Source organism: Elephas maximus, chromosome 7 (assembly GCF_024166365.1).
Source record: "Elephas maximus indicus isolate mEleMax1 chromosome 7, mEleMax1 primary haplotype, whole genome shotgun sequence".
Taxonomy (NCBI): domain Eukaryota; kingdom Metazoa; phylum Chordata; class Mammalia; order Proboscidea; family Elephantidae; genus Elephas; species Elephas maximus.
The window spans coordinates 137152387-137283613 of record NC_064825.1 but is presented as its reverse complement, the minus strand read 5'-3'; the positions used below and the strand labels follow the sequence as shown (position 1 = coordinate 137283613).

The window sequence follows — 131227 nt, the reverse complement described above, 5'->3', positions numbered from 1 at the left end:
GGTCAATTTATATAAATAAATGCACGCATACAAAAAGAGGAAAGGGCCAAAATCTAAGAATTATCCCTGCAACTTGCACAAATAGCAACAAAAGAAACCCTCAGTCACTAGGAGAAAGCAAATAATAAAAATTAGAGCAGAATTAAATGAAATAGAAAACAGAAAAACAATTGAAAGCGTTAACAAGACCAAAAGCTGGTTCTTTAAAAAAAATTAACAAAATTGATAAACCATTGGCCAAACTGACAAAAGAAAAACACAAGAGGAAGCAAATACCCTGAATAAGAAATGAGATGGGCGATATTACAACCAACCCAACTGAAATTAAAAGAATCATATCATACTACTATGAAAAATTATACTCTAACAAATTTGAAAACCTAGAAGAAATGGATGAATTTCTACAAACATGCTACCTACCTAAACTAACACAAACAGAGATAGAACAAATAAACCCATAACAAAAGAAGAGATTGAAAAAGGTAATCAAAAAAACGCCCGACCTAAACATAAAGACTAAAACGATAAAGATCATAGAAGAAAAAATAGGGACAACGTTAGGAGCCCTAATACAAGGCATAAACAGAATAGAAAACATCACTAAACATGACGAAGAGAAACCAGATAACTGGGAGCTCCTAAAAATCAAACACCTATGCTCATCTAAAGACTTCACCAAAGGAGTAAAAAGACCACCTACAGACTGGGAAAGAATTTTCAGCTATGACATCTCAGACCAGCGCCTGATCTCTAAAATCTACATGATTCTCTTAAAACTCAACCACAAAAAGTCAAACAACCCAATCAAAAAGTGGGCAAAGGATATGAACACGCACTTCGCTAAAGAAGATATTCAGGCAGCTAACAGATACATGAGAAAATGCTCTCCATCATTAGCCATTAGAGAAATGTAAATTAAAACTATGATGAGATTGCATCTCACTCCAACAAGACTGGCATTAATCCAAAAAACACAAAATAATAAATGTTGGAGAGGCTGCAGAGAGATTGGAACTCTTATACACTGCTGGTGGGAATGTAAAATGGTACAACCACTTTGGAAATCTCTCTGGCGTTATCTTAAACAGTTAGAAATAGAACTACCATACAACCCAGAAATCCCACTCCTCGGAATATACCCTAGAGAAATAAGAGCCTTCACATGAACAGATATATGCACACCCATGTTTATTGCAGCTCTGTTTACAATAGCAAAAAGCTGGAAGCAACCAAGGTGCCCATCAATGGATGAGTGGTTAAATAAATTATGGTACATTCACACAATGCAATATTACGCATCGATAAAGAACAGTGACGAATCTGTGAAATATTTCATAACATGGAGGAACCTGGAAGGCATTATGCTGAGTGAAATTAGTCAGATGCAAAAGGACAAATATTGTATAAGAACACTATTACAAGATCTTGAGAAATAGTATAAACTGAGAAGAACACATTCTTTTGTGGTTACGAGAGAGGGGAGGGAGGAAGGGTAGGAGGGAGGGAGGGTAGGAGGGAGGGAGGGTGGGAGAGGGTTATATACTGATTAGTTAGTAGATAAGAACTACTTTAGGTGAAGGGAAGGACAATACTCAATACAGGGAAGGTCAGCTCAACTGGACTGGACCAAAAGCAAAGAAGGTTCCAGGATAAACTGAATGCTTCAAAGGTCAGTGGAGCAAGGGCGGGGGTTTGGGGACCATGGCTTAAGGGGACTTCTAAGACAACTGGCAAAATAATTCTATTATGAAAACATTCTGCATCCCACTTTGAAGTGTGGCATCTGGGGTCTTAAATGCTAACAAGCAGCCGTCTAAGATGCATCAACTGGTCTCAACCCACCTGGATCAAAGGAGAATGAAGAACACCAAGGTCACACGATAACTATGAGCCCAAGAGATAGAAAGGGCCACATGAACCAGAGACTTAGATCATCCTGAGACCAGAAGAACTAGTTGGTGCCCGGCCAAAACCGATGACTGCCCTGACAGGGAGCACAACAGAGAACCCCTGAGGGAGCAGGAGAACAGTGGGACGCAGACCCCAAATTCTCATAAACAGACCAGACTTAATGGGCTGACTGAGACTAGAAGAATCCCAACAGTCATGGTCCCCAAACCTTCTGTTGGCCCAGGACAGGAACCATTCCTGAAGACAACTCATCAGACATGGAAGGGACTGGAAAATGGGATGGAGAGAGATGCTGATGAAGAGTGAGCTACTTGTATCAGGTGGACACTTGAGACTGTGTTGGCATCTCCTGTCTGGAGGGGAGATAGGAGGGTAGAGAGGGTTAGAAACTGGCAAAAGGGTCACGAAAGGAGAGACTGGAGGGAGGGAGCGGGCTGACTCACTGGGGGAGAGTAAATGGGAGTATGTAGTAAGGCATATTTAGGCTTATGTGTGACAGACTGACTTGATTTGTAAACTTTCACTTAAAGCACAACAAAAATTATTTAAAAAAAAAGAAAAAACTCCCAACAAAAAAAGCCCTGGCCAGATGGTTTCACTGCAGGGTTCTACTAAAGTTTCAGAGAAGAGTTAACACCACTACCACTAAAAGTATTCCAGAGCATAGAAAAGGACAAAAGGACGGAATACTCCCAAACTCATTCAATGAAGCCAGCATATCCCTGATACCAAAACCAGGTAAAAGCACCACAAAAAAAGAAACTTACAGACCTATATCCCTAATGAACTTAGATGCAAAAATCCCCAACAAAATTCTAGCCAATAGAATTCAACAACATATCAAAAAAACAATTCACCATGATCAAGTGGGATTCATACCAGGTATGCAGGGATGGTTCAACATTAGAAAAACAATCAACGTAATCCATCATATAAATAAAACAAAAAACAAGAACCACGTGATCTTATCAATTGATGCGGAAAAGGCATTTGACAAAGTTCAACACTCATTCATGATAAAAACTCTCAGCAAAATAGGAATAGAAAGAAATTCCTCAACATAACAAAGGGCATTTATACAAAGCCAACAGCGAGCATCATCTTAAATGGAGAGAGTCTGAAAGCATTCCCCTTGAGATTGGGAACCAGACAAGGATGCCCTTTATCACCACTCTTATTCAACTTTGTGCTAGAAGTCCTAGCCAGAGCAATTAGGCTAGATAAAGAAATAAAGGGCATGCAGATTGGCAAGGAAGAAGTAAAAGTATCTCTATTTGCAGATGATATGATCTTATACACAGAAAACCCTAAAGAATCCTCAAGGAAACTACCGAGACTAATAGAAGAGTTCAGCAGAGTATGGGGATACAAGATAAACATACAAAAATCAGTTGGGTGGTTACGGGGGGGAGGGAGGGAGGGTGGGAGAGGGTTTTTTTTACTGATTAGTTAGTAGATAATAACTGCTTTAGGTGAAGGGAAGAACAATACTCAATACAGGGAAGGTCAGCTCAACTGGACTGGACCGAAAGCAAAGAAGTTTCCAGGATAAACTGAATGCTTCAAAGGTCAGTGGAGCAAGGGCAGGGGTTTGGGGACCATGGTTTAAGGGGACTTCTAAGTCAATTGGCAAAATAATTCTATTATGAAAACATTCTGCATCCCACTGTGAAATGTGGCGTCTGGGGTCTTAAATGCTAACAAGCGGCCATCTAAGAAGCATCAATTGGTCTCAACCCACCTGGATCAAAGGAGAATGAAGAACACCAAGGTCACACGAAAACTATGAGCCCAAGAGACAGAAAGGGCCTCATGAACCAGAGACTTACATCATCCTGAGACCAGAAGAACTAGATGGTGCCCGGCTACAACCGATGACTGCCCTGACAGGGAGCACAACAGAGAACCCCTGGGGGAGCAGGAGATCAGTGGGATGCAGACCCCAAACGCTCATAAAAAGACCATACTTAATGGTCTGACTGAGACTAGAGGAATCCCGGCGGTCATGGTCCCCAAACCTTCTGTTGGCCCAGGACAGGAACCATTCCCAAAGACAACTCATCAGACATGGAAGGGACTGGACAGTGGGCAGGAGAGAGACGCTGATGAAGACTGAGCTATTTGTATCAGGTGGACACTTGAGACTGTGTTGGCATCTCCTGTCTGGAGGGGGGGATGGGAGGATAGAGAGAGTTGGAAGCTGGCAAAATTGTCACAAAAGGAGAGACTGGAAGGGCTGACTCATTAAGGGGAGAGCAAGTGGGAGTATGGAGTAAGGTGTATACAAACTTATATGTGACAGTCTGACTTGATTTGTAAACGTTTACTTGAAGCTCAATAAAAGTTAAAAAAAAAAAAATCAGTTGGATTCCTCCACACCAACAAAAAGAACATCGAAGAGGAAATCACCAAATCAATGCCATTCACAGTAGCCCCCAAGAAGATAAAACACTTAGGAATAAACCTTACCAGAGATGTAAAAGACTTATACACAGAAAACTACAGTACACTTCTGCAAGAAACCAAAAGAGACTTACATAAGTGGAAGAATGTACCTTGCTCGTGAATAGGAAGACTTAACATAGTAAAGATGTCTATTCTACCAAAAGCGATATATAGATACAATGCAATTCTGATCCAAATTCCAACAACATTTTTTAAAATAATTTTTATTGTGCTTTAAGTGAAAGTTTACAAATCAAGTCAGCCTCTCACACAAAAACCCATATACCCCTTGCTACACACTCCCAATTACTCTCCCCCTAATGAGGCAGCCTGCTCTCTCCCTCCACTCTCTCTTTTCGTGCCCTTTTCGTTAGCTTCTAACCCCCTCCGCCCTCTCCTTTTCTCTCCAGGCAGGAGATGCCAACATAGTCCCAAGTGTCCACCTGATCCAAGAAGCTCACTCCTCACCAGCGTCTCTCTCCAACCCATTGTCCAGTCCAATCCATGTCTGAAAGAGTTGGCTTCGGGAATGGTTCCTGTCCTGGAGCAACAGAAGGTCTGGGGGCCATGACCACTGGGGTCCTTCCAGTCCCAGCCAGACCATCAAGTCTAGTCTTATGAGAATCTGGGGTCTGCATCCCACTGCTCTCCTGCTCCCTCAGGGGTTCTCTGTTGTGTTCCCTGTCAGGGCAGTCATCGGTTGTAGCCGGGCACTATCTAGTTCTTCTGGTCTCAGGATGATGTAGTCGTTGGTTCATGTGGCCCTTTCTGTCTCTTGGGCTCGTAATCTCCTTATGTCCTTGGTGTTCTTCATTCTCCTTTGGTCCAGGTGGGTTAAGATCAATTGATGCATCTTAGATGGCTGCTTGCTAGTGTTTAAGACCCCAGACGCCACTCTTCAAAGTGGGATCCAGATTGTTTTCTTAATGGATTTTATCATGCCAATTGACTTAGATGTCCCCTGAAACCATGGTCCCCAGACCCCTGGCCCTGCTACGCTGGCCTTCGAAGCATTCAGTTTATTCAGGAAACTTCTTTGCTTTTGGTTTAGTCCAATTGTGCTGATCTCCCCTGTATTGTGTGCTGCCTTTCCCTTCACCTGAAGTAGTTCTTATCTACTATCTATTTAGTGAATACCCCTTTCCCACCCTCCCTCCCTGCCCCCTCTCATAACCACAAAAGAATGTTTTCTTCTCAATTTAAACTATTTCTCAAGTTCTTACAATAGTGTTCTTATACAATATTTGTCCTTTTGCAACTGACTAATTTCACTCAGCATAATGCCTTCCAGGTTCCTCCATGTTATGAAATGTTTCACAGAGTCATCACTGTTCTTTACCGATGAGTATTTTAGTATTCCATTGTGTGAATATACCATAATTTATTCATCCATTCATCTGTTGATGGGCACCTTGGTTGCTTCCATGTTTTTGCTATTGTAAACAGTGCTGTAATAAACATGGGTGTGCATATATCTGTTTGCCAACAACATTTTTTAATGAGATGGAGAAACAAATCACCAACTTCATACAGAAGGGAAAGAGGCCCCAGATAAGTAAAGCATTACTGAAAAAGAAAAACAAAGTGGGAGGTCTCACTGTACCTAATTTTAGAACCTATTATACCTCCCCCACCATGTGTCTGTCAGTTTGTCATACTGTGGTGACTTGCATGCTGGTGTGATGCTGGAAGCTTTGCTACCAGTATTTCAAATACCAGCAGGGTCACCCATGGAGGACAGGTTTCAGCTGAGCTTCCAGACTAAGACAGACTAGGAAGAAGGACCTAGCAGTCTACTTCTGAAAAGCATTAGCCAGTGAAACTTTATGAATAGCAGCTGAACATTTTCTGATATACTGCTGGAAGATGAGCCCCCCAGGTTAGAAGGCACTCAAAAGATGACTGGGGAAGAGCCGCCTCCTCAAAGTAGAGTCAACCTTAATGACGTGGGTGGAGTAAAGCTTTTGGGACCTTCATTTGCTGATGTGGCACGACTCAAAATGAGAAGAAACAGCTGCAAACATCCATTAATAATTGGAACCTGGAGTGTACGAAGTATGAATGTAGGAAAATTGGAAATCATCAAAAATGAAATGGGGAGGGAGAGATCAGACTGTCTCATTAGGGATAGAGTAATTGGGAGTGTGTAGCAAGGTGTATATGGGTTTTTGTGTGAGAGACTGACTTGATTTGTAAACTTCCACTTAAAGCACAATAAAAATTATTAAAAAAAATGAAATGGAACGCATAAACATCAATATCTTAGGCATTAAAAACTAGTCCATTTCAGCTCACTATATCCTAGGCATTAGTGAACTGAAATGGACTGGTACTAGCCATTTTGAATCAGACAATCACATAGTCTACTATGCTGGGAACGACAACTCGAAGAGGAATGGTGTTGCATTCATCGTGAAAAAGAACATTTCAAGATCTATCCTGAAGTACAGAGCTGTCAGTGATAGGATAATACTCATACGCCTACAAGGAAGACCAGTTAATACGACTATTATTCAAATTTATGCACCAACCACTAGGGCCAAAGATGAAGAAATAGAAGATTTTTATCAACTACTGCAGTCTGAAATTGATTGAACATGCAATCAAGATGCATTGATAATTACTGGTGATTGGAATGCGAAAGTTGAAAACAAAGAAGAAGGATCAGTAGTTGGAAAATATGGCCTTGGTGATAGAAACAATGCCAGAGATCGAATGATAGAATTTTGCAAGACCAACGACTTCTTCATTGCAAATACCTTCTTTCACCAACATAAACAGCGACTATACACATGGACCTCGCCAGATGGAACACGCAGAAATCAAATCAAGTATATCTGTGGAAAGAGACGATGGAAAAGCTCAATATCATCAGTCAGAACAAGGCCAGGGGCCAACTGTGGAACAGACCATCAATTGCTCATATGCAAGTTCAAGCTGAAACTGAAAAAAATCAGAGCAAGACCACGAGAGCCAAAATATGACCTTGAATATATCCCACCTGAATTGAGAGACCATCTGAAGAACAGTTTTGATGCATTGAACACTAGTGACCGAAGACCAGACAAGTTGTGGAATGACATCAAGGACATCATCCGTGAAGAAAGCAAGAGGTCACTGAAAAGACAGGAAAGAAAGAAAAGACCAAGATGGATGTCAGAGGAGACTCTGAAACTTGCTCTTGAGCGTCGAGCAGCTAAAGCAAAAGGAAGAATTGATGAAGTGAAAGAACTGAACAGAAGATTTCAAAGGGCCTCTCGAGAAGACACAGTGAAGTATTATAATGACATGTGCAAAGAGCTGAAAACCCTAGTTTGGTGAAATGAGTTGCTTTATGTGGCCTTTTAGCTCGGTTCTTTGGAAATGCATCTTGACAGATTTTCCCCCTAAGCCCTGAGGAGTTACCCCTGCCCAAGTCTTCTACCCAAGACAGCCTGTTACTTTTGTCCAACTTGATTGACATTTCTGGGATAATCTCTAAACAACTTGGCTTTCACACTTTTTGTCTTGTGATTGGTATGTACCTTGCAGGGATTGGTTAATAGACCATGCAAATGTGGTAAGTCATAGTCTGTCCACACCTACTATGCAAATGAAATGTCTGTGGCCTACTGAGAGAGAACTGGTCAGTTCATGGACCAGGTGGAAGGGGCCATGCCTTGAAATTGACAAGGAATTTGTGCATTTAAGCAGAGTCCCACTGAGGCTGGTAGACAGAAAGAAGCAGCAGAGAGAGAGAGAAGGAGAGAGGAGGCAAGGAACCTCCTCAAAGAGCTGTAACATAGGTCAAGACAGCGAGAGACCCAGAAGGGGACCAGCAGCAGAGCCAGTGGCAACACAGAGCAGGGCCAAGAGGAGTTTGACCTCAGGGAGGATGAGGACCAGCCTTGGGCTGACGTTGATTCACGTTACCCCCCTGAAGTTAGACAGGTTCTGACGTTACTGCTACTACCACCATTTCACACCTATGGAGCACAGTTCTACTCTGACACGCAGGGGATTGACATTAGAAACAATGTACATTTTACAAGAATTCATGTAAACAAACTTATTTAGATGGTGTCATGGATTGAACTGTGTCCTCCCAAAATATGTGTATCAATTTGGCTGGGCCACGATTCCCAGTGTGGTGTGATTGTCCACCATTTTGTCATCTGATGTGATTCTTCTGTGTGTTGTAAATCCCATCATGACGATGTTAATGAGATATATTAGCGGCAGTTATATTGATGAGATCTACAAGATTAGACTGTGTCTTAAGCCAATCTCTTTCGAGATACAAGAAAGAGAATTGAGCGAGAGACGGGGGACCACGTACCACTGAGAAAGCGGCGCCAGGAGCAGAGCATGTCTTTTGGACCCGGGGTTCCTGGATGGAGAAGCTCCTAGACCAAGGGAATATTGATGACAAGGACCTTTCTCCAGAGCCGACAGAGAGGGGAAGGCTTTCCCTTGATCTGGCACCCGAATTTGGACTTCTAGCCTATTAGACTGTGACAGAATAAACTCCTGTTTGTTAAAGTCATCCACTTGTGGTATTTCTGTTATAGTAGCACTAGATGACTAAGACAGGTGAGGACAGAGAATGAATCTAAAATAGAACAGATATATAAATAAAGTAAGAGGAAGAGAAATGAATAGAGAAGAAATAGTACTAGGAACAACCAAATACTCACCCTCCAACCTATGAATCCCAATGCACGTCTGTCAGTTTGTCCTACTGTGGTCGCATGCATGTTGCTGTGATGCTGGAAGCTTTGCCACCAGTATTTCAAATACCAGCAGGGTCATCCTTGGTGGACAGCTTTCAGCAGACCTTCCAGACTAAGACAGACTAGGAAGAAGGACCTGGCAGTCTACTTCTGAAAAAACTGGCCAGTGAAAACCTTATGAATAGCAGCGGAACATTGTCTGATACAGTGCTGGAAGATGAGGCCTTCAGGCTGAAAGATACTCAAAACACAACGGGGGAAGAGCTGCTTCCTCAAAGTAGGGTTGACCTTCATGACGTGGATGCAGTTAAGCTTTCGGAACCTTCATTTGCTGATGTGGCACAACTCAGAAGAAACAGCTGCAAACAGTCATTAATAATAGGACCATGGAATGTACAAAGTATAAATCTAGGAGAACTGAAAGTTGTCAAAAATGAAATAGAACTCACAAACATCAATATTGCAGGCATTAGTGAGCTGAAATGAACTGGTATTGGCCATTCTGAATCAGACTATCATACGGTCTACTATGCTGAGAATGACAAATTGAAGAGAAACGGTGTCGTGTTCATTGTCAAAAATAGTATTTCAAGATCTACCTTGAAGTACAACGGATTTTACAGGGAAAATGCTAAATGGTACAGGAAGCATCAAAAGAAGATGGAAGGAATACACAGAGTCACTATACCAAAAAGAACTGCACAATGTTCAACCATTTAAGGAGGTGGCATATGATCAGGAACCGATGGTACCGAAGGAAGAAGTCCAAGCTGCACTGAACACGTTGGTGAAAAACAAGGCTCCAGAAATTGATGGAATACCAGCTGAGATGTTTCAACAAATGGATGTGGTCCTGGAAGTGCTCACTTGTCTATGCCAAGAAATTTGGAAGACAGCTACTTGGCCAAATGCCAGGAAGAGATCCATATTTGTACTCATTCCAAAAAAAGGGTAATCCAATACACTGCTAAAATTACGGAACAATATCATTAATATCACACCCAAATAAAATTTTGCTGAAGATCATTCAAAAGCAGCTGCAGTAGGACATCGACAGGGAACTGCCAGAAATTCAAGCTGGATTCAGAAGAGGACGTGGAATGAGGGATGTCATTGCTGATGTCAGATGGATCCTGGTAGAAAGCAGAGAATACCAGAAAGATGTTTACCTGTGTTTTCTTGACTATGCAAAGGCATTTGACTGAGTGGATGTGATGATTAAGATTGTGTGTCAACTTGGCTGGGCCATGATTGTCGGTGTTTTGGCAGTTGTATAATGTTGTGATCACTTCCCTGTTGAAATATGATATGTGAGTACCCCCATGATGGAGTCTGCTGAGTGGTACTGGCAGGAGTGGGCCTGTGGTAGCTCACTGCCCCCTCAGCCTTCATCTCTCCACCTTCCACAACCTATTTTCTTCCTGCTCACGTTGCCAAGGTTTTTGGCTTGTTCTGGATCCAGCAGCTGCCTCTTGTCGAATCTTCAGTTGTTGAGACTTGAGCTAGCAGCCTATCTGTCCATCTTGGGATTCGTGGATCTTCACAGCCTGTGAACAAGAGTCCTGCTCCCCGACCTGCCCATCTTGGGTTTGCCAGCTCCTGCAGCTGCATGAATCAGGAGAAACCTTGCCTTCTGACCTTGGGATTCCTTGACCTTCACAGCCTGTGAGCGGAAGCCCTGCTCTCCAATCTGAGGATCTTGGGTTCACCAGCTTCTTCAGCTCCATGAATTGGGAAAGGCCTCTATCCTGATCCATGGACTTGGGATGTTCCAACCTCCACAATTGCGTGAGCTGTTTCTGTGATATAAATCTCTCTATATATATTTATAAGCTTTACTGGTTTTGCTTCTCTAGAGAACCCAGCCTAAGACAGTGGATCATAACAAATTTTGGATAACAATGCAAAGAATGGGAATTCCAGAATATTTAATTGTGCTCATGAGGAAACTGTACTTAGGCCAAGAGACAGTCGTTTGAACAAAACAAGTGGATACTGCATGGTTTAAAGTCAGGAAAGGTGTGTGTCAGGGTTGTATCCTTTCACCATACCTATTCAATCTGTATGCTGAGCAAATAATCAGAGAAGGTAGACTATAGGAAGAAGAGTGGGGCATCAGGATTGGAGGAAGCCTCATTAACAACCTTCGAGATGCAGATGACAAACCTTGCTTGCTGAAAGTGAAGAGGACTTGAAGCACTTACTGATGATGATCAAAGACCACAGCCGTCAGTATGGATTATACCTCAACATAAAGAAAACAAAAATCCTCACAACTGGACCAATGAGCAACATCATGATAAATGGAGAAAAGATTGAAGTTGCCAAGGATTTCATTTTACTTGGATCCACAATCAATGCCTGTCTTAGTCATCTAGTGCTGCTATAACAGAAATACCACAAGTGGATGGCTTTAACAGACAGAAATTAATTTTCTCAGTCTAGTAGACTAGCAGTCCAAATTTAGGGTGTCAGCTCCAGAGGAAGACTTTCTCTGTCTGTCGGCTCTGGAAGAAGGCCCTTGTTATCAACCTTCCCCTGGACTAGGAGCTCTAACTCGCAGGAACATCACATCCAAAGGGCATGTTCTGCTCCTGGCACTGCTTTCTTGGTGGTATGAGGTCCCCCTACTCTCTGCTTGCTTCCCCTTCCTTTTATCTCTTGTAAGGTAAAAGGTGGTACAGGTCACACCCCAGGGAAACTCCCTTTACATTGGATCAGGGATGTGACCTGAGAAGGGGTGCTACATCCCACACTAATCCTCTTTAACCACAGTCAGAGATTATGATTTATAACACATAAGAAAATCATGAAATGGAGGACAACCACACAATACTGGGATTCATGGCCTAACCAAGTTGACACATATTTTCGGGGGACACAATTCAATCCATGACAATGCCCATGGAAGCAGCAGTCGAGAAATCAAACAATGCATTGCAATGGGCAAATCTGCTGCAAAAGATCTCTTTCAAGTGTTAAAAAGCAAAGATGTCACTTTGAGGTCTACGGTGTCCCCGACTCAAGCCACGGGGTTTTCAATTGCCTCATAGGCATGTGAAAGCTAAACAGTGACTAAGGAAGACCACAGAAGAACTGATGCCTTTGAATTGCGGTGTTGCTGAAGAGTGTGGAATATACCACAGAAGAACTGATGCCTTTGAATTGCGGTGTTGCTGAAGAGTGTGGAATATACCACAGAAGAACTGATGCCTTTGAATTGCGGTGTTGCTGAAGAGTGTGGAATATACCACAGACTGCCAGAAGAACAAAAAAATCTATCTTGGGAGGACAGCCAGAATGCTCATTAGAAGAGAGGATGGGGAGACTTCATCTCACACACTTTGGACATGTTATCAGGAGGGACAAGTCCCTGGAGAAGGACATCATGCTTGGTAAAGTAAGGGATCAGTGAAAAAAAGGAAGGCCCTCAATGGATGGAGCAACACAATGGCTGCAACAATGGGCTCAAGCATACCAACGATTGTGAGGATGGTGCAGGACTGGCCAGTGTTTCATTCTGTTGTACGTAGGGTTGCTATGAGTTGGAACCAACTCAATGGCACCTAACAACAACAACAACAACCTCCCCCAAAAAACCCATTGCCATCTAGTTGATTCTGACTCATAGCGGCCCTAAAGGATAGAGTAGAATTGCACCATAGGGTTTCCAAGGAGTGCCTGGTGGATTCCAACTGCTGACTTTTTGATTAGCAGCTGTAGCTGTTAACTACTACACCACCAGGGTTTCCATGACAACAACCTATAAGTCAAATCCCCGGTGACCGCTCCTTAAATGTATCCCCACCTCCACCCCAGAAGTAATCACCATTTTTAATTTGGGATCTATCATTCCCATGCACATATTTATATTTTTAAAACACAAATTCATCTCTCTGAACACTATACATGGTTGCTGTGTGTGTGTTTTAAAGGGGAAGTTTCAAAACTGTGTGTAATAGGAAGTTAAAGCAAGCTGCCCCACCCCCACCCTAAGGCTTCGGACCCCCAAGATACCAGACCCCCTGTGCAGACAGGAAGCACATGGAGAGGCCTTCTGCCAAGAACCATGGGGGTAGGCGGGTGTGGGCAGCTCCCCCATTCCCAGCCGAGACTTCCAATGGCACAGCCTGACCTATATAGCATGAGCTCACCTTGGCCAGAGCTGCCCAGCTAGCCGCTCCCCAACTCTTGACCCACAGAAGCAGAGAGGGATCATGCCCATTGTGTTAGCCCCTGCCTGTTGGTGTAATTTCTTAAGCTGTTGAAGATGACTAATGCTTTGTCTTCTTCTACCGTTACCGTCATTATTATTGCTAACGAGAATGATTGCTTCAACCACTAATGTGCAGGCCACCCACCTCAGCTGTTCACACCACCCTCATGCCCATGAACCTGATCGACAGCCCAACCCCATAGGTCACTTCCACCCCATGTCTCCCCAAGACCTATCCTCTTGCCCACCGACCACCTGTGCCCATGCTCGCCTCCATGCCAAGCTCAGACCCTGCTGCTCTAACCTTTCCTTGGTCTCTTTCCTAGTCATATTCTCCTGGCAACACCCTAGCGGGTTAAATCCACCCTCTGTCCATCCATGCCACCCGAGCAGAGTTGGAGAAACACGCAGCCACAACATCATAAGCCTTCTGGGATGGTCACGCTTCCTGGCCCACCGCCTGCCCTCTACTGGGGTCCTGGATGCCAGCCTGACCTCCACCCTGTCCCCCACCCTTCAACGGGTAGACTTGCAAGCAGACAGCGGAGCTGCCCTCCCTGGTGACCCTGCCAATCTGTGCCCACAATTGCTGTCCTTCCCTCCTGTCCTGAGGTACACGGGGCCCTACCTCGAGCACCTGGGTCCCACTGCTCCCCCACCTGAGGACAGGGCTGAGTACACTCCTCCTCTCCACCCCTCCTGGCTCCCTACACAGCAACACCCCCAAAAGCCCTGTCCATGCCCACTGTCTCCCTTTAGCAAGGTCGGCAGTGACCGTCCATCACAAGACCGTGCCCAACACCCAATGCCCATGAGAGTGCTGTCCTCCCCACCCCCTTGTGAGGCACCTCTGGATCTCCCTAGTCCCAAGGTCGGCAGTGACCGTCCACTACAAGACCACGCGCAACACCCAATGCCCGTGAGAGCGCTGTCCTCCCCACCCCCTTGTGAGGCACCTCCCGGTCTCCCTAGTCCCAGTGTCACAGGCCGGGGAGTTACCTTTGGCCCTAGTCCATCTCCCCCGCTCCCTGGGTGGTCTCCCCCAGCCTCCCAACTCCAAAGGCCCCTATCCCCAGCACCTCTCAAACCTGCTTCTCCAGCCTGGCCCTGAGCTCAGGCCCTCAGTCCACCAAGGTGACCCTCGTTGGACCCAAGCACCCACTTCCTGTCTGACAGGCTGTCCCAACTCAGCTTGTGGAGACCCCCTCCCCCCCGCCCCCCCGCTGGCAGTCCTGGTCTCCTCTCCCCCTCACACCCACGTCCACTCTATCAATAAATCCAACCACCACTCCCTGCTCTGATGTCACCCTCTGGCCACAGTCGTTGTCTTCTGAGGAGAGCAGGACCCCCACCAGATCTAGCCTCAACCACTGCTCCCACAGTCTGTTCTCAACACAACAGCCAGAGAGCCAATAAAACTTAAGTCCAGCTTGTCCTTCCTATGCGTGAGCCATCCTGAGCTTTGAGTAAAAGCCCAAGTCCCTTAAGTGGTTGTGGTAGTTGTTAGGTGCCATCAAGTGATTCTGACTTATATGACCCTATATGACAGACTAGAACTGCCCATAGGTTCTTCCAGGATGTAATCTTTATGGGACCAGATCACTAGGTCTTTCTCCCTTGGAGCTGCTGGTGGGTTTGAACTGTGGACCTTTCGGTTAACAGCCAAGCTCTTAATGATTAGGCCACCTTAAGTCCTTATTGGTGAGGAGGGCTAAATGCTCCCTGGCTGGACCTCAACCTATGGACATGAGACATGACGTCTGGTGTCTCAGGGCCTTTGTACCACTGTGTCCTCCTGCAACGCCTTCTTGGCTCTCCCTCCCTCAGGTCATCCAGTCTTGGCACAAACATAGCCTTTTCCCCAGGGCCATGTCCTTCCCTGCTTTGACTTCACTCCCCACTGCCCTCTGCCTTAGTGCTGCTTAGTTCCCTCCCTCCCAGCCACGCCAACCCCACAAGGTGGCCCTGCAGTCCACTCCCTTCCCATGCACCCCCAGATGGCACTGGGAATTAGGGAGCCCTGCATAAGTGCCATCACGCACTCAGAGGTCCTTGTCACGGCCGTCATGGATGGTCCAGGCCAACTCCTAGTGCCTTTCCCCAGGGCTCTGAATCCGTTCATCTACTTCCCTTTCTGCTGCTCTCCCCAGACACCATGCTGTCCACTGGCTCCTTCCCTGGCCCTGGGGACAGCACTCCAGCTGGAACAGGTGTCCCGCCCTTCCAACCCATCCGCTGGGCTGCTTGGATACCTTGGTCCCCTGCAGCTCCACATAAGAGGATCCCAGGGTTGTCTCAGGCACCCACCACCTGGGCCGCAGTGGGTGGGGAGGTTACAAGTACCTGGACCTGGAACGGGGTAGTCCACACACACGGGCTTGAACCAGGACCCACTGAATGGAAGGTTGAAGACGCTGGGCACCCTGTGATCCTAGAGCCCTCACCCCTGCCCCAGTCTCCTCTGCCCAGGCACTGTGGGTCTTCTCTCCTTTTCCTCTCCTCCCCCACTCTCTCCTTCCCGTGACCTGGAGACTGGTTTTGCCTCTGGGGGGCAGGGGCTACATTTCAAAAGCTGTGCTTCCTGCTTACATTAAATACCTATTTGGAAATGCAAGTGTCCCTTCTGGGTTCTAGAGCGTCCTCCATTTCCCAATGCCCTGAGATCATGTGGGGTGCCACCACCCCTGCTCCCAGCCCTCCTGCCAGGGACCCCTGCCCACCAGGCCCAGTAACTCAGACGTTCTTTATAGGGCCTTCAGACCCACAGCAGTGGCTTTCACCAAGTTCATTGTCCTGTGCCTCACAGGGCAGTGTTCGGTAACAACTTTGCCAGTGACTTGGTGATGACTCGGTGTTTAATTTCAATGTCATGTAACCATGATGAGGCTAAAGGAAGGTCTGCATTGGTTGTGTTTTAGGACTGCAGACAGATAAACTCTAAGTTTTTTAATTTTCATGCATTGCAAAGATCAGCAGTGACAGGAACCACTGCCTCGCTTTAGGGAGCTTCACAGTCTCTTTATTCAAGGCAGGAAGAAAAAGAAGCAATTCAGGGTTCCCTGTGAGTTCCCGTGGACCTCAGGTGTGAAGGCCAGTCAGTGGTCACCTCCTCTCTGCCCAGGCCCAGTTGGGCTTTTGGAGGATGCAGCCTCTGGAGGCTCTGGGCAGACTGGAATCTCCTTTCTCCCTGACCCGGCACCTCAGTCACCACATCTGTGAAACGGGCTCCTAAGAGTTTCTGCCCTTTGGGACAGCACCCATGGGTAGGAAACACCTGCCTGTCAGCTCCCCGCACCCCACAATGATCTAAAACAAGCCGAGGAGCCACCCCTCCGCTGGCATTACTGAGGGCACTGGTCGGTGGGAGAGAAGCAGACAAAAAGGGGCCAGTGGAGCTGGAGCACAGCCAGGTGGGGCTCAGTGTGCCTCCCAACAAGCCGATTCCTTCCTCCAGGACTCTTCTTTTGCATTCTGTCCCCGCGGCCATAACATGGGCACAGCACAGGCAAAGGGCAAAAAGGGAAGTACAGGAGCGGCATCACCCTCGGGGCTGTGAGGACGTGCCCGCAGGCCCCTGGCCTGCAGCCCCTCTGTGCACACGTGGTCGCTGCGCGTCCTCTCCTGCCCTAAGGCGAGCTGGGGAACTTTCAGCTCCGGCTCTTTGTGCGCCTTCTACCCTGGGCCTCTTACTCTGAGCCCACGATGGTTGCCCCACCATGTAGCTGTTGTTTCAAGGTTTTTTTGGTTTTTGTTTTTTCTTGGGAGGTAGGTAAAGTGTAGGGAAATCCCAGTGGTGTAGTGGTTAAGAGCTACAGCTGCTAACCAAAAGGCTGGCAGTTTGAATCCACCAGGCGCTCCTTGTAAACCCTATGGGGCAGTTCTATTCTGTCCTATAGGGTCGCTATGAGTTGGAATCAACTCGACGGCAACAGGTTTGGTTAGTTTTTAGATAAAATGTATGGGAAAGCTGGCCAATGAATAAGGAAGACCAAAGAAGTACTGATGCCTTTGAATTATGGTGTTGACGAAGAATACTGAATATACCGTGGACTGCCAGAAGAATGAACAAATCTGTCATGGAAGAGTATAACCAGAATGCTTCTTAGAAGCAAGGATGGCAAGGCTATGTCTCACATACTTTGGACGTGTTATCAGGAGGGACCAGTCCCTGGAGGACATCATGCTTGGTAAAGTACAGGGTCAGCGAAAAAGGGGAAGACCCTCAACGAGATGGATTGACACAGTGACTGTAACGATGGGCTCAAGCATAGCAATTGTGAGGATGGCACAGGACAGGGCGATGTTTCATTCTGTTGTATACCAGCTCACTATGAGTCAGACCAACTTGACAGCACCTAACAGGTAAAATGTACAAATGGTGAAATCCACAGTACTATGAGTTTTGACAAATGTATATGCCCAGTAACCCCTACCTCAATGTCATAGTCATCTAGTGCTGCCATAACAGAAATACTACAAGTGGATGGCTTTAGCAAAGAGAAATTTATTCTCTCACAGTTTAGGAGACTTGAAGTCCAAATTCAGGGTACCAGCTCCAGGGGAAGGCTTTCACTCTCTGTTGGCTCTGGGGGAAGGTCCTTGTCATCAATCTTCCCCAATATGGGAGCTTCTCAGCACAGAGACCTTGAGTCCAAAGGACACTCTATTCTCTTGGCTCTTCTTTTTTGGTGGTATGAGATCCCCACATCTCTCTGCTCACTTCTGTCTTTTATATCTCACAAGAGATTGACTTAAGGCACAACCTAATCTTGTATAGATTGAGTCCTGCCTCATTAACATCATAGACGTAGGATTTACCATACATAGGAAAATCACATCAAATGACAAAATGTTGGACAGTTACACAATCCTGGGAATCGTGGCCTAGCCAAGTTGACACACACTTTTGGGGGACACAATTCAATCCATAACACCCAATAAAGACAGAGCAGTGGTTCTCAGCACACGGTGGAATCACACTGAGGCTTGTCACAGCCCTGCCCCACCCCCGATTTCTAAAATGTCCCCTGGGTTTTCTGATGCTGCTGGTCCAAGGATCACAACCATCAACCTAAAAAGTCCCCATGCCCCTTCCCAGAGCCCCTGCGTCCCCCAGAGGAAGCCACTGTGGTTGTTTGTATCAGCGTGGAGTAGCCGCTTAGCCTTGAACTTCATAGAAATGGAAGAGTCTGTCTTCTTTTGCATCTGGCTTTTTTCACTCACCATAATGCTTCTGAGATCCCTCCATGTTGTTGCTTGTGTCAATAGTTCTTTTTTGTTTTTTTATATCTTCTTATTGCTGAGTGGTGTTCCTTGGTACGGATGGACCACCGTTTGCTAATCCAGCCCTGTTGATAGACCTCGGGGTTGTTTCCAGCTGAGGTTTCTCATCAGTGGAGCTGCCGTGAATGTTCAGTGTACATCTTTGTGTGGACGTGCTTTTCTCTGAGGAGTGGGACGCTGGTAAGTACGTGCTTAACTTGACGAGAAACTGCCAAACCATTTCCAAAGTGGCTCTACCATTTTGCATTCAGTGAGCGTTCCACAGTTGGCACGTGGTTTGTCGGTCTTTTGTTTATTTTTAGCCTTTTGAGGGAGACTAGGGATTTTTTTTTTTTTAGGGTGGTAGCTCTTTATGGTTTTAATTAGCGTTTCTCTGATGAGTAATATATATCTTCTTATGTGAAACGTATGTCCAGTTCAAGTTTTCCCATTTTTGCATTTCAGTGGAGAAAGGAAGGTCTTGTCAACTAAAAGTGCTGGAACAGGTGGCTAACCATGTGGAGAAAAACAACTCTTGACCCCCACCTCATGACAAAGACAAAAATTAATCTGAGATGCATCAAAGACCCTAACATAACAGCTAAAACTAAAACGTTTCCGGAAACCATCGGGAATCTCTTCACCACTTCCGAGTATGCAGAGATTTCTTAGAGAAGATACAAAAGATCACTGGCCATGAAATAAAAACCTGATAAGCTGAACTTCATCAAAAAAAAAAAAATCCTACTCCTTAAAAAGACACTGTTCAGGAAATGCACACCTGACAAAAAACTTGTTTCCAGAATATATAAAGAACTCCTACAAATCAACAATAAAAAGATGACCCCATAAAACCAGCTGTGATATTTTCTATGACTGGCTCTGTACATAATGCCCTCTGAGCTTAGGGCTCCGTATTTGGGAAAGATGCCCAGAAGCCAGTTCCCAGAATCAAAGGTAAGGAAGGGACTGGCCACATCCTTATGGGTCCGGATCTGTGAGGACAGAATGAAACCACAGACCCTGATCTCCCGCCAGGCAAGGGTAGGGGGCAGGCAGTGCACTGCTGTGCCCTCACTTCACCTCTACCCAGCCTCTCAGCCTCAGCGGCTCCTTCCCTAGCACCAGGCAAGTTTGAGCCCATCATGGGCCTAGAGGGTACAGGCAGGGCTGAGGGGAAGGGTTTGCCTGATGAGGGCTGGAGGGCAGCACACCACCCACCCGCCCTATGCTCTGCCAAGGCCAGCAGGCATCTGAGCAGACAAAGGCACATTTCATCAGTGGCTGGGGCAGTTGGTGGCTGGCAGCTTTGTTGGGCAGCGCTGACAACGCAGAATTTTACCTGAGCCCTGTGATCCTGGAAAGCAGCAAAGGTTAAGAAACTCCCACCATTTGTGTTCTGGGAAATGACTTACTGCAAAGAACCAAGACACGTATGACCCAGATAAGGCTCATGGACGCCCCCCTGACTACCCATGACAAGGCCAGACCAAGACCCTCCAAGTCCTCATTTCTGGCCTCATAAATGATCCAGCTCAACTGCTTATCCCACTGATAACTGGAACACGATGATTGCTAACCAAGTTTGGGGGAAGCTTCTCTCCTTCAGCCATGGCCCTGAACTGTGGCCCAGCCACAACCTTGAGTCAGCAGACAGCCCCTCCTTTAGGGCCTTTCTGGGAAAATAGACTGATCTCAGGATAAGACATTCTCTGATCTACTATCTTGTCATGCCCGCCCCCTTTCATCCCACTTCCCCACACACACAGCTCTTTCTAGCTCTGTTTGCTTCTCTCTACAAAAGAAAAACCCTTTCACCTAACCCTTGAGAGTCACGCAGTGGTGGCTAGCTGGTAGGTCCTGCCCTCCAAACAGGAGACCCTGCTTCAAGGATTCCTGGCCAACGCACCTCATGCAAGGCCACCACCCGTCTGTGTTTGGAGGCCCCCCTGATGCTGTGGGGCTGAACAGGTTTCAGTGGAGCTTCCAGACTAAGACGGACTAGGAAGAAAAGCGTGGCGACGGACTTCTGAAAATCAGCCAGTGAAAACCCACGGATCACACTGGTCTGATTCCCAAGTGGTCATGGGGTGACACAGGGTGGGGCAGTGTTTTGATCATCTCCCAGTTGCAATGGCCTTTACGTTAGTAATTGCAATAAGCCCTTTGAATAAAGTCTCTGATTACTGAGTCGAGATCTCCCTAGGCTGGAGGTTTTAGGCTGGCTTTGCTGGGTCTGCCGGGTTTACCGTCTCACAGGCGTTAACTCAGGTAGACCCCACTGCCACCCCGTCTGCATTTTACACAGGAGGAAAGTGAAGGATGCAGAGTGCCCCGGCGACCCGACCCCAACCAACCAGCCGCACGTCCCTCCGCATCGAGGCTGTGTGTGGGCTGCAGCCCGGGCGCCGGGGTGTCGGGGCTCGAACCTGCACGGCAGCCCCGTCGGGCTTCGAGGCCAGGGCGGGGCTGAGCGCCGGGGCGGGGCTGAGTGCCGGGGCGGGGCTGAGCGCCGGGGCGGGGCTGAGCACGGGGGCGGGGCTTCCCCTAGACGGCGGCTGGACCTGCGGCCCCGCCTCTCCGCTCCGCTCTCCGATTGGCCGGCGCCGGAGCGGCGGTCGCGCGGGGCATTGTGGGGCCGGCCCGCCCCCGCCGCTCCCGCAGCTGCCTGGTCTCGCCATGTCGGCCTCCCCGGTCAAACGCCAGAGGATGGAGTCCGTACTGGACCAGCTCAAGCAGTTCACCACCGTGGTGGCCGACACGGGCGACTTCAACGGTGAGGCGGGGGCCGGGGCCGGGGGTCGGCGGGGGTCAGGGGTCGGGGGTCGGCGGGGGTCAGGGGTCGGGGGTCGGCGGGGGTCAGGGGTCGGGGGTCGGCGGAGGTCAGGGGTCGGGGGTCGGCGGGGGTCAGGGGTCGGGGGTCGGCCGGGGAGCGTGGGGCGGGGGGCGAAGGGCGGCGTCCGGGCGGAGGTTACTCCAGCCGCTCTCCCTCCGGGCGGATGCGGAGCCGGGGCCGAAGGGCGGCGGGCGTGGCCCGGGGGGTGGGACGGGGCCCGGGGGATGGGACGGGGCCCGCGGGGTCGGACGGGGCCCGCGGGGTCGGACGGGGCCCGGGGGGTCGGACGGGGCCCGCGGGGTCGGACGGGGCCCGGGGGATCGGACGGGGCCCGCGGGGTCGGACGGGGCCCGCGGGGTCGGACGGGGCCCGCGGGGTCGGACGGGGCCCGGGGGGTCGGACGGGGCCCGCGGGGTCGGACGGGGCCCGGGGGGTCGGACGGGGCCCGCGGGGTCGGACGGGGCCCGCGGGGTCGGACGGGGCCCGGGGGGTCGGACGGGGCCCGCGGGGTCGGACGGGGTCCGGGGGGTCGGGGGCCGGAGCCCCCACTGGCCCCGAGGAGCTCGGCCACCCCCGGAGGCCCCTGTCAGCGAGCTGATGGGTCGGGGGAGGCTTCTCCGAGGGTTGAGTTCGGCGAAGGATTCGTGGTCTAACCGAGGTGACCTGCCCGTTGCCGGTTTGTGGTTACACAGATGAGTTTTACCCGGTTAACTTTTTTTTTTTACATATTTTAATTGGGGTGAATACATAGGTGACCTTTGCCGTGTCTGCAGTCGGGGCACGTACAGTTCAGCGAGGTCGGCTAAGCTCCTCGTGTTGTTCACCGTCACCTCTAACAGCTCAGTGGCTCTCGTCCAGCTAATTTTGACTACAGGGTAGGAAAGGTGGGTTACATCTGGACCTGAAACTAGGCATGACAGCGCCTGCTTTTGAAACCTGTTACACACGCTTCCCCTTGCCCAGTGGGACGGCTGGTGGCCGTTGGTGACAGAGTCCAAAGTGGGTAAAAAGAAAAATAAAATCCAGTGCACTGGGGAAAGCAGAGGGTTGTTAACGTCTTGTGTGCCCTGGATTTGATTCCTGTTCTCTGTGGAGAACTTGGAGAATACAGAAAACAATAAACCTTGATTTTCGTCCTGTCGCCCTCAGCTGTCCTGACCTCTGCAGGCATGAGGGGACGTGAGTACAGGAGCCTGGTTTGTGGATTCTGCTGTGAACGGATGAGATTTTCAGGGCAACCACGCAATGCCCAGTGGACACAAATGCCTCCAGGCAAAAAAACAACACGGAAGGGTGCCTGAGAGGCCGTCTTGGGTGCTGCCTGTAGCTTCCTCTCTTTTCTGCTTTCTCATGGTGACTTAAGAAACGGCTGTAGTTTCTCTTTGGTAAACCAGTAAGAAGGTTGTTTATCTAGCCTAGGGGAGTGAATAAGCGTATTTGGCTGCTTAAATATAATAGGTGGAGACAGTGATCAGCTTGGATTCCAAACTGCTAGGCTTGCTACCAAAAAAATACCAAACCAAACCCATTGCCATAGAGTCCATTCTGACTCATAGCAACCCTCTAGGACGGAGTGGAGCTGCCCCTTAGGGTTTCCATAGGCGGCTGGTGGATTTGAAGTGCCGACCTTTTGTTAGCAGCTGAGCTCCTAACCAGTGTGCCACTAGAGCCCCAGACTTGCTACAGTGGGCCCTAAATCCATTAGACAAAAGCTGCCGCACCTTGCTCTGGGGAGTGAGGATGGCAAGCCCGCCGCCGGTAAGACAAATGCTGTGGGTGGTGATGTTACCGGGGTAGAGAATGTAGGGAAGTCGGCACACGTTTCCTGCTCCGGTTTTTCTGTTGGTGACAGAGCCTTGTCTGTGTTGTTCCCTGTGGGCCCAGCAGGTGCTCAGTAGGGGTCAGCTGAACCTTCCAGTTTATTCCCATCTGGCAGTGAAGGGACAGGAGCTGTGTTCCTTGGACTGTGCCAGCAGGGCAGCTAGGGAGTGCTCTTGTCCTTTTTAGAAGCCTCCAGACCCAAGTGCTACCTTTTTCGTTTTTGATGAATATTAACAACTTTATAAAAAGCCTGTATATTCACAGGTCACATATATTTATAAATTTTACGTAACTATAAATATTTTTCCACTATGTTCTTGAATAATCTTTTTGAGTTCTTCAACAGTTTTATCAGTGTGTTCCTTGGCTTCTTCTGCATTTATCCTAATTTCATTTGTGATATCTTTAAGCATTCTGTAAATTAGTTTTTTATATTCTGTATCTGATAATTCCAGGATTGTATCTCCATTTGGGAAAGATTTTGATTCTTTTGTTTGGGGGGTTGGAGAAGCTGTCATGGTCTGTTTCTTTATGTGGTTTGATATGGACTGCTGTCTCCGAGCCATCACTGGGAAACTAGATTTTCCAAGTAGTCGGCTGGTACGCTGGCTCCTGGTTCTGAAAACGGTCGCTGTCTGCCCGTATTTGTTCGTTTTCCGTCTCTAAGTCTGTGCTGCTTGTTCAGAGTTCGTAGATTGTTATGTATGTGATCGATTCCCTTGTTTTTCCGAGTCTTTGTTGCACGAGGGATCCGCGGTAGTGTCCACCTAGTCCGCCATCTTGGCCCCACGTAACTATAAATAACGCATTCAGCTTTGTGGTCTACATTTTGTGAAGTGAAGGCTCTTAACTCTGCGCTCACAGGCCTCTTTGAAAATACAATAAAAGCTTTGGCACCTCTTCCCAGAGCAGTGCCGTAGACAGGCGTTGTCCGGCCCTCCGCCACCCTCACAGAACAGTACCCTCCCCCAGCTCTGTGTTCAGCTGAAGGGTCTAGACCCTGAAGCCTGTCAGTTGACCCCAGGCGCAAACCATAGTTGTAGTTTAATCATGGTAGAACCACGGTTTTTAGACAGTCAACTTTATTTGGGTGTAAATTTGTACAATAAAATGAACCCACTTGAAGTAGGTGGATGAGTGGGTTTTGACAGGTGGATACATCTGTGTCAACACCGCCAAAGCCTACTTTTTTACCTTGTCATTTTGCAATAATCACAGACTCACAGGAAGTTGCGAGGTTAGTCCACAGAGCCCTGGGCACCTTTCACCCAGCTCCTCCAGTGGTGAAATCAAGTGTGGCCGTGGCCCAGTGTCAGAACCAGGAAATTGGCATGGGCACCGTGCTGGGGGCAGCCTCCAGACCTACCTGAGTTTTCACGTCTTTAACCTGCCTTCGTGTGCACGCGTGTTCTGTGCAGGTTTATAAGGTGTGTTCTCGTAACCACCACACAGTCGAGACAGAACTGTTCAGTCATCACAAAGCTCCCCACGCGATGCCCAGAGTGGCACCCCACCCTGCCCCCTGCCAACCACTAATCTGTGTTCTGACTGTAGTTTTGTCATCAAAGCACATTTCGATAATAGTAATTTCCCGGATGAACTTACTGAACCAGCTGATCTCCCCGATACACCAGGTGAAAGCCTGGCTGGCGGGACCCCAGGTAAAGCCCTGGTGTGTCTTTAAATTCATGGGTAGGCTACCAAAGAAAGAACTAATGTGTTAATTACGAGAGAATAATTAAATGCTCATCTGAGATGTCCACGTCATGCCCCACCCTCCCTGACTGGACCAGAAAGCATGTTCTGTTCGTGGCAACATTCTCCCCCAGCCCGTGTCCACGTTCCTCAGTTGTGAACACTCACACGCGAGCTGTCCTCGTTTAGTCTTGGTCATGTTGTATCATTGTGCAACCTCTGCTTCTCTGCCAGACTTGGGTAGTGGGAAAGAAAGCATGTATCCGATGCCTGGAGTCCTGATTTGGAAAGTGAGTTCTTGACTCTGGTTAAGTGCATCTTTGGAGCTGTCATGGACTCTGGATGGAACCAGGCTGCTCCACTCACTTCTTGTTGATATTAGCTGCACTCGAGTTGGCCCTGACGTATGGCGACTCCATGCATAATGATGGAGACACGGCCTGCTCCTGCATCAGCCCAAGGATTGGTTGTGGATAGGACCGTGTGGTCCACAAGGTTTTCATTTATTTTTGGAAGTAGATCACCAGGCCCTTCTTCCTAGTCTGTGTATGAGGTGCAGTGATCGGGAATCAGGCTCAGGTCTCTTGCATAGCAGGCCAGAATTCTACCACAAGACCACCACTGTCCCCCACTAAGTGGCCTTCAAATTTACTCCCCCAGCCATCGACGAGTACAAGCCCCAGGATGCTACCACAAACCCCTCCCTGATCCTGGCCGCCGCTCAGATGCCTGCCTACCAGGACCTGGTGGAGGAGGCCATGGCCTACGGGAAGAAGCTGGGCGGGTGAGTGGCCAAGGGCCTCGGGCAGCGCCACCTGAAGGGCCACTGGTCTGGTCCAGGTGGCCTGGCGTCCCTGCCCTAACTGAATTTTGCTTCTCAAGGAAAGATAACTGTAATTTTTTTATGTTTATATATTTATGGAAGCACTCTGGTGGCGCAGGAAAACCCTGGTAGTGCAGTGGTTAAGAGCTACGACTGCTAACCAAAAGGTCAGCAGACCAAATCTACCAGGCACTCCTTAGAAACCCTATGGGGCAGCTCCACTCTGTCCTTTACAATTGCAACTGACTCTGCGGCAATGGGTTTGGTTTTTTTATTTACATGTGGTAAACTGCACCCTCTGCTCTGTGAAGTCCAGGCTATGGCAGTCCCTTCCCCGGACGTGTGGCCTGGATCTGGGGTCTTGTTGAGCCCCTCCTCTCCTTCTGCAGCCCGACCATGGCCAGCTGCCCCTCCTTCCCCCATGTTCCGAATTGGGAGATGTGGCGGGGTCACCAGTCACCCCACAGTTGCCGCCCTCACTCCAGGGGGCTCCATGTTCTGAACAGGACCCATGGACTGAGGGGGACCTGCCAGCAGCAGCTCCTTGTGGAGCAGTGCCGTCACCTGCTGTTGGCCACGGGCAACATCAGAGAGGCTGAAAAGATGGTTTTGCAGGTCCTGAAGGGTGGAGGGGAGAAGTGTGGGAAAGCCATAAGGAGTTTGTTTTGTAAAACTCTTTGCCTAAAATAAATCCTGCCAAACTTTTAACCTAGGTTTTTTTTCCCCCCCTTGAATTTCAGGTCACAAGAGGAACAAATTAAAAATGCTATTGACAAACTTTTTGTGTTGTTTGGAGCAGAAATACTAAAGAAAATCCCTGGCCGCGTGTCAACAGAAGTCGACGCAAGGTACAGGGGCTTCTCGCCCGGCTGGGCTGGCGGGAGGGTCCACGCAGACCCTGAGGCCCTGCTCAGCCCACAGGCGTAGTCGCGGGGCCTCCTCCCTGGCCCCTGCAGTTGGTGCCCATGGCCTGGGCACAGCTCATGTGGGCTGAGCTCCTGTCTATCTTCTACATAAAGCATCGCAGCCTCTGACCTCCCCCCGGCAGTGAGTTCGAGAGTTGCCTTTAGGCTGCCCCGGGTGATCCTGGGAGCGTAGACCCCTGGCGTGCAGAAGCTTCGGCTCTGCGGTGGGAGTCCCGTGCCAGCCCCTCCTCCCAGGGGTTCCCACGTGGATTCCTGCGGGGTGTCCTGAAGCACCCTGCTCTCCCAGGCTCTCCTTTGACAAGGATGCGATGGTGGCCCGCGCCCGGCGCCTCATCGAGCTCTATAAAGAAGCTGGCATCAGCAAGGACCGGATCCTTATAAAGCTGTCGTCGACGTGGGAAGGAATTCAGGCTGGAAAGTATGTGTCCCCTACGGACAGGGGCTTTCATAGGTTCTGCCCGTGTGGAGTCTGGGGCTGTAGGGCTGTAGGCAAGTTTGATCCTGTCAGCCCTGCCTGCAGAGGCCAGAGAGGGGAGGCGTGCCCACACCTCAGACAGGGCCAGTGGGTGCATGGTAGTGGGGAGCATGTGTCCAGATTTCAGACCCAGCTACTGGGCATAGGGTTGGGGGAGCTGTGCTCATGTTTGAGATAATGGGGTACAGGCCGGGGGAAGCTGTGCTCGTGGCTGAGACGGGGTGCAGGCCGGGGGGGAGCTGTGCTCATGGCTGAGACGGGGTGCAGGCCGGGGGGGAGCTGTGCTCGTGGCTGAGACGGGGTGCAGGCCGGGAGGAGCTGTGCTCGTGGCTGAGACGGGGTGCAGGCCGGGAGGAGCTGTGCTCGTGGCTGAGACGGGGTGCAGGCCGGGGGGGAGCTGTGCTCGTGGCTGGGCCGGGGGGGAGCTGTGCTCGTGGCTGAGACGGGGTGCAGGCCGGGGGGGAGCTGTGCTCGTGGCTGAGACGGTGCAGGCCGGGAGGAGCTGTGCTCATGGCTGAGACGGGGTGCAGGCCGGGGGGGAGCTGTGCTCATGGCTGAGACGGGGTGCAGGCTGGGGGAAGCTGTGCTCGTGGCTGAGACGGGGTGCAGGCCGGGGGGAGCTGTGCTCGTGGCTGAGACGGGGTGCAGGCTGGGGGAAGCTGTGCTTGTGGCTGAGACGGGGTGCAGGCCGGGGGAAGCTGTGCTCGTGGCTGAGACGGGGTGCAGGCCGGGAGGAGCTGTGCTCGTGGCTGAGATGGGGTGCAGGCCGGGGGGGAGCTGTGCTCGTGGCTGGGACGGGGTGCAGGCTGCGGGGAGCTGTGCTTGTGGCTGAGACGGGGTGCAGGCTGCGGGGAGCTGTGCTCGTGGCTGAGACGGGGTGCAGGCTTCGGGGAGCTGTGCTCGTGGCTGGGACGGGGTGCAGGCCGGGGGGGAGCTGTGCTCGTGGCTGGGACGGGGTGCAGGCTGCGGGGAGCTGTGCTCGTGGCTGGGACGGGGTGCAGGCCGGGGGGGAGCTGTGCTCATGGCTGGGACGGGGTGCAGGCTGCGGGGAGCTGTGCTCGTGGCTGAGACGGGGTGCAGGCCGGGGGGAGCTGTGCTCGTGGCTGGGACGGGGTGCAGGCTGCGGGGAGCTGTGCTCGTGGCTGGGACGGGGTGCAGGCTGTGGGGAGCTGTGCTCGTGGCTGGGACGGGGTGCAGGCCGGGGGGAGCTGTGCTCGTGGCTGGGACGGGGTGCAGGCTGCGGGGAGCTGTGCTCGTGGCTGGGACGGGGTGCAGGCCGGGGGGAGCTGTGCTCGTGGCTGAGACGGGGTGCAGGCTGCGGGGAGCTGTGCTCGTGGCTGAGACGGGGTGCAGGGCAGAGCCAGCATCGAGCCAGGTCTGCCCTCTGGGCCAGGGCAGACCCCTCACTTGCTGCTGTTAAGAAACACTTTCCTAGAAAGTGGCATTTTTCTCCTTGAGAAGGAAAGCGGGGCCTCAAGACACCAGCAGGTATTACCCCGATAGCTTTCCATCTCCCCGTCCTTGTCCGTGCATTCTTAAAATTTTGGGTACATTTATTTTATACAAAATACATGCTCAGAAAGGTCCCTGGGTAGCGCCAACAGTTTGCACTCTGCTGGTAACCCAAAGGCTGGCGGTGTGAACCTACGTGGCGCTCTGCCTCTGTAAAGATTACAGCCAAGGAAGTCCTGTGGAGTGGTTCCCTGTATCACATGGGGTCTCTCCTTAATCACAAATCAACAACAAAAACAAAATACACGCTCGGTTTGGAAAAGATAGAAAAATGTGAGAAACCAAGTAGGGCTCACCTGTGGGCAAGTAGCCGGTGTTATGTCGGTGAGCGGGCACTGTGCGTGCGTGCGTGCGTGCGTGTGTGCACGCACATGCCCCCTGCCCCACCCACCACCAGTCTGCTTTCTATTCCTGTGGATTTGTCTGTTCTGGACATTTCCTGTGAGTGGAATCAGACACGATTTGTCAGCACTCAGTACAGTGTTTTCAAGGCTTATCTGCTGTAGCGTGTATCAGGACTTTGTTCTTATGCGTGACTCACACTCCATGTGCAGTGTGAACCAGCTCTGGACACTGGTATGCAGGCTTTGAGTGGATGTGGGTTTTCAGTGGGCTTTCAGGGAAGACTTTCTGGCTGGTGGGGCCTAAGCAGAAGCTTGGAAATCACTGACCAGTTCTCATCTCAGCCCCGGCCACGTCAGAGATACGGCCTCGCCCTTAACTCAGGGATCCATCCACCTCAGGACACGCGAGGTGCACTGTACAGGGTTTCAATGGAAGAGGGCAGGATGGGGCCCAGTGGGGCCTCAGGGTTCCTGCCTTCACCCAGGGGCAGAGCAGGAGAAGGGGCACAGGCAGGGAGGGAGGCCAGGAAGTGGGGTGCAGACAGGACAGAAGGCAGGGAGCAGGAGGGGGGACAGGCAGAGGAGGTGGAGGGCACACGCCTCCAAGTGCCTGTGCAGGCACCCGACCGGGAGACATGAAGAAAAGCCGGGTCACCGCAGCCCACTACCCAGCGGTCACCTGGTTGAGCGTTTCCAGATTTCTTCCTCACAACATGGGGCAGCTCTGCTCCTGCCACTTTGGTTAAACCGTGATGGCCTGTTCCTGTCGCTGACGCCCGCCCCGTCCCCGCAGGGAGCTGGAGGAGCAGTACGGTATCCACTGCAACATGACCCTGCTCTTCTCCTTCGCTCAGGCTGTGGCCTGTGCCGAGGCGGGCGTGACGCTCATCTCCCCCTTCGTCGGCCGCATCTTGGACTGGCACGTGGCAAACACGGACAAGAAGTCCTATGAGCCCCTGGAAGACCCTGGTGCGTCTGTCCTTCCAGGAGGGGGCCCCATACCAGGGGGAGGCTGGGGTTGTGGCGTCCACCTTTGCTTCCTGGCTGACAGCTGTCGTATCCTGCAGGGGTGCAGAGCGTCACCAAAATTTATAACTACTACAAGAAGTTCGGCTACAAAACCATTGTGATGGGCGCCTCCTTCCGCAACACAGGCGAGGTCAAGGCGCTGGCCGGCTGCGACTTCCTCACCATCTCGCCCAAGCTGCTTGGGGAGCTGCTCAAGGACACCAGCAAGCTGGTGCCCACACTCTCAGCCAAAGCAGGTAAGGGCCGCTTCCCCACCACGCTTGAGAATTCCAGGAGGGGAGGCCTGAGGGCCTGCGCTGCCCTGCCCCTCTGTGGGCTCCTCCTACAGTGGCCCAAGTGTGCAGGGGACAGTGACGGATGAGAGCGTCAACACACCTGCCCAGTGGGGGTTCCTGGCCACAGGGTCCAGAGGGAGCCAGACAGGGAAGGTGAGGCCCTGTGTGTCCCCCAGCCCAGGCCAGCGACCTAGAAAAGGTGCACCTGGATGAGAAGGCCTTCCGCTGGCTGCACAATGAAGACCAGATGGCCGTGGAGAAGCTCTCAGACGGGATCCGCAGGTTTGCCGCGGACGCCGTGAAGCTGGAGCGGGTGCTCACAGTGAGTGCGTGTGTGTTCGTCCTTGGCGTCTAGGCTTTCTTGGCTCCTCCCCAGCAGCCTGACCCTAGTGGACACTCCGTAAGGTTGCCTGGGGGCCCCCTCCTCCTACGGGCCACCGCCTCCTCCCCCTTCGGGCAGAACCGGGGTACCTGCTCCCTGGCCTCATGCTGTGCTTTCTTCCAGGAACGCATGTCCAGTGCAGAGAATGGGAAGTAGAGCCAGCACAGGGCCGGACCACAGACCGACCTATGGGCCTGAGTGCTCATGCCTTGCGATGAGTCTTGCGTTTTTTACCAGTTGAAGCAGGGGTGGATCATAGATTTGATTTTTATGTAAAATTTTACCTGAGGCATTAAAGCTGCCATTTTCCTGTGCTGTGTTTAGATTCTGCCCCATGTGGTGCCCCCACCCCAGTGGGTGACCCAAAAGAGCCTCGCTGGGTGGGGACGTGCTCTGATGCATCCTTTATGCCAGGTTTCCCAGGCCTGTAGGATCTGCTGGCAGACCGCTGGGGGTGGCCTTTGACACCAGGGTGTCCTACCCAGTGTGGGTCATCTTCTGAGTCAAGGAGTTGCCCAGGGCAAGCAACAGAGGGCCTTCAGTTCTGGATCCCCAGACCCCAGACTCTCTCTCATTCCTGAGGGGCAGGTCAATCCAAAACTGCCAGGCAGGTGGGGCAGAGGGGCAGCTGTGGCCCTGGGCAGCAGGCACAAAGCCTCTCACAAACACCACCCTGAGGTCCATTTCTGAGCTGCAGGCAGAGACCAGTGGGTGGGCAGAGGCTCCACCTCAGGGCCACAAAACTTGGACTTAGGTGCCAGTGGGGAAATCGTGAGTCCCTGATGCCCCTGAGTGCCAAAGAGCCTTGTGAATGAGCTACAGCTGCACCACATTGCCTGTGATATGCTGGGCTGAGGGCTGGTGGGGATATAACGGCTACAGGCCCTGCATCTACCTGGCCTCCCGGGGTGGACAGGACTGTGGCCAGCCCTCCAGGTCATCCCCCTATACCAGCAGGACTTTCTCCCTCCCTCCCCAGCCCCCCAGCCCCCTGCAGGTGGGATACCAGGCACTGCCAACCACAGGGATGGGTATCTGGGCTCCAAGGGGGCACGAGAGGCACAGGCTGAGAGTTGCATCTGCAGCACCCTCCTGCCACCCCAAGGTTGGGGGCAGTGCAGGGCTCAGGAGGCTCCACTCCTCTGTAGACCAGTGTCCACCGCCCCGTCCCTGCATCCTCAGGAACGCAATATGCCAGAGGGGCCTCTTTGAAGCACACTGGCTAGGGGAGATGGTGGCACCTGAGAGGATCAAGGGCTGGGGAAGTGGCCACACCCTGGTCTGGAGTGTGTGGGGCGTGGCCTCGAGCCCACACCAGACCCACCAGTGGTGCTGCCTGCCTGTGACCACCCTGTCTGGCTCTAACCACTGGACAGCAGCCTCTGGCCTCTCCCTTGTAGCCCAGCAATGGGGTAGGGCCAGGCTTTCAGCAGCTGACCAGGAGGTAGGTGGTCAAGCACCCTGGCACAGCCTTGCTGGCTTCCAGCCCTGGGGAGTTCTGGGTCAAGCAATAAAACAATGGCTGGGTCTCAGGCAGGCTCCTGACTCAGCAATGGGTGGGTGGCAGTGTCATGAGAAGCCAGCATGGAGCACAAGGCTTGGGGGCTTCTGTGTGCTGAAGATGGCAGACCCCACAAACTGTGCATTACCTGCGTCCCACACCCAAGGCTTTGTTGTATGTACGCACAGATAGGTCGTACACGTCATCACTTACAAACCAGCAGGTTCACCCACCTTGAGTGCTGGAGTCTGACTCAGGCACCTGCACAGCCTCACTGGAACGTTCCCTCCCCCCAGAGAGAGACCTCAGGCCCATCTGCCACGTTCCCAGCCCCATACGATCCCAGTTTCCTGCCCAGGTACCATTCACGTCTCACACATGGAGTCACACGACACACGGAGTTCTGCATCTGGCCTCCCACTCGGCGTGATGGTTCCAAGGTTCGCCTGCGCTGTACGGCGCCTGAATCAGCCTCACGACTGATACTGCGTGGTGTGGGTGGACCACATTCATCAGCTGCCTGACACTCAAGTGGTTTCAGCTTTAGGGCCGCTGTGAGCAGTGCTACTGTGAACATTCAGTCTTGCGTAGATGTTTTTCTTTTCAATAGGTACAGGGGCCTGATTTGAACCCACCCTGGAGGACCTCTGCCCCACGATGGCCCACCCTCTCCCAACCACAGGCTCCCTTGGCCCCCGTCTTTCCCAGCCTGGTGGGCTTCCCCTCCACTCTCCCCAGCACAGGGCCCCGCCTACCCTGCAGAGCCCTGGGGCTCCCTGGCAGCTGTAGAAGAGACTGTGGGTGACCCTTCAGCAGGGCTGTGGGGCCCAGGTCCCCCAAACCTGCACCATCCCCACCTCGACCTTCCGGACCAGTGCTCAGGAAGCGTGATTAGCCCTTTGTGGCAACTCCCTGAAGGCACAGCCTTAAATTTAAAAAGTTTTTGTACAGACACCTGCCACCACACAGGGTGACCTCAGACACGGGACTGACCAGCACCCACAGGAGAGGGACAGGTCCGTAGAGGTGAGAGCCCACCTGGTGCCCAGCTATGGCAGAGGTAGGAGGGGCAAAGAAGCAGGGAGGGGAAGGGCCAAGTACACAGCACAAACAGGGCTGGGGCCACACTGTCCCCAAGAGAGAACCACCTGCTGGCCTGTGTCCTCCATTAAGGCCAGTCCTGGGCGTAAGAGGACAGGATGGCCCAGCACAGGGGGCCCTGACCTGTAGGTGGCACCTCTAGTAACACTTCCTGCCAGATAGCAGAGGTCTGCGGGCAGTTGACCGTCCCACAGTGGGTTTCTCCACCAACGCAGGATGTGGTAACCCCCACCGTGCCCATCTGGGGGGCTTCCAACACCACCTGTGCTGAGGTGGGGTCTGTGTTACATTGAGACCACGCTCTGAGCTAGAAGCAAAACATTTGTTCGGCAAGCAGTTTCCGTCGACACGGTATCTCGGCAGGCGGTTTGGGGCTGGGGTTTGGTGCCCAGAAAACTGCTGTGTCAGCACCAGTCAGCTGCCCCCACCTTGCCCCTCCCCTCAGAAAGACAAGTCCTCGCGTCCCCATCCCACTGCCCAATGGTCCAGTCATCCGCCTCTCAGGACGGCCAAGGCCTAACCTCAAGAGGCCTGCACGGTGCTGCCCCAATGTGGGTGCGGACAGGCAGAGGAGAGTCACACGATGCCAGTACCAGCCTCCCCACCCCAAGAGACCAGAGCAGGGCAAGCCCCCACTAGCACTCTGCCTACTCCCCCATCCACGCTGACCACACTCGATTCAGAATTCTGCAGAACCTATCGCCAGCGGCCCCCAGAGTCCTGGTCTCGCCTCCCTGCTGAGGAGAACGTGGGGGGCGAGGCCTCAGTCTCAGGCCCAAGGGGTCCTGGCCAGGGCAGGTGTCTGAGTCTGCTCGGGTGTCGTCAGAGGCCCCGGCTGCTCTCAGCTCTGAGGTGGGGTCTTAGGAGGCCAAGGAGAAGACGATGAAGCAGGCCCACTTCCTCTGTGGACATCTGGGCCAACAGCACTGGCTGCTTGGTGCAGTCCACCTCATTTCCTGTGGGACAAACACTCAGTCACGGATGGGGCCCCAGCACCCAGGCCCCACTGGTCTAGAGCCACGAGCCCACTACTGACCCGCCAGGCCTCACCGGCTGCCACAGAGGAAAAGCAGGTTTTGCACAGCCGGCACAGTGGAGCTGGTGTTCTGGCCGGTGACAAGGTGGCGGTCCAGCACCACGTGCACTGCGTCTGGCTCGCTGGCTGTGGGGCCACAGCAAAGGCTCAGGCAGGGCCGCATCACAGACCTGCCCAGCTGCTGCCCCCTCCTGTCCACTCCCGGGGCCGACAGGGCAGTTGGCATGCCTGCATCCAAGCCTGCTAGGCGCCCGGCATGGGGCTGCTGGCCACCAGGTCAACTGGGCCTGGCTTGGGGGGCCAGCACCGTCCCTGGTGCCCCCACCCATATGGCCATAAGCACGAGGCCCACTCAGGCTCACCGCTGAAGCTGGCACCCGCATCCTTGACAAAGTCCTCCACAATTAGGGGCAGGTGGGCGAAGCCAGGTGCCCGGACCAGCTCGTAAACGGAGGGCTGCAGGGGGGAGGGGCACTGCTGAGACTGCAGGGTCCCTGCTCACGTAGCCTGATCCCACCCTGGGTTAGGCGAATCACATCCAAGCACAAGTCATGACAATCTCCACGGGTGAGTGTTCCCTGGCCTGGCCTGCAAAGGCTACTGAGGCAGGGGCACTAACTGCCAGGGGGGCTGGGGGACGGGCAGTCCTCCCTGCGGGGAGTCTCCAGGGTGGGTGGAGGGCCCAGTGGCCGGCCCCCAGCAGCAGGACACATGGGTGACATCCCAGAGGCAGGCAGTGCCATTACCAGGCTACAGCTGGGGGAGCACAGCCCGACTGGCACTGGGAGAGGCAGTGGCTGCACAGACCGGAAAGCTCTGACCGCTGGCCCGCACCTGCCCCAGGCCTCCCCGCTCGTCCTTGTCCTTCCCGCAGCCTGGTCCTCTCCTGACCCTCCCCACCCCCAGCCGCCTGGAGGGTACAGACCAAACCCTCGAGCCACCCTGCTCCTCCCCCAGGCCCAGGACGGTCGCTAGGGGTCCTCCTGCCCCCAGAGACCCCACCCACTGTCCCTGGATGCATTCACTTCAAGCATCCCGTGCCCCCACAGCCACTGGCACAGCATGGCTGACTGGGCCCACCCAGGGCCACGGGGGGGGGTCACACCGTGTAAGGGCTGTGACTCTTGGCCACATCCTGGGACGTGCTGGGAGGGCCATCACAGGCTGTGGCCAGGACAGACAGCGAGGGCGGCACAGGCAACCACCCACACTGGAGGTGGACCCTCCGGAACCGTCACCCACTGCCCAAGGCGGCTGGGGCACCCTGTGCTCTCACACACACGGCTGAGACCCACTTGTCCACGTCAGTCGCCACCTCGCGCCATGGGACATAGATCAGCGTTCAGGGAGCAGGGACCCCGTCCACAAGGGCGCCCCCTACCCCCACGCCGTTGGACATAGATCAGCGTTCAGTGAGCAGTGACCCCGTCCACAAGGGCACCCCCCACCCCCATGCTGTGGGACACAGATCAGCGTTCAGGGAGCAGTGACCCCGTCCATGAGGGTACCGCCCCACCTCCACACCACAGGGCACAGGTCAGCATTCACGGAGCAGTGACCCCGTCCGTGAGAGCACCTCCCACCTCCACGCTACGGGACACAGGTCAGCGTTCAGCGAGCAGTGACCCTGTCCACGAGCACACCACCCCGCTGCACCTCGTATACAAGTCAGCGTTCAGGGAGCAGTGACCCCATCCCCGAGGGCATCCCCACCCCCACGTGCAGCACTCACCCCCGTCACGCTGTAGCCCTGGAACTCCCAGGAGCCATCCTCGCTCGTGGCGCAGCACAGGGCGGCGACACCATGGCCCACAGCGCAGATGGGCTCTGAAAGCGTGATCACAGCAAGACTGAGGGCTGACCCCACGGGCTGCCCAGACACCCCACATGCTGACCCTCAGCCCCCTTGCATGGGCCACCGGAACCTCCACCACCACACCCTCCCCACAAAGGCCTACTGCCTCCTAGGCAAGACCAGCCCTGAGGTCCCACCCTCCAGTCCCACAGACCCTCCCCACCCTGTGCTCCTGCTCAGCCTGCCAAGCTACACAAAGTGCTGGGAAATGCCCCTTCTGTAAAACCAAGCTCTGGCTCAGACCTCAAGTCTTCTTGTGTGTTGGTGACCAAAAAGAAATACAAGAGGAGACACAAGAATCTTAGTTACCAACCCCAGGAACACTAAAGAATCTATTGGTCTTTCATGGAGCCAAACCCAGTTCTACCACCCATAGCACCACGTCCCGAGAGCCATGGGCTATCACTGCACAGACCCCATCATGGAGGCAGGCGTGAGGCACACCAGCCATGCCCCTCCTCGGGCCTCCTGGGAGCACCCAACCCAGAGCCACCAACAAGACCCCCAAGACACTGCCCGGTTGCACTGGGGTCACCTGGCCTTCAGGCTTCTTCCCAGGGCACCACCTACCAAGAGCCATTCCCACAGCTGAGGCCAGGAACAATGGCAGCCTGTCCTGCTGTGTGGGGACAGGAGGCCCCATTCCTGGGACAGAAATTCCCATATGAACACACGACTCTGCACAAGCGCCGGGCCAGGCCAGTGGACATGCTGTCACAGCCAAGTCCCTGCAGAGCGGCCCTTCTCCAGCCCCTCTGGCCCTGGACCCCACCTGAACCATGGGCTGCACTTTCCCGCAGTGACCAGAGATGGCCGACCGCAGGAAGCACAGCCCAGGCCGCAGGGACCAGGCTGGGCGTAATCAAAGCTACACAGTGCCGGGGACAATCACACGCTCACTTAAGGCTGACAAACTCATCCACTCCCCACGCGGGTGCAGACCTACCCTCGCGAAATGACTCAGCACTTCCTGTTCCCAAACCCAGGCCCCACACCCCGGGACGACCACCCTGACCCTGGGGTGCCCTGATTCTCATGCCACCCCCCCAGTCCCAGGAGTCACTTACTGCTCTCGGAGTGGAAGTGCTGCAGGATGCGAGCCAAGGACCCGCTGCTGGCCAGGTCAGCCAGTGCCCCGGGGCAGCTGGGGATGAGGAGAGCATGGTACCGGGCCCCTGAAGAGAGAGCACAGCACAGGGCCAGCACTGTCTGTCAGGGCCACTGCGGACCACCTGCCCCCGCCCCGCTGCTGCTGCTGCTGATGCAGAGAGGCCTCAGGCCCACCACCCCTCCAGCAGGCTACCGTGATGTTCTGGGGCCTCATGTGCTCCCACCCAATCCCTCCCCCAAATAGAAACTCAGGAACATTGGGGTCACCAGGTGTGGGGCCGTGGAGTGAAAGGTTGGAAGCTAGCCTGGGCACCAGCGCTTGGAGCAGGGCCGAGGCAGTGCTGTGGGGCCCCCAGCCCACCTGGACCCCGCCCAGCCAGCAGGGGCCTCACCGTCGATGGACTCAAGCTTGGCAGGGCTGGCGTAGGACCTGAGGCGGAAATCCTGGACCCAGCGGGCATTGCTCTCATCCACGTCCACAAAGTCCATGGCCTTCCCCTGCGGGCAGAGTACAGGCAGGGGTGGGCACAGGATGCATGGGGATGCCGCGAGGAACCCCTCAAAGCACCGAGAACCGCTACTCTTACAGGTCTTCCCAGGTAGGCCCCCGTCCCTGGGGTCAGCACACATGAGGAGCCACATAAGCAGGTGCTGACAGAAGCCAAAGGTCACATCCCCACAGATAGCGTCAGAGCCCAGCACACGGGGACCACAGACCCACGTGGAGTTCCAGGCCCAGTGATGGCAAGGCCTGCAGGTAAGGATACCTGAACTTACCCCTGGGGTGGCCACCTGCAGGTTGAAGGCGGCACTGGCCAGCGTGAAGCAGTGCAGGAAGGATGGGACGGACACACCTGTGGATAAGGGCAGCCATGGGTGCTGGGCTTACCGCTCGCCCCCGCACCCTCCACCCACAGAGGCCTCGGGTCCTGGGACCCCTGCGAAGCAGCCCCACCCTGGCCCACCGTGCCCAGGCCTGTGCTGCCCTCGAAGTGGCCGTGGGGGGAGTGGTCGGTCAGCAGAAAGAAGCTGAGGCTTGGAGGGCAGGGCAGTCACAGTGCAGGCCCAGCCTGAGGCGCAAAGGAACCTGAAGGCCAAGCAGTGGCCCTGCAGCCCCCGCGAGCTCTCTCCCCAACACCCCCCCATCATGCCGCCGGAGGCCTTTCTGGTTCCAGCCCATCCTTTACCTCCCTGTCCCTTAACCCCCAGTGCTGCCTGCTCCCTCCAGGCCCAGCAACTCCGCCCCCGCCCTAAGGGAGGTGACCTGAGCTAAGCATGTGGGGGGGGGGGACAAGTTGTCAGCAGCGGGCGAGGGTGTTTCCTGGTCCGGCACTTAAAGCTCCCTTTCCTCAAACAGAGGCTCCCTGATTCTGCGCCCCCAGCCCTCACCTCCCCATCACTCAAAGCACCCCCGTGAGAGGTTCCTGTCCTTCGTCTGGAGAACCAGAATGCACCTCCACCTCTGAACCCCACGATCCTCAGTCAGTCCTAACCCCAGAAACTCCCCACCCCCTTCACCTCTGCTCTTTACTATACATTAACTGACACCCCAGAACCCCACCCTAACCCTCTTCACTGTTGCAGAAACCCCCACACCCAGGAGCACAAACCCCCTCCGAAGCCACCCCAGGCTGACCACCCTGCCACCTGGGCTCCTCGCACCCTCACCCCTCAGGATCCTTAAAGCACTCTTGAGGCCGAGGTCCCTCTTGTGGGGAGGACAGCGCCCTGCCCACTGAGCCTGATGCTTACCTCACACCTGTGCCCCCAGGTCCCCAGCCCTCAGCACAACTGACCGGCGCTCTCGGCCCCTGTGCACCCCCACTCACTCCCTACATGGCTCCCACACCTCTGGGAAGGACCCTAACTGCAAGGCTCCTTGCAGCCTCACTCCCCAGGCCGCTGTCGGGGACAAAGCCAGCTCCCCTCTCCATCCTGGAGCTGTGACCCCCTACCCCTCTCCCCCTGGCCTATACCTGAGCAGCCAGAGTGTGACAGCGAAGAATGTGCAGTGAGCCAGACCCTGGCCCAATCCTGGCCCCCCAACTCCTTGCTACGACTCGGCCTCCCTGTCTAAGACCCAGGAAAGCAGGCCCCTCCTGGGGGCTATGAGCCTGGGGTCAGGAGCCGAAGCCAGGCCAGGCACCCTCCTCACCAAGCACTGCATGGCTCAACCAGACAGAATGGGGACCAGCAGTGGCAGACCCTGGTGACCACTCTGCAGCCAAGGTGACCTCGGAATCTGCCCCTGGCTTCTCTTGTCCCACGTGACAGCCCCTCCTCCAACCCCTCACCCCTGGGATGTATGTTAACCTGGGTGTGCCTGTGGGGCTGGCCCTGCCGTCCAGCACCCCCACAGCCTGACCAGAACGGGGTGCTCAGCAAAGGGGCAGGGCAAATGGGCACAGGACTTCGGCTAGGAGCACAGGTTCTCTGCTCATCCCTCCAGGCCTGAGGCCCAGCTCCACACACAACCCCAAAACCCACTCCCCAAGGCTGCCTTGCCAACTTCTTCCCGCTCCACAAGCCCTGGCCCCAGGACACTGAGGCCTCTGCCGCTTGTGGCCCCAGCACCGCCTGGACCAGGACCAGGACTAGCACTCAGCCAAGAAAGAGCTGCCCCCAAGCTCTGGGCTCTGAGCTCACAGCCCTGCCCCCAGGCGCCCTGCCCACAGGTGCCCCACCCCTCCTCAGAGCACCCTACCCTCCGCCCCTCACCACACTGGCAAGTGGGGCAGGGGTAGGACCAGGCCTGGGGTACCGGGCGCCTACCACAGAGGTGGACACTCCGCAGCTCTGGCCCTTAGTGGCCACCGTCCCGAACTCTTATTTCTCCCGACAGAAATGACAACCCCTGCAGCAGGCTGTGCCCCAGAAACACAAAACTCAAGGCGTGGTCTGAGGAACTCTGGGGGTTCCCAAGCAGCCCACCAAAACAGCACAGGAGCCAGATTCTGCAGGACCTCGCGCCTGGGTGCCGCTGGCCATCCTCAGCCCGCTGCCCCAGGGCCTTTGCACCTGCTCCTCCGAAGTCCAGGGCTCGGCCCCCGACCCTGACCCGGCCCCCTGACCCGGCCCTGACCCGGCCCCCTGACCCGGCCCTGACCCGGCCCCCTTCCCCGACCCCCTGACCCGGCCCCCTGACCTGACCCTGACCCGGCCCCCTGACCCGACCCTGACCCGCATCCTCTGCCCCAAAGCCCTGCGCCCGCGGCGGCCCCGGGACCTGTGGGCCCATCGATGCCTGCGGCGACGGCACTGCCAGGCGGCACCCAGCGCGGCGGCTCCAGGGCCTCTCGGGGCCGCGCGGCGACGACCCGGGTACCGCCGGGGCCCCCGGCCCAGGGACCCTGCCTGCGAGGACGCCCCGCCGGGGTCGGGTCGGGGGTCGGGGCCTGGGGGCGCGTCCACCGAGCCTGAGCCCCCGCCCCAGCCCCCGAGTCCCCGCGGCCCCCACGCCACGGAGCCCGGGCCGCACCTTCGGCCGCACCGCTGGCCACGAGGAGACACGCGGGCCGGCTGGGGAGCCGCTCCGACGCCATGGCTCGGGGCGCGGCGCGTGCACGTGCGGGGCGTGCTCGTGTGCGGCGGGGCGTGCGCGTGCTCGTGCGGAGCGAGGGGCGTGCACGTGGGAGCGTGCTCGTGCGGGCGAGGGGCGTGCACGTGCGGAGCGTGCTCGTGCGGGGCGAGGCGTGCACGTGCGGGGCGAGGCGTGCGCGCGACCGGGAGGACGCAGGTCACGTGGCGCGGCGGCCTGGGAGACAGGCTGGAGCGGCGCGGTGCGCGTGCGCAGTTCCTCTTTCGGCAGCACTGGGGCAGCGCCCGGTTCTCCGCTACCGGCGCGGCTCAGGGTCTGATTCCCGGTCGGACTCCGTCCGCTCCGCGGAGTCCCCGGTCCCCGCCCTCGACACCATGAGCCCCGTGGCCCCGGAGAACCTGCAGACGGGTCCGAGTTTGGGCGGAGGGCCGCCATGCGGGAGCATGAGGGGTCTCCCCGGATGGATGTCCTGGCCCTGCTCTGAGGTCCAGCCAGGAATCCAGTTTCGTCCCCTTCCCTGGGCCCTCGACCCGAGCAATAAGCACTTCCAGCCAGCTCCGGCCCAGGCAGAGGGTGCGTCCCCGTGGACTAGGGACCCTCCCTGTGGGCATGGGTCTCTCCCCGTGGACAAGGGTCCCTCCCTGTGGATGAAGGCCCCTCCCGTGGATTTGGGCCCTGAATAATAGATCACTGCAGGCCTCCCTGTGCCCCCACCCCACTGGGCACTGGAGGACACACAGAGAACTCCAGGGGCAAACTCTGTCCAGTGGGCCTTACGTCCTGGGGAGGGAGCTGGACAATGGACTTTGTAAAAAGGTAAAGCACAGTTTGTTAAAAGGTGGCCTGTGCATGGGGTAAGGGAAAGCAGGGTAACGGACCGGAGGGGGCGAGGTCCGGTGACAGCTGAAACTTAAGTGGGAGCTCAGGGTGGGCTGCACTTGAAAGTGACACTGAAGGAGGCCAAGGGGCTCTAAGCAGTGGGAAGGGCCAGCCAGTGGCCGTAGAGCTCAGTGGGATGGTGTGGGCTCTGGAGACCCTGTGGCAGCAGGAGCGGAGCCGCCAACCAGGGAGGGGAGCCAAGGGGCCCGTGGAGGGGTTGGGATGGAAGGATTCCACCTCAACAGAACAGTTGTGGGTAGACAGAGAGGAGTATCCAGGATCATTTCCAGCCTGAGCTCCTGAGAAAAAGATGACATCACTTCCTGTGAAGGGGCTGCTCCAGGAATGCTGGGTTCGGTTAGTAAAATCAAGGGTGAAGTTTGGGCAAGTTGCGTTTGAGGTGATTTTCCTGTAATTGTTGAGGAACAGGAGGGTTGGGGTTGTACAATGGGGCTGCCAGTGATCAAATCCTGGACTGGAGAGAAAAAAACATGGAGCTCAGGACCAAATGTCAAGAAGAGCAGCCAGTATGGAAGAGCCTGGTATAGGTTAGGAAAGCTGGGGTGTGGAGGAATCTGTCACCGGCAGGCTCAGGTATGGAAGGCCCAGCAGGAGGGAGTCTGGCCGCAGGGCATATCTGAGGTCCCGCCCGCCCCTGATAAGACTAGGGAACTGTTGTGATGGTTGAGAACCACCCAAGTGCCCAACTCCGCCAAGTCTGTGGGAGACACCGCCCACTGGCCCCACCTCCTCCATTTCACCTAGCATGAAGGAGGAGGCCCTCCGGCTCTCCCAGGCCCTGACCACGCTGGCCAGTCAAGAGCTCTCTGGCTTACCTGCTGCCCAGCACTCCAGCCTAGAAAAGAAGAAGAGCTGAGGGCACAGGACCCTGAGACAAGCAGGAGAGGGCCCAGGACCCTTGAAGCCTAGAGTTGAAGGGGGTCTGGACGGAGACACACAGGCCTGAGATCAAACCTGCAGACTGGGCCTGGTCATGCAGGGACATTTCTGGGTGTGTGGAGCCCCCGCAACGCTCACATACATGGGTGTCAGACCTGTAGCATGTAGGTGCAGGGTCCAGCAGCTCACCTGCCCCATCTGCAGCCCCTGCCCCCACCCCCACTGGCTGAGCCCATGGTCACCAGGCGCTGAGTCTCCAGGACCTGCCACCCTCCCCAGGGGCAGCACCCTAAAGCAGCAAAAAATGTCTGCAGTGCCACATCCTTGCCCCCCGCCCAGATTCCAAGGACTCCTTAAGCCAAGTTGTTGCTGTCTCCTCTCCGGGGCCCTTCCTTGATGGTGGACAGAGAGGCTGATCTGTATGTGCAAGACTGTGCACGACCATGTGCGTTCACCTGTGTTCCAGTGTGCACCACGGACATGAGGAAGCAGACTGGTGTCCAGGGTTGGCGTGTGCATGCAGGTGACCCTGGGTGCAGGATGGGGCGCACGCATGTGCATGTGACCCCAGGAATAAGAATGAGTGTGCACATAGATCAGCAAGCAGGAGAGCCTGTGAGAGTGTGTACCCACATGGCATTCAGGAGCTCAGTGCAGGTGGCCCAGGCCGTGGCGGTGCGTGGGAGGAGGGCCTGGACGGTGGGCAGCCGTGGCCCAGGCCGTGGCGGTGCGTGGGAGGAGGGCCTGGGCAATGGGCAGCCGTGGCCGTGGCGGTGTGTGGGAGGAGGGCCTGGACGATGGGCAGCAGTGGTCCAGGCAGCATCCAGCTGCAGCTCTCCTCTGAGTCTGGTTTGGGGTCTGCCTTTCCAAGTCTGTGTACAGCTGGTGTACACAGACAAGGTGATCCCAAGGGCCTATCACTGGGGTTCAGTCCTTGAGTGGGGTGCCTCTTTCTTGATGGAATTGCTGCCCAGCCACTGAACAGCAGCTCTACCCCCATGCCCTGCCCAGTCGTGCTTGGCACATCTGCCCCCTTCCTGGTAGCTTCCCCTTCTGATGGGTCAGTCCTCCACCCCCACTCCTAGCCCGGGTGTACCTCCTCCGTACACTGTCCTGGGCCTGGACACCATGAGCACCTTGAGCCCCAGGCCCTGCCCTGGGTGCTGTGAAAGTTAATGTTTGGGCTCAGGCCGGAGGGGACCACACACCCTACGGCAGGACACTGGTTTTCTCTCCGGCCTCAAGCCAGCCCTCCTTGATATCTCAGGATAAGCCCTGCCCCATCCAACTATCTGGGGCCCTGGGAAGGCCCCTCATACCTCACCCGTCCAGGGCCCAGGGTGAAAGCCCTGCATCTCCCCCACCCCCACCCCCAGCCAGTGCTGACGGGGTGCCTGGTGTGGGGACAAGTTGGTCCCATGCCTCTGCCTCGCCCTCACAGACTACACCTGGTCCTGTATAGTCCATGACTGGCTTGCCCACTGCAGGGGACGCCTGAAGGGGCTTCGCAGAGCAAGGGAGCACCCATCCTGTGCAATACCTACTGTGACTGCCCCGCCCAGAGTCAGCCAGGGGAGCAGAGGGCACCCAGGCCCACCTTAAGGGTGACATCCGGGCCAGGTGACTGAGCACAATGGGGCTGCTGCAGGGGAAGACGGGCAGGTATCTGCTACTCTCAGGACTAAGTAGATCTGCAACCAGAGGCCCAGCCCTGGGCAACAAGGCACTTGTCTCCTGGGAAGGGTCCCAGGTCTGTGGGGAGTGGTCCCACTGATGCAGGGCCAGGGCCTCCCCTCCTGGGCCTGTTGTGGGGCGTGTCCAGGGCTGTACCTGGTGGTCTGTCCCCACCCCACCCTGTCCTTCCCACTGAGCCTTCTCCCAAGACCCTGTCCGGGGCTGGAACCTGGGGTCCTGAGCAGTGGGGCTCCAGAACCTCCCCTACAGGCGGGGTATTTGAGCACCACCTACATGCTGTTCAGTGCGTGGTGTATCCAATGGTCGGTGCCCAGGTAGGGCAGATCAAGATGGCTGGGCCCAGGTAGGCAAGGGGGCTAGGCACAGGGGCTGTCAGGGCAGGGGGTGGTGATGGCATTGAACCTGGGGTCTACTTGTTCAGGGACCCTGAGGCATCGGGTTTCGTGGTGGCAGACACATGTTATCATTCTCCAATAAAAAGACTGTATTTCTCCATTTCCTGTGTCTGGAACTTGTTCTTGCTGGGGTGGAGCTGCAAGGAGGATGGGGGCTGGGATCCTGGGTGACTTTCAGCCCTTCAGGGGGTTGGGGGGAGAGCTACCCACTGTCTCCGGCTCTCCTGCCTCGTGGGCCTCAGCTTGGCCTACCTTGGAGCTCCAGTCTTCCAGTCTCTGGAGCTTTTCTCCTGGGTGAACCCTCTGCTTCGGAGCACACCTGAGCCTTTCCCTGTGGCCTTTGCAATTGCTACCCCTCCCTGAAATCCTAGAGTGCTTTCTCTGCCCATCAAACTCCTAACCGTCCCTCAATGCTCATGGGCACCAGAGGGTCCATCTGTCAGCCCCCTTTGCTAAGAACCACCCCTCTTCCTCCCACAAGGATGTTCTAAGTGCCCCTGTCCTGTGCCCTGGCCACTCTAGGGGACCTCAGCGATGGGAACGGGGATTGGGAGACATCGGGGTTCTTGGCAGCATTCAGGCCCCTGATCCAGGGTTTCCTTTGGCCCGGACTAGGCTAGTGGTGTCCAGACACTGAGAACAAATGCCTAAGAGTAAGGAGGTGAGGGAGGTGGGCTGGGATCCAGGCTGGCCTCTCCAATGCCGAGGGCCCCAAAGGACACCCAGGGAGCAGCTTGGCAGAGCCCTCCTCCTGCACATGACCAGCATGTCTGAGCCACGTGTTGAATTCCTGGCTGCCTCAAAGGTTTGCATGCTAGGAGCAGACATGGGGTCCAGCAGGCTCCCCAGGAACAGATTGAGCAACTTCCCTCCAGCAAACCTCGGGGTACCCTGCTGGGCTGGAGGGCTGGGGCTGAGTCCCAGTCACCCCTCCCTTTGTTTCTGGTCACAGTGACAGCCCAACTTGACATCTGGCCCAAGCAGCAAAAGAACCGAGCTGACTCACAGTTCCAGGGCCAGGGCCGGGGACCAGGGAAATCACCATGTCGCTCTGCACTGCTGCCAGGCCCAGCCCCTCTCCTGCTGGGACTGGCTTCCTCTCACTAGGGCCCATGGTGCTGGCAGCCCAGCCTCTTTCCTGCTCAGCAACCAATCCAGCAGTGAGTGCGCTTCACCCAAGTTCAAAGCCCCCGGCTGGAGGGGCTATAGCCACAGCCAGGACCTGCTGCCAAGATGCAGGGAGGGGGCACTGCCTGCTGGCCCAGGTGTCAGAGTGAATGGGAACCGTAACACCCCAGGTAGCCACAGCCACATGCAGCCTGTAGGGGCCTTGGTCACTCTGCCTGACTGAGGGACAAGAGTGGGTCTGGCGGCCCAGCCTGGCCTCATGCCTGATCAATGGTCACACCGAGAATGCATGAGGGTCTCCAAAGAGAAGCCTCATGACCTTGGTGGGAAAGGAAGCTGCAGAGAAAAGCCTGATGTGCACACGGGCACAGCGGGATGCGGCGTTGGGAGGGGCCGTGGGGAAAGCCACCAGAATCAAGGCATGGAGGTGGCCGGTGGGGCCAGAGAAGGGGCCTGGGGTCCCACCCACCCTACCTGGAAGACCTGGGTGTGGATCTGTGACCCCCCCCCAGTGCAAAGCCCGTGCCCCTCTGGCCTCGTTCGGGTGAGGATGCCAGCCAGGCCGTTAGACAATACAGTTTATTTCAGACTCAGCGTCCACGCAGGGTTCCTGGCGGCTAGCTGGACTGGTGCCCACTGCCACCCTCTGAAAGCCCACCCTCGGCTGCCACCAACAGGTCAAAGCTGGACCAGACTTGCAGGCGGGCCTCCTTGAAGCGATGGGCAGTGGACGCAATGAAGGCCTCTGCCGAGCAGCTCTACTCTACCTGTGTTATTGCATTTATACGCTTGTTCGGCTTGGAGGGCGCCGGGTTGGGCAGGAGGGGCGGGCTCCACCCCCAGGACAAATGCAGAGGGATGGGGAGAGGTCTCTGGAGGGCACTGAGGGAGCTCCAACCTCGGGCCCACCCAGGGCTGGAGAAGGAGAGGAGCCTTGGAGCTCTTTTTGCCCGACAGGGGATAGTCGGGGGGGGGGGGGTGGAGGGACAGTGGGGGGGCATGACCACCTACTGCAGACCCAGAGCAGAGCTGGGTGCCAAAACAGCCGTGCCCTTAATGTCCCCACAAGGGCCAGGGCCGGGGTTGGGACTTCAGAGACTGGCCCAGGAGCTCTGGCCTGGTGGTGTCAAGCCTCTCATGGGACCCCTCCCTACCAGGCTGGACATACTGAGCACCAGCCAGGTGGCCACACACAGTGCCCGTTTCTTTCTCATTGAGCCCTCCCCAACGTCGGAGCTTGCTTGGCCTGTTGTGGAAGCCCACAGCCAGGCTCCTTCCTGCCTGTGGGTTCCCAGCAGGCGGGCGGTCTGTCTCCCTGTCCCTCTGCAGTATGTCTGTGGGGTGGATATGTGTACACGTGTGTCTGTGTGCAGGTGCGCACGTATGGGTAGCTATATGCCATTCTGCATGCACTAGTTTTCCCAGTCTGCCCAAGAAGGGGCTCCGTGCCCCCTGGCACACCGGCCATCATTTTTTACGGGCCAGGAAGGCCACACCAAGAACTAGGGCCACGGCTGCCACAGCCACACCCCCAGCTACCAGCAGGGGGGTCAAGTTCTCGAAGGGGCAGGGACCTTGGCCCCCTGGACCCCTGCTGCCAGCCTCATCCTCCTCGGCGCCATCCCCAGGACCCTTAGGCTCTGGGGTTGCATCGGGGCTGCTGGGGGCTGCAGGAGCTGGCTTCAGGTTGCTGTGGTTGTTGAGGAGGGCAGGGTCTGCCTTGGCCGGGGTCTTCTTGGCAGGTGCTGGGGTGGGGGCTGCCAGCTGCTCCTGCTTTTCCACAGGGCCCTCCTTCTTCCCAGGCTTGGCAGATGCAGCCCCGGGGGCTTTCCCATCAGCAGCAGGGGGGCCTCTGGGCTCAGCAGGGGCCTGTGGTGCCTTGGTGTCGGGCTTGGGGCTGCTGGCCGACTTTCCTCTGGACTCCATGGTGGGCTGTACTGGTGGGCTGGGAGGAGTGCTCTGGTAGGCAGGAGACAGGTGGCTGGATCTCAGGGGCTCAGGACAGCTCACTCCTAAGCATTATATGGGGTCTGGAAGAGGAGACAAGGGAGGCTGAGCAATGGCACCGGGCCTCTTCTGCCCAGCCCCAACCCTGTTGTTTCCATGGAGCTCAGGAGCCTGGCCTCTGTCCTCAGTCCAGCCCGACAGCAACCTGAGAGGCCAGTGCTGGGTGAGACCAGTTAAGGGCCTCAGTTTCCTCATCTGTGAGGTATATCTATGTACACACTTATGCACATATACATACCCTGGGGCGGGGAGGCCCCTCATGGAGAAGGCAGGCCCCATCTGGCCCCAAGAACTGGGGGGTCTGCAGTCAAGGGGAGGCAGGTCCTAGCCACGGGGCACAGACAGAGCCCATCTACCAAGGACCCTTCCCAGGACAGTGCCCTGGTTTCTCAGAGGCTGTGATCTGGCCAGCCTCTAGCAGAGGGAGGGCAGGGCCCGACATCCAGAGCCTGGGTGCTCAGCCAGCCATTGGGTGGGAGTGGCTGCTAGTACCCTGAGAAGCTGAAGTCATTTCCCGGAGGCTGGAATCCTAGGCTGGAGGCTAGGTGGCACCTGGGCCTCCACCAGAAGTCTGATCCTCCCAACCCTGGGACTGGCTCCCTCCTACCAGCCTCGCCTGCCTCCCAGCTCCAGGGCTTGAGGCTGCACTTGCCTCTGAGGTCAGAGGGGCCCCTGGTGCAGCCTGGGGTGGGCACCCACAGTTTCAGCGTCAACACCCCCAAGTTGGTGGGTCAGGGCACAGGGTGGGGGCACTGCACTAGAGGAATGGCCTCATTGGGGCTCTCACTGTCCCCGGGGGTGGGGAGGGACTGGTGGCCAATATGCTGCACTGGGGTGGGCCTCTCCTCAAAGACCTGGACGCGCTACCTGGCTGCTTTTCTGGGGAGGACAAGAAATTCCCCACCCACAGGGAAAGGGAGGCAGTGTGATGGTTGCAGCATAGGCCCCCCACTTCAGGCCAGGTGTGGTGACCACACTGAAGGTCACCTCAAGGTCACAGTGTGATGGGGTGCCCCGGCAAGAGGCCCCATTGCTGCCCTGCCTCTCCAGAAGCCCCAGCTGCCCCATCACCCCCACCTGCCCGCAGAGCGGCCCAGCTGAGCAGCCAGCTTAGCAAAGGGCAGGTGACCTGCTCCTCCTTCTCCCCCCCCAGACCCCGGAATGATTTTCGGCCCACACTGACATCACCCGCATGCCCCCTCCCCCGCTCCCCAGCCGCTCAGCCCAGGAGAACAAGGGGCTGGGTGCGCGCAACCCCAATGACCTTCAAGGCGGGTGCTGCGTGCTTCCCTTCACCCCTACCCTCCGGGGCACCGCGGGAACCCGACCCTAGGCTCCAGCCCCAGTGAGCCGCTGACCCCGCGCCTTACGCCGTCCTCCAGCCGGCTCCACCTGCGCTGCGGTGCTCTCCCCGCTGACAGGGAGCGGGCGGCTGCTGCGGATGCCAGAGGAGAGCTCGGGAGTTTCCCACAATGCACTGCTGCCGGCCGCAGAAGGGAGGACCAGCGTGGGAGGGGCGGCGAGCAGCAAATGGGGGCTCAGGGCAGCCGGCTCCGCCCGCTCGGCAAGACGGCGCCTGGATCCGCTGGGGACTCTGGGTCCTCAAACCCAGCTTTTGTGTGTGTGTGGTGAGTATGTATGTAACGGACCGTTTGCCATTTATACAACTTTCACCTCTACAGTTCAGTGACATTCATCATGTTCAACCATCACGGTTAACCGTTCCCAAACCCAGCTCTCGACCCCAAGGGAGTTTTCTGGGTTCTAGGAAAAGAGCTGTGAGCTGCGGCGGCCCAGCCCACACCCCTGTCCCGGCGGCAGGAAGCAGAAGTCCCGGTTCTCCCTGCCAGGACCCCCTGCAGGCCAGGGCCCCCTGCAGGCCAAGACCCCCTGCAAGCCAGGGCCCCCTGCAGGCCAGGACCCAATGCAGGCCAGGACCCCCTCTAGGCCAAACTGTGGGGCTAGGGGGCTGGGCCTGGGGCCAGGGAGGGACCAGTTATGGGAGGGGGGGCCGCCCTTCCCACCCTCATCCCCAAACAAGAGTTCTGGGAAGGAAATATCTACTTAGAATATTTATTTATCCTCTTACATGACAGGACACAAAAAGTTACTTCTTAAAACTCTCCAAAAGAAAAAAAAAAAATAGAATTCTGTAAGCAGCAGCAGTAGCTTCCAAGGTACAGGTGATGGGAGGGGTGGCTCCCAGGGACAACCGTGAACTGGGGGGCCCAGGCCTGAGCCCCAGGTAGTGTCACTGGGGAGGGACCCACAAGGGGCCCTGGTCAGGGGAACACAGCACCACCACACAGGATCAATTACCAACGGGATCACTTGCTGGGGCGGGCCAGGAGCCTGCCTCAGTTCACAACACGCACAGGTGGAGAAGGTTGGGGGTAGAGCTTTCTGGAGTGTGGTCAGGGGCCTGTGGAGAGGCCCAGAGAGTAGGTTGGTCCTGGGAGGGCTGAGGGAGCAGCTCCTGGCCCCCCAACCCTGCAATTACAGCCAGAGCCCCAGGCTCCATACTGGTCCTCAGGCCTGCCCTTTCCCCCCACGGGAGGGCCAGACTCAGAGCAGGGGGTCTTAGAGGAGGGGTATGTCCAAGGTGCTACAAGAGGGATAGGACTGGAGGAGTAAATCCCTGGACAGTCAGCAGAGAGCCTGGGAGACACGCACGCACGCACGCACGCACGCACGCACGCTGACTGCCACCCTGAGGGGCCAGGCTGACGGCTGGATGGTGTGACTTGACCCCACAGTCCGCATGCACGCACACACGTACACACAAACATTACATGCTCAAGGCCCTTGGCTGGGGGTGGAGGGAGATGGACCCACTATGAGGGTGCTGGGTCCCACAGTGAACAGGAAGGGGGGCCTGCCCTGGGAATGAGAAATTCAGTGTGACCCTCGCCCCCCCGGATTTCTGGCTCAACACTGGGAGCAAGGGACCCCAACCCTCCCGCAAGGCTAGGAGTGGGATGGAGTCCTGGCCAAGGGAAGAGCAACAGGGGGAGGGCAGGCCAATGGACGGAGAAGTGGACAGTGCCACTCGGGCTCGGCAGATTCAATAAATAGGTTTGTGCAGGGCCCCTCATGGACCAGGGGCCAAGCCTGGGAACCGGAGCCGGGTGGGCTGGGGGTAGGGTCCAGTTGTCCATGCCAGGCAGGGGCCCCCAGCCTAGAGACCAGCTCTGCCCTGGGGGTGATCAGGCCAGGCTGGGCAGGGTCGGCTCCAGGAATGTACAGGTTTCTGCATTTTCTACATAAATAAGACATTGATCCCATGGTCCTGCAGGCAGAGCCCCGAAGGGACCTACAGCTGCACCACTTGCATGGACCCTGTGCTCTTCCTCAGCCCCCTCCTGGCAACGCAGATGGGAGGCCTTCCGTCGTTCAGTCCTGGGGCAGTGCAGCATTCAGGCCTGGGGGCCCTGCAGCAGCCCCAGCAGGGACTCAGCGATGCCCAGGAAGTAGACCACCTGGGCAATACCAAACAGTGGGGCAATGACCAGGGCACGGCAGTAGGCGCCCTTAAGGAAGGCCAAGGGGCCCTCATGCCGCAGGATCTTCCTGTGGGGGAAAGGTCAGGTCAGGGGGCAGCCCTGCCTCCCCCATCCCCTCCCCACTCCCTTCCCCTTCCCCTTCCCCTGTCCCTGCTGTGCCCCACCCCCACCCCCACCCCAGGGGACCTCACACACCTGGCACAGTCCAGGAACCCTGAATAGGTGTCCTCGTTAACCCCACGCTGAAGGGACTGGAGGCGTGTCTTCACCACTGCAGGAAGTGTAGGGTCAGGGTGGGAGTCCCCTGCCAATCCTGGAGCCACCCCCTCAGCCCGTAACCTGCCCGGGGCCCAGGGCCAAGCACTGACCATCACAGGGGTTGACGGCCACAGCAGCCGCACTTCCGGCCACACACCCAGCTAAGAAGGACACGTAAAAGGGAGACTTCTCGCCAGATACCGGTTGGCCGAGCTGGTTCAGGTTGGCAAAGAGCGGGAAGTAGACGATGGAGAAAGGGACGTCCCTGCAGGGGGGGGCAGCGGTGACGACCGGGGTCACCGCAGGCAGCCGGGGCTGTCCCTCTCTGCCCTCCCTGGCCTCCCCACCTCAGCAGTGTGGCCCCCAGTCCCTTATAGAGACCAGCGATGCCTCGACTTCGCAGCAGGTCCCGGGTCAGCTGGGTGGCCGTGGGCCGGGGGATGGCTGGAGCCTCTGCCACAGGCTGCGTCCCACCCTGGGCTGGAAGCTGGGCCTGAGCAGCCAGGATCTTCTTCTGGGCAGCTGGGGAGGAAGGGGGACCTGGTTGCTGGCCCTTCTCGGTGGTGAGGGAACAGGGAGGTCCAGCCCACTGCCTCCACCCCAGGGTCTCCCCCACCCCCACCTATGCGGCCCCCAGGGTCTCCCCCACCCCCACCTATTCGGCCCCCAGGGTCTCCCCCACCCCACCTATGCGGCTCCCCAGGGTCTCCCCCACCCCCACCTATGCGGCCAGCATCCTGTAGCTGTATCTTTAGCATCTCCATGGGGGTTGTCACGATCACCTGGCAGGTGCCTGCCCCACAGCCAGCCAGCATCTCCTTCAACAGTGTTAGCTTCTGCCTGCAGCCGGGTGGGGGCCATCGTGAGGACAGTGGGGAGACCTCTGCCACCCAGAATGAGTCAGGCACTGCCTGCTACCTGGGGGACTGCTGCTGCATCTGGACAAAAGGGAGTGGGAGGCGTAGAGGTGATGCAGCCTCCAACCTGACACACTCTCTAGGCCCGGGCACAGAGCCACTGAGACAGATGGTCCCGTGGGCAGGACCTGGTGATGGCCAGTGGGCCATCCCTGCATAGAGAGATGGGGGACTGGGGTCTCAAATGCCCCCAAGAAGGGCAGTCTGTCCAGGGGTGTCCCTCTGGTGATGAGGAAAAGCTGGCCCGCACCCCCCAATTCCCACCTGCGTGGGGGTGACAGGCAGAGGCTGAGCACAGCTGATCTTCCCATGCAGGCGGGAGACAAGGAGAATACCCTACCGGCTGAGGAAAGCTGAGGCAAGGACTGCACACGGCAGAGCCCCTGGAGCCCTGCAGTAGGGTCGGGCTTGCTGGGCTGACTCTGTCCTACTCACAGCTATGTGGGACCGAAGGCCCACTCAGGTGTCTGCTACATGACCTTGGTCCCTGCAGCCCGGCTCCTTACCCATCCTTGGAAAGCTGATAACGGAAGAAATCGTTGGCTGCCAACTTGATGGCCTTCTCTGGGGTGACGAGTGTCAGGTTCACTGCAGCTCCTGTGGACACATGGGGTCAGGGACAGCTTGGGGGTCACGGGGCCAGGGGCAGCAGGTCGGGGGGTGGGCACACTGGCCTGGGTGGGAGGCTCCGGGCCAGCACTTGCCCCTGGGCTGGCCAAGCGTGGCCCTGCCGCCCCTTGGCACTTCCTCCTGCCCTCTCACCCACATTTGGGCCTGGTGTGTTCCAGGCCAGGAGGGGTACTCTCCCCACCCTCCCCTGCACGGTCCTCCCACTGCAGCCCCCATCCACCTCTGATTCCAGCCAGTGCTAATGGGTGTGTAGGTCAGAGCCCCTACAGACGAGGCAGAAAAGCCCCCTCAGTGCCGAAGGCTCAGGGCGGCTGCAGTCTGGGCAAATCCGGGATTGTCTCCTAAGCCGCTTTGCAGTAACGCCCACCACTCGTGGCCAGGCTCCAAGGGGGAGGAGGCTGCAGCCACCTCAGTGGGGCGGCGCCATCTCAGAGCCTCCCACCATGCCAGGTGCTGGCAGATGCTGCCCATGTAGTGGGGAGTGAGAAGTGGCACTAGCCAGAGACCCCACCTTTTCTGCCCTCCAAGGGTCAGCTGACGGCCCCCCAAGCACAGCCAGCCCCCACAGAATACGCCTGCCACACCCCACCCGAGCCTCACCGCGGTACATGCCGAAATAGCCCTCCGAGCGGATGGTTTTGATGAGGCAGTCGGACCTGCAAGCAAGGGGAGGTGGGTGAGCCTGAGCAGCCGCCAGAGACCACCTCATTCCCTGCCCAGGCCAGGACTGGCCTGGGGTGACAGGAAGAGGCCCTGTCCCAAACCAAGCAATGACCCCAGGCCTGCCCTGGCCTCACTCTCCCCTTTCGCCAACCAGGGAAGGAAGAGTATGGGCACTGCTGTGAGCCTTGTCCTGCCCCACCTCCCCTCCTGCCCAGGTCCCAGCTGGACTCTCTGTGCCTACCCCCCACTGCCAGCGGCCTCCCCAGCCCCCCACTCACATGCTTGTGTACATTCGCTGGCCATTTTGCTGATTCTGCAACCTTGTCTTGGCCAGGTCGATGGGAAACACGCAGGTGACCCCGATCAGCCCAGCAATGCCACCATTGATGAGCTTGGCTGGGAGACTAGTGGGAAGGCAGGGTGGGGTCAGAGGTCAGCAGGGCAAGGCTGGCAGGAGGGGGCAAGGCCAACAAGAGGGAAGCCAGGGCAGGGCTCTGACCTGATCTGCTTATCAGCCATTTAAGTGGCCCGTGTGTCCAGATAAGAGGTGGAGATACAGAGGAGGAGGGCAGCAGAGGAGGCGGCAGGGCAGAGGCGGAGGTGAAGGGGAGGCGGAGGCAGCGGGGCGGCAGCTGGACGCGGGGAGGGGCTGCCCGCCTGGTCTAGGGGGATTTCAGGGCGTCAGCCACACCTCAGTCCTAGAGGGACAGTAGCAGTGTCAGCAGGGTGGGCAGACAACTGCAGCAGAGACCAAGGGAATAAACCTCCCCGCCCCCCGGGCTGGAGCCATGACCAGTCCTAGGTGCATCCCAGGGTGGGTGTTCTGTTTCATCTCGAGGCCCCCGACCAGCATCACAGGTAAGGCAGGTGTCACCCCCATGGTATCACAGGCTCACTCGTGTGCACAAAGGTGTGCTCTAGCTTTTAAAGGGCCAGGCGCCTGGGGGGCAGTGGCAAATGTCAGTTGCCAGCTGGGGCCCCTTGAACGGGGGCTGGGGCTGCGCGTGCCACCCCCACATCCCTGAGAAGAGGCTGCCGGTGCCTGCTCCCTTCAGGGCTGGGGCTGGGGCTCCTCACCAGCCCCCTCCCGGTGCCCCAGAAATACACAGCTATCTCAGAGCACAGACTCCGCTCCTGCAACAGAACCCCTTCTGGGTCCAGATACCTCTCCCCATGAAAAAGCACCCAATACCCACAGACACCCAGTGCAGGCCGACCCTCCTCCTCTCTGCCCTCCCGAGAGGTTCACTCCAGACACAAACAGAAAACAGTGACCAGGGACCTCTGGAAGACTCAGATGTGTGGGGGCAGCTATAGGGGGCTGGCTGACCTTCTGAGACCCCTGTGGTTGGGACCCTCATGCAATCTAGGGGTGGGGAGAAAAGGGTCCTCCCACGGGGGCAGAGCTCAGAGCCAGACCCAGCCCTGGTGCCCCCCACAGGGTAGCTGCGGCCCTGGGCTGTGGGTGCTCCCAGGGTCCTCACCCCCGGCCCCCTCCCCCCGCTCTGCTAGACCTGGCAGGCCAGCTGTCACCCACAGCGCTGGGTCACAAGGCCCTGCTCTCTTGGCCCCTCGGAGGGACTTGTGACCTTCACCTCAGCTTCCCTGCCTCCATGGCAGCCCCTCCTCAGCTGCCCCCGCCCGCCAAGTCCCTGTTGCCCACCGCCCGCTCAGCTCACAGAACCTGCTCCAGCTCCAGCTCTGCTCCTCTGCAGCTCTGGGTGCCCGCTGGCTCTGAGCAGGAGATAAAGGAGGGAGGTGCAGAGACACTGTGATTGGCCGTGGGCAGGGTGAGGCGGGGCTGGGGGGGTGACTTTCTCTTTCTCTTTGGGCACCAGGGCTCTGAGAGGGAGTAACAGCATCTTTGGACAGGGTACTGCTTTAGGCGGGTGGCCTCGGGCCATGGGGTCTGACTCAGGCTGACCCAGCCTGCCAGTCCATAGCCCACAGGGGCCCCAGGCCAGGGACCCCATGCCCCAGCCACGCCGTGGGTCCTGTCCTCAGCCCTGAAGCCCCTTCCTCATCTGGGTCTGTCCAGGCCCCTGGGACCCCAATAATGAGGCACTCCATGTCAGATACCCTGTGTTTGTGGGACCTATGAGTGAGGGGGGGGGTGCATTTCAGGAAAAACTCCTGCTCTCTGGGGCTCCAGCCCCAGGCCCCACCCACCCCATGGGGACATATGTGTGGGATCAAAAGGGGTTGCAGGTCTCAGGCCACTGGCCAGTGCTCACAGGCCCTGGTCATCTGGCGGTCCAAGGGGACAGGCACAGGGCACTAACAGAGCCTTCTGCCCTTTGGGCTGCTGTGGCCTCACACACCCAGGGGAACCAGTTCGGGACATGCCTCTACCTGCCCTGCCAGCAGAGAGACCTGACCTCTGAACTCCAAACTGATCCTCCCACGTCAGACACAGCCAGGTCTCCCTGGAGTGGAGCCCACAGGGCAGGGCCTACATCCTCCCCGGCCCCTCCCTGAGGTCTACCCTGCCCTCCCAGACTGAGAGACTCCTGCCTTCCTGAGCACCCACTTTTCTCCCTGGTGATCCCACATTCTTCTGGGGTTAGAGAGGACACCTGGATGACGGGGGTCCCAGGCATCAGACAAAACACCTAGAGTGGGGAGGGGAGCTGTGGGCCTGGAAGAGCACCGTACGCCTGGAAGAGCACCGTGTGCCTGGAAGAGCAGTGTGTGCCTGGAAGAGCACCGTGGGCCTGGAAGAACACCGTGGCCCTGGAAGAGCACCGTGGGCCTGGAAGAACACCGTGGGCCTGGAAGAGCACCGTGGGCCTGGAAGAGCAGTGTGTGCCTGGAAGAGCACCGTGGGCCTGGAAGAGCACCGTGGCCCTGGAAGAGCACCGTGGGCCTGGAAGAGCACCGTGGGCCTGGAAGAGCACCGTGGGCCTGGAAGAGCACCGTGGGCCTGGAAGAGCACCGTGGGCCTGGAAGAGCAGTGTGGGCCTGGAAGAGCACCGTGCCTGGAAGAGCAGGGCAGGCCTGGAGTCCCAAGGCCAGAGAAGACATTCTCGTCCTGTGCCCCAACACTGTGCGTGGGGCCTGGGGTTGGGGGGCGGACAGTCACTGACTGAGAGGGGCTCTGCCTGGGAGAGTGCTGGCCAAGGGGGCCTCTAAACCCCGGCTCTTTCTGTTCTCTCTTTGCGGTTAGGTTCCCATCTCTCCTTCCGAGACAGCTGCCAGGGTCCGCCCCCTGCACCATGATGTTACCATAGAAACCCGCAGTCCCAGCCGGGCCTCCGGGGCTAAGTCAGGCCTCACAGCCCCTAGGAAAACTAAGGCCCAAGGCAGGCTGGGGAGAAAGCCGGAGAGTCCATAGACAGATCACGAGGACGAGGCTGCTTCTTCCGGTCGCAACGGGAGAATCTCCCACAAATGGCTAGAGCCCCTCACCCCCAGGAAGGCGATGGAGGTGAGGCTCAGAGCATGGGACTGGGTGCCAGCTCGCCATTCAATTTCCCTAGTCCCTTCCCCCCGGGAGGCGCTTTCTGTCCTGCCGGCTGGAGGGAGCCGGAAGGGGTCTCCCGCTGCGCGGTGCCCGGCAGGCGGACAAACGAGCCGGGTGAGGGCCGCTGGCTCCACTCCGAGGCGGCTCCGGCCCCCCGTCTGCTGGAGGGAAGCCCGGATGGAGCCCCGGCCGGCCCCGCTGCCACCCCCCCTCGCCAGGCAACGGCGAATCCAGCCACGCACGTGTCCACGCACGTCCGGCGGGGTCCCACGTGCGCGCCCCCACGGCCTGTCCCCGGCGCCTCGGAAAGCCAGCCCTCCTGCGGGGACACGTGTACGCAGGGAGCGCGCCCAGCGCCACGGGAGGCGAGCACGGCCTTCCACATCCGCGGCGGCCGCTGGTCCGAGCATCCGCCGCCCTGCAGGCCCCGCCAGAGCCGCCTGGTTCGGGAAGCTGTCACCTGCCCGGCCCGCGCCGCTCGCTCCGCGCCCCCGCAGCCTGGGCGCGCGAGGCGCAGGGGGCTGCCCGGCCGTACTCACCGCGCTCTGGCCGCCGCCGCGCCTGCCTCCCCGCGGTCCCGCGCGCCCGGCCTGCACCTAGCGGGGAGGCGGGCAGCTCCGCGCCGCGCTCCGCCCCCGGCCTCCGGCTCCCCCTCCCGGCCGCCGCGGCCACTGCGCCCGGCGCGCACAGCCCCGCGTCCTGCCGCTCCGCACCCCGGGACCAGGCACCGGCCCTGCACTCGCGGGCGGTCGTACCGGGAACGGACACCGGAGGGCGGGAGCTCCGAGCCGCTTGTCCTTAGAGTCGTTCCTTGGCCTCGCGTCCCCGGGATTACCCCATTGGGGATGCAGGGCCGGCGGCCAGGAGCGCCGAGGCGAGCGTCCTGGGGGAGAGCCGGGTCCCAGCAGCCCGGGAGGTACTCAGGAGGTGCCCCGCAGCACCACACACAGAGGACTTTGTATCCATCCAGCGGAGCAGTTACAGTATAACCAGGGCTCCTCCCTCTCCCGGAAAGCTCAGCACAACAGGAGGCCTCGTGTGAGGGGCTGCGTTGAGGGGACTGGAGCAAGTCCCCACACAGGGACTCCTCCCAGCTGCCACCATCCCACCAACCACCCTCATCCCAACAAATAAATAGATCTCTGAGACAGAAGAACAGTGAATGTTATTGTTGAAGGAGGGACCACTAGACCACGTGGGGGAAGTGGAGAGGCAAGGTGGGGACCAGGCCAAATCTGTGGGGCTTAGGCCTCGGTGGACTCTCGGGACTCTGATGCTGAAGGGCTGGGTGGGGCTGGGTCCCCGGGGGCCAGGCCTGTGCGGAGGATGCCGGCCTGGTACTTTTGGCGACCAAGCTCCAAGACCGCCCGCACCTCCTCAGCCAAGTCTCTCCGGTCACTCTGCTCCAGGGCCTGCACCAGGAGCCCCACCGCGCCTGGCCGCCCAGCCTGCCTCTCAGCCCAGGAGAAGAGCATGTGGCGGATCTGGCCGTCCAGGTCATCCCTGGGTAGTGGGGGAGTGGTGACTGCAGGGCCCTGGCCAGGACATCCACCGTGCCCAGGATCTCTCTAGCCCTCATGGCGGTTCCCTTGCTCCCAGGGCCAGGTGTGGCCAGACCCTGGGGTTCCAGCCCCCACCTCCCCAGGGTAAAACCTCCACCACCCTCAATTCAACCCTCCAGCAGCCACGACCAAGCCTGGCAGGCCCAGGCTCACCGGAACTCAAGCCGGATCCGCTGCAGCTCGCGGTAGGGCAGGCCCAGGTGCAGGGCCACAGCTGGCCAGTCAAGGCCCAGGCGCCTGGCCACGCTCAGCAAGTTGCTCTGGGTCAGGAAGCCGCTCTCGGCATCACCGAGGTTCAGAGGTGCCAGGGAGAGGCCTGCCCCCAGCCCCTGCCCCGTCCCCTCAGACCCCCGCAGTCTCTGTGGAGAGGAGGGGGTGCAGGTGAGCCCCAGCCTCTGCCCCAGAACCACCTTATCCCCCACCTCTGCCCCCGCCAAGCCCTCACCGGCAGCTTGATGGGCAGGGTGGCCATCCACAGGGCGTCCAAGCCCTTCTTCTGCCGCGCCGCCTCCGCCTCTTCAGGGACCTCTGTGGGCACTGTGCCCCGGTAGAAGGACACCTGGGGGGGAGGGGGAGTGGGCAGTCAGTGTTCACACCTGCGGGGACCAGGCAGTCAGTCCTCACACCTGGGGGGGACCAGGCAGTCAGTGCTCACACCTGGGGGGACCAGGCAGTTAGTGCTCTGGCTACTGCCTCAGACACCCGGAGGGAACCAGGCAGTCAATGCTCACACCTGGTGGGGAGCAAGCAGTCAGTGCTCATACCCGGGGGGGACCAGGCAGTCAGTGCCCTGGGCTCTGCCTCAGACACCCTGGGGGTCCTACCAATCACCCACCTGGCCCCGCACAGCCTGAGCCTCCCGGTCCAAGGCAGTGGTTACATACACCTCCTTCACATTTTTCAGGTGAGAATAGAAGACAAAGCAGATCCTGCCCTCCACACAGTCTGGACGATCTGGGAACCAGGCAGGGCTTAGCAGGAGCCCAGGGGGATCTGGGGCTACGAAGGTGGGAGGATCCCTGGCCCCCCAGGGACCGGGGGCATACCGGCATCCACGTCAATGCCGCGCTCAAAGGCAGCAAAGAACTTTTCGCCCTCAAAGAGCTCCACGGTATCTGAGGGCTCGGGGCCATGGTACCGCTCCAACAGCCGCTTCAGAGTGGCTTCCACCTGCAGGGCACCTGCCTGAGCCTGCCACCCCCCAGCCCCACCGACCCTCCCGTCCCCAGGGCTCTGTCCCCACGTCCTCCACCTTGTTGCGGGGCAGGCACTGCAGCAGGACCTGCTCAGGGTCCCGGCGTCTCTGTAGCGCGATGAGGTTCACACGGTGCAGCCGCAGCCGTGCCCAGGCCTTGCGCGCCAGGCCGCCCACACAGCTCTTAGTGGTGTACCAGAGCCAGTACCTAGGAGGAGTAGAGATGAGGGGACTGCAGAGACCCTGAGAGGGGTGAAGGTGAGGGGGACCGCAGAGACCCTGAGAGGGGTGGAGGTGAGGGGACCGCTGAGGCCCTGAGCGGGGTGGAGGTGAGGGGACCGCAGAGACCCTGAGAGGAGTGGAGGTGAGGGGACTGCAGAGACCCTGGGGTGCTAAGGCGGTAAGGAGGGCACTGACCAGGCCCCACACAGGTCTTGGTGGTGTACCAGGGCCAGTATGTGGGAGGAGGAGGGGTGAGGGGACTGCAGAGACCCTGGGGTGCTGAGGAGGTGGGGAGAGCACTGACCAGGAAAAGTGTGTGACCTGGAAGCGGGCATACAGGTGTGTAAGCTCTAGGGCCACCTGAGCCGTGATGTCATCCCAGGTGGCCACAGGAGGGGCTTGGTACAACAGGTGCAGGCGGGAGCGGTCCAGAGTCAGGCCTGGGAACAGGGAGACAGCAGTCCAGCTACCCCCCTAGCACTGTCCCCGCCCCATCCATGCCTGCCACAGGCCCACCTCTCACCTGTGATGCCAGGAGGCAGAGGCAGCTGCACAGTGACAGGCCGGAGGAAGCTGGGGGGTCCACTCTGCCAGAGGCACAGCAGGGGGCTCACAGCTGCCTCAGGCTCCCCCAACAGCGCTCGCAGCTCACGGCTGGCCATGTGTACCACCTGGGGATAGGCCACTTGAGTGCCCACCAAGAGCCTGAGGCCCACCCTCCACCTCTGCACAGCCCTGCCCATACCTGCATTCGGACCTGGCGAGGCTCCTCGGTGGCCCCCTGGGGGAACGTGACCTTGACCCCGGGATGTCCTGAGGAGCAGAGCAGCGTTCCCTCTGGTGGCACCAGGCAGGTGTCGGACACGGGGCGGGAAACCACAAGAAACCAGGAGAAGTGGGGCACTTGGCAGCGAGCCCAGAACTGCTGGGGTGGGAGTAGGGGGAGTGGGGTTAGGGTGCAGCTGTTGGGGTGGAGGTTACAGGGCTGGGAGGAGGACGAGGTTGAGGGGATGAGGTCAGAGGGGAGTCCCTGGGGTGGAGGGAGGGGTCAGAGTGGAGTAACACAGGCAGAAGGAGATGAGGTCAGGGTGGAGCCTCTGGGACAGGGGTCCTGAAGTCAGAAGAGAGACAGGGTCAGGGTGGAGCCACTGGGGCAAGGGTTCCAGGGTCAGAGGGAAATAGGGTCGGGGGGAGCCACTGGGGCAAGGGTTCCAGGGTCAGAGGAAGATAGGGTCAGGGGGGAGCCACTGGGGCAAGGGTTCCAGGGTCAGAGGGAGATAGGGTCAGGGTGGAGCCTCTGGGATGGGTCCTGAGGTCAGAGGGGTGACAGGGTCGGGGGGTCCACTCCCCGGTGCTTCACCTTGGGAGCCTCCTCTTCCAGATGGGTCTCCAGGTCGGTCCAGCTGTCTTCACTCAGGGTTCTGACCACCACCTCGCGGCAACGCCGGACCCTCGGGGGCACGAAGAGCAACCACAAGCCCACATCCTGCCAGGTAGGGCGTTGAGCACAGGACAGGCTGGGGAGCCCCTCGGCTACCCGCCTGGCCCAACCTTGCCTGCTGGAAGACCACCCCGTGAGGCTGCAGCTCCAGGACATGGCTGAGAAGAGTGTCGTGAGGCCCCAGGGGCACCAAGCGAGGCTCCGGCAGCCACAGTCGATAGTGGATGGTGATGGGGGTGGCGGTGGCTCCTGCAGGGAAATGTAGCCGAATGCCGCAGGCCAGGGTCACAGAGCAGCCTTGGGGGGTCACTGGGAAGCTGGGTGCAGGAAAGTCTGGCATCAGGTCAGACCAGAAAGGGACCCCAGGGGGAAAGCCTGAGGCAGAGTGAGGCTTTCAATGTGGCCAGCCCCGCCTTGCCCTCACCTGTCCAAATCTGTGGTCAGGAACAGCCTGGGCATTTCCGGAACTACAGGTGTCCCTGCAGGGCGGGGCGGAGGGGCAGTTAGGACAAGGATGGGACCTATGTCCTGTCCATGGCCAGCCCCTCCCAACACCAAACACACCTGGGGGGCTCAGGGGTCTCGGCAGGGCCTCGCCCAGGGGGTTCCCCTGGAGCCGCACAAAGGGAGCATCCAGGAACTCAGGGGGCACGTCCCGCAGCTGGTTGCCCCTCAGGTCAAGCCGGGCGAGCAGAGGGAGGTGGATAAGGCCAGCGGGCACCGAGGTCAGAAGGTTGCTATACAGGAAAAGGAGCCGCAAGGACCGCAGCCCCGCTGGCAGGCAGCACTGGCTTAGAGCCAGCAGAGTCTTGGGTACCCTGCTCTGCAGCACTCTCCTCTGGGCTAGGCCAAGTGGTTGAGCTTCAACAGGATGCTCATCCCAGGGTCCCGAGAAGCTATTTTGGTCTCTAGTCCCATGACTGGGACTTGAGATCTTGGACAGAGACACACAGGAGTCTCAAAGGCCAGGGGCAGGAGGTTGGGGGGGGGCAGCCCCAGGAGCAGCAAAGGCTCAAAGGTGGTACAGCGACATGTTCAGGGGCCCCTGCAGAGGAGGAGGAGCCAGGACCCCAGGACAGAGGCCTTGGCAGTGGCTGAGGGTGCTCCCCAGCGGGCTCAGTGAGCCAGGGGGGTATGGGTGCTACTCACCAAGGGAGGCTGGGAGGCTCTGCAGCCGGTTGGAGGCCAGGTTGAGCTCAGCAAGGCTGCTCAGGCCTCCAATCTCAGGGGGCAGCGTGTCCAGAAGGTTCTCAGAGAGATCAAGGCGCCTCAGGGTAGACAGGGCCCCCAGCGCTGTAGGCAGCGTTTGCAGGCAGTTGTGGGTCACAGCAAGGAAGGTGAGGGAGGGGAGGGCTCCCAGGGCCTCAGGCAGCTCCAAGAGGCAGTTGTGAGAGAGCAAGAGAGCATCCAGGCCACGAAGCTGGGGAACGCACGCTGGTAGTGCCTCCAGACTGTTGAAGCTCAGGTCCAAGTGGGCCAGGCGAGCCAGGTTGCTCAGGCCGTCGGGCAGAGAAGTGAGACAGCCCCGAAGACAGGCACCCAGTGCATCCCGGTGTTGCCCACCTGGTGGGTGGGGGGAAACTGGATGTGTCCCTCAGATCCAGGGTCCCACCTCAGCCCTGCCAGCCAGGGAAGGCAGCCATGACGGAGGCCACACGGGGGTGGAGGGATGAAGATGGAGATGATGGAGGGAAGCCAGCACATAAAAGGAGCCCAGGAAGGAGACCTGGCTCATCTCTGCGAAGAGCCGTCACCCATGAACTCCCAAGAAAGATGCCCACACTGGGATTGCCGGGAGACCCCACCAGGCAGCTGAAGGGTACGGTACTGTTACCCAGCTAGCCTCACCTTGGGGAGATTGGGTAAGGCTGGGCCCAGGATGGTGATGGGGCTGAGAATAGGGACTGGACCAGGGGCCCCAGGGGCTCCCACTTGAGGAGCTGGGAGGAGAGACTTGGGGCTGGGACCAGGGTTCACTTTTGAGGACAAGGCAGAAGGCAGGGGAGGAGCTGCAGATGGGGCTGGAACAGGGGGAGACTGACCTTTGAGAACCAGGGAGCGGAGGCAGGGCAGTCTGCCTGGCACCTGGGCCAGGGTGGCTCCCAGCAGCCCAGGGTCCTCGTGGGTGCTCAGCCGAAGGAACTCCACCTGCAGCAGCTGAGGGGACCGCTGGGCGCACAGGTGCAGCAGCTGGTGGCAGCCTCCAGGGTACAGGTCCAGGTTCAGGCGGTTCCCGGCCAGAAGAGGTGGCACCCTGAGCCCTGCGTCCACAGCCTCCTCTGCAGCACCTCTTGTCGCATCTTCTGCAGCTGCCTCGGGCTCCAGCCCCTCCACCGCTGCAGCCATCGCCCACCGACTGCCCTCGGGGGCCGGACATGTCCCAGCTTGCCAGGCAGGCCTGCTTAGGCAGGGCCCAGAGGCTGTGGAGGCAGGGGGAGGAGTGGGCGCTGGTGGGGGCTGGGCTCCTCCTCCCTGCTGGGACTTTGGGGAGAGCTTGAGCCAAACCACCTGGTCTGAAAACCCAGGGCTGGGCTGGCTAGAGTAGGGGAGGCCCTTTGGTCACTCTGCAGACCTGGGGCATGGGTCATCTCTGGAAACGGGATTGAATGAGAGCTCAGGGCTGGTGGGGGCTAGACGCTGAGACTCCTGGGAGCAGCTGAGCCTGCAGAGCCCTGCTGCGGAAGGTAGGGGACCATGGGCCTCCTGGACCTGTCAGGCCATCCTGGCTGACCTGCTCCCGGGATTCCAGTGCTCAGCTCAGACAGGGATGGAGGGGCTGCTTCCCCTGTATCGTAGGAGTGAACGTAAAACAGAGAACTTAGGGTCTAAGCCACTGGGTAGCTTCTGCGACCTGGGGTGTGTCCCCTTTGTTGACTCCTCGAGAAGGGTCGCCCACCACTTCCAGGAAAAACCTCAGTGTGCTGGGGAGGGCGATGCCCGGCGTAGTACCGCTCGGACCACCGGGTGGGAGGTCGGTGGAAGCGCGCTCTCTCCGCAACCCGAGACTTCCGAGCTCCGGGGACTCCGGGCCAGAGCTGCGGTCAGGGCCAGGGAAGTCCCGGGACCCCCCGCCCACCCCGGGGCAAACCTTCCCGCCGGTGGCCCGTGCGTACCTACGCTCCAGGGTGGGCGCACACCCGGCGCCCCTGGATCCTTGCTCGGAGCCCCGTTCCCGCCCGCGCGTTTCCGGGCGGCGGGCACTGCAGGCCCCGCCCCCTCCAGGTCCCGCCCCACGGGGAGGTGCCCCTGCGCCGCGCGGGCCCCCCTGGCCGAGGGTCCCGGCTCTGGAGACGCGGACGCAGAGCCCATCCGTCCAGCCGCGCGCCCGCCTGCGGTCGGCTTGCCGTGAGTCGGCCCACATCTGTGTGGTTCAGCCTCGGCCGCCGGGAAGGCCTGCGCTGCGCTCGGTGGAGCCCGACCTACTGCTGTCCTGAGCTGGTGCCTCCCCAGGCGGGCTGGGGGCTCCCAGGGTCGGTTGCGGCTGCTCCCCCACACCCACCCCGTGCCAGGAGCCAGAGCTATGACTATGCCCGTCTCCAGCCAGCCCCAATGGCCTCTTCTCTGGGAAGCCTTCTTGGCCTCCTCTCAGACTCCATGACCCCTGACCTCCGTCCCCAACGTCCTTGTGGAGCGCTCACTCTGGGCCAGGCATCGGGGAGCCCCTTCCCCCACGGTGGCTGCCGCTTGAGGACGGGGCCTGTGCTTCATTCCAAGCAGCTGTTCAGTCAATGAAGGACATGCCCAGTTCTGCCTGCTCAGTCTCCAGGCGACATCATAGGTGTGCATCCTACACCTGGCCTGCCTCCTGAATCACCCCAGCAGCTTCGTGCCAGATCTCCCCCTTCCTCCATTCTGCTCAGCCCCGCCCCCACGCCCTTTCTGCACAGCTGCCAGACGGCTCTGTTCTTGTGTGTATATATATATATATATATATATATATATATGTACATACATGCAATTTTTTTATTATGGTAAAATATGCATAAGGGGAAGTTTACTACTGCAATCATTTTAAGTATACAGTTCAGAAACATTAATTATACTCAGTGTTTTGCAACCATTACCGCTATTTCCAAAATTCGTCATCCCAATCAGCAATACCGAGGAATCCTTTTAAAAACCAATCACAACTTGCCACTTCCCTGCTTAAAACACTGCAATGGCTTCCTTTTGTGACTCCATTCTTGCTTGTCCCAGCTGTGACCCTGAGCAAGGACACCTTTCTATGCCCGTCCTGCCCTCCTCATCTATGAAACAGGGGCGACCGCACCTCAGGAGATCGTGAAGCTGGAGATAACAGCCAGTGCCCTATGCACTACAGACTCGGTGAGGGTCTGCACTGTTGTCACAGAGCCCTGTGTGGGCTGGCTGCTTCGTGGCCACCTGAGGGCCTTCGCACTTGTCAGCCACTACGCCCAGCGCGTTGTACTTCAGGATAGATCTTGAAACGTTCTAAGCTGCTCTGAAGGCATTGGCGAAAAACAAGGCTCCGGGAATTGATAGAATATCAATTGAGATGTTTCAACAAACAGATGCAGCGCTGGAGGTGCTCACTTGTCTATACCAAAAAATGTGGAAGACAGCTTCCTGGCCAACTGACTGGAAGAGATCCATACTTATGCCTAGTCCCAAGAAAGGTGATCCAACTGAATGTGGAAATTATAGAACAATATCATTAATATCACATGCAAGCAAAATTTTGTTGAAGATCATTCAAAAACGGCTGCAGCAGTATATCGACAGGGAACTACAGGAAATTCAGGCTGGTTTCCGAAGAGGACATGGTACCAGGGATATCATTGCTGATGTCAGACGGATCCTGGCTGAAAGCAGAGAATACCAGAAGGATGTTTACCTGTGTTTTATTGACTATGCAAAGGCATTTGACTGTGTGGATGATAACAAACTATGGATAACTCTGCGAAGAATGAGTATGCCAGAACACTTAATTGTGCTCATGAGGAACCTTTACATAGATCAAGAGGCAGTTGTTTGGACAGAATGAGGGGATACTGATTGGTTTAAAGTCAGGAGAGGTGTGCGTCAGGGTTGTATTCTTTCACCAGACCTATTTAATCTGTATGCTGAGCAAATAATCTGAGAAGCTGGAGTATATGAAGAAGAACAGGGCATCAGGATTGCAAGAAGACTCGTTAACAACCTGTGTTATGCAGATGACACAACCTTCGTTGCTGAAAGTGAAAAGGACTTGAAGCATTTACTAATGAAGATCAAAGACCGCAGCCTTCAGTATGGACTGCACCTCAACATAAAGAAAACAAAAATCCTCACAACTGGACCAATAAGCCACATCATGATAAATGGAGAAAAGATTGAAGTTGTCAAGGATTTCATTTTACTTGGATCCACAATCAACAGCCACGGAAGCAGCAGTCAAGAAACCAAGACGCATTGCATTGGGTCAGTCTCCTGCAAAGGACCTCTTTAAAGTGTTGAAGAGCAAAGATGTGACCTGGAAGACTAAGGTGCGCCTGACCCAAGCCATGGTATTTTCAATTGCATCATATGCATGTGAAAGCTGGACAATAAATAAGGAAGACCTAAAAAGAACTGAAGTCTTTGAATTGTGGTGTTGGGGGAGAATATTGAATATACCATGGATTCCCAAAAGAACAAACAGATCTGTCTTAGAAGTACAACCAGGATGCTCCTTAGAAGCAAGGATGGTGAGACTGCGTTTTACATACTTTGGACATGTTGTCAGGAGGGATCAGTCCCTGGAGAAGGACATCATGCTTGGCAGGGTACAGGGTCAGCGGAAAAGAGGAAGACCCTCAACGAGATGGACTGACACAGTGGCTGCAACAATGAGCTCAAGCACAACAGTTGTAAAGATGGCTCAGGACCAGGCAGTGTTTCATTTTGTTGTCCCTAGGGTCGCTATGAGTCGGAACCAACTCGAGGGCACCTAACACCACCACGCCTGGCGCGCTCACCCCAGGTCTTCGCAGAGCCGGGTCCTTCTCAGGGTTCAGTGCAACGGCTCCAAGAAGCTCTCAGGCGGCCCATCAAGGCTCTGTTCCTCTCCCTCACTACCTCTTGCAGCCCTTCAGGGCCTATCTCAGCGTGCGAATGCGTCTTTATTCACTTCGTGTGTCCTCGCCCTAGAATATAACTTCCACGCAGGCAGGACCCCAGCGGGCAACAGGGTCCCTACAGTGCCGGGGTGAACGGATGAATGACACGTGCTTATGTCCGCGGGGACACGGAAGGGAACCGAGCCGGCCGGAGTGGAGCTGAGCTTCCGCGCACAGCCGCTCCAGGCTCCGCTCCTCAGGGTAGCAGTGACCGCGCCTCAGGGCTGTGCGCGCCTAGAAGGTCCGCGCTCGTCCCCAGGCGCGGCCACGCTGACCCACAGGCCACGGCACCGCAGGGGCAGCCCCGCTTAGGGCCGCAGCCCCTAGGCCCGTGGCGGCTCCGGTCCTGCGGTGAAAGCGCGAGTGAGCGGCCTGCCCGCCGCACGGGGCCCGGCTAGAGGTGTGCGCCACCAGGGCCCCGCCAGACATTGGGCCTCCGCTCCCTGCGGTCGATGAACCACCGGGGAGCCGGCAGCGCGTTGGCCCGATCTCTCGGTCTCCGGCGGGGCCCACGTGCAGCCTCGCGCAAGCCGGCGGCTCATACGCGCTTCCGGCGGCGCTCACGCGCTTCCGACAGCAGTGCACCATGGGACTTGCAGTTTGCTGTCTGCGTCGGTTGTTCCCGCAAAGGGATGATCGCGGGTGTTGCGTCCCAGGAGGTCGCACTGCATGTTGGGACCTGTAGGCGCCGCGGGGCATGCTGGGAGCGCTAGGGGCCAAAGGGAAAGAGTAGACTTTCCACTGGCGTTCTCTTTCGAACGGCCGCCCAAAGGATTTCGGGGGACATTCGCCCCAGGCTATAAGAGAAGCTAGTCCTAGACCTTCGCTTCTGCTGTGGCCGCTGCCTGACCTGGGGCAATGGCGCCTCCTCCGCCCTCATTGGATGAGCGCCCGTTACGTCACCCGGAGGCGCCCTCGGGGCTCCGCGCGCGCTCCTAGGGGTTTCTGGGTAGCGGTTTAGTCCCGCCCCTGCGGCGGCGCCTTCCTTTCCTTCCCTGACGCCGCCGAGGTCGCACGCGCGAGGCCTGTCCGCCGCCGCCGAGTGAGTGGGGCGGCCGGGCTGCTGGGCGGGACCGGCGCGGCGCGGGGTCCGGGAGGGCGCGGGCGGCGAGCCAGGGCGCGAGAGGCGGGCTGCCGCGGGGCGGGCGGGGAGCGCCGGGCCGGGCCACGCGCGGCCTCCCTTGGCCTCCGGCCCCGGGCTGGGCCGGCTGGGCTGCGGGCGGAGGCCGCCGGTGACGCCGCTGCGCGCTCTCCGCCTCGCCCCAGGATGCGCTACGTCGCCTCCTACCTGCTGGCCGCCCTCGGGGGCAATTCCTCCCCCAGCGCCAAGGACATCAAGAAAATCCTGGACAGCGTGGGCATCGAGGCCGACGACGAGCGGCTCAACAAGGTAGCTGTCCGGGCCCGACCCTCGGCAGCCGGCGGCGAGCGGCCGGCCGGAGCGTCGCTTTCGGGGAGACGCTGGGTGGTCGGCCTTGGGGTGCGAGGGGAGGCCGGGGCCAGGCCGGGTGGCTGCGTCCTGGTGGGCTCTGTGGCCTTCAGCCGGCCCCGAGGTTGCCAGCGAGCGCGCAGCAGGCAGGGCGCGGACCGGCGCGCTCCAGGGCGTCAGTGCAGACCAGACGTCTGCCTTAAAGTCTTTTCGTAGCCACGTTTAAACAGAAAGGAAACGAGGAAAATAGGGAAGGTCTTCTAATGGGGTTTTCCTTCTCCTAGCGTATTTGGAGTGTTTCACGTGTAGCCCACGTAAGCAGGGCCGCATCTCTCCATCCATAGAGGGTTCTTCCAGTAGGGGTAGCTCATGGTTTAAGTATTTTAGTTGGACGTGAACGGGCTTGTTACCGTTTGTTTTTTGTATCTTATGGTTAGTAGTAGATTGTATATACGATATTGTGGTGTGTAATTTGTTGGTGTTATTTTTAGATGTTTGCTGTCAGGCGTTCAGCGTTATAGTTTACTGTTTAGAAACATTGCAGGTAGTAATGAAAACGTAAAAAAAAAAAAAAAAATAGGCATCAAACTTGAAATAGTTACCTGAGCAGAATCTGTTGTTCGTCAGGGACTACGTGTACCGAGCCCGAGAAAAATTCCATGTGCCTTTCCCACACACAGCACGTCTCAGCTCAGCAGCCGTGGTGGGCGGTTCAGGTTTAGAGGCTTCTGAGCATGTATCAGTGTAGTGCTTCTGAAACTGCCCTGGTCTGACTCCCCGGGTCTCTGTGGTCACTGCTGCTCATGGTTGTCTCTTCCAGGTCATTAGTGAGCTGAATGGGAAAAACATCGAAGACGTCATTGCTCAGGGTGAGTGTGTCTGTAGGGGGCGCTTTTTCAGACTGCTGTGGTTTTCATGGTCCATTCTAATCCCTGCCGGCCAGCTTGTGGCCTGCCAGGTTTCGCTTGTGGACCAGAGCACCCTAGAAGCCTCCCCTGGGGAGTGAGCAGGGATCAGTGGGCTCACGCCATGGGTGCTTCTAGACACTCCCAGGAGCTGGACTACAGGGGGCGGTCTGGGCCTGCCTCCTGGGTCCAGCTACCCTGAGCCCTTTTCCCAGGATTTCACAAAAGTCTGTAATTTCTTGGGAACTTGGTTTACAAGGTTTATTGTAAATTGTCTTTATCACATGGTTCCTGTGGACAGGGTTTGGAGCAGAGACCAGGAGTACCAGGCATGGCCACAGGTTCTTGCCTCCCTTTGCTGGGCAGATGGTTTTCTGGTGACATCAGACCGGAGCTGGTGGGACTTGCTTGGAAGTTGAGCTGTTGGGGCAGCTGCTCGCTGTCAGGTGACCTGGCAAAGCCAGCTCAGCAAACAGCCTGGTCCATGAGCTCACCATTTTGGTCGAGGATGTGGACACAGGAGCAGCAGCTGGTTGTAAACATGTTTGTGTAACTTACTGCCGTGGTCCTGAGTTCCTTTGGAAAGGATTCTTAGAAGCCAAGTTCACTGATAGAAACTTAACCAAATTGGGACAGGGTTGGAGAAGGGAGTTCTTGGTAGAATATAAAGGAGTGTATGTACCTGTTCTCTGGGGGTTGGTGGCAATTTTCTGGGAGGGGAGCTCCAGACACTGGCACAAGATACCTGGGCCCCACATGTGTGGCTAACTGCTGCCTCTGGGAAAACTTGGTTTCCCCCATGCCCCTCTGCTCCTGTGAAACTGCCTTCCAGGCTCAGTGGGAAATTGACCCTGGACTATGGTTTTGTTTCCCTTTCTGGTTCAGGCATTGGCAAGCTTGCCAGCGTGCCTGCCGGTGGTGCTGTGGCTGTCTCTGCTGCCCCCAGCTCAGCAGCTCCTGCCGCCGGCTCCGCCCCAGTTGCAGGTGAGGAGGGGGTCAAAGGGGCAGAGGCTCTAAAAGTAGCTTCAGTTGGGAGTCTGGTGCAGGGGAAGGGCTGTGTTCACCACCCTTGTATTTTTTACAGCAGAGGAAAAGAAAGAGGAGAAGAAGGAAGAGTCTGAAGAGTCAGACGACGACATGGGATTTGGCTTATTCGATTAAACCCCCGCTTCCTGCAAATAAAGCCTTTTTACATATCTTCTGAGCAGCCTGTGGGCATTTTGTCCAGTGGTATTTGTGGCTGGGGGGAGGCACAGTGGGTAGTCAGGAAGCCCTGTTGTCTGTGGGATGTGGGGGAGGACTCCTGGTGCAGGAGAGCTTTGAGGCAGGGGGCTGGTTACAGGACCTGGGGTGGGGGCTTGAGATAAATGAGGGGATCTCTAGTGCAAAATAAGCACCTGGGATTTGAGGGGCCGTGTCCAGGGCATCACAGCTGATGGGATGCTTCCTATGAATATTGGGTGTGGACAAGCCTTGCGCAGGCTTCTGAGTGGGCATGACACATCCTCACGGGAACACACGGGAAAGAGGTGAACCTCAAGGTGACTGACGATGTTTGGGTGGACTCGTCCTCTCCCTTGAGTGCCCAGTGCTGGTGGCACCTTCAGTTTTACAGGTAGAGATGGGACCCTAGCCCAGCACTGGGGTGGGTGGGAGATCCCTGAGTTTCCTGCAGAGGTCTGGTTCTTGTTTGACCTGGTGCCCTGCTCCACCTTAACCCCCTGTGCGACTCAGTTTCCCCTGCAACACCTTTCTGGGCAGGTGAGGAAGTGGCTTGTGGGCAGTGAGTCCTTTCAGGACTGAGCAGAGACCCCAGGAGAAGGTTCTGTCTGGAATGTGGGGCAGAGGGCACAGTCCCGTGCCCCCTTAGGCCCTGCAGGCCTTTGCCCACTGGCTGGCATTCTCCCCTCATTCCTGGTAGCCACTGCCTCCCCACTCGCTGTGGTGCGTGGGCCGTGTTGACCACGTCGTGGACCAGGCAGGGAGCTTCTCTGGTGGGAAGACTAATCAGTACAACAAACGTGTCCTTGGGTGACACGGGGGTTAAACACGACTACTAGCCAAAACGTTGGTGGCTTGAACCCATCCAGAAGTACCTTGGAAGCCCTGGTGGCACAGTGGTTAATAGCTACGGCTGCTAACCAAAAGGTCGACAGTTCAAATCCACCAGGTGCTCCCTGGAAACCCTACGGGGCAGGTCTACCCTATCTTGTTTGGTTTTTGGTTCTTTTAGAGGTATTTTGGAAGACAAGCCTGGCGATCTGCTTCAGAAAGGTTGCAGCCGTGGGAAACCTGTGCAGCAGTTCTACTCTGACACATGGTTGTTAGGTGCCGTCGAGTCGGTTCCGACTCAGCGACCCTGTGCACAACAGAACGAAACACTGCCCCGTCCTGCCCCATCCTTACAATCGTTACGCTTGAGCTCATTCTGACAGATGGAGTCAACAACAAATAGACAAAGAAGGGGTGATGACTGGGGTCTCCCCTAGGGAGCTGGGGCCTGATGTAAAAAAAAAAAACCATTGCTATCAAGTGGATTCTGACTCATAACAACCCTCCGGGACAGGGTAGAACTGCTCCACTGGATTTTCAAGGAGCACCTGGGGGATTCAAACTGTTGACCTTTTGGTTAGCAGCCAAAGTACTTAACCATTCTGCAACCGAGTTTTCCAAAGGGCCTGAAGTAGGAAGAGCAAAATAAGAGTGCCTAGGTACCAGGTTAGGTAGAGGACCCAGGCTAGGTGTGAGGGGAAGGGCCAGAGCGGCTGCCAGCCTGTGGAAGAAGGGGCCCAAGACCAAGGGGAGGGATCCCAATGACATTTCTGAAAGGACCCTGATAGTTGTCAGAGGAGTGGGGGCTGCAGGTGGGAGTGACAAGAGTGGGGGCTGCCGGTGGGAGTGACAGGAGTGGATGCTTTGGGGGTGGCAGTAACAAGTGGGGGTTGCGGGTGGGAGTGACAGGAGTGGGGGCTGCGGGGGTGGGAGTGACACGGCAGTTTCGCTCCATCCTAGTCCGGAGGAGGAATGGGGGGGCTGGTACCATCTTGAGGGTGGAGGTAGGGGGAAGCCAGCAGATGGAGGACGAGGGACAGAGGCAACCTGAAACTAGGGCCCTCAGGTTAAGGGCCTGCCATGGAGGGGGTGGGGGGCATATCTCGCCCTCCCAGGCTCAGACTTAGGAAGGGGACCTGAGTCCACCGAAAAGTCCACAGGAGGGCCCTGTGACACCCCATTTGGCAAAACCATCCCACATCTGACAACAGACACCAGGAGGGTCCTCTGGTTGCTCCTTGAAGCCCATACTGGCCTGGGGGAGGACCCCCTTCTCCTGGTGACCAGTGGACAGAGGACGGGTGGGGGTGGCACTTCCCATCCCCAGCCAGGATTCCAGGAACTGTTGCTCTGTTCCTGGCTTTCCTCTTAGTTGAGGTCCCAGGGGCCCTGAGGGAGGGAGTATGTACGAAAACAAAACCCGACCGGGTGTGGAAATGGGGGCAGAGGTCTCTGTGTGGCTGGGGGGGTAGAGCCTGTACCCAGGGCTTTCCAGGCCTCTCCTTGGAGCAGGCAGGGAAGCTGGGGTTAGGGTTAGGTGCTTGGCTCAGTCCACAGTTGATGGCATCTCCAGTGGTCTCCTGATGAATAAAGCAACTCCAACCCCTCTCCAACCCCTCAGGCTTCCCAGGCTGGCCTCGGGGACCTCAGAGTCTGCCCCATGCCCTTGTCCCCCACACTCCACCCCCACTGCCTCCAGCAACATCAATCGTCCCAATCCAGCTACATCTTCCACAGCACCCCCAACACTCCCCTCTGGTCAGAGGACCTGCTGGCTATACCCACAACCAAAGCATTTGGGGAATGGAGTCTGTTATGGGTTGAATTGTATCCTCAAAATATATGTGTCAACTTGGCTAGGCCATGATTCCCAGTATTGTGTGGTTATCCTCCATTTTGTGATCCAATGTAATTGTCCTATGTGTTGTAAATCCTAATCTTTGTGGTTAATGTGGCAAGATTAGGTTATTAAAAAAAAAAAATTTTTTTTTTTTTTTTTTTTTTTTAGGGTGGGATAAACACCCTTACTCAGGTCACAGCCCTGATCTAAGGGAAGTCTCCCTAGGGTGTGGCCTGCATCATGTTTTATCCTACAAGAGATAAAAGGTGAGAGAAGAGACCAGAGAGGGACTTCCCACCACCAAGAAAGAAGAGCCGGGAGAGGGGTGTGTCAGTAGGACGCAGGGTCCCTGTGCTGAGAACCTCCTAGACCCATGGGAAGATCAATGGCAAGACACATGCAGCTCTCCAACGAACAGTGCGCCCACAGATGTTGAAAGGAGACGCAGACCTTCCCCCAGAGCCGACAGAGAGAGAGCCTTCCCTTAGAGCTGGAGCCCTGAATCTGGACTTGGAGCCTCCTAAACGGTGAGAATCACTTTGTTTGTTAAAACCATCCACTTGTGGTATTTCTGTCCTAGCAGCAGCATCCTACCCAGTCACATAGTCCCTCTCCAGTGCCCAGCACCTGAACTGACTCCCTGCTCCCCAGACCCTGCACAAGCTGTTTGGCTGCCTGGTGGCCCTCTGCTTATCCTGCAAAGCTCAGTTCACTGTCACCACCTCAGGAAAGCCCTCCCAGCCCCCTATCTCCTCTGACTCCTCGTTTTGCGCTTAGGGGAACAAGGCACCTCCCCCCAGGAGGTGGGGCCTAGACTGACCTGACTACTGCTCTACCTTGCCTATCCCTTTCATGGGCATACAGTAGGTGCTCAGTGTGGGGTGGCTGGGAGCACCAAGGCTGGGGGCTGGTCAGCATGACCCCAGATGGCCGTGTCCTGGGGAGGCCCTGCTCTGTGGCTTTTCCAGCCAGTTCGGGGAAGGGGCAGCGCCAAGCCCTGCCCAAACCCTCTGCCTCCCTGGGGCCTGCTGAGTCCCAAGGAGCTCTTGCCCGGGAGTGTGATCCTGGGGAGGCACAGGCACTGTCCCCCCTTGTTTGGGGTGTTGGGGGGGTGCAGGGCTGGCTCCTGAACCCAAGCCAGGCTCAGCCTGCTCCACAGTCCAGGGAAAAATGCGGAAAGGGGGCAAGAGGGTGACATCACCAGGGAGTGCTCCACCTGCTGGGGCAATTAGCCCGGGCTGGGCAGGTTCAGTCCGGTCTGGAGCCTCCACGCTGGACTTGGGTCCACCCCAACAGGGCCCCGCAGCCTGAGGAGCCTAGAGGAGCCAGGGGCGGACCCAGGTAAGCGGCCCAGCTACTAGGCACCGTGGGGCGGGGTCAGGGCCGAGGCCTGGGTGTCAGGGTGCTGTGTCTGCGGCCTGGTGTCACCTCCGGATGTCAACATTCGTCCCGATGGGGACGTTTATGGGTCGGAGTCTGGGTGTGTGGCGGGGGCTCTGTGTCGGGAGAGCCTGTGGTCTGCGCGTGGGTGCGGCCGAGGCGTGGGGGCCCTGGTGGGTGCTGTCGGTGTCCACTGCCCCCCGGGCGAGCTCCTGTGTCCCGGCAGGGGGGTTGTAGGAGGACCTGACCGGAGAGGCGGCCACCGCGCGAGCACTCCCAACCCCAGGCTCGGGAAGCCGGTCGCCCAGCCGCCCACGACGGAGAAGGGAAGGGCCGGTGGGGGCCGGCGGGGGCCGGGCGCGGGCATCGCGGCTCAGGGCTGGCGACCGCGGGCGGGGCCGGAGGGCCCGGGAGGAGGAGCCGGGCGGGGGCGGGGCGTGGCCTCTGGGCCCGCCCCGAGGGCGCGGCCGTTCCCCGCGCGCCCCCATTGGCCCGCGCGCCCCGGCCCCGCCCCGGCCCCGCCCCAGCCCCCCGCTCACCCCACACTGATAACACCGCCTCTGCCACCGCCCTGCGCAGCGTCTCCGCCTCCGCCTCCGCCGGGGACCCCAAACCAGGGCGACAGCGGGACGCGCGCCGCGCACGGGCCGGCCGGGGTCCGAGGCTCCAGTGAGCGCAAGGCCAGCCAGGGCGAGCGCGCGGCGGACGGCTTCCCGGGCCCCGGCGGAGCCCGGAGCCCGGAGCCCGGAGCCCGGAGCCCGGAGCCCGGCGGGGCGACCGGCGCGATGTTCCCCCGGGACACGACGTGGAACATCTCGTTCGCGGGCTGCGGCTTCCTCGGCATCTACCACATCGGCGTGGCCTCCTGCCTCCGCGAGCACGCGCCCTTCCTGGTGGCCAACGCCACGCACATCTATGGCGCCTCGGCCGGGGCGCTCACGGCCACGGCGCTCGTTACCGGGGTCTGCCTGGGTGAGTGGGCCGGCGGCGGGCGGGCGGAGTGGGATACCGTGCGGAGAGGCCTCTGCCCGCGGCCGGGACCCTGGCCGGAGGGTCCAATCCGGGGCACCAGACGGGGGCGGGGCCTGGTGTGTCCTGTTCCGGGGTGCTCGGGGACGGGGGGAAGGCCGAACGCGCTCTTGGGGCTGCGGCTGCCGCCTGGTGCCCACCTCTCAGCGGCGCAAAGGTTATGGGGCTGGCAGGTGCGGCAGAAGAGGTTTCATTGGAGAAAGAAAGTAGCCCGTGGGCGGGACTGTGAGTCTTAGGAGGGCATTCGGTTCCCCAGGGCGCCGGAGCAGGTGCCAGCGGTCAGGTCACTGTGTCCTGGGGCTATGCCACTCAAGACCGCCACAGCCCCGGGCCTGATGTGGCCTCCGAGGGCGCTGCGTCCGGGCATTTTGGCCTGGTCCCTCCCGAGGGCCCCTGCAGGAGGAGCCCAGTCGAGCTCTCTCCTCCCCTTCCTTGCGCGGCCCCTGGGGCCTGGGACACAGCTGTGGTCCACCCTCTGCTCTGCGCGCTCCAGGGGGGAGAGGGCCTGTCCTTTCTGGACGGTCCAGCCTGTAGCCAGGGGTCCTGCCGCCAGGGGGGAAGTGGTCTGCCGTGCTGGGTGGCCCCTCCTCCCACACACTTCCGGGCCCAGCACGTGCTGTGTGTTTACAGCACCCGGAGTGCTCCCGGATTCCAGAGGGTGCTGCCCAGCCTCCCAGGGCAGCCGAGGTGACAGAGAGGTCACCCAGATCTTAAGTGCTCCCGGATTCCAGAGGGTGCTGCCCAGCCTCCCAGGGCAGCCGAGGTGACAGAGAGGTCACCCAGATCTTAAGTGCTCTGCCCAGCAGGATCTGCCCAGCGGGAGCCTGTGCTGTGTTCTTCCTTCCGCCTCCCTGGGACCTTTGCCCTGAGGGGGTTCGGGAAAGAGGACCAAAGCCCTGTGTTCTTGGGACCTGTGGAGGGGTCACTGCTGGGGCCCTGGCCGTCCTCTCCTGCCGGCTCCACAGAGGCCTTCAGACCAATGCCCTTGGCCCCCATGCGTGCCCCAGGACATACTTATGTCCTGGGTTCTGGCCTTGACACAGCTCAGAAAGCGCCTCTGCACCCTACTTCCAGCAAGCCTCCAGTCACACATGGTCTCCAGCAGCTTGGGAAACCGTGGCCTGGCGGGTGGCACAGGTGGTGGGAGAGCTGGGAGCTGGCTGGAAGGAAAGGTGGTCCCAGGGAGGGCATGGCCCTCAGCACCTCCCCAAGGCCCTCCTGGTCCCTGACCACTCCTGTGTGCTGCTCCCAGCCCTGGCTTTGTTCTGAGCCAGTGCCCATGGGCTCCCAGGGGGAGGGTTGTAGGGGGGGGGTACTTGCTCTTGGCTGCAGGGGAACACAGTTAATGTACTTTCCAGGGGTAGGACCCCCCACTGCTTCTGACCCCATGCCCCAGGCCTGTGGGACCCCTGCACTGGAGCTGACCAAGTGGGTGAAGGCTGAGGCTGGTCAGAGTTGAGCCACTGCCTGGTCAGAGTTGTCCCACGAGGGCCCAGTGACCCATGGGGCAGGCAGTTGGGAAATACCAGGCAGAGGGCAGGTCCCAGCCCAACTGTCCAGTCCTGGCTCTCTGCAATCCTGGGAGTGGTGGCTTGCCTCTCTCTCCCCAAGGGCAGGTGGCAAAAGTCCCAACTGTGTGCCAGGCTCTGGCCGCAGCAACTCAGATTCCTCCAGGGCTGATCAGGATGCCACCTGCACTAGACTACGTACTGCACGACCCTGGGCATGGAGCGGGAGGTGGGGAAGGGTGCTAGGTGCTAAGCCCAGGAGTGCTGGTCCCTGACCCCTGCTCACTGGCCTTGCTGCCCCAGGTGAGGCTAGTGCCAGTATGATTGAGGTGTCTAAGGAGGCCAGGAAGCGGTTCCTGGGCCCACTGCACCCCTCCTTCAATCTGGTGAAGATCATCCGTGGCCGCCTGCTGAAGGTACTGCCTGACAACAGCCATGAACAGGCCAGCGGGCGCCTGGGTATCTCCCTGACCCGTGTCTCGGACGGCGAGAATGTCATCATATACCACTTCAGCTCCAAGGAGGAGCTCATCCAGGTGGGCTCTGGTGGCGCCAGGTTGGGGCTGGGGTCTGACCCCCCAGGCCCCTGCTCATCGCCTCCTGTCCCTGCCCCATAGGCCAATGTCTGCAGCACCTTCATTCCTGTGTACTGCGGCCTCATCCCCCCCTCCCTGCAGGGCGTGGTGAGTATCCCTGCCTGGTCCAGCCTGGGGTTGCCTTTTTTGGGGTGACAAGAGTCGGCTTCTGTCTGGGCAGTGGGACAAGAGGCGGAGGAGGAAGGCTTCGTTGTGCCCCCCCGCCACCCCTGGCCCTCACCCCTGCTGGCTGCCTGTTGCCTCACTTCCCAGCCTGGTTACTCAAGAGGCAGCCACTGCCCCGAGGAGACATGCTTCCTGACTGCCCCCCAACCCCCTTCCAGTCATTTACTCACTGCCCAGGCCAGCCACGGCCAGCACCCAGTGGGTGAGAGGCCCACATCAGGTAGCAGCTGGGGGGCCAGGCAGCTGGGTGGGGGTCAGTCAGTCACTGAGCCTGCAGGCTGCTCACCATGGGTCTGGGCCGGCCTGCAGCGGTATGTGGATGGCGGCATCTCAGACAACCTGCCACTTTATGAGCTCAAGAACACTATCACCGTGTCCCCCTTCTCGGGTGAGAGCGACATCTGCCCGCAGGACAGCTCCACCAACATCCACGAGCTGCGGGTCACCAACACTAGCATCCAGTTCAACCTGCGCAACCTCTACCGTCTCTCCAAGGCCCTCTTCCCCCCGGACCCTGTGGTGAGCAGCTCCAGGGCCACTTCCTCTGAGTACCAGGGGGGCGAGAGGGGTCCTGTACATCTGCTCCTGAGAGTCAGGGGTGGGAGGCTGTTCCACACAGATTCTCCCAAGCACCAAGGGTGGGTGAGGGACCTGCACAGCCTCTCCTGAGCACCCAGGATGGGGTGGGGTCCCTACAGCATCTCCTGAGTGCCCAGGGTGGGGTGGAGGTGGGGTCCCTACAGCCTCTCCTGAGCACCTAGGACCTGTAGAGCCTCTCTTGAGGGCTGGGAGAGAAGACTAGCTCTCCCCTGGACAGTGGGAGGGGAGGGGGCAGCCTGTCCAGCCTCTTCCCTCCCAGGGTGGGGGACAGGTGTGTGCCTGTGGAGGGAGAGCGTCTGCAGGGACTCAAGGCTGCGGAACACAGCATATTTGGGTCACTCCTGCTTCGAGTTGTCCATCCCCCTGCCTCAGGTGCTGCGCGAGATGTGCAAGCAGGGCTACAGAGACGGACTGCGCTTCCTGCGGCGGAATGGTGCGTGGGCGCCCGGGTGTCCCGGACGAGCTGCCTGGTTCGGTCTCCTGCAGGTGGCGGGCTGGGTGGGCAGGTCGGCTTGGCGCTGCTGCCCCCTGCCGGCCACCTCGGGCCGCGCTGATCCTGCATCCCCCATCCCCCGCCCCCACAGGCCTTCTGAACCGGCCCAACCCCCTGGTGGCGCTGCCCCCGGCCAGCCCCTGCGCCCCTGCGGATGAGACCGCGGAGGAGGCCGCGGCCGTGGAGAGGTCCCGAGCGGAGGACCACCTGCAGCCGCCCCGGGAGGATCACATCCTGGAGCACCTGCCTGCCAGGCTCAATGAGGGTGCATGCCCCGAAAGGAGGGGAGGACGTAGAGAGGTGGGAGGGTATGGCGCACCTGCCCGCAGGAAGCGCTGGGCTCCCCCTTCCCCGCCGGCCGCCAACTTCCATCTTGCACCCGAACCCCAGCCCTGCTAGAGGCCTGCGTGGAGCCCAAGGACCTTATGACCACCTTCTCCAACATGCTGCCCGTGCGCCTGGCCATGGCCATGATGGTGCCCTACACGCTGCCGCTGGAGAGCGCCGTGTCATTCACCATCCGGTATGGGGTGGGGGGTGCTGGAGATGGAACTGGGGGCTCGTCCATGAGTGACAGTCACCTTGGAGAGGCTGCCGGAGGGGGCAGGGGAGGTGGCTCTCAGGGTCTCTGAAGCCGGCCACAGACAGGGCGAGAAGGGTGGGTGCCGGCCCAGCTGTGCCCTGAGGCTGCCCCCTCCCGGCTACAGCTTGCTGGAGTGGCTGCCAGACGTCCCCGAGGACATCCGGTGGATGAGGGAGCAGACGGCGAGTATCTGCCAGTACCTGATGATGCGCGCCAAGAGGAAGCTGGGCGGCCACCTGTCCGCCCGGTGAGCTGCCCTGCCTGCCAGCTACCCCCATGCCCGCAGCCTCGAGGCCCCTCTCAAGTCTTGTCTCTGTTGTCCCTCCCGCCTCAGGCTGTCCGAGCAGGTGGAGTTGCGCCGGACCCAGTCCCTGCCCTCCGTGCCGGTGTCCTGCGCCACCTACAGCAAGGCGCTACCCGTTTGGATGCGCAACAACCTCTCGCTTGGGGACGCGCTGGCCAAGTGGGAGGAGTGCCAGCGCCAGCTGCTGCTTGGTCTCTTCTGCTCCAACGTGGCCTTCCCGCCCGACGCCCTGCGCATGCGCCCGCCCGCCGGCCCCGCGCCCGCCCCCGCCCCCGCCCCCGCCCCCTCGCAGCCCCCGCCCGACTTACCCCGGTGCTGAGCGCGCCCGCCGGGCCTTCCCAAGTCCCTTGGGGTTCCGGTGCCGAGGGCCAGGCCCCCAGCCTCCCTGGCCGGTGAGGCAGGGCCCTGGGGCGGCCGAGGCCCCACACCCTTCTCCGCATTCCCCATTGGCTGTAGAGTGAGGGCGTGGGGCCCCTCGGCTGCGGGGAGGAGCGCTTGCTGTGACTCCTCCCCGCACAGACCGCTCACTGCTGCACTGAGTGGGGAGGGGTGCGGACGACCTCCGCTCCGCAGACGGCCCCCTCACCTGTGCCTTAACCTCCTCTTCCCTCCACCCGCCTGGGGCTCCCGGACCGGCCCTGCACGGTGCCCGCCGGCAGTGCAGAGTTACTTCTGAGAACTTTGCACGGGCTGCTCCCTCCCGATTCGTGTTTTGCTGAGGAATGTGTGTCGGGAATTATTTATTTTCGCTAAATCGGATTTAATAAAAGCCACAACTCAGCCCTGCGTCCTTTGCTTGTGATTCCTACCCCCCCCCGCCGTGCGGGGTCCTGGTGACAGAGCTGGCTTGTCCCTCCTCCAGCTGATCCTGGTCTGTTCCCTCATCTTAGGGCCACTCTCCTTGGGTCTGGCACTTGGGGCCTGCCAGCCGGGCCTGGTGCCCTGTCTCAGGGTCACCCCTCCGGCTCTACCCATGCACAGGCCCCAGTCTGCTCCAAGGCCCGCTGGCTTAGCCCTGGGTGCAACTTTCCAAGGGCCAGTGAAAATATTTGGAACCAGAACCCTGCTTAATAAAACTAAGTAATGTTTACGAAAAAGGTAGTGCCGCCTGCCACTCCTCCCACTTGGCAACTTGATGGGTGTGGGACAGATCCCTGGTGGGACAGCTGTGGGAGAGGCCCCAGACCTGGGGCCCTGTTCCTGCTGGGCACTTGGCCTGGAGTGCAAGGCTCTGTGCTTTTACTTCGGTCACAAGCCTTGCTGGCCAGGTGCACTTGCCATCTGTCTCTGTCTCCTGCTTGCCACCTGACAGTATATATGAAGGGTCTGGAATGCTGAGGTGGGGTGAAATGTGGATTTCGTCCTGGGGAGACAGTTTTGTGAAAGCTTCTTCTGTCCCTGGACACTCTAAGGGGACTTGGCCAGCTCTCCTGGTAACCAAAAGGATCCATGGGGGGAGAGGTGCTGGAGCAGAAGGAGAGGAGGAGGGCTTGGCTGGGTGTCCAGAACTCTTAGTCCTGCTGGGTTCAGCCCCCCATCCCCTCCGGAGGTGTGGGGCAGCTGTGGTGGTGACAGAGGAGTGCCAACAATAACGGTCATGGGACCGCAGGACTGGGAGAGCCGGCCAGGCAGGTCCCCTGTGGGTTCCATTTGCCAGGGGCCATCCCCTCTCAGTCTCAAGGTCTTGTCCAATAGGCCCAGCCTGTCCGATTCAGCTGGATCTGAAGGTCCCTTCCCTTGAGGAGAGGCCTAGGAGTCCCCCAGAGGCCAGTCCCTCCAGGTGGGTGCAGGGGCCAGGAGGGGGAGGGGCCTCAGGAAGGAGATGGTCGTTTTTTCCCCAGCAGGAGGGTCACACTCAGGCCCCCCAGCTCCTTCCCAAGGGGAACTCAGGGCTGTGTCATACAGGAGTCCTGGGCTGGGGGGTGCTGCCAAGGCAGGGATCTCCCTCTCCCCTACATGCACACACACTCATGCTGCTAACTTACTACTTTCTAGGGTCCGTATGAGTCGGAATCGACTCGACAGCAGCGCGTTTGGTTTGTTTTTTTGGTTTTTCTAGTACCGCAAGTTTATTGTCAAAAAATTGGAAAAAAACAAAGTGGAAACATAGACGAGAAAGTCGTGCCACCTCCCCCAGCAGATAACCATTGAAAATTGTTTGTTCTATTTCCGGCCCCGGCTTTTCCTACACACACTTTTTGGCGCCTCGCGTTGGATCCTGAGGATAGGGGCGGCCCCTCTCCGGACGCTGGTGTCTTTCCCCCGCCCGGCGGGGCGGCCTTGGCCCTGCTCTGGGAAGGTCCCCAGGTCCCTGGGGGCTGACATCGCCGCCCCACGTTTAGGCCAGCTGGCGGTAGGATGCAGGGGCCTGGCTGGGTTGGGTGCGGGCTCCGGGGATCGAGAGCAGGGTGCTGGCTGTGTGGGGTGCGGGGCCGCTGCGCCCCGGGGTAGCGCCGAGGCAGGGGCACTGCGACAGCGACAGGAGCGCGCGACGGCTCTGCCCTGGCAGGTTGGGCCGGCCGGGGTCTTGGCGTCTGCCCGGACAGTGGGAACCGCGCTCAGGGGTCTGAGCCGAGCCGGGGCGGGGCGCGCCGTGCGTTTCCGGGAGGAGCTGCCGGGGCTCGCGGCAGGTGCGGCGGCTCTGCTCGCAGGTAGGCGCCTCGGGGTCCGTCCCGCCGCCGCCTCGGCCCGCCCTTCTGCCCGCCCGGGCGCACGGCCCCCCTAGCCGCGTTAAGGGGCGCAGAGTCGGGATTCGGGGCCTCTCGGGTCTTTGGGGGCCCTCTGGGCCCCGCCCCCGGCCCTCGTCCCTCCTCCCTGGGCGGCCAGAGCTCAGCTTCCGCCTGGGATGGACCTGGGGTCCGGTGGAGCCCCCGAGCCACCGGCGGGGGTGGCGACCCGGTCCGGGTGAGGCGATGGCGGAGCCCGGGGGGGATGCCTGGCCCTTCGCGTCCCCTCCTCAAGCCTGCCGCCTCCTCAGACCTGCCCTCTCTGAAGGTCGTGCCCCCCACCAACCCTGCCGAATATGGGGTGGGGGAGGATCAGGGGCCGGACTGAGGACAGAGGACCGCAGCGGGGCCAGGGGGTGACCGCGCTGAGGAGGGCCTTTGAGAAGTCGGGACCAGGGCGTGTTGGGAAGGACAGGTGGCTCAGATTAGGGGGCGGGGCGTCCGCGCGGAGGTTCCAGGACAGGTGGGGGCGAGCCTGGGGGAGGGGCCCTGGTTCTACGGGGAGGGGTATTAAGCCCAGACTCCGAGGGCTGATTCTGACCAAAGGCAAGAGGTTGGGGAAGGGACCCAGCACATGCAACCCCTGGGCCCTAGAGCCTGGTGGGCGGGGCGTGGGCGCCGGGAGGAGGAGCTACACCACCTCGCCAGCTGGCTGGAGGGAAGAAAGCTCAGGCCCAGACTCGCGGGCCCACAGAGTCCCCCGCTCCAGGACATGTCTGCTTCCCTCTGGCTGACCACTCGCGTACCCCCAACTCTCTTCTCTCGGCTGCCAGGTGCCATCCACAGCTCACTTTGCACCTCAAGCTCTTTTGTAGCTAGCCCCTGAGCTGAGGGTCCCCCTGGACAGGGCACCCTTTCCTCTGCGATTCCTGGTCCCTATAGGCCAGACCCACGCTGGGCGACTCCCAAAGGCCTGAGCCTACCCCATCTCACCCCAGCGACACTCCAGCCCCGAAGCACTCCCACCAATGGGCCTACCTTACTGCCATCCTCCTCCTCCTCGGATCATTACCCGGCCTTTCACTTCCCCACCTGGCAGGAGGAAGTGTTGCCTGGCTCTCCCGCACACACTCCCATGTACACCCCACGCTCTTGATCCTTTCCCATCTCAGGCTCTGACCTCTCCCTGGCTTCAGAGCACTGCCGCAACCGGCTGCCATGGCCAGCGTGGCGGAACCTGGGGCTGGGGAAGCCCAGGAGGAGGAAGGAGAGGAAAAGGGGGGCTCTGCGGGGCCCCCGCGGGGAACAATGATGCTGGAGCAGGCGCAGGAGCTGTTCCTACTGTGTGACAAGGAGGCCAAGGGCTTTATCACCCGGCACGACCTGCAGGTGAGTCCCCACCCCAGGAGGTGCCCTGTGCCCTAGGTGTCCTTGGTCGCTCAATCCTGCTCTTCTTACCTGGCCAGGGCCTGCAGAGCGACCTGCCCCTAACGCCCGAGCAGCTGGAGGCTGTCTTTGAGAGTTTGGACCAGGCCCGCACTGGCTTTCTCACACTTCGGGAGTTCTGCCTTGGCCTGGGTGAGCCCAGGTCCTGTCCTTGGTGCCCAAAGACCCTGCACCTGGCACATGTGGAGCTCTGTGGGCCGTACAAACACACCCTGCCCTCTCCATCACCTCCTCGGGGGCAGTGCTGGTATGGGAACCTCACCGGAGATCCCCGCTTCAGCAGCACCCCCATTCCCTCCCTGGTGACAAACCCAGGCGGGGCTGTGAGCCAGGCATGCCCCTTGCTGGCTGGAGCCAGACTGTCACCTCCCATTCCCAGGCCACTCGGTCCAGAATGAGGAAGAAAAACAGGAAACTGGGCCCAGAGAGAGGGCAGGCTGCGAAGGGGCGGGAGGAGGGGGGGAGACACCGGGAGGATTGAGTGGGGTGGGAACACAGATGGAGGAGTAGCTGGGGCCCTAGGTAATTGCTCCCTCCCCTGCCCACAGGCAAGTTTGTGGGCATGGAGTTGGCCGAGGGCTCGCTGCCCAGGGCCGCGGAGGAGACCTTTGAGTCTGGCTGGCCAGACGCTCAGGGCCGCAGGAGCTCCCTGGAGGAGGAGGAAGAGGAGGTGGAGCGATTCTGTACCACACTCGAGCAGCTGGGGGTGGCCCGGGTCCTGGGCGAGTGAGTCGATGCTGCCTCCTGCTCAGCCGCGGTCCTTGTCTGCCATCTGTCCATCTGCGTCTTGTCTTTCCATGTCACCCGCGTGTCTGTCCCCTGGAAGAATCCCTAGGCAGTGCTGGACCCAGCCATTCCTTCTCAGCTGCAAATCCTGGGAGGGGCAGGCGTGATTTCCCGCATAATTTGCATCTTGGGAGGTGGCAGCTGGGTTACCAAGCTGACAGCTGAGTCTCTGAACACGACCACACACACAACGGCACAGCCCTTGCCACATGACACCTTGCCACCACGCACAGCCACACCACGCACGGACCCCGAGGCAGGCGCAAAAACACACACTGACAGACGCGATGCAAGCCGACAAACGCGCCGGTCCCGGGCCGCAGGGCTGTCCCGGGGACTCACCCTCGAGAATGATGGGGAACCGGAGCGCAGGCTGCCCTCCCCCTGGGGTTTGGCCTCATCCCCGACCGCCCCTCTAGGCAGCGGGCCGTACGAACACTCTGGACCCTGCTGCAGCGCGAGCGACCCGAGCTGCTGGGGTGCTTCGAGGACGTCCTGATGCGCGCGTCGACCTGCCTGGAAGAGGCGGCCCGGGAGCGGGACGGCCTGGAGCAGGCGCTGCGGCGGTGAGCGCTGGGTGCCAGCAGGGCCTGGGAGCCGACGGAGGAGCGGCCGGGGGCTGAAGAGGTGACAGGTCCTTATTAGCCGTCCCCCCTGCCCCCCCCCACACAAGGCGGGAGAGCGAGCATGAGAGGGAGGTGCGGTGCCTGTACGAGGAGATGGAGCAGCAGCTCGTCGAGCAGCGCCAGCGCCTGCGGACTCAGGTGGGCCGGCAAGTCCCGCGCAGCCCAAGCGCTGCCGAGCTTGCCCCAGGCTACGCGGTCTCGGAGTTGACCACGCCCCCGAGGGCTCCACCTCCGCCCTCCAGGCTGCCTCCCAGCTCAATAGGACCCTCTGGGCCTCCCCCACCTTTCCTCCACCTGGCCACGCCCCCTGCTTCACCCTAGCTCTACTCGGGCTCCTGCCCCTTGGCGTCCTTCCTCTGCGGCCCTGACGCCTGCAGCGGCTCAGGTGTCCCTACCCCTCGCAGAACCTCCCCCAGCAGGAGCAGAGAGGCTGCCTGGAGCAGGAGCTGCAGAGCCGCGAGCAGGAGCTGCAGCGTGCGGTCCTGCGGCAGCGAGAGGTGAGTGGCCCTGGCCCAGACACTCTCCCCACCGTCGCGGTGCACCCCTAGGTGCCTGGGGATCCCCGTGCCTCAGTGTCCCCATCTCCAGAACTGTCGGGAGTCGTGGCAAGACAGCCCGTCGGGGCAAGGCAGCCCCGCGAGCCTCCCTTCCCCGCCTAACCCTCGCAGCTGGAGCAGCAGCTGCAGACCCGGGCCGCGGAGCAGCTGGAGGCCCAGGCTCAGAACGCCCAGCTGTGGCTGGCCAACGAGGCGCTGCGATCGCAGCTGGAGGGGGCGCAGGAACAGCTCCGCAGGCTGGAGGGCGACGCTCGGGGTCGCCAGGAGCAAAAGCAACGGTACCCGGGTGCTGGGTGGGCAGGCCCCCGCGAGGCGTGTCCTCGGCGGGTCCCGCGCGCGGGGGCGGGCCGGGGTCGCGCCTGGGGCTCAGGTGTGGGCCACGTTCACGGCCATTCCCTTTCCCCGACCTGCGTGGGGGTTCCGCTGGGAGGGTCCTGGGGTGCCCGCCGAGCCTCCAGCATTGTTCACTGCCTCCCATTCGTAGAGATGTGGTCGCCGTCTCGAGGAACATGCAGAAGGAGAAGCTCAGCCTTCTGCGGCAGCTGGAACTTCTCAGGTGCCGGCACTGGGCCGCGTGCAGCGGGAGTTGGCAGGGCAGGGGCTCTCTACTCCCAAACCTTCCTGGGCCGCCGCCCCCTTCCCTCTGGGACTAAGTCCTTCCTGATGTCTGCCCTCCATCCCTCATGCTGCAGCCCCAGCTAGACTCCACTCTTCTGGCCTGGGGGGGGGACCCAGAGTGTGCATTGCCCTGCCCAAGATTGTTGCTCCTGGAGAGATGTGACCACCTCAGACCTCTCAGAGCCTTAGACCCTCCCTTCCCCAGGGAGCTGAACACCCGGCTGCGCGACGAGAGGGACGCCTGTGAGACCAAGCAGCTGGGCAGTGGCCGGAGGAAGGCCCTGGCTGCAGCCCGCCTGCCCGGGCCTGCTGGCTGCTCCTGCTGCTCCTGCTGCGGCTGGGCTCGCCCTGCCCGCCGAGGCTCTGGCCACCTCTCTGGTGCCCGCTGACTGGTCCAAGTGACTCATTGGGCGTTAAGTGCAGGGGCTGCCCTCGGTGGGAACTTGTCATGGCTGGGGGGCTGCCCATCCAGGAAGTGGGCTCCACCGGGTGTGCTGCCCTGCCTGCCTGCCACAGACATGAAGGAACTAACCTGCATGATGTGTGCCCCTTTGCTGGTTTTCAACTTGTCCCCATCCCATCAACCCCAACAGAAACTCCCCTCCATCCAATAAAACCTGGTGACCCGCACCTCCTGCTTCTTGGCCTTCTGCGTGTCTGGGAGTCACAGCGTATATATGGCATGGGGGTGGCGTGTCTATGCACATGTGTGGCACACACATGGCACGTGCCTGGTACATGCATTGCACGGGGTCATACTGCAAACCCTGTCTGCCCCTTCAGTGACAGGGCTGAGATCCTTGTTTGTGTCTGTGCATGCCCTCTGCGTGTCCCTGGTCAAGCCCAAGTCCTCATCACTCATCAAAGCAGAAGCCCCTGGGACCCAGTGTGCGGACGAGGGGACTGAAGCCCAGCAGTGGCTCCCCACTGTCTCCAGAGGGGCTTCCTGCTGGCTCCCAGCCTCAGTCTGTCCACACAGCCTGGGGGGTGCTGCTCAATCCTCCCCGCCCCCAGGCTGGTAGTCTTGAGAGGAACCTCTTGGGGCCACCCTGGAGCTGCCCCCCCACCTCTCTTCTCCTACTGCCCTGCCTGCACCCAGCAGGGAGCTGGGGGTGGAGGAGTCCTGCCCACTGCCCACAGAGAGCAGCTCCAACGGAGGGCACAGACCCAGACCCGGCCTGGGGCTGTGGGGGGCTTTGCAGGTCAGAAGGCCCCTCCCCACTCCCACTCTCAACCTCCTTGTCCAGCTGGTCACCAGGCCCTGTGGTTTCTCCTCAGCCCCTGGCACCACCCCCAGGCCCCCATGGCGTCCAGGCCGGGGTCTCTTGCAGGAACTCCTGAGGTGGCTCCTGGCCTCCCCGCCCCTTCCCCGCTGTCGCCACACTGTCCCCCAGGTAGCTCCTCTCCTGCATCTAACGACATCGCCGCCCCCAGTTCCCACTCGCCTAGGCCGGCGTCCTTCCGGAGGGAAAGGGGGCTGGGCCATGGCCACAGCCCATGGACACCACCTTCGGCCCTGGCCCCGCCTCCCTGCCCAGTTCCTCGGTCTCTGGAGGGGGTGGGGCCGTCGCTGGGCTCGGGGCGCCCCCCGTGGCGTCCGCTATCCCCGGCCCACCCGGGAACACCTGTAGCTGCTGGGTCCCTGCCCACCCCGAGCTCTGGTTCAGACCTGCCCCGCGTCCGCAGGCCTGCGGAGGGGCGTGGCCTTAGGGGCGTGGCCTGCGGAGGGGCGTGGCGGCGATGGGCGGGCCCGGGGCGGGTCCCACTGGCAGCCCCGGGGCCGCGCTTTGTCGCCTCCCGGAGCCGCCGCCCCCGCAGACGCCGCGGCCGCCAGAGCCTGGACCCAGACGCGTGGTGGGTGAGTGCGCCGCCAGCAAGGCCGGCCGGGGGCGCGGAGGGGCGCGGAGGGGCGCGGAGGGGCGCGGAGGGGCGCGGGCCTGGCCCGAAGGCTCCGTGCGGCCCGGGTCGGGAGACCGGCTACCGGCGGCGGGAAGGCGAAGAGGCCGCCCCCGCCGGATCCGGCCGCAGGCCCCTCGCAGGCTGTTCCGCAGGGAGACGGGCGTGGGGGGCGCCGCCCGGGTCCTGGGACAGGCCTGGCCCCCCCTTCCGGCAGGGCACCGGAATGCGCTGTCCGGGCGCCCCTCGTTGTCCCGACACCGGTCCCCTCCCTCGGCAGCAGGCCCGCCCACCACCCAGGGCTGGGGGACAGGCCATTGGCCGCGGCCGGTGGAGGCGGCAGCGGCAGTGACTTCATCGCGGTGACGCGGGGATTCCTCTCCCGGCCTGGCTGGAGGGCTCCGGGGTCCCCAGCTTGGGCGCGGACGGCCCTAGGGCTCGGTTGAGGGTCAGGGCCTGGGGCAGGGCTGCGCTATTCCCGCTGCAGGAGCTATTTCTGGAGGGCCCACGCTAGCCTTCCCACGTCTGCCAGGCTTTCCTGGGAAGAGGGACCAACCCTCAGCGGATCCCTGGCCGTGCCCTGAGCCAGCCTCCCCAGAAGGCCTAGGACCAGTGGGTGGGGTTGAGGCATCTCCCCAGGTGAATACTTACTTGGGCGTCTATTTCTACCCCCAGCTCCTTGGTGGGGGTCTGTAAACCCCCAGGTCAGTGGTGGGGCTCTGTGCCTCCCAGCTTGGTGGTAGGGTGTGTGTGCCCCCCAGTTTGGTGGCAGGGGTCTGTGCCTCCCCAGCTCAGTGGCAGGGACCTGTGCTCCCAGTTTGGTGGTGGGGGGTCTGTGTCACCCCTAGACCAGTGGTGGGGGTCTGTGTTCCCCCAGCTCAGTGGCAGGGTGTTTGTGCCCATCCCTCTACCTCAGCCGTGGCATCCAAGCCCTTTTTTTCCCAGGCTGTAGCTGCTGCTGTCTGGGGGAGATCAGTGACAGCTCTGGAGCTAAGGCCTAGGGTGGGGTGGACTGAGGAGGCATGAGGTCCCTGCCAAGATCGGACTGTCCGGAAATGTTCTCTACCCCGCCCTGCCCAAGCCCGGACCAAAACACCAGGCTTGGCTGCCCCGCTGTCTCTGGCGAGGATGGGTGGAGCTTGGTGGGGGAGGGCCAGTCCTGGGCCCCAGCCTGTCTCCTGGGAGTGGACTCTGCCTGCCCTGCCAGGAAGCCCAGCTCTGGCCTGGGCCCAGGGAGGGATCGAAGGATCTGTGACCTGTGACCTGTGATCTGCCCTCTAGTGTGTCTCCAGGAAACTCCTGTCCACCTGCCTTACTTCCTTACCTGAGGCACCTTTTGGTGAGCTGTGGGCGGGGAGGCAGGGAGGGTGGGGAGACAGGGAGGGCTGGGCAGTTCAGTCTGGGTAGCTGAAGGGCCTGTCTGGAAATGTGGCCCTGGGCGCCTGCACTGTCTGGGCTGCCTCCCTGGTACAGACACAACAGAGCGGGTGTGGACAGGGAGCCCCAGGTAGACGCTCCAGGAGCACAGCCCCCGCCAGTGCCTTCCGCTCTGCAGAGGTAGCTCTGCCCTCGTCCTCCGTTTTCCCCATCCTGGCTGGCTGCAGGGGAAGGAGGGCTGCCCTTAAGAGCTGAAGAAACTGAGGCTCCAAGGCCAAAAAGTTGGTAGAGGCCCAGCTGTCTCCACCCCAGGCTGTCTCCAATGGGCCTCCTCTCCTCCCACAGGCCGGTTAGGTCCTGCCTGCCTGTGACGTGGGGCCCGGGGAATGCTGTGGGGGAGGGCGGGCTTGATGAGCTCACCCTTGGGGCCTGCTGGGGTTTCCTCCCTGACGGCCAGCGTGAGTCGGCTGATGGGGCTGGGAGTCCTCCATGCCCCCCTACCCTGAATTCTGGTCTGGGAAGTGGGGCTTCCTGCCCAGCCCTAGGGCTCCACTGTAGCATCTGGGGTTGGTCCTGGCTGCAGCTGGGGATAAGGGCACTACGCTGGCTGCCCTCCTCGGGAAGTGACTCTTGACCTGTTTCCATGGAGACTCCTTCCCAGGCCGGTGGATGGTGTTGGCCAGGCCCCAACACCGGTCAGCCTGGGCATCACTGCCTGTGTGGCCTCCTGCTCCAGCTGGCGTCCGGCTGTCCTCACAGTCAGGGGCTAGTATTATGCTGTCTGACCCTCCCCTCCCCCCGCCCCAGGCCTTTGCAGTCCCCAGGATGGGGGAGTTCAGTGAGAAGAAGGAGACATGTGGCACCATCTGCCTCAAGTACCTGCTGTTCACCTTCAACTGCTGCTTCTGGGTGAGGAGTGGGCCCACCCTGGCCTGGGAGCTCAGCCTGGCCCCCTGGCCTTCCCAGACTTGTGAGCTCTGTTTACTACCACAGCTGGCTGGCCTGGCTGTCATGGCGGTGGGCATCTGGACACTGGCCCTCAAGAGCGACTACATCAGCCTGCTGTCCTCCAGCACCTACCTGGTCACAGCTTACATCCTGGTGGTGGCTGGTGTGATCGTCATGGTGACAGGCGTCCTGGGCTGCTGTGCCACCTTCAAGGAGCGGCGGAACCTGCTGCGCCTGGTCAGCAGGGCATGGCTGGCACAGGGTGGGGGCCTGACAAGGGGTCCCCGCCAGGTGTCTGGAGACTGGCTCTGGGTCCCTGATAGGAAGAGGGAGTGATGGGAGGAAATGACAGGATGGGGGCACAGTGTGCACACCACGCTGGCATTGGTGCAGCTCAGCCGGGTGGGCCCTGCCTAGCCCCGTGGGTCCTCGTAAACCCCTGAGGGCTGGGCATGGGAAACCCAGGCTCCTGGGAAAGCAGGGGGTAGTGTGGCGTCTCCCAGCCCCTGCCCACCGCCTGGAGAGCTGGAGAGCCGGGGCGGGGACTCCACCCTGTGAAGCCTGGACACCAGGTCCTCGGCCAGGGAGTGTTTGTGCTGGTGCCCAGCCTCACCGGGCCTCTGCCCCCCAGTACTTCATCCTACTCTTCATCATCTTCCTGCTGGAGATCATCGCTGGCATCCTGGCCTACGTCTACTACCAGCAGGTGAGGGGCCGAGCCATGTGGGGACACGCATGGACACAGACACACACACTGTGACACACACACACAGCGACACACACACACGGCCACACGGAGGGACAGGCACAAAGCATGAGGGGCTGTGTACATGCAGGGACACGCACACACATGGCAGCACATACACGCAGGGACACGCGCACACATGGCAGCACGTACACACAGGCACGCAGGGACATGCGCACACGGCAGCATGTACATGCAGGGACACGTGCACACATGGCAGCACGTACACGCAGGGACACGCGCACACATGGCAGCACGTACATGCAGGGACACGCACACATGGCAGCACGTACACGCAGGCACGCAGGGACACCCGCACACACGGCAGCACGTACACACAGGCACACAGGGACACGCGCACACACGGCAGCACGTACACGCAGGCACACAGGGACACCCGCACACACGGCAGCACGTACACGCAGGCACGCAGGGACACCCGCACACACGGCAGCACGTACACGCAGGCACGCAGGGACACCCGCACACACGGCAGCATGTACACGCAGGCACGCAGGGACACGCGCACACATGGCAGCATGTACACGCAGGGACACGCACACACGGCAGCACATACACACGGGCATGCAGGGACACACACACACGGCAGCACGTGCACACGGACACGGAGACATGCACACACATGGCAGCACATGCACGCAGGCATGCAGGGACACGCACATACACGGCAGCATATACACGCAGGCACGCGAGGACATGCACACACACAGCAGCTTATACACACAGGCAGGCAGGGACACACACACGCAGGGCCATACCTCCCACAGCCTGGTTGGTTCTTTCCAGCCTGTGACGTGGACCCCAGGGAACACTCTGATGGGGATGGCAGACCTGTGTGAGCTCACGTGTGGTATTCCTGTGAGCTCTTGCAGGGACACACATAGGGATACACACAGCTGGGGCGTGCACGTGCTGACGCAGGCCTACATGTAGTGTCATGTACACACAGGGACACACGTAGCCAAGCATGCACACATGGGCCAGTGCAGGGACATATACATAGCAACACGCACACACAGGAACATGTATGTACACATGTGATCCTTCTAGAGCCAACCTTTATGCTGTTGGGCCCATAGAGGTGGAGGTGGGGCTGGGTTGATAGGGCAGGGACCCCAGGGGTGGACAACCCACCCACAAAGCTGCTCACTCTTGGGACTCATGGGGGCCATGGAGCTCAGTGTCCTCTTCCAGCTTCTGTCTGACCCCAGTCCTTTCCTTCAGTGTCTGAGCTTCCCCATTCTGCCTTGGAGGGTCTTAGACATTGAAGCTGAAGTTTCCACTCTGCCCCTTAGCTGAACACAGAGCTTAAGGAGAACCTGAAGGACACCATGACAAAGCAGTACCACCAGCCAGGCCACGAGGGTGTGACCAGCGCCGTGGACAAGCTACAGCAAGAGGTAGGCAGGTGGTGTGAGAGAGCTCTGTAGGCCCAAGGAGTGAGTGTGTGTGTGCACGCATGTGCATACACGTGCAGCCCCCGGGGCCCCTGAAGCATTAGCACGTGTGTGTGCACGGCCCCCGGGGGCCCTGAAGTGTAAGGCCCCTGTGGCCTGAAGCCTGAGCATGCGTGTGTGCGAGGCTCCCACGGGCCCTGAGGCTGGACCGTGTGCAAGGCCCCCGTGGCCCTGAAGTGTGTGTGTGCGCACAGCCCCCATGGGGTCTGAGGTGTGTGTGTGCAAGGCCCCTGTGGGCCCCGAGGCGTGAGCATGTGTGTGTGCATGGCCCCCGAGGAGTGTGTGTGTATGCGTGGCCCCCATGGGCTCTGACGCGTAAGTGTGCGTGTGTGTGCGTGCACGGCTGCCGTTTGTCCCACGGAGCCCTGCAGGAGTGACTGTGCTCATGCGTGTCTGCAGGGCCTCTGCCCATGTGCTCAGCCCACCCCATGTTCCCGCCAGTTCCACTGCTGTGGCAGCAACAACTCAAAGGATTGGCAGGACAGTGAGTGGATCCGCTCGGGTGAGGCAAGTGGCCGCGTGGTCCCTGACAGCTGCTGCAAGACTGTGGTGGATGGCTGTGGCCGGCGGGACCACGCCTCCAACATCTACAAGGTGGAGGTAGGTTGGCTGGTGGGACCTGGCCCCCCGGGTAAGGGGCTGAGACACTGGGGCCACACTGAGTGTGGACGGGGACACTGGGGGCAGCCCAGAGCAGCAGAGCCCTGGCACTGATGGGGGAGTGGCCATGCTTAGTTAGCACTCTGCCCCCACTGCCAGGGCGGCTGTATCACCAAGCTGGAGACCTTCATCCAGGAGCACCTGAGGATCATTGGGGCCGTGGGCCTCGGTATCGCCTGCGTGCAGGTGCGGGGCGGACACGGGCCATGGGGATCGCCTGAGTGCAGGTGCAGGGCGGATGTGGGCAACGCCTGCGTGCAGGAGCTGGGTGGACGCGGGCAACAGGCATCACCTGCATGCAGGAGCTGGGCATCGGGTGTAGGGCCATGAGCATTGCCTGTGTGGGGGCTGGGTGTTGGGCGCAGGGCTGCAAGCAGGGCTCTGATCATTGCCTGTGTGCCAGGGCTGGGCGTGGGCATCACCTGCGTGTAGATGCACGGGCCGTGGGTATCACCTGTGTGTAGGGAAGCTGGGCATCGGGCGCGGGGCTGGGTGTCAGGCACAGGGCCGTGGGCACTGCCTGTACGTGGGAGCCAGGTATCAGGCATGGGCATCACCTGCACGCAGGTGCATTGCCTGTACAAGTGGGGCATGGCAGGTAGAGGGCCCTGTGGCCCCTGCTCACACCTGGCCTGCCCCGCCACCACAGGTTTTTGGCATGATCTTCACCTGCTGTCTGTACAAGAGCTTGAAGCTGGAGCACTACTGAGCTCTTCTGCCTACGTGGGCGGCGTGCCCATGCCCGTGCCTGCTAGAGCTGAAGCTTCTCACTACTGATCTGAGACTACTGATGGGGACGGAGCTCTCCAGAGTCCACTGCTCCTGCTTCCCTCCCCGCCCCCCAACTCCCCCACCAAAGTGGTCTCTGGTGACACCCCCTTCCTAGCTTCGAGTGCCTTTTGCTGCACACCAAAGCCCTAGGCCTGAGGAAGGACCCCTGCCTAGCTCTGCCCTCCAGCGGGGGTGGGGGCTCCTGGGTTCTGACTAAAAGCCCCCTCACTCCCGTAGGCTGCCTCCTTCTGGGTGGGGTCATGGGGCCTCTGGGAGTTCCTGATGCCAGTGTTTAGTCAGAGGGACTGGACTGTGGGTAAATTTGGGCAGAGTGGGGCAGAGGCCAGGCTGGCCTGCCCTGGGGGGCTCCCAGCCCACTGGACAGACACATCCCCGTGATGGTTGAGGCTGGTCTCAGGCATGTGCCTCTGCATGGAGTGGCTGTTGCGGGCCATCGTCAGCTCCGCTCTGCTCAGTGTCACCCCTGCCCCGGGCCTCTGCCTCCTCGTGCTGGGCAGGGCCTCGTCTCCCCACTGAGCCCACGTGCCCACTCCTTCAGTGCTGTTTCTTGCGAGGACGCCCTGCGGTGGCTGCTGTGACCCAACCACCAGAGCTGCTCCTGCCACATCACAGGACCCAATAAACGTTTCTGGAACCGACTCCTCTAGTGACAGGTTCCGGTGCTTAGGGTCCCCCAGTCCAGCAGGGTAGACACATCTCCCTACCTGATATCATGATTTAGGAGAAGAGCAGGGAGCTGGGGGATACGTCCCGGTGGCTACAGGGCAGCAGAGGCAACAAGCAGGGCCCAGAAAGGGAAGAACCCAGTGTGTTCTGGGGACAGAAAGGTGGTGACATGCCAGAGCAGAGAAGACACAGGACAGAAGGCCTAATAGGCCAAGAGTGTGGGCAGATACGAGGGGAGGCCAGGAGGTGCAGGAAGAGCTCCTGGCCCGCGAGTGGCGATGGAGGTGGCGGCTAAGGCAGGGTGTCTGGCAGAACCTGTGGTGGAAGCAATGCCCTGAGAAGGGAGCCAGGGCTGGGGAGCGGGAGGCTTGGGCAGGGGGTACGGGCTGTGCCACGCAGGCTGCGTGCTCCCCGATCCAGGCTCCTCTTCTGCATACAGAGGGGCCCATTTCACGATCCCTCCTCGCCCCCGCCTTTGGCCTGCTGACGGCCACTCAACCCCAACGCAGGGTGACAGCTCATGCCTCTCTAAGCCTGAGTTGGAGAAGGCCATCAGAGCCCCTGAGAGCACAAGACCAGGTGCCAGTGCAGGGCCATTGGATGCTGTGCCATGGGGTTCATCCCCATCGGCCCAGAAGCACCGTCTGTGCCTCGGTTGGGCGGCTGGAGGCCTACTTCAAAGCCTCCCTCCTCTCCCCCTGATGGCATCAGGCAGGAGTCTGGGCACTGGGGCGCAGGCGCAGAGCCCAAGCCAGCCCAGCTGGAGGCCCTCTTGGTGGTTCAGCAAAGAGCTTTATTGGATGGCTCCTCCTTGAGACAGGTCAGACCTCACTCCGAGCCCACCCCCTGCAATCTCACAGGGTTTCATCAGCTCAGGCAACGTGCACGGTCACTTCCGGGCCATGGTCTGGCCCTGCTCCAAGCCCCCAACTCAGAGGGCGAGGCCCGCCAGCCGTGGTCAGCAGTCACTTCTCTAGAGGCGCATAGTTGAGCAGCTTCTCAATGAGGTCCACGTGGGCCAGCAGCATTCGGCGGCAACAGTAGCGCTTCAGGCCCAGCGCGTCCAGGGCGTCCCTAGAGTGGACGGGCAGCATGAGGCTGTGTGGTCTCCACATGAGACCCCGGGAGGCCTCATCCAACCCTACCTTTGCCCCTCTCCATATCCCCCCACTGCTACAGGCAAGGGCTGGGCTGACCCGTTCAGGAGTCCCCTGGGGAAGTCCACAACGTGCACCCAGACATGGTCAGGCTGAGCCACCACCCCAGGCTGGAGCCTCATGGGTCTGTCTCCCACCCACTCAGGCCATGCTCCTGAGCCCCTGGGCTACCCCCTCCAGGATGTATCCAGCTTCCAGCTGACCCAGTTCCTGTTCCCTGGCCAAGCCTCCCTCTGCCCCTGCTTCTGGCTCTTCCATGGGGTTGGGTGGGTCTTGGGGCTTCCAAACAGTATTCAGGAGGGGAGAACCGGAGAAGCAAGGCCAGTGCCGGGCAGAGACCGCCACAGTTCATCACAAGGGACAGGAAGGCAGTCCAAGTGGGAACAGGTCCTCCCACCAAAGTCTCTGCTGCCCTCTGGCCTAGCACAGGCTTCCCACCGTGACTTTGCCCCCTGTGGTTCCCCCTCCTCACACAGGAAGGTGCACCACTGTGGCCTGTGGACCTCAAGGACCCTAAGAGGCGGCAGGCCAGAGCACGCCCCACCCAGCTCCTACAGGACCTGTCTTCAGCTCTCCTCCCCAAATAGAGGAGACCTCGCGTAGACTTTTAGAACTGGGGTCTCATCCACCCCAGCCCTCCAACTTGCCCTCAGGCACCCACCCAGGACAACCTTCGAGGGCAACATCTCCCATTCCCTAAGCCATCAGAAACCGGGATTCCTGGGACCTAGTGTGTTCCCAGTCACCTTCAGGATCCCCAGAAACACACGCTATTGGCTTAACATGCAGAGATGGCAGCTAGGGGCAGGCGAGGCCAGACTGGGAGGCCCCTGCCTGTGGTGTCCCAAGGAGAGGGACCTAGGCAGGCCGCTGGGCACTCATTCTGACTCTGGGCACTCCTGTGGCTTTGCAGGCCACGTTTTCAGGGCCTGGCATGAATGCCCACCCCATTCATCACTCATTTTCCCCATCTGCCTAGCGTGCCTCCCTGAGTGCCTATTAGATGCTGGACCAGGTGACGCTGGGGGCTCAAACGTAATACAGCCCTGTGGCTGTCCACAGGAAGGGGATAGAATCAGACATGCAAGGGGCAACTGGAGTTCTACGGGACAGCACAGAAGAGAGAGAGCTCCCCCCCCCCCGACCCCCAAGCCAGGTGTGTGTTTGGTCAGGAAGCTCGACCCACATCTTCAAGGAGTAGTTTGTTGGGAAAGGTGGTCATTCCAAACAGAAGGAGATGCAAGAAGGGTGGGGAGTGTGGGGGGGTGGGGAGTGTGGGGGGGTGGGGGTCCCACCAGATAGCAGAGAGGAGCCTGTGGACTTTACTGTGTATAGGAAGGCGCCTTAGGACTTGCCAGGAGAATACCTAGATGGACGTTCCCAAGATGCCAGTGGTTTACCGCCCACCTCCCCTGCCAAAGTTCTAAGGAGCAACGCTTCCCTGAGCGCAAGGTGGGAGAGCTGCTGCGGACGAGGTTCCAGTTCTAAAAATCCACACGAGATCGCCTCAGTCTGCCTCCACAATGCCCTCGCCCCGCACCTGGCCGGGCCCCCAGCCGACCCCGGCCCGCGCCCTCGCCCCACACCTGGCCGGGCCCCCAGCCAACCCAGGCCCGCGCCCTCGCCCCGCACCTGGCCGGGCCCCCAGCCCACCCCGGCCCGCGCCCTCGCCCCGCACCTGGCCGGGCCCCCAGCCCACCCCGGCCCGCGCCCTCGCCCCGCACCTGGCCGGACCCCCGGCCCACCCCAGCCCGCGCCCTCGCCCCGCACCTGGCCGGACCCCCGGCCCACCCCGGCCCGCGCCCTCGCCCCGCACCTGGCCGGACCCCCAGCCCACCCCCTCGCCCCGCACCTGGCCGGACCCCCGGCCGACCCCGGCCCGCGCCCTCGCCCCGCACCTGGCCGGGCCCCCGGCCGACCCCGGCCCGCGCCCTCGCCCCGCACCTGGCCGGGCCCCCGGCCGACCCCGGCCCGCGCCCTCGCCCCGCACCTGGCCGGGCCCCCGGCCGACCCCGGCCCGCGTCCTCGCCCCGCACCTGGCCGGACCCCCGGCCCACCCCGGCCCGCGCCCTCGCCCCGCACCTGGCCGGACCCCCGGCCGACCCCGGCCCGCGCCTTCGCCCCCTCGCAGCCGGCGGCCCTCCCGCGCCGGGCCCGGGTGCCTCACCCCTCGGTGTACTCGGCTTGCAGGAGCCCCAGGTAGGCCTCCCACTTGTTGCCCACGATCTTGCCGCAGGTGAAGCAGCGCACGGGGATGATCATGGCGCCGGAGCCGCGAGCCGAGCCCAGGCTGTGCGACCGCCGACTCCGCAGCCGCTTCCGCACGCGCCGAGCCAGGCGCGCAGGCCCCGCCCCGGGAGCGCCCACGGCGCGGCGCCACCAGCTCGGTCCCGCGGCCGCCGGCCCGGCCCCGCCGCCGCAGCCACGCCGCCCGCCGCCGCCGCCGCCGCCCCCGCCCGTGGGTGGCCGCTCCCCGGGGCGCGCGCGGCGGCGGCGGCACCCCCGCGCCCCCCGCCCGCGGCCTTGGTACGTCCCGGCGCGACGGCGGCCGAGCGGGGCCGGAAAGGCGGGCGGCGGCTTCGCGTTCCTCGTGCCCGCAGGGCTGACAGTCGCGCGGCGGGAGCCACCAGCCGGAGCCGCAGGCGCGCGCAGGTACCGGCGCCCCGCGCGCGGGCAGTGCGGCCGGGTCCCGCCGTCCGCGGAGCCCCGGGCCGGCCCAGACCCGGGCGCCCGAGTTCGAGCCCGAGCGCGGAGCCCGAGCCGAGCCGCGGCACCAAGTGGCGGGCCGGGCGGGGGCGCGGGGGTCCCGAGCGCCGACGGGGAGCGGGGCCGCGGGGTGGACGGGGGCCGCGGGGTGGGCGGGGGTCGGGCGGCCGGAGCCCGGCGCGGGCGGCCACAGGCGGGTCTCCCCGCCGGCCCCTGGCCCGGGCGCCCCGGCAGCTGGGTCTGGGCTGTGGGCTTCCCACCCTCCGGCCAGCCCCTCCGCGGGCCCAGCCCCTCCGCGGGCCCCGCCCTAGTCCCCTTGTCCGCACTCTGGGAGGGGGCCCCGCACGGGACGGTTCCCCACCGGGTAATTACCTGTAGCCCCCGACGGCTGGAGGGCGAGGTGGAACCGCCGGCGGCCTCACCGTGGCGGCCATCGACGGCACAGCGGCCTCGGCCGGCGGCTCCTGCCCCCCGCCCGCAGTGCCGCATCGATCCGCCGGGGTCCGCGTCCACACCTCTCCTCCATCCCGGGAAGGCGACTGGGAGGCGGGGTGCCAGAGGGGTCCGCAGTGGCCCCAGGCCAGGCTGTGCGAGGTAGCCCGCGATCTGGAGAGCATGGGCGGCTCGAACGCACCTCTGAGGACTACGCCAAGGGGGGCAGAGGGTGGGTGGGGGGGGGTGTGTGTGGAGAAAGAGGTGTTTTTTGAACTGGACCTTCAAGAACATAGGACCTCAGCAAGGGCCAGCCTGCGCGTGAGAGCCCTGGAGGCTGTACCTGCAGGGGTGGCTGGTGCCTGGGCACACCGTGCTCTCAGGGGCCCTGGGAAGGTGACAGGTGTGGGCTGGGGCCAAGGAGGGAGCCTGGAGGTGCTGAGAGCCATCGAGGACTTAAAAGGAAGGAGAGACAGGTATCTCTGGGAATAGGGGGTGGTTGTCCTTGGAAGAGGGAGTGGGGGTGGGGGCAGCGTTGGGTGAGAGGCAGGGAAGGCTCCCTGGAGGAGGTGAGCTTTGGTCTTTGGGAGTGGGGATGGCGAGGTGGGTGGAGATGTGTGTGCAAAGTGGGACCAGTGACTTAGGAGCGCCTGCTCGCTCCAGGCGGATCCCCGACCCGTCTCCGGTTGGGTGAGCCCTGTTGGGGGCCTGCACCCAGCCTCACCCCAGGCATCTGCCAACTGCCCTCTCAGCCTTACTGGACCCTGGCTTAGCTGGAGAAAGGAGAGAGGATGGTGGGGGGTGGGGTACCGTGGGCCCTGGGCCCTGGGTAGCGCTCGCCAGGGCTGCTGAATCCTGAGTTGTGTGCCTCATCCTCGCCTGGGCTCCGGGCAGCCTCCCCAGTGGCGTTTTTGGTCCCTGCTTGGGCCACGTGCCCAGACACGAGCTGAGTCCACTTCCCTTCCCGGTCCCCTTCCCCCAGGCTGGCTGCAGGCACATCCTGTCCCCGGCTGGTGGGGCAGGAGAGGGGGCCTTGAGTCACAGTAGCCTGGGGTCAGACCAAGGCTCAGCTGCAGAGGCTGCTTTCGGCGAGGTCTGGAGGTGGGTCAGGGGTCTTAGCAGGCTGGATTCTGGAGGGGCAGGGGGTGGGAGGCTTCCTGGAGGAGGGGCCCAGGGCCTGTCCCGCCCCTGCTCTGCCTCAGCCCTTGTTTACTTCGGAGAGTGAGGGGAGTGAGCCTCCCGCCCAGAACCGGGCTGGAGCCAAGCTGACATTCCTGGAATTCCCAGAGCTGGGAGGGTGCGTGCTGATCTGGGAGCAGCGGACTCTTCCTGAGCTCCACCCTCCAGCTTCCTGATTGCCAAAGGGAAGCCCAGCTTGCATGCATGGCCCCCCACATGTGTGCATGGAGCCCCCGACATGCCTGTGGATGCCCCCAACACGTGTGTGCATGGGGCCATCATGTGTGCATGGCCCTCCGCACATGTGCACAGAGCCCCCCCAGCACAGGTGTGCATGGAGCTCCCAACACATGTATATACAAGGCCCCCCACACGCGTGTGCGCAGGGCCCTCAGGGCATTTGCTCCTCACCGTCCGGACTCTGCTATGGCTCTGCTAGCCCAGACCCTAGACTAGGCTAGTGCAGAGGACTCTGGGGGACCTCAATGGTTAGTTCTGCCTCCTTGCCCTGGGTGGGCATGTCCCTGTGTGTGTATGTGGGTGGCGGGGGTGCGGGGGAAGGCTGGGCTGGGGCCAGGCCCTTCTCAGGATGGGCAGGCGTGGGAGGGGGCTGTGGGGGCTCAGGGCACTGGCTGGGGTGGGGGTTGTGCCTGCCGCCAGGGTAGGGGTCCCCGTTTGAACAGAGCCCGGGCCTCTGGGGAGGGGGTGGTTGAGGCTCTGGTTTTCTGAGAAGGGCTTATTCTGTCCTGGGGTGGGGCGGGGGGGGGGGCCGCACTCACATGTGGTCTGGAGCCTGCTGACCACATTTCCGGGCAGAGGCAGGTCACGTCAAGGGAGGTTACAAGGAGAAGTTAGAGAATCAACTTCCCAGCTCTGATCATTCTTCCCCTGGAAACAGGCTGGCCCCTGGAGGAGGGTGTGGGGCAGCCTGGGGTGGAGCACTGGGCTGGGAGTCCACTGAGCTGCCTGCTGGACCTGGCTCATGGCTTCAGTTTCCCTCTGTGTAAAGCTCAAGGCCAGCCAGACCAGAAGCTGTCCACTGTGAGGGTCCAGTTCCCCCAGCGCCTGGCCTCTGTGACCTTGCTTGTTATTCTTTGGTGGGAGTGGGGAGTGGGGGTGACTCCGCTGACCTGGGCTGTTCCCTAGGAACAGCCTTGCTCTTGTGCACATACACTTGCCTCCAGGGCCAGACGAAGACGGGTAAGGGAGTGACTGCTGGAGCCAGCTGAGCGCCCCCCACCAAAGTGCTCAGGGGACGTTTTCCCCATGACCTGAGCCATGTGGGCACTCGTGTGAGGGGGCTCCCACACTCCCACGTGGAGGAGAAGCTGTGAGAGGTGGTGTTTACAGCCTCATCTAATGACCTTCCCTTGGACACGCCTGGCTGGTGGCATTTCGAAATGTCACTGGCTGCTGCGAGCTGCCTGGGCGATGGGAAGAGGGCTGCCCTGTGGGTCTGCAGGGGCAGGGTGGCCAGGTGGGGCACGTGTGCTTTATTCACACTGAAGCACTGAGGTGGGGTGCTCCCTGGGGCTGGGTGGGTGTCCCTTTCACCCTACCCCCTCGTGACCTCCAGTGGAGAAATACCTGAGGGTGGGGGGCTGCAAGAGGGGAAGGCTCCCAGCTCTGGGATGGCCAAAGTGGGCCCTGGAGGAGAGACTGGGGGCAGGACCCCGAGCCCCTCGGTGGCCTTTCCCAGTGAGTCGTGGCCCCTCCTGGCCCTCCACTCTACCTGCCCCCTTCTCTGGAGGAGGGTTTAAGTGGGAGAAGATTGCCCCCCCATCTCTGCTCCTCTGTGTGTGGGGGTGCCAGCCTGTCTTGGTGCTGCCCCTCCCCCAGGGTGGGGTCTGGGTGGGTGAGAGGGCCTGCTGGAAGTGAGCGGCCGGCAGGAAGGCGGACACCGCAGGCCTGTTTGTGTTGGCCAGGGCCTGGCTGCCTCCTCAAAGCTGCCTCAGAGCCCTCAGCCTGGGGGGTCGAGGCTGGTGGGCGGACTCCGTGTTCCTTGAGCTGCCTGCTAGGCCAAGCTTGGAGACCTGGGTTGAGCTCCCAGGCCCCCATCACCGCAAACTGCTGGGCTGGTAGAGCGGGCCCCTGCTGACCACTAGCCCATCTGCCCGATGTTTGTCTTCAAGCTGGCTGTGGGCAAGCTCTGTTTTGGCATTTGGGGAGGTCCCTCTTTGAGTCTGACCTTGGTCTGGCCAGGTAGGTGCCCAGGTAGGGCTCAAGTAGGGCCCAGGCTGGCAGAGCTGCGTGTGTCTCCAGCTGGGCCCCTCACTTGGGTGTGTCCCCACCGCCTACTCTGCAGATCTGGGGGTGCAGGATGTATTGGTCCCAGAGTGGGGCAGGAGGGCTTCCTGGAGGAGGAGGCCAGATCTGGTGAAGGATGGAGGCAGCCTTGGGCCTGCCCCCTCCCCACCGGGGGTCTGTGGCCTCTGTCCAGTCTTGCCGCCATGTCTACTGACTGCCGGACAGGGTGGGGTGGGTGTGGCTGAGGCCCTGTACTCCTGGGGTCCATCAGGGCTGGGAGGGACAGCATGTGCTGAGGTCAGTCCTGGTGGGGTCTAGAGGTGACTTGGGGTGTGGCAGGGAGGGGTCTGGGAATGTGGCCTGGCTCTGGTGTCAGTCTGGGGGCTCTCTGCTGGCCCCCACCTGAGTCCGTGCCATGCATGAGTACACGGGGGTATTTGGGGAGGGCAGGGCTGGAGGGACCTGCTCTTTAGGGTATGGGGGGCTTTGGGGGAGCTTTGGCTGTGGCCCTGCCCCTAACCACTCCTCTCTGCCCTCTCCGTATGGGCAGGGGAGGGTGGGGAGCCTCTGTGTGAGTGTTGGGGTGTGTGGGCAGAAGGCAGAGTAGGGGTAGGGGTAGACACGCCTGCTTTTTAGCTTCTAGAATGTGGTTCCCCGGGTGGGGGTAGGGGATTACCTCTGGATATGGCATGAATGGGCGAGACTCCCCCCACCCCTACCCTGCTGTCCTTAATCATTTCCCCTGGAACCCTCCAGGTCAGGGGTGGGGATGGGGGAGGGGTCCCGGTTCTCAGGGCTCCAGTCTGCTCCTCTGCAGTGACTGCTGCTTTGCGGGGAGATGACAGTCTCAGGCCACCCACTCAGCGGCCTCCCTAGCTCCCCAGGTGTGGTGTGAGTGGCTAAGCACTTAAGGTGGGCCAGTAGGTAGCAGGGCACCTCCTGGCTCTGCTGTCCCCTCCTACCCCTGGGCTCCTGGGAAGACCACCTGCCCCACACCCAGGCTGCAAGGACCCCCTGGTCTGGGGGGCAAGGGGTGGTGGAGAAGGCAGCGCCAGGTAGTGGTGGGTGCCTCTTTTGGCCCCCATGTGAGCTTGGCCCCCCCCGCAATCCTGGCTGGTGGAAGGACAGAATCAGCTTCCCCGTCACTGGGGCGGCAGATGAATGGGCCCGTGAGTCATTGCCGCCGGCTCAGGGTGGGCGGAGGGTCCAAGCCATTTTGTGGGAGGTGGGACAACAGCCAGTCCCAGGAGTCCCTGGCCAGCCAGCGTGAAGGCTGGGATCCCTGGGAAAGGACACCAGTGCGTGTCCTTGTGTCTGTCTGGGTGTGTGTCTCCATGCGTCTGCGTACGTGGTGTGCCTCCATGTGTGTGGTGTGTCTCCATGCGTGTGGTGTGTTTTCATGTGTCTGTGTGTGTGGTGTGTCTCCATGTATGTGGTGTGTCTTCATGTGTCTGTGTGTGTGGTGTGTCTCCATGTGTCTAGTGTGGACAGTCTCCATGTGTGTGTGTGTGTGGAGGGTCTCCATGTGTCTGCGTGTGTGGCACGTCTGTGTGGGTGTCTGTGTGTGTGTCATGTTTCCGTGTATGTGGTGAGTCTCCATGTGTCTGCATGTGTGTGGAGGGTCTCCGTGTGTCTGCATGTGTAGCACGTCTTATTGCGTCTGCATATGTGGCGTGCATCTATATGTATGTGTGGTGTGTCTCTGTGTATGTGGAGCATCTCCGTGTGTGGAGGGTCTCCATGTGTCTGTGTGTGTGGTGTGTCTGTGTGGCGTGTCTGTGGGTGTGGCATATCTGTGTGGAGTGTCTGCATGTGTGGTGTGTTTCCATGTATGTTGTGTGTCTCCACATGTCTACATGTGTGGCATGTCTGTGTGTCTGGTATGTCTCCGTGCGTCTGCATGTGTGGCGTGCATCTATACGTCTGTGTGGTGTGTTTCCCTGTGTCTGTGTGTGTCTACACGTCCCTGAGACTGTAAGTACACAGGCACACGTATGTGTTGTTTGCATGTCTCTGCGTGTGTATTCTGTCTCTGCATGTGTATCCCTGTCTGTGTCCTTATGCCTGGGTGTTCCTGTGTCTGTGTGAGTACACGTGCGTACAGACATGTCCTGCGTGCATGTCTTTGCGTTTGCCAGCCTGTGTTCCTGCCTGGGCATCTCAGGAGTGAGTGAAAATTGGGTTACAATCCTGTTTCGTAGCTCCGCTGGCTCCGACCGGGTCTTGTCTTAGGAGCCTGATGTGGCTCAGCCTTTATTCTGTCTGTCTGTCCTTCCCACAGCACTCCCAGCGTGCCTTGGCTGCTGACCACCTGTTGCCTTCAGGGGCTTCTCGCACCGCCTGACCTCATTCCTGTGGCAAGTTCAGGTACATCTGCCTGGCTGGGTTGTGTGGGTGGGACCTTTGCCGGCCTGAGGAGGCTTCTGGTCCTGGGGCGGCCGGGAGGCTGAGTTCCGCCATATGCCACGTGGTGTTGCTGGGGCCCCACCTGCTGGAGGATGGGACCCCTGAGGGGAAGGGTCTCCCCCAATGTTCCAGTGTGCCCTGGTCAGACACCTGGTCCTGGCGATGTTTGAGGGCCCCCTAAACAGCAGCCTCACCCCATGCCCCTGGCCCGGCCCCTACCTCTTGTCTGGGTCCCCTTGCCCAGGCCCCCTACCCTGGCTCCTGCCCTGTGCTCCTCATCCCAGCCCCTCACCCCATGCCCCCTCGCTGTTGCTTGTGCTGCCTCGCTCGGGCCCCTTGCCCAGACCCCCTGCCCTGGCCCCTACTCTGTACCCGCTTGGCTTGGCCCCCTTGCCCTGTGCCCCTCATTCTGTACAACCCTCATCTGCACCCCGTGCTCCCTCACTCGGTCCCCTTGCTTGGGCCCCCTGCCCTGGCCCCTACCCCATGTCCCTTTGGCCCAGCCCCCTCCCCTGGTGCCTACTCCATGCCCCCATGCCCTGTGCCCCTTGTCCCATCACCCCTCGTCTGGACCCCATGCCTCCTTGCACCAGCTGCCTCGCCCCAGCCTGGCCTTGCTGTGTGGTTCCTGACTTGGTAGTAGAAACTTGCCTAGTAGTCTGGGTCTTGTTACACTTGGCTGGGTTTTCCGGTTTCATCTCAGATGGGCCACATCTGCTTACATAGGGTGTGCAGGTATTTATAGATGGGGGGAGGGGTGGCAGGGGACATCAGGGTGGGCATTGCCGGGTTGGATGAGCTGGGCGCATCAACCGTCAGGGCCCTGTCCCTTTCCTGGGACTCCAGACACACCAAAGACCCATCAGAGTAGAGGGGTGTGGGGAGCTGCAGACCTCCAGGTGGGCTTCCTGTTCCTCAGGGGCTCCCCTGCGTCCCACCCAGGGCAGCTCTTCTCAGGGAGGGGGGACAGGCCTGGGTTATCAACTGCAGTTCTTGGCAGAGCCCACAGGGGGTAGTAGAGGGCCCATGGCCTGTGAGTCCGGTCCTCAGCTGGGCAGGGGCATCTGGCCTCATTTGGTGCCTAAGGGTTCCTGCTCCACCTGCAGCTTCTTTCCAGCCCTTCCCTGGCCTGCCACCGCCTGCACAACTTAGCCTGCCCATACTCAGTCTGACTGGCTGCTGGTGGTCATCCATTCCTCTTTCCTTCCCCCACCCTCCCCTCCTCCTACCTTCTTACTCCCTCTCTCCCCTCCCTTCTCCTTTCTCTCCTCCCCCTTCTTACCCCTTTCTTATCTCCCTCCTCCTCTGGCCCCCTGCCATCTGGCTCTCAGGGACCCCGTGCATGCCCCCCCTCTTTGGACCTCAGTTTCCCAGACTGTTCCATGGAGCAGACACACTCAGCTGGACTATTCTCGTGACTGGGGGGCCTGGCTCCATTTGGCACCCAGTCTTGGTTTTCTACCTGTGCTCCTAGAGGGTGGAGGTGGCGGGGCAGAGTCCTGTCCCACTGCCTGGCCCAGGCCAGGGTCAGCTGAGATCTGGACCACATACATGAGCCTATCCCCATCACATGGGTCCTTTTATCTAGTGCTCTTTAGGAGAATTGAGGCCCTCCCAGAGACAGTGTTTCCATCCACTGAGGTGGGCTATGGGGGCATCCCACTACTTGTTTGTCAGTTTAAGACAAAGACAGACTAAGAAGAAGGATTTGGTGGTCTACTTCTGAAAAACCCTGGTCAGAGAACACCTTACGAATAGCTGTGGAACAGTGTCTGATATAGTGCCAGAAGATGAGTCCCTCAGGTTGGGAGGCACTCAAAATACCATGGGGAAGGGCTGCCTCCTCAGAGCAGAGTCGATCTTAATGACGTGGGTGGAGTCAAGCTTTCAGGACCTTCATCTGCTGATGTGGCATGACTCAAAATGAAAAGAAACAGCTGCAAACATTAAGAATTGGAATATGGAATGTAGGAAGTATGAATCTGAAAAATTGGAAGTTGTCACAAATGAAATGGAACACATAAAGATCAATATTCTAGGCATTAGTGAGCCAAAACGGACTGGTGTTGGCCATTTTGAATCAGACAGTCATATGGTCTACCATGCCAGGAATGACAGATGGAAGAGGGATGTCATCGCGTTCATCGTCAAAAAGAACATTTCAAGATCTATCCTGAAGTACAGCGCTGTCAGTGATAGGATAATATCCATACGCCTACAGAAAGACCATTTAATATGACTATTATTCAAATTTACGTATTAACCACTAATGCCAAAGGTGAAGAAATTGAAGATTTTTACCCATTTCTGCAGTCTGAAGTTACTCAAACATGTAGTCAGGATGTATTGACAATTACTGGTGATTGGAATGCAAAAGTTGGAAACAAAGAAGAAGGGATAGTAGTTGGAAAATACAGTCTTGGTGATAGAAATGACACTGGTAATTGAATGATAGAAATTTGCAAGACCAACTACTTATTCATTGCAGATATTTTCTTCAACAACCCAAATCATGATTATACATGTGAAGCTCACTGGATGGAATATACAGGAATCAAGTTAATTACATCTGTGGAAATAGACAATGGAGAAACTCAATATCCTCACTCAGAACAAGGCCAGAGGCTGACTGTGTAACAGACCATCAATTGCTCATAGGCAAATTCAAGTTAGAAACTGAAGAAAATTCAAGCAAGTCCACAGGAGCTAAAATACGACCTCGAGCATATCCCACCTGAATTTAGAAGCCATCTCAAGAATAGCTTCAATACATTGAACAGTAATGACTGAAAGCCAGACGAGTTGTGGAATGACATCATACATGAAAAAAACAAAAGGCCGTTAAAAAAACAAGAAAGAAAAGACCAAAATGGATGTCAGAAGAGACTCTGAAACTTGCTCTTGAATGTAGAGTAGCTAAAGTGAACTGAAGAAATGTTGAAGTAAAAGAGCTGAATAGAAGATTTAAAAGGACAGCTGGAGAAGACAAAGTATTACAATGACGTGTGCAAAGACGGAGTTAGAAAACCAAAAGGGGAGAACATGCTTGGTGTTTCTCAAGCTGAAAGAACTGAAGAAAAAATCCAAGCCTCGAGTTGCAATATTGAAGAATTCTATTGGCAAAATATTGAAGGACACAGGAAGCATCAAAAGAAGATGGAGGGAATACACAGAGTCAGTGTACCAAAAAGAATTGGTCAACATTCAACCATTTTAGGAGGTAGCATATAATCAGGAACTAATGGTACTGAAGGAAGAAGTCCAAGCTGCACTGAAGGCACTGGCAGAAACACGAGGCTCCAGGAATTGATGGAATATCAATTGAGATGTTTCAACAAATGGATGCAGCGCTGGAGGTGCTCACTCATCTATGCCAAGAAATCTGGAAGACAGCTTCCTGGACAACTAGCTGGAAGAGATCCATATTTGTGCACATTCCAAAGAAAGGTGATCCAACAGAATGCAGAAATTATTAAACAATATCATTAATATCGCACACAAGTAAAATTTTGCTGAAGATCATTCAAAAACGGCTGCAGCAGTATATCGAGAGGGAACTGCCAGAAGTTCAGGCTGGCTTCAGAAGAGGACATGGAACCAGGGATATCATTGCTGATGTCAGATGGATCCTGGCTGAAAGCAGAGAATACCAGAAGGATGTTTATTTGTGTTTTATTGAGTATGCAAAGGCATTCAACTGTGTGGATCATAACAAACTATGGATAACACTGTGAAGAATGGGAATTCCAGAAGACTTGATCGTGCTCATTAGGAACCTGTACATAGATCGAGGCAGTCATTTGAATAGAACAAGGGGATACTGAGTGGTTTAAAGTCAGGAAAGGCATGCATCAGGGTTCTGTCCTTTCACCATACCTATTCAATCTGTATGCTGAGAAAATAATCTGAGAAGCTGGAGTATATGAGGAAGAACGGGGCATCAGGATTGGAGGAAGACTCATTAACAACCTTCGAGATGCAGATGACACAACCTTGCTTGCTGAAAGTGAAGAGGACTTGAAGCACTTACTGATGAAGATCAAAGACCACAGCCTTCAGTAAGGATTACACCTCAACATAAAGAACAAAAATCCTCACAACTGGACCAGTGAACAACATCATGATAAATGGAGAAAAGATTGGAGTTGACAAGGGTTTCGTTTTAACTGTATCCACAGTCAACGCTCACGGAAGCAGCAGTCAGAAAATTAAATGACATTGCGTCGGTCAAGTCTGCTGCAAAAGGCTTTTTTTTTTTTTATTGTGTTTTAAGTGAAAGTTTACAAATCAATTAAGTCTCTCACACAAAAACTTGTATACACCTTGCTAAACCCCCCCCCTCAAAAAAAAACAATCCAGTGCCGTCTACACACTCCCAATTGCTCTCCCCGTAATGAGGCAGCCCACTCCCTCCCTCCACTTTTCTTTTCGTGTCCTTTTCACCAGCTTCTGACCCCCTCCACCCTCTCATCTCCCCTCCAGGCAGGAGATGCCAACATAGTCCGAAGTGTCCACCTGATCCAAGAAGCTCACTCCTCACCAGCATCCCTCTCCATCCAATTGTCCAGTCCAATCCATGTCTGAAGAGCTGGCTTCAGGAATGGTTCCTGTCCTGGGCCAACAGAAGGTCTGGGGGCCGTGACCACCGGGATCCTTCTAGTCTCAGTCAGAGCATTAAGTCTGGTCTTTTTATGAGAATTTGGGGTCTGCATCCCACTGCTCATCTGCTCCCTCAGGGGTTCTCAGTTGTGTTCCCTGTCAGGGCAGTCATTGGTTGTAGCTGGGCACCATCTAGTTCTTCTGGTCTCAGGATGATGTAGTCTCTGATTTATGTGGCCTTTTCTGTCTCTTGGGCTCATAATTACCTTATGTCTTTGGTGTTCTTCATTCTCCTTTGATCCAGGTGAGTTGAGACCAATTGATGCCATCTTAGATGGCTGCTAGCTAGCATTTAAGACCCCAGACGCCACTCTCCAAAGTGGGATGCAGAATGTTTTCTTAATAGTTTTTATTATGCAAATTGATATAGATGTCCCCTGAAACCATGCTCCCCAGACCCCCGCCCCTGCTTCGCTGGCCTTTGAAGCATTCAGTTTATTCAGGAAGCTTCTTTGCTTTTGGTTTAGGCCAATTGTGCTGACCTCCCCTGTATTGTGTGTCGTCTCTCCCTTCACCTAAAGTAGTTCTTATCTACTATCTAATTAGTAAATACCCCTCTCCCACCCTCCTTCCCTCCCCCCCATAACCATAAAAGAATGTATTCTTCTCAGTTTAAACTATTTCTCAAGTTCTTATACAAAAGGCCTTTTTAAAGTGTTAAAAACCAAAGATGTCACTTTGAAGGCTAAGGTGCACCTGACCCAAGCCACGATATTTTCAGTCACCTCATATGCATGCGAAAGCTGGATAATGGATAAGGAAGACCAAAGAATTGATGCCTTTGAGTTATAGTGTTGTCAGACAATGCTGAACGTGCCACGGACTGCTAGAAGAATGAACAAGTCTGTCTGAGAAGTACAGCCAGAATGCTCCTCAGAAGTGAGGATTGTGAGACTTTGTCTTACGTACTTTGGACGTGTTGTCAGGCGGGACCAGTCCCTGGAGAAGGACATCATGGTTGGTAAAGTAGAGGGTCAGCAAAAGAGAGGAAGACGCTCAGCAAGATGGATTAACACAGCAGCTACAACAATGGGCTCAGCCGCAATGATTGTGGGGCTGGCACAGGACCAGGCAGTGTTTCGTCCTATTGTACATAAGGTCACCATGAGTCAGAACCTACTTGATGGCACCTAACAACAACACGGGGGCATCTGCCCCCCACCTGCATTGTGGGCACATGTGTGTGCATGCCTGCATGTGTGTGCACGCCCAGCGTGGTGGGCCAATGTGTGTGTCTGCCTGTGCACACCATGTGTGTCTGTGTGGGTGCCGTTCACCCACCAGTCCAAGAGGGATGGTGCTCGTGTGCAGGGGTCACCTGGACTCCACGGCTGCAGGCATGTATCTGAGGCTGGGAGGGTGCTGGGCCTCTCACGGGCCTACTTCCAAGTGAAAACACTGGACCCTTGTTCAAAAATTACCAAGAGTTCAAAACTGTGTCCTGTGTCCTGACCCCACTGCACTGCATCTCTGCTTCTCTGCCACCACCTTTCATTCTTCAGACCTCAGCTCCCCCAGCCCTCACCAAGCACTGTTCTCCACTGGATGGGGCGCCCCACTCTGGCCCCTGTCCCACAGGTCTCCCCCACCACACTCTAGGATCTTCGAGACCTGGGGCCCCCAGCCCAGGCTGAGGTAGGGGCGGGTTGGAGAGTGCGCACCTCAAGGAGTTTTCTGGGGCTCCACTCCCTGGGCGCTTCTGCGCTGGGATTCGAGGCCTGGAATAGGTCCAAAGCTGGAGCCGCCCCACGTCTCCACTAGGCAGCAACTGGGTCACCCCTGCATTTGCACAGTGGTTTGCCTGTCATGTGCGTGGTCGGAGGTCTGCAGGCCGCGGGGCTGCGGGTCTGGGCAGCTGCGACCCTGGGGGCAGGCCCGGGAGCGTCGGTTTCCGGCAGACAGCTGCCTTGGCCTCATCCCCCTGGAACCCCATACTCTCCACCCGCTGGTCGGGAGCATCTGCCGTCCCGCCCGGGTGAGGGTAGGGAGAGCGAGGGGCGCGGGCGCGCAAGGAGGGGCCGGGGGCGGGGCGGGGCGGGGGGGTGTCGTCGCCTCCGGGCTGCGATTGGTCAGCCCCGGGCGGTGCGGCCCGATTCGCTGGGCGGAGGGGCGCCGTGGCGGGAGGGGAGGGGTCCGCGCGGGGGCGGGGCGGGGAGGTGTCGGCGCGCGGGGCCGGCGCAGATTGGCTGGGCGGGCGCGGGGTGCGCGGGGTGCGCGGGGTGCGGGGAGCGGGCGCCGGGAGCGCGGGCCGGCGGGGCAGGTGTCCGGGCGCCCGCCGCCGGGGGGAGCGGGGGCGCGCGCCCGGGCTGGAGCAGAGGCCGGGGCCGGGGCCGGGGTCGGGGCTGGGGCCGGAGCAGGGGCCGAAGCCGGAGCCGGAGCCGGGGCTGAGGCCGGGGTCGGGGCTGGGGCTGGGGCTGGAGCAGGGGCCGGGGCCGGGGCCGGGGCCGGAGCTGGGGCTGGAGCAGGGGCCGGGGCTGGGGCTGGAGCAGGGGCCGGGGCGGGCGCCGGCCCGGCGGGATGGGGCGAGTTGCGGCGGGGGCCGGCGCGGGGCGTTGAGCGCAGCCGGAGCGGACGTCCGGAGGTGGCCCAGTGGGCCCGGCGCGATGCGCCGCTCGAGCACCGACGAGTCCACGTACCGGCGCAGCCCGTCGCTGGACAGCAAGGAGCCAGGCTTCGCGCGCGGCGGCCCCTTCCGGCGCTACAGCAGCCTGTATGGGGGCGCCGGCGGGGACAGCGGCGCGGGCAGCGGCTCCTTTTTCGGCCTGCACGCGAACCCCGGCCCCAAGGCGGCCCAGGCGCGGTACACGTCGCCCAAGGGCAACAAGTACGTGGTCTTCTACCTGGACCTGTCCTTCATCTTCCTCCTAGAGCTGAAGCGCTGCAGCATGGCGCGCGGGTGTCTCCAGTGCGTCAAGTACCTCATGTTCGCCTTCAACCTGCTCTTCTGGGTGAGTGCCGGTGGGCCCAAAGTGGCAGCCGGGGTCGTGGGGAGCTTGGGGTAACCTGGAAGACCCAGAGTCGCTGCTCCGGCAGGGGGGCCGGGGATCCGGGTGGGGGAACCGGGATCGGGGATGCGGAGGCTGGGGGTGACCCGGGGAGGATCTGGGGTCGCTGCTCCGGTCGGGTAGGGGTCCGGGGGACTCTAATGGAGGGACGTGGAGTTGCTGCTCTCGCCGGCCGGCTGGGCCGGGTGGGGGATCCGGGATCGCTGCTGCCACAGCGCACGGGGTCGGGAGGGCTGAGGGGATTCGGGGTCTCCGTTGTCTGGGTGGGGGTGGCACCCCCAGTGGGATCTGCGCTATGGGCTGCTGTCCCCCCTCTTTCCTTGGGGGGGACATGTTGCACGTGCACAGCCCACAGGGCATCTGAGGGCCCTGCACTTTGCCCAAGGTTGGGGTTCAAGTCCCGATCCCCGCTGTCAATGGCTGGGCCATGGGGTGCCTCCCCCTTTTCATCCTTGCGCCCCCTCCCTGCGCAGCTGGCCTCCTTGCCCCACCCCTCCTCCAGACCCAGGGGCTCCGGGCCAAGGGGCTGTGGTCAGTAACAGGGACGTGGGGGTCCCGCTGATGCCGAGGCTGTGGCTGCCTGAGGGCTCTATTGGAAGGGAGAAGGAAGGTGTGTGCGTCAGCCCCCAGCGCATCAGGCCAGCAAATGCGGCGGTCCCTGCAGGACCCACCCAGGGTGTCTGGACGCTGCCCGGGGCTGTGGTGGGGGTGTGGCGGGGGTGTGGTGGGGCGTTGGAAGGGGACACTTGGCTTTGCAGCGGCAATCTCTGGCGGCTGGACTATCTGTAACTTTTGCTGAGGCAGCTTCCTTTTCTCAGACGCTGCGGAGCCCAGGCGCCCCTGTTCAGGTCTGTGTGGGGCAGAGCTGAGGGTGGACTCCTCCAGCCCAGAGACCTGAGGACAGAGCTGTTCCCCCACCCCCAGCCTTATAACTGCGGGGAGCAGAGAGCTGCTGAGTCTCTGAGGCTGTGGCAGGTGTCATACCTGACCAGGTTGATGCAAACCTTGTGGCACCTGGACCCCAGGTTTTCCCGAGGCCTGGACCCTGTCCTGTGCCTGGCCCTGTGGGAAGGAGATTGGAGTTGAGAGTGACCCCTTAGGTTAACCCTTGATTGTCTGGGCTGGCCAGAGGTTCACTGGCTGGGATGGGAGTGGTTTGGTGGAGAAGGCTGTCCCAGGTCAGGAGCCAACTCCGCTCCACAGCTGGGGCAAAGGGCCTGGCCTCAGCACAGGGCTGGGGCTCTGGATTCTGCACAAAGTCCTATGAAGGCCCAAAAGCCCAGAGACTGGGGCCCACCCTCCTGCTCCCCACTCCCACCTGGGTCCCTGATTTTCTCTCCTGAGCTTGAGAGGGACTCTAGGGGGCAGCCCAGGGTGTGACCCCAGGAGCATTGTGTTCCAGACTCTGCCCCTGCTGGGGTTGCCCCAAGGCTTTGATTTCTGCAAGGGCTCCTGGACCAAAGCTGAGGGGCACTCTGGGGGCCAGGAGGATGGCTCTGCTGGGGCATGTGAAGAGGTGAAGACCTTTTTGGGGGGCCTAGGACAGCTGCACTGGGCACCAGTGTGCGTAGCACCAGGCAGCTGGCAGGGTCAGTGAGCCCATGGGTGTATAACGGGGCTATGGCAGCAGGTAACAATGTGACAGCTGGAAGGTGGCCCAGGAGCCGCAGGCGGCTGTACGGCCAGGGCTGGCAGCTGAAGGGGGTCACTGCGATGGTGCCAGGTGGTGCCAGTGGCCAAACAACAGGGTGGGGGATGGGCAGGCTGCCAGCAGGACCTGTTTTCCCTCATCCTGCCCTCCCTTGGTGTCCTGAACGCCTGTATCTTGGCTCTAAGTACCCACCTCAGGGGGACTTTAGGAGGGCCCCAGTTATTCCATGAACCCCAGCTTGAGTTCAGGGCAATGCATCCTGCTGAGCCTGGCGACGGTGGTATCCTCAACTCTGAATAGGACAAGTCAGGGCCCCCCTAGGGACCCCTCCCCGGCTGGGAAATTTATTATCAATCACACCCCCAGTCAACTAAATCAGAGCCCCCTGCTGCCTGGCCTCAGACACCAGCCCTGACAGGGCCCTCTTCGTCCAGCCTGGTGCCTGGTAGCTGAGACACCGATCAGAGGAGGGGCCAAGCCCTGCCCAGTGGGCAGCTGGGCTGGAGGCTGCCAGGTGGGCAGCCCACTGGTCCTATCAGAGGCTTTCCCCAAAGACACCTGTGCTATTCTTAGCCCAGCTAGCTGAATGGCCTGGGAGTATGGCACACACTCCTTCCTGTTGGTGACCAGAGGTTGCAGAGGGTGGGGGCAGGGGCTAGGCCACCCCTTCCCTGAGCCCCAGGACCGTGATTTCTTCTCTTTCTGTAGGGGCCGGCTTGGCCCCCCATAGGAGGGATTACCCCCCCCACCCCACTGGAGCCAAATGGTCAGGGCTGAGGCCCTGAGAAGGAGTCCTTGTGGGGCTGGGCCTCAGGACCCTCAACTGAGGGGAGTGTGGGGCCTCCCCTGCATAGCCTTCTTTCCACCCAACCCCATCTGGCACCTCTCCTGCCTGCCTTTTACCCCAATCTTCAGCTACAGCCTCCCTTCCCCCCAGGGTAGACACCCCCCCCCCCCGCCCCGCAAAGCCCTTTCTACCACTTCCTGAGTCCTGACCCTTCCCAGGCCCCACCTCTGCCTGCCCCACTGCAGGATGCAGGATAGGCCTGGGAGTGGCTTGATGGTCCCTGGGGAGGGCTGGGTTCTGCAGGGGAGGGGTGGGGGCTGGGAGGGAGCTGCTCTTTCTGAGGATGGAGAGGGGCTGATCCGAAGGTTAATTGACTTTTATTTACGAGTTGAGTTTTATTGGATTTCTCTGGCGGTATGCTTGATGGGGTCTGGGAGGGTGGCCGCTGCTGAGGGTCTGTGCTCAGAGCTGGGGCAGGTCCTGGGGGTGCGGGGTGACACAGGTCCCCAGCACAAAGGGTCACTGCATGTCTGTTACTGTGTGTCTTTGGGTTGACCGCCCACATCTGTGGGCCTGGGCTGGGGCTGTTGACCCACCTTGAAGAAAGTAAGTCTGTGTGATGTCATCACCCCGGATGTGCAGAGCCTGGTGCTGAGACCAGGGAGAGCTGGCAGGTATGTCTGCACACGTACAAATGGCAGCTGAGGGCACACATACCTGTGGTGCACAAGGACTCACAGCGTATGTGCACTCAGCTCACACACACATGCAGTGTACCTGCCCTCACAGTGCACACAACACACACGTAATGCACACACACAGTGTACCTGCACCCTCACAGCACACACACAGTGCACACACAGTGCGCACACCTGCATCTCACACACGTGCAGTACACGCACACCCACGTACACACCCACTGGGCAGGTCAGGGCCTCTGTGTCAGGCCTGGAGTGTCTCCTGGGAGCCCAGTCCTCGTGGAAGAGAGCCTGAGTCAGGACCCCGTGAGCATGAGTGTGTGGAAGCAGGTGGGGTGTGCCCACACGTGCTGCCAGGGCATGGGGTGATCCATGTTGATGGGGGCGGCTGGTTTGTGCAGCCCCCCGGGACCCCGGGCATTCTGGCCTGTGCAGCTGACGTCAGCACAGCCCCTGCCAGGAAAGCTCTTCCAGTAATTGCAGTCCAGGCCCCAGGGGCAGATGAGAGGAAAGAGGCCCACTCTCCCACCCCTCCCTGCTTCAGGCTCAGGGGGCTTCAGAGCCCCCCTGGAGAGTGGGCTCGGGGGGTGGGGTTGTGGGCGATGGCTTTGGCTGAGGCAGGAGGAGGCTGTGGTGATGGAGGCTGGGCCGAGCTCCTTCACAGCCCCTTGTGACCCTGGACAAGCCCTGCTCTCTCAGGGCCTCGGTTTCCTCATCTGCACACATTGGCGCCATACAGGGTGAGCCCTAAGTCTGGGAATCCCAGAGCTAGCGGTGGTCCAGCATAGGTGGTAGAAGGAGGTGTGGGGGGCCTCCAGCTCCGATCCCATCAGTCTGTTCAGACCCCCAGGTGGGCAGAGACCCTGGGCAGAGGAGGCGCAGCATGGGGGGGTTCAGGGTTGGTGGTCCAGGGCGTGATTCTGCCGGCAGGGAGGGGGTGGCACTGCCTGGTGGCCTTTGTCCTTGGTAGGCATGGGGCTCCATTCCCTGCTCCCCGTTGTCCCAAAGGAAGGGCCTGGCTGTGTGGGCCAATTGATCGCACATCTCGAGTCAGGATTTTCCCCCCTAATGAACCGCAGATGCTGTTTGACCTGCCAGCCTCTGGGCATGGTGCCAGGACTGCTGGGGAGGCCCCAGGAATGGTGAAGCTCCCACAGAGCTGGTAGGGGCCACCAGAGGCCAGGGCTGCCCGCCAGACTCCTGCACAGACAGGCTACTAGGGCGCATTGGGGCCTCCCCAGACCTCAGCCCCTGGCTGCCCATGGCCGAGGCTCCTGTGTTGCTGTCGGGTGGGCATCTTTGCATTGGGTGGAGGGCTCAGATTCCACTGGCAGGACCTGGGGCTGGAGGACGCCATGAGGGAGGCGCTGGTGCCCCGTGGGGTGTCTTAGTCTGCTAGGATGGCCACGACAAACTAGGTGGCTTTAAACCAATGTCTCAAAGCTCCGGGGCTAGAAGTCCAAATCCAGGCTGTCATCAGCGCCACGCTCTCTACAAAGGCCCTCGGGGAGACCCTTCTCTCTCTCAGCTTCCCGTGGCCCCAGGTGTTATTGGCTAGTAGCTGCATCTTCACAGGCCTCTTTCCCTTGTCTCTCTGGGTTCCTTCTTTATGAGGACATCCTTCAGATGGGATTAGGGTGAACTGCTCCAGCGTGACTTGTTAACTGATATCGAAAGGAAAACCCCATTTCCAAACAAGGTCACATTCACAGATACAGGAGTTAAGATGTCAACGTTGGGGGAGCCAAGGAGTCCTGATGTGCCCAACCCAGCCCTGGTCATGGTCTCCTTGGATGTTCCTTTAGCAACTCCTACTCACCCTGCAAGGCCCAGCCCTGGTGCCCCTGGGAAGGGTGAACATGAAGACCCCCAGAACTGCTGGCCGAGGGCTGCTCTGTCCCCCGCCCCAAGACTCCCCTCGGCCAGTGGAGGCTCCCCGCCTTGTGAGTCCCTGGGGGCACCCAGGGTCAGGTGGGTGAGCCAAGGACAGAGGAGGAGGGGTGGCGTGGTGGCTTGGTCGGCTGGGCAAGCCCTGCATTGCGGACGTGCTGGTTTAGTGGACGGTGAGGTGGGCTTGACAAACCCAGGTGCCCTTGTCACCAACGTCACAGAAAAGTGGGGGGTGCCTCCTTGAGCCCTCCAGCACTTCGTCCTCACCCGGGGTGGTGCTGTGGGTGAGTTTGCTGTTTGGGAGCTTAGGGCGCATGGAGTTACCCTGTGGGCTGTTCTCGGCTCTGGATGCTGCGGCCTCCAGCCCTGGCTGGCGTGGCTGGGGCCGACTCGCCTCTGCCCCAGGCACAGCAGGACCCTCTTTCTAGGACGTGGGCCAGCTGCCGGGCCATCTGTTTGCGGATTTTATGGCCAGAGGGCAGCGGGCCGAAGCTGGCATCACCCGTCCCCGAGGGGTCTGGAGCACATTTGATGGATGCCAGTCACCATGGGTCCTGCCTGCCCGGGCCGGGGCTGCTCCAGAACATACGGACAGAAAAGGATATGGCCAGAGAAGAGGCATCGGGGGCACCAGCCATGGGCTGGGTGCTGGGCGGGGGCTTCGGCCAGGAAAGACTCCTTGCTGGGGGTGGTGGCCCTGGCCGCATCCCCTGGGTTCCCACGCTTCGGGGTGGGATGCTGGCAGGGCAAGGTGGGCTCCCAGCTCCTCCTCTGGGTGCTGTGGCCCTGGCTCTCCAACCCTGTGTTTGAGGTTCTGTCTGGATGTCTAATGGGGCCCATTGTCTCCTGTGCTTTGAGGCTGTAATTTTCTTGCCAAAATGTTTTAGAAGCTGCACTCGCAGAAACCTTTTCAAAATTGCAGGGAGTTTCATTAGCCTGGTGCCGCGTTTGGGTAGTGCTCACGTGTGTCTGTGGATGCTTGCAGGTGATGGGTCCATGCCACACGCTTGAATGGACAGGGGACCCATCGGGGCTACAGCGGAGAGGGACTTCGGGGTGTTTCTGGGAGGTCGTGACGTGTGTCAAGGGGGAGGGGCGGCATGTTTGATTTTCTGTGTGTGTGATGGCATGTGACTGTGTGTGGTGACACTGGTGACCTGAGTGGGCGTCTGTGTGTCTGTGGTGACACTGCTGACATGAGTGGGTGTCTGTGATACGTGGGGTGTCCTTGTGACTGTGTAGTGACACTGGTAATATGAATGGGCGTCTCTGATATGTGGGCGTCTGTGTGACTGTGTGTGGTGACACTGGTGATCTAAGTGGGCATCTCTGATACATGGGTGTCTGTGTGACTGTGGTGACACTGATGATCTACGTGGGCGTCTCCGATACGTGCGCATCTGTGTGACTGGTGACACTGGTGATCTAAGTGGGCGTCTGATACGTGGGTGTCTGTGTGACTGTGTCTGTGGCGAGACTCGTGATCTAAGTGGGCGTCTCTGATACGTGGGCGTCTGTGTGACTGTGTCTGTGGTGACACTGGTGATCTAAGTGGGCGTCTCTGATACGTGGGCGTCTGTGTGACTGTGTCTGTGGTGACACTGGTGATCTAAGTGGGCGTCTCTGATACGTGGGCGTCTGTGTGACTGTGTCTGTGGTGACACTGGTGATCTAAGTGGGCGTCTCTGATACGTGGGCGTCTGTGTGACTGTGTCTGTGGCGAGACTCGTGATCTAAGTGGGCGTCTCTGATACGTGGGTGTCTGTGTGACTGTGTGTCTGTGGTGACACTGGTGATCTAAGTGGGCATCTCTGATACGTGGGCGTCTGTGTGACTGTGTCTGTGGTGACACTGGTGATCTAAGTGGGCGTCTCTGATACGTGGGCGTCTGTGTGACTGTGTCTGTGGCGAGACTTGTGATCTAAGTGGGCGTCTCTGATACGTGGGTGTCTGTGTGACTGTGTCTGTGGTGACACTGGTGATCTAAGTGGGCGTCTCTGATACGTGGGTGTCTGTGTGACTGTGTCTGTTGCGAGACTCGTGATCTAAGTGGGCGTCTCTGATACGTGGGCGTCTGTGTGACTGTGTCTGTGGCGAGACTCGTGATCTAAGTGGGCGTCTCTGATACGTGGGTGTCTGTGTGACTGTGTCTGTGGTGACACTGGTGATCTAAGTGGGCGTCTCTGATACGTGGGCGTCTGTGTGACTGTGTCTGTGGTGACACTGGTGATCTAAGTGGGCGTCTCTGATACGTGGGCGTCTGTGTGACTGTGTCTGTGGCGAGACTCGTGATCTAAGTGGGCGTCTCTGATACGTGGGCGTCTGTGTGACTGTGTCTGTGGTGACACTGGTGATCTAAGTGGGCGTCTCTGATACGTGGGCGTCTGTGTGACTGTGTCTGTGGTGACACTGGTGATCTAAGTGGGCGTCTCTGATACGTGGGCGTCTGTGTGACTGTGTCTGTGGCGAGACTCGTGATCTAAGTGGGCGTCTCTGATACGTGGGTGTCTGTGTGACTGTGTGTCTGTGGTGACACTGGTGATCTAAGTGGGCATCTCTGATACGTGGGCGTCTGTGTGACTGTGTCTGTGGTGACACTGGTGATCTAAGTGGGCGTCTCTGATACGTGGGCATCTGTGTGACTGTGTCTGTGGCGAGACTTGTGATCTAAGTGGGCGTCTCTGATACGTGGGTGTCTGTGTGACTGTGTCTGTGGTGACACTGGTGATCTAAGTGGGCGTCTCTGATACGTGGGTGTCTGTGTGACTGTGTCTGTGGCGAGACTCGTGATCTAAGTGGGCGTCTCTGATACGTGGGTGTCTGTGTGACTGTGTGTCTGTGGTGACACTGGTGATCTAAGTGGGCGTCTCTGATACGTGGGTGTCTGTGTGACTGTGTCTGTGGCGAGACTCGTGATCTAAGTGGGCGTCTCTGATACGTGGGTGTCTGTGTGACTGTGTGTCTGTGGTGACACTGGTGATCTAAGTGGGCGTCTCTGATACGTGGGCATCTGTGTGACTGTGTCTGTGGCGAGACTCGTGATCTAAGTGGGCGTCTCTGATACGTGGGCGTCTGTGTGACTGTGTCTGTGGTGACACTGGTGATCTAAGTGGGCGCCTCTGATACGTGGGCGTCTGTGTGACTGTGGTGACACTGGTGATCTAAGTGGGCGCCTCTAATATGTGGCCGTCTGTGTGACTGTATGTGGTGACACTGGTGATCTAAGTGGGCGTCTCTGATACGTGGACATCTGTGTGACTGTGTGTGGTGACACTGATGACCTAAGTGGGCGTCTGTGTGACTGTGTGTCTGTGGTGACACTGGTGATCTAAGTGGGCGCCTCTAATATGTGGCCGTCTGTGTGACTGTATGTGGTGACACTGGTGATCTAAGTGGGCGTCTGTGTGACTGTGTCTGTGGTGACACTGGTGATCTAAGTGGACGTCTCTGATACGTGGGCGTCTGTGTGTCTGTGGTGACACTGGTGATCTAAGTGGGCGCCTCTAATATGTGGCCGTCTGTGTGACTGTATGTGGTGACACTGGTGATCTAAGTGGGCGTCTCTGATACGTGGGCGTCTGTGTGACTGTATGTGGTGACACTGGTGATCTAAGTGGGCGTCTGTGTGACTGTGTCTGTGGTGACACTGGTGATCTAAGTGGACGTCTCTGATACGTGGGCGTCTGTGTGACTGTGGTGACACTGGTGATCTAAGTGGGCGCCTCTAATATGTGGCCGTCTGTGTGACTGTATGTGGTGACACTGGTGATCTAAGTGGGCGTCTGTGTGACTGTGTCTGTGGTGACACTGGTGATCTAAGTGGGCGTCTCTGATACGTGGGCGTCTGTGTGACTGTATGTGGTGACACTGGTGATCTAAGTGGGCATCTCTGATACGTGGGCGTCTGTGTGACTGTATGTGGTGACACTGGTGATCTAAGTGGACGTCTCTGATACGTGGGCGTCTGTGTGTCTGTGGTGACACTGGTGATCTAAGTGGACGTCTCTGATACGTGGGCGTCTGTGTGTCTGTGGTGACACTGGTGATCTAAGTGGGCGCCTCTAATATGTGGCCGTCTGTGTGACTGTATGTGGTGACACTGGTGATCTAAGTGGGCGTCTCTGATACGTGGACATCTGTGTGACTGTGTCTGTGGTGACACTGGTGATCTAAGTGGGCGTCTGTGTGACTGTGTCTGTGGTGACACTGGTGATCTAAGTGGACGTCTCTGATACGTGGGCGTCTGTGTGTCTGTGGTGACACTGGTGATCTAAGTGGGCGCCTCTAATATGTGGCCGTCTGTGTGACTGTATGTGGTGACACTGGTGATCTAAGTGGGCGTCTCTGATACGTGGACATCTGTGTGACTGTGTCTGTGGTGACACTGATGACCTAAGTGGGCGTCTGTGTGACTGTGTGTCTGTGGTGACACTGGTGATCTAAGTGGGCGTCTGTGTGACTGTATGTGGTGACACTGGTGATCTAAGTGGGCGTCTCTGATACGTGGGCGTCTGTGTGACTGTATGTGGTGACACTGGTGATCTAAGTGGGCGTCTCTGATACGTGGGCGTCTGTGTGACTGTGTGTCTGTGGTGACACTGGTGATCTAAGTGGGCGTCTGTGTGACTGTGTCTGTGGTGACACTGGTGATCTAAGTGGGCGTCTCTGATACGTGGGCGTCTGTGTGACTGTATGTGGTGACACTGGTGATCTAAGTGGGCGTCTCTGATACGTGGGCGTCTGTGTGACTGTATGTGGTGACACTGGTGATCTAAGTGGGCGTCTCTGATACGTGGGCGTCTGTGTGACTGTGGTGACACTGATGATCTAAGTGGGCGTCTGTGTGACTGTGTCTGTGGTGACACTGGTGATCTAAGTGGACGCCTCTGATACGTGGGCGTCTGTGTGACTGTGTCTGTGGTGACACTGGTGATCTAAGTGGACGCCTCTGATACGTGGGCGTCTGTGTGACTGTGTCTGTGGTGACACTGGTGATCTAAGTGGGCGTCTCTGATACGTGGACATCTGTGTGACTGTATGTGGTGACACTGGTGATCTAAGTGGGCGTCTCTGATACGTGGACATCTGTGTGACTGTATGTGGTGACACTGGTGATCTAAGTGGGCGTCTCTGATACGTGGACATCTGTGTGACTGTGTGTGGTGACACTGATGACCTAAGTGGGCGTCTGTGTGACTGTGTCTGTGGTGACACTGGTGATCTAAGTGGGCGCCTCTGATACGTGGGCGTCTGTGTGACTGTGGTGACACTGGTGATCTAAGTGGGCATCTCTGATACGTGGGTGTCTGTGTGACTGTGTCTGTGGTGACACTGGTGATCTAAGTGGGCGTCTCTGATACGTGGACATCTGTGTGACTGTGTGTGGTGACACTGATGACCTAAGTGGGCGTCTGTGTGACTGTGTGTCTGTGGTGACACTGGTGATCTAAGTGGGCATCTCTGATACGTGGGTGTCTGTGTGACTGTGTGTCTGTGGTGACACTGGTGATCTAAGTGGGCGTCTCCGATATGTGGGCGTTTGTGTGTCTGTGGTGACACCAGTGATCTAAGTGGGTGTCTCTGATATGTGGGTGTTTGTGTGACTGGTGATACTGGTGATGTGAGTGCGTGTCTGTGACAGTTTGGGGAAGGGGTGGGGACTCTTTGTTGATGTGTTAATTAGGAAATAACTTCCTAACTTTCCACAGCATATGCACGTTTGGGGGAGCAGCTCTGGGCTGGGTTATGGGGTCCCTCTCTCCCAGGCCCTATAAGAGACCCTCCTTTCAGGCTGCCTGGAGAGACACTGTCCCCATCCATTCTTCCCCTCCCTGCAGCTCCCGGCCTCTCGGCACTGTGTCCTTCCTGTGCCCTCTGGTACCCTGTAGGGAGGGGAGGCGACGGTGCTCACTTTCCATTGACAGGGTTGTCTGCGTCCTCGGGAGGCAGCACCAGCACCTCCCCCACTCAGGGACATCCCAGGGTCCCCTCCTCCCTGCTATCGTCCCTAGATGCACCGAGTCCGAGTCTCCTCCACCCTGTCCCACTGGCCAAGCATGTGGCAAGGGAGCCTGGGTCCAGCCAGGACGTGGCCTGGGAGAATCATTGGGCTGGAGTCTGGGTCTCTTGTTCCTGTTGGAAGTGGTGAGCTGTCCAGCTCTGAGGTCAGGCAGGAGGCCAGGAGGCACCGGAGCAGCTCCTCAGCCTGCTTGGGTGGGCGGCCCTCTGGTGCGGGAGGTGCAGCGTGCCCCCTGATCTGGTCTGCGGTGGGCTCTGTGGGCTGGCTCAGTTGAGTCGGGAGCCCCTCTGTGTCCCTGGTTGGCCATGGGCTAACGTGAGCGTCCAATGCCCGTCGCAGCCTCTCCTGTACCGACGAGGGCGCCATGATGTAAAAGTGGCGCCCCCCAAAGACAGGGTGCGGAGTGTGCCCAAGCCAACCTGGCTCCTCCCTGTCCGCACCTCTGTCGGCACCGTGGACAGCGCAGACCCTCGGCCTCGCAGCGCCTCCATCGGAGAACTGCAGTCCTGTGGAAAGGGGTACAGAGGGGATCGGATTCCCCTCAGTGCCAGCAGCTCCCCTCCCTCCTGCAGCTGTGCCCCCAGCACACTCCGCGGCGAGGACAGACCCTCTGACCAGGCGCGTCACCCGTGCCTGTGACCCCAGACCCAGGTTCCCACACATTGGGTGTGCCTCCTCCCCGCCCTATGCTTAGCCTCTGTCCAGCCCTTCCTGGGCAGCCAGCCCTCCTCCCTCGTGGCCCTCTGCACCTGCGCACCCCCCAGTGGCACCCTCCCTCCACCCCACAGTGGCCACCGATCTTCCTCGGTGGTCCTGGCACTGGCTTGGCTTAGGACCTTACAGGGGTGTCTGGCCACAGCAGCCCTCCTGGCCAATCCATGGTGGCCCTGCCGGGCCCCACTGGGCTCGTGCAAGCATACCGTGAGGGCTCCCCGGTGCCTAGGGCCCAGTCACTTCCTGCTCTGCTGTCAGGTTCTTCCTTGTCCCCATCCCTGTGCTTGGTCTGGAGCTTCAGCCACCTGGCCTCTGGGAGAGGACATGGCTCTGGGCCTTGGGGCTCAAGCCTTGGCCTCCAGCTCTTGTGGAGGGCTGGGCAAAGCTTCCCAGGCTGGGAGCCCCAGCCCTCCTGCTCTCCATTAGGGAACGGGAGTCTGTGTCCCCCTGCCCCCCTGCCAAGATAGCAGCTCACTCTTCTGCCAGCCTGGCCTAATGGTCTCCCTCCCTGGGCTAATGGGCTGATGGGGCGGGGCTCCAACCACTCACCCTGCTCCCTCTCCAGCTGGGGGAGGGGCAGACTGCCCAGGCCCTGAAGTGCTGTGGGGGAGACATCTCTCCAACTGCCAGACCTCCTGGGGCAGAGCTTCCCAGGGCTTATGGTGCAAGGGGCCTTCCTGAGGCGTGGGAGCCCAGGCCTGGAGGTGGTGAGGGGCACTGGCCCACTTGGGCTCCCTGTGGCCCTGCGTACTGACAGTGGCTTCTCATCTCCCGTCTCGGGTTCCTTGTCTGGAAGGAAGGGCTTGACAGCCGTCTTTCCTGAGGGTCTTCTGGCCCTTGGTGGAGGCTGGGGCCCTTGGAACCTGCCCTGGGTGTAGGTGTGAGCATCAGGGTAGAGCGTGGGGGTGGGGGCTCCTGGGCCCACTGAGTCCCTGACTCCCTCCAACTCCCCGTGGCTGGGGCTGTGTCGCCACACAAACCCCAGAGCCTCTCTGGAGTCATCAGGGTCTCAACTTCTCTCCTCCTTCCTTTTGTTTTAATTGATTTTTGTAATAAGGAGCAATTGTGAAATTCCTAAGAGTCCCGTCATCTGAGAGGTGGGGGTGGTGGCAGTGAGGGTGCCAGCTTCCTGGGTGAGACGATACAACTTAACAATGAGGAGAGGCGTGCGGGGTCAGGCTTCCCGGCGTGAGGTGACTGCAGGGAATGCCCAGAGGCCCATGGGGTCCTGTCCCGTGGGGTCTGGTGTTTGAATCCTCGGGACTACCCCTGGGTTAGAAAGGACAGTGTACAGATTCCTGGGGGCTCGGCAGTCCAGTCATGGTACTGGGTGGGGGTCTCCCTGACGGCTCAGGTCTGGAGAGGCTGGGGGACAGCCAGCCCATCTGTGCTCTGTCTGCCCGGGAGTGGGCGAGGGTGCCCTGTTTGTATGTGTGTGGGGTGCGAGCTACATTCTGGGGCAGAGGGACAAGGATGGTAGGGATGCTTCCTGGAGGGATGGGAGGAGGCTCGGGTGGGGGAACAGGGGCCCAGAGCAAGTGCTGGTAGGGGCTGCCTCTGATGGCAGGGTCCTCACGGTGGGGCCGCCCAGGCCCACTTGGGGCCTGGACGGCAGGCGCCCCACAGGTCTGCTCAGGGCCTGGATGGCAGGCGCCCCGTAGGTGACCTGAGTGGGGAGACTGTCTTAGGCCCTGGTCGTGCACTGGGTGTGAGCGGCGTGTCCTGTCACTGGTGGCCTTGGAGGACAGGTGTATGGAAGGAAACCACCCGCAGTGTGGAGGGAGACTGGGGAGCCCACACAGCTCCTGCCCATGAAGATCGTTGGGGTGGGGGCCTGCCATGGGGGAGTTGGGGGGCTCCAGGGGCTCTGGCTTCATCTTGGTGTCTGGGCCCTGAGTGTGGGGATGGTGTGGCCCCTTGGTACCTCACTCCCCTCACTCCTCTCTCCCCACCCGGCGGTCCAGCTGGGGGGCTGCGGCGTCCTGGGCGTCGGCATCTGGCTGGCCGCCACACAGGGGAACTTCGCCACCCTATCCCCCTCCTTCCCGTCCCTGTCGGCCGCCAACCTGCTGATTGCAATGGGCTCGCTGGTCATGGCCATCGGCTTGGTGGGCTGCATCGGGGCCATCAAGGAGCAGAAGTGCCTGCTGCTGACGGTGCGTGCCAGGGGGACACGGGGTGGGGGGCTCCAGCGGGGAGGGGGCAGGGCCAGGTGCTGGAGTGGGGTTGCCCTCAGAAGGTGCTCAGAGCCTAGGGGGCCCTGCTTTGTCAGGATGTATGCACCCCCAGGCACATGTCCACACGCGTGACCTTTACTGCGTTTTGTCTTCTCCAGGATGGGTCCTTGACCCTCCCCCACTCCTTGTCCCGACCTCCCAGCCCCATCCCCCAGCATGGACTCCACATTCATCTTAGATAATTTAAAGGACAGTGCAGCTTGGGGCAGGCACGGGCCTGGGACCTGTGACTTCCGTAGTGGGCCTCGGGCAGCTCTACAGCCCCCGCCTGGCTGGGGCCTCCCTGAGCCTCTCAAACCTGGCTGAGCTGACCTCGTGACCGTTTCTGCTTCCTGGCCCCTGCCACCCACTCCATGTGCCTCCATCTGAATTCCCTTCAGGGCTGGGGGCTCGGAGCCCCCAGGGCAGTGGGTGGGGCAGCCCTGGGGGCCACTGTGCGTGTGTGGCCCTCATCTCGGTCTGACCCCGCCCCCCCACATCGCAGTTCTTCGTGATGCTGCTGTTGGTGTTCCTGCTGGAGGCCACCATCGCCATCCTCTTCTTCGTCTACACTGACAAGGTAGGCGGCCTGCAGGGACTGCCATACGCGGGAGGCTCACTTTCCCAGCCAGGTGCACACATGCCATCGTGGACGTGACACTCTTACCTGCAGGCTCACCCACGTGTACGTGTTTAGTAGTACTGTGCCCCATACAGTCCAATCCTCATCGTTCGCACGTTGTGTATTTGCGAACTCACTTTCCCCACTAATATCTGTAACCCAAAATCCGTCCTTGTGGCACCTTCGTGGTCATTTACAGACACGTGGCGCATGGCAGGCACTCTGAGTCTCCCATCACACATGTTCCTGCTGAGGTGACACTGCATCTGGTTCAGCCCTCAAACCGTCAAGTGTCTGTTTTGTGGTGTATTCAGTGCCACGCGTTCTGCGTTTTCATGCCTTTTGTTGGCGATTTTGCGGTTTAAAACGGCGTCTGGTGCAGCGCTGAAGTGCTGTCAGGCGTGAGCTACAGTGCTGCTGGCCGTGAGCCCCATGTTAACCAGTCCAGGAACTTGTTAAATAAGGTGTCCGTCTTTAAACAGGACACACAGAAGAGGTTATTAACTGGTCCACAGAACAGGACCAGAGGCTTGCGGGAACCTAGCCCTGCGTCTCCCCTGGAGCAAAGCATCCATGTTCGCTGACTCAGTGTTTGCAGTGACTTGGTAGAACACGGTTATGCGAACGACGAAGCTCAGCTGTACGCACTCACTGGTACACGCAGAGTTCGAGGACTCAGGGGCGCGCTCACTCCTCAACGTCCAGACTGGTTTCAGGTTTAGGGACTGCGCAGCAGGCAGAGGCTTGCAGACCTGCACCTGGTGCACCCCCTCCCCCTGTTTCGGTCTCACGTGAGCCCCGCTGTGCTCCCAGATTGACAGGTATGCCCAGCACGACCTGAAGAAGGGCCTGCACCTGTATGGCACACAGGGCAATGTGGGCCTCACCAATGCCTGGAGCATCATCCAGACTGATGTGAGTGGGCACGGGTGGGCAGCGCCGGGTTTGCCTCTCAGGCCAGGTGTAAAGGTGGGCATGCTGCCATTGGCCTAGTGGCCCTGCTGGGGAGGCTGAGCCCGCCCTCTGCCCCTGGGAGTGTGACCCCCAGCATACCCAGGGGCTCCTGGTCCAGGCTTAGTAAATAGGTAGGAGGCCCTGGATTTGAGCCCACTCCGACCAGGAAGGCTGCCTCCAGATGGCTGGGCGAGCGGGTGGGTCCCTCCTGGGGGCTCTGGTCCAGTCTGTGGTGCCCCTCCCCCAGTTCCGCTGCTGTGGTGTCTCCAACTACACGGATTGGTTCGAGGTCTACAACGCCACGCGAGTGCCCGACTCCTGCTGCCTGGAGTTCAGTGAGAGCTGTGGCCTGCATGCTCCGGGCACCTGGTGGAAGGCGGTGAGCCCGGTGGGCTGGGAGGTGGGGGCAGGGTTGGAGGGGAGGGGCCTGGAGTGTGGCGGTGGTCCTTACCCAACTCCCCGGTGCTGCTGCAGCCCTGCTACGAGACAGTGAAGATGTGGCTGCAGGAGAACCTGCTGGCCGTGGGCGTCTTTGGGCTGTGCATGGCGCTGGTGCAGGTATGCAGGTGGAAGACCCCTGCCCAAGGATGGGGCTGCCGTGGTTCCCCAGCACCCTTTATGGAGGGCCTCTGGAGCCAGGAACCCACACTGGGGACTGGGGTAGAGGATAAACATGCAATCATGTGGCGCCAGCCAGGGCTCCTGGGGTCTCTGGGCATAGTCAGACGGCCTCCACAAGGTGCTACCTTTGACATCTCCTGGATGGGCCACACTATGGCCCTGGGCTGAGAGCTCAGCTGTCCCAGTGAACAGAGGATGCAGACAGGAACCCTGGGTGCCAAGAGAGTGGGCCTAGGGGCAAGTGTCCACCCCAGGGGAGTCGGTGGGTGGTGGTCACAGAACTGCCTGGTGCTTCCTTGGATACTGGCCAGCCACTCAGGGTCAGGGTGCTGCCTTGGACAGCGCCCTTGGAGTGGCCCCACACAGCCCCTTCCCTCCCGCCCACAGATCCTGGGCCTGACTTTCGCCATGACCATGTACTGCCAGGTGGTGAAGGCCGACACCTACTGTGCATAGCCCCCCGCCCGCCTCTCTGCCAAAGGACATCACCCAGACCATGGTGGTGCCCTACCCCATGGACCTGCCCTGTGCCAGGCTGGGTGCGGTGGGGGGCAGGTGGGGCTGGGCCCCAGGACCCCTGCCCGGCAGCCCCAAGGGAGATGTGAACCCACCTGCGGGACTGAGGGGACAGTGGTGTGCAGGGGGCCACACGGGGACAGAGGTGTGTGGGAGGGCAGGGGGGCTCCGGTGCTTTTTTATACCCATGTACTTTCCATAGCAGTGTTTTTATTGCCCTTGCTCCCCGCTCTGGGAGCAGGGGGGTGGGGCCACAGGTGGGGAGCTGCGCTGATGCCCCAGCCCCCTGTGATGGGGTCAAGCAGGCCAGTCTGGTGCTCAGGCGGAGACCTGGCCCATCCACATTCCATGCAGGCAGCAGCGCCCCGCTGTATCTAATAAAGTGTGTGAGCAGCACCCCTGTCTGTTGCTGCCCTTTCCCCCTCCCCCAGACCTGTGTGGGGCGCCTCTGGGTCCAGGTAGGGGCCTGAGTGAGGGTGTGGGGACCTGGCCCACAGAGACCCCTCAGCCTCACTCTGCGGTACCCAGCAGCACCACCTCAGACCCCAGGGGCAGGCCAGGTGGGATCCACCAGGTCCTGAGGCAAGCGGCCAAGACAGACCCCAGGCTGGTGGCGTTGCATGGACACGAGCCACCAAGGACACCGCCCGGCAGTTGCATGTGCCCAGAGCAGCCCTGGTCTCAATGCCCATCTCAGGGTGGCCGGATGTACCAGCCCCCTATCCAGGCCAAGGGTGAAGCCACAAACACAATTTCAGTTCACTTTGAGGTTTACAGGGGCCTCAGAGCATCCCCTAGGCTCCTTGAGCCTTGGCCCTGTGCTAGGGGTGCCCCACCACACT

The 131227-nt window shown here is 59.3% G+C and overlaps 11 protein-coding genes and 1 non-coding gene across 32 annotated transcripts; 7 read left to right on the top strand and 5 right to left on the bottom strand.

Moving 5' to 3' along the window:
* Positions 1–21175: 21175 nt before the first annotated feature.
* TALDO1 (transaldolase 1) lies at positions 21176–30977 on the top strand. The gene is made up of 8 exons (XM_049892949.1): positions 21176–21322; positions 25559–25682; positions 26462–26569; positions 26934–27065; positions 29772–29947; positions 30046–30243; positions 30459–30604; positions 30788–30977. The coding sequence occupies exons 1-8, from the start codon at positions 21226–21228 to the stop codon at positions 30818–30820; spliced, it is 1014 nt and encodes a 337-aa protein (XP_049748906.1). The 5' UTR covers positions 21176–21225; the 3' UTR covers positions 30821–30977.
* A 2597-nt stretch (positions 30978–33574) lies between these two features.
* On the bottom strand, positions 33575–40821 carry GATD1 (glutamine amidotransferase class 1 domain containing 1). Of its 3 annotated transcripts, none has more exons than XM_049892952.1 (8): positions 40746–40821; positions 38045–38121; positions 37660–37765; positions 37225–37332; positions 36035–36129; positions 34665–34758; positions 34303–34428; positions 34134–34222 (listed from the first exon to the last, which is right to left on the bottom strand). In XM_049892952.1, the coding sequence occupies exons 1-7, from the start codon at positions 40807–40809 to the stop codon at positions 34313–34315; spliced, it is 660 nt and encodes a 219-aa protein (XP_049748909.1). In that variant the 5' UTR covers positions 40810–40821; the 3' UTR covers positions 34134–34222; positions 34303–34312. The 3 variants fall into 3 exon arrangements, with proteins under 3 accessions (XP_049748907.1, XP_049748909.1, XP_049748908.1); XM_049892951.1 differs by having other exon boundaries at positions 34317–34428; XM_049892950.1 differs by lacking the exon at positions 34303–34428 and having other exon boundaries at positions 33575–34222.
* Positions 40822–46437: 5616 nt separating this feature from the next.
* CEND1 (cell cycle exit and neuronal differentiation 1) lies at positions 46438–49248 on the bottom strand. Of its 2 annotated transcripts, none has more exons than XM_049890351.1 (2): positions 49180–49248; positions 46438–47832 (listed from the first exon to the last, which is right to left on the bottom strand). In XM_049890351.1, exon 2 carries the CDS (start codon positions 47726–47728, stop codon positions 47270–47272), a length of 459 nt encoding a protein of 152 aa, XP_049746308.1. In that variant the 5' UTR covers positions 47729–47832; positions 49180–49248; the 3' UTR covers positions 46438–47269. The 2 variants fall into 2 exon arrangements, with proteins under 2 accessions (XP_049746308.1, XP_049746309.1); XM_049890352.1 differs by having other exon boundaries at positions 49168–49200.
* A 630-nt stretch (positions 49249–49878) lies between these two features.
* Positions 49879–57863, bottom strand: SLC25A22 (solute carrier family 25 member 22). Of its 3 annotated transcripts, XM_049892947.1 has the most exons (11): positions 57783–57809; positions 55465–55514; positions 54280–54478; positions 54059–54184; positions 53718–53773; positions 52994–53084; positions 52292–52410; positions 51918–52092; positions 51681–51835; positions 51508–51583; positions 49879–51379 (listed from the first exon to the last, which is right to left on the bottom strand). In XM_049892947.1, the coding sequence occupies exons 3-11, from the start codon at positions 54297–54299 to the stop codon at positions 51226–51228; spliced, it is 972 nt and encodes a 323-aa protein (XP_049748904.1). In that variant the 5' UTR covers positions 54300–54478; positions 55465–55514; positions 57783–57809; the 3' UTR covers positions 49879–51225. The 3 variants fall into 3 exon arrangements, with proteins under 3 accessions (XP_049748904.1, XP_049748903.1, XP_049748905.1); XM_049892946.1 differs by lacking the exon at positions 55465–55514 and having other exon boundaries at positions 57783–57863; XM_049892948.1 differs by lacking the exons at positions 55465–55514; positions 57783–57809 and adding an exon at positions 57704–57720.
* A 287-nt stretch (positions 57864–58150) lies between these two features.
* Positions 58151–64872, bottom strand: PIDD1 (p53-induced death domain protein 1). Of its 6 annotated transcripts, XM_049892945.1 has the most exons (16): positions 64777–64872; positions 63706–64083; positions 62813–63226; positions 62228–62437; positions 62088–62142; positions 61779–61980; positions 61583–61708; positions 60968–61147; positions 60746–60893; positions 60527–60662; positions 60058–60208; positions 59852–59975; positions 59641–59759; positions 59251–59364; positions 58959–59164; positions 58155–58746 (listed from the first exon to the last, which is right to left on the bottom strand). In XM_049892945.1, exons 2-16 carry the CDS (start codon positions 64007–64009, stop codon positions 58488–58490), a joined length of 2748 nt encoding a protein of 915 aa, XP_049748902.1. In that variant the 5' UTR covers positions 64010–64083; positions 64777–64872; the 3' UTR covers positions 58155–58487. The 6 variants fall into 6 exon arrangements, with proteins under 6 accessions (XP_049748899.1, XP_049748900.1, XP_049748896.1 ...); XM_049892942.1 differs by having other exon boundaries at positions 58151–58746; positions 60058–60662; positions 60980–61147; XM_049892943.1 differs by having other exon boundaries at positions 58151–58746; positions 60058–60662; positions 60746–60876; positions 60968–61059.
* A 3820-nt stretch (positions 64873–68692) lies between these two features.
* Positions 68693–71296, top strand: RPLP2 (ribosomal protein lateral stalk subunit P2). 2 transcript variants are annotated; one of them, XM_049892938.1, is made up of 5 exons: positions 68693–68803; positions 69028–69151; positions 70011–70059; positions 70981–71079; positions 71183–71296. In XM_049892938.1, the coding sequence occupies exons 2-5, from the start codon at positions 69029–69031 to the stop codon at positions 71254–71256; spliced, it is 345 nt and encodes a 114-aa protein (XP_049748895.1). In that variant the 5' UTR covers positions 68693–68803; position 69028; the 3' UTR covers positions 71257–71296. The 2 variants fall into 2 exon arrangements, with proteins under 2 accessions (XP_049748895.1, XP_049748894.1); XM_049892937.1 differs by having other exon boundaries at positions 71180–71296.
* LOC126081286 (small nucleolar RNA SNORA52) lies at positions 70107–70239 on the top strand. Its single transcript, XR_007518333.1, has one exon. It is a non-coding gene; the product is annotated as a small nucleolar RNA SNORA52 (small nucleolar RNA).
* Positions 71297–75224: 3928 nt separating the features above from the next.
* On the top strand, positions 75225–81425 carry PNPLA2 (patatin like phospholipase domain containing 2). Its single transcript, XM_049892936.1, has 10 exons — positions 75225–75328; positions 75947–76339; positions 78208–78440; positions 78522–78587; positions 78975–79184; positions 79638–79698; positions 79850–80023; positions 80149–80281; positions 80466–80588; positions 80676–81425. Exons 2-10 carry the CDS (start codon positions 76153–76155, stop codon positions 80962–80964), a joined length of 1476 nt encoding a protein of 491 aa, XP_049748893.1. The 5' UTR covers positions 75225–75328; positions 75947–76152; the 3' UTR covers positions 80965–81425.
* Positions 81426–84529: 3104 nt separating this feature from the next.
* On the top strand, positions 84530–87733 carry CRACR2B (calcium release activated channel regulator 2B). The gene is made up of 9 exons (XM_049892919.1): positions 84530–84700; positions 84778–84889; positions 85306–85483; positions 85963–86109; positions 86217–86307; positions 86574–86666; positions 86838–87004; positions 87211–87282; positions 87550–87733. The coding sequence occupies exons 1-9, from the start codon at positions 84530–84532 to the stop codon at positions 87731–87733; spliced, it is 1215 nt and encodes a 404-aa protein (XP_049748876.1).
* A 1371-nt stretch (positions 87734–89104) lies between these two features.
* Positions 89105–95878, top strand: CD151 (CD151 molecule (Raph blood group)). 5 transcript variants are annotated; one of them, XM_049892925.1, is made up of 9 exons: positions 89115–89198; positions 90522–90579; positions 91425–91526; positions 91611–91802; positions 92197–92271; positions 93627–93731; positions 94230–94388; positions 94548–94634; positions 95098–95878. In XM_049892925.1, the coding sequence occupies exons 3-9, from the start codon at positions 91443–91445 to the stop codon at positions 95155–95157; spliced, it is 762 nt and encodes a 253-aa protein (XP_049748882.1). In that variant the 5' UTR covers positions 89115–89198; positions 90522–90579; positions 91425–91442; the 3' UTR covers positions 95158–95878. The 5 variants fall into 5 exon arrangements, with proteins under 5 accessions (XP_049748880.1, XP_049748882.1, XP_049748881.1 ...); XM_049892924.1 differs by having other exon boundaries at positions 89120–89202; XM_049892927.1 differs by lacking the exon at positions 89115–89198 and adding an exon at positions 89790–89879.
* An 800-nt stretch (positions 95879–96678) lies between these two features.
* Positions 96679–102212, bottom strand: POLR2L (RNA polymerase II, I and III subunit L). Of its 4 annotated transcripts, none has more exons than XM_049892930.1 (3): positions 101012–101191; positions 100142–100412; positions 96679–96980 (listed from the first exon to the last, which is right to left on the bottom strand). In XM_049892930.1, exons 2-3 carry the CDS (start codon positions 100384–100386, stop codon positions 96872–96874), a joined length of 354 nt encoding a protein of 117 aa, XP_049748887.1. In that variant the 5' UTR covers positions 100387–100412; positions 101012–101191; the 3' UTR covers positions 96679–96871. The 4 variants fall into 4 exon arrangements, with proteins under 4 accessions (XP_049748887.1, XP_049748889.1, XP_049748888.1 ...); XM_049892931.1 differs by lacking the exon at positions 101012–101191 and adding an exon at positions 102160–102212 and having other exon boundaries at positions 96895–96980; positions 100142–100375; XM_049892929.1 differs by having other exon boundaries at positions 96895–96980; positions 100142–100375; positions 101012–101200.
* TSPAN4 (tetraspanin 4) lies at positions 99594–130549 on the top strand. Of its 3 annotated transcripts, none has more exons than XM_049892935.1 (9): positions 99594–99715; positions 105909–105994; positions 113561–113640; positions 127421–127612; positions 128178–128252; positions 129108–129209; positions 129496–129627; positions 129723–129806; positions 130257–130549. In XM_049892935.1, the coding sequence occupies exons 3-9, from the start codon at positions 113578–113580 to the stop codon at positions 130323–130325; spliced, it is 717 nt and encodes a 238-aa protein (XP_049748892.1). In that variant the 5' UTR covers positions 99594–99715; positions 105909–105994; positions 113561–113577; the 3' UTR covers positions 130326–130549. The 3 variants fall into 3 exon arrangements, with proteins under 3 accessions (XP_049748892.1, XP_049748891.1, XP_049748890.1); XM_049892934.1 differs by lacking the exon at positions 99594–99715 and adding an exon at positions 100467–100677; XM_049892933.1 differs by lacking the exon at positions 99594–99715 and adding an exon at positions 101207–101302.
* Positions 130550–131227: the final 678 nt, after the last annotated feature.

What these genes read in the sequence shown, in the direction of transcription:
- PNPLA2 (XM_049892936.1), top strand. Translation starts at nt 76,153, where the DNA reads ATGTTCCCCCGGGACACGACGTGGAACATCTCGTTCGCGGGCTGCGGC. An exon ending in GCGCTTCCTGCGGCGGAATG is followed by an intron (nt 79,699 to 79,849) that starts GTGCGTGGGCGC and finishes CCGCCCCCACAG; the next exon opens with GCCTTCTGAACCGGCCCAAC. An exon ending in GGCGGCCACCTGTCCGCCCG is followed by an intron (nt 80,589 to 80,675) that starts GTGAGCTGCCCT and finishes CTCCCGCCTCAG; the next exon opens with GCTGTCCGAGCAGGTGGAGT.
- PIDD1 (XM_049892939.1), bottom strand. Translation starts at nt 64,009, where the DNA reads ATGGCTGCAGCGGTGGAGGGGCTGGAGCCCGAGGCAGCTGCAGAAGAT. An exon ending in GAGCCTCCCAGCCTCCCTTG is followed by an intron (nt 62,438 to 62,812) that starts GTGAGTAGCACC and finishes GCTGCCTGCCAG; the next exon opens with CGGGGCTGCGGTCCTTGCGG. An exon ending in CCCTGCCCATCAAGCTGCCG is followed by an intron (nt 59,165 to 59,250) that starts GTGAGGGCTTGG and finishes TCCTCTCCACAG; the next exon opens with AGACTGCGGGGGTCTGAGGG.
- GATD1 (XM_049892950.1), bottom strand. Translation starts at nt 40,809, where the DNA reads ATGGCGTCGGAGCGGCTCCCCAGCCGGCCCGCGTGTCTCCTCGTGGCC. An exon ending in GGCCAGCGGTGCGGCCGAAG is followed by an intron (nt 38,122 to 40,745) that starts GTGCGGCCCGGG and finishes CCTTATCCACAG; the next exon opens with GTGTGTCCGTCCCATCCTTC. An exon ending in GCACTTCCACTCCGAGAGCA is followed by an intron (nt 36,130 to 37,224) that starts GTAAGTGACTCC and finishes TCACGCTTTCAG; the next exon opens with AGCCCATCTGCGCTGTGGGC.
- CEND1 (XM_049890351.1), bottom strand. Translation starts at nt 47,728, where the DNA reads ATGGAGTCCAGAGGAAAGTCGGCCAGCAGCCCCAAGCCCGACACCAAG.
- SLC25A22 (XM_049892946.1), bottom strand. Translation starts at nt 54,299, where the DNA reads ATGGCTGATAAGCAGATCAG. An exon ending in ATGGCTGATAAGCAGATCAG is followed by an intron (nt 54,185 to 54,279) that starts GTCAGAGCCCTG and finishes CCTTCCCACTAG; the next exon opens with TCTCCCAGCCAAGCTCATCA. An exon ending in TATCAGCTTTCCAAGGATGG is followed by an intron (nt 52,411 to 52,993) that starts GTAAGGAGCCGG and finishes ACCCGGCTGCAG; the next exon opens with GCAGAAGCTAACACTGTTGA.
- CRACR2B (XM_049892919.1), top strand. Translation starts at nt 84,530, where the DNA reads ATGGCCAGCGTGGCGGAACCTGGGGCTGGGGAAGCCCAGGAGGAGGAA. An exon ending in GCCAGCGCCTGCGGACTCAG is followed by an intron (nt 86,308 to 86,573) that starts GTGGGCCGGCAA and finishes TACCCCTCGCAG; the next exon opens with AACCTCCCCCAGCAGGAGCA. An exon ending in CGGCAGCTGGAACTTCTCAG is followed by an intron (nt 87,283 to 87,549) that starts GTGCCGGCACTG and finishes TCCCTTCCCCAG; the next exon opens with GGAGCTGAACACCCGGCTGC.
- TALDO1 (XM_049892949.1), top strand. Translation starts at nt 21,226, where the DNA reads ATGTCGGCCTCCCCGGTCAAACGCCAGAGGATGGAGTCCGTACTGGAC. An exon ending in TACGGGAAGAAGCTGGGCGG is followed by an intron (nt 25,683 to 26,461) that starts GTGAGTGGCCAA and finishes CTTGAATTTCAG; the next exon opens with GTCACAAGAGGAACAAATTA. An exon ending in TCAACAGAAGTCGACGCAAG is followed by an intron (nt 26,570 to 26,933) that starts GTACAGGGGCTT and finishes CTGCTCTCCCAG; the next exon opens with GCTCTCCTTTGACAAGGATG.
- CD151 (XM_049892923.1), top strand. Translation starts at nt 91,443, where the DNA reads ATGGGGGAGTTCAGTGAGAAGAAGGAGACATGTGGCACCATCTGCCTC. An exon ending in CCTTCAACTGCTGCTTCTGG is followed by an intron (nt 91,527 to 91,610) that starts GTGAGGAGTGGG and finishes TTACTACCACAG; the next exon opens with CTGGCTGGCCTGGCTGTCAT. An exon ending in GGCGGAACCTGCTGCGCCTG is followed by an intron (nt 91,803 to 92,196) that starts GTCAGCAGGGCA and finishes TCTGCCCCCCAG; the next exon opens with TACTTCATCCTACTCTTCAT.
- RPLP2 (XM_049892937.1), top strand. Translation starts at nt 69,029, where the DNA reads ATGCGCTACGTCGCCTCCTACCTGCTGGCCGCCCTCGGGGGCAATTCC. An exon ending in ACGACGAGCGGCTCAACAAG is followed by an intron (nt 69,152 to 70,010) that starts GTAGCTGTCCGG and finishes TGTCTCTTCCAG; the next exon opens with GTCATTAGTGAGCTGAATGG. An exon ending in CGGCTCCGCCCCAGTTGCAG is followed by an intron (nt 71,080 to 71,179) that starts GTGAGGAGGGGG and finishes TATTTTTTACAG; the next exon opens with CAGAGGAAAAGAAAGAGGAG.
- TSPAN4 (XM_049892935.1), top strand. Translation starts at nt 113,578, where the DNA reads ATGGCGCGCGGGTGTCTCCAGTGCGTCAAGTACCTCATGTTCGCCTTC. An exon ending in AGAAGTGCCTGCTGCTGACG is followed by an intron (nt 127,613 to 128,177) that starts GTGCGTGCCAGG and finishes CCCACATCGCAG; the next exon opens with TTCTTCGTGATGCTGCTGTT. An exon ending in CGGGCACCTGGTGGAAGGCG is followed by an intron (nt 129,628 to 129,722) that starts GTGAGCCCGGTG and finishes GTGCTGCTGCAG; the next exon opens with CCCTGCTACGAGACAGTGAA.
- POLR2L (XM_049892929.1), bottom strand. Translation starts at nt 101,200, where the DNA reads ATGTGCCTGCAGCCAGCCTGGGGGAAGGGGACCGGGAAGGGAAGTGGA. An exon ending in CCCAGGGCCCAGGGCCCACG is followed by an intron (nt 100,376 to 101,011) that starts GTACCCCACCCC and finishes CATGCTCTCCAG; the next exon opens with ATCGCGGGCTACCTCGCACA. An exon ending in CCAGCCGTCGGGGGCTACAG is followed by an intron (nt 96,981 to 100,141) that starts GTAATTACCCGG and finishes CGTCCACTCTAG; the next exon opens with GGACGCCCTGGACGCGCTGG.